Genomic DNA, 144,179 nt, shown 5'->3' on the forward strand with positions numbered 1-144,179 from the left:
TTTGTCCCTACAGCTATCATCATGATCTTTAAAAGAGAATATGAATGTTGACAAAATGTGTTTAGTATCTCATTAAGGCTCTATTAATTTAGGAAACTGGGTTATAATCCATGTTTTCTCTATGTTATTATTCCACAGTTATCCAAATGAAATTTATTTTGTGCCAATACACATTGCATTTTTAAAGACAGTTTTAGAATAGTAAGGATTTAATATGAAATTTTCTTTAGGCTTGATGGATACTCAAGGCATATTCTCTTCTCACTAGAACTGAAACAGGACTTTTGAAATGCCCTTTAAGTGGGAAGCCTGATTTGAAATCCACAACAGCAAATGAAGTAGACAAAGTAAGTGGGTAAGAACTCTATCACCTTAGCTTCTACTACTACTTCTATAATCATTATTGCTCATTTTGATTGAGTGATCGGTTTATACCAGCAAATGTTCCATGTGCCTTGTACATGCATTGATTCAGTATATGTGTAAAATATTTAGAAGTATGCTTGGTGGATACTAAGTGCTCGTAAATATTAACTACCATTATTACATAGTAGTTGAGTGCAATTCTTATTGTGGGTGGGTACTATAAGTATTGTACATAGGATAAAAAGAAATATAACGTTACACTCTTTCATTGAAATGATCCATATCATCTTACCCTTAAATTAGGTGGGAGTAGTAAAAGCGCTGAGAAAAATCAGTTCATTTGTTGTATTGTGTCCTGAAATTTCAAAGAAGTCAAACAACTAGCCACTCCAAACATTAGAATACATTATTTTAACTCAAACTTGAATAGCATTCTTGTGTGTAGTATAAGAAAGTAGACTTTAAGCATAACAGAGTCATGTTGCACAATAAAATAGGATTGAAAAGGAAAGGACAGGAGGCTTTTAAGGTTGGTGGGTTGTAATTTCCCAATTGGAATATTAATTCCGTTTGTCTTCCTTTGAAGGATGTTTCATCTTTTGTTTTACTCCTTGGTGGTACATCCAATTACTGAAAACAGGATGTGCCTAGAAAAAAAAAAAAAATCCAGTTCCCAGCATTGAGGAGTAAACACACATCTACTAATAATTGTTGTCATTGAAATTGAGTACCATGGAAAACCAAAAGAGCAAACGGTAATTTTAGTAATTATGTATATAAAAAAAACTTACTACATTGTGCAACAAGAAAAGCAGGGAAAACAAGTCTCAGGATTTAGGTTTTCTTCCCCAGAACAGAGGAGAAACTTCTGAATGAGTTAGTTGTACTTGTCAGGTCCATTACACCTTATTTTGTGAAATATACAGAGGTGGTACAGGGCTCATAAATTTACTGGACACTCTTCCACTGAAAATGCTGAAGTCCACATACCCACTGCCCATCCAAACTGCAACAGCATTATTCACTACGGACAAGTCCTTCCTTTTGAACTTTTCCAGGACAATACCGAAACCTAAAAACCTTGGTATAGAATTCAATGTGCCTATTGCAGCCAAATGCCAAGCGGGGGGTTGGGGGGGTGGGGGGGTGATGGGGGTGGGAGGAAGAGGGCATATTAGCATTTTTGGAATAAAGCATTAAAAAAATTCATCAGGAAAAAAAAATTCTTTTGTAGGATCAAAGACTAGAAGAGAGAGCCACATGCTTTCAATTAGTCCTGTGTTTATATTCTGCTAACTGGACGGTAAAGAATATGCCCAATTATTAAACTTGTACACAAAGAGATTCCAAAGGCTCTCTTCTAAGTTCCACTGGCAAGGTGTACAAGAGATATATTAATTACCTTCTATATTCCTTTATGTCTGCAGACTGTAGAGAGAATATTTTACTTTGTCATTTTTATCCAGATGCTGCCTTTTTGAAGTAACCAGGGCTGTTTCTGATGTGTTATTTAGTGCTCAAATTCCAAAGCAAGCAAAGAAGCAAGCAAGCAAACAAACAAATAAACAAAGGCCGTAACTACAAAATTCTCTTTTGAATTTGCTAAGCTTTAAGATTCCATTCTGTGATTCATTACCCAAACCCTTTCAAAGCATTAGAGCATTTAGTACTTTGCATGTATAAGGATTGTGTGTTTAATTATTTCTCCTATACCTATCCTTCATTTTAATGAGTACACATGAGTATCTTGGATGTGAAGCTTTCCATATTGTAGGAATTGTGTCTGTTTTCCATTCTTTACCAAATTCAGTGCAATCCTTGATCTATGTTTTCTGGTGACGATGCTGTGGAGAACGAGGATGATACCAGATTAAATGTGGCCAAATGTTCTCAGAATAAAAGGTCTTTGTTTCAGTTTATGCTCCTCTTTTTTTTGGTTGTCATTTTTGTTGCTAGGTGCTGTTGAGTTGATTCCATCTCATAGCAACCCTATGAACAACTGAATGAAACACTGCCCGGTCCGGTGCCTTGCTCACAATCATTGTTATGCTTGAGCCCATTGTTGCAGCCACTGTGTCAATCCATCTCATTCAGGGTCTTCCTCTTTTTCACTTACCCTCTACTTTACCAAGCATGATGTCCTTCTTCAGGGACTGATCCCTCCTGATAACATGTACAAAGTATGTGAGTAGTCTCGCTGCCCTTGCTTCTGAGGGGCGTTCTGGCTGTACTTCCAAGACAGATTTGTTTGTTCTTTTAGAAGTCCATGGTATATTCAATATTCTTCACCAACACCATAATTCAAAGCTATCAATTCTCATTTTTTAGATGAGAAAAGCAACAGCTGAGATCATGACGTGGATGTCAAGTAGTAGTAGTTGCTAAAGGTCAGGTCTGGAGTCAGGGATAAAAACCTTAACTTTTATTTGTGTTTAATTAATATTTTTTAGACTTATTTCCTGGTATTCTGAAATCCTATTTCTGAAATCCAGCATGTTTTTGCTGTCGTTCTAAGTTTTATAACATCTTGAAGTTCATGAAGTATGTCTTCTTCCCATCACCCGATGAACAAAGACGTGAGTGAGACATTAGTGCAGTAGCACACCTCTCTTCCTTATGAATGATATCCATCCATTCTTCTGTACTCACATTAGCTATAATCATTCAACTGATTGCCCTAAATGTATTGGCAACCAGAACCTATTTTCCCACATTATCCAACAGTTGCAATATTAAACAGGATACGCTGGATTGATGTAGTGATAAACAACCAAAAATAAACAACAAACTCCAAAATCTCAATGGTTGTATGTTTCCTACTGCTGCCTAGCAAATTACTACCAATTTAGAGGCTACATTTATTATTATCTTATGATTTCTTTGGATAAGGAGTCCAGGCACAGCATGGTAGGGCCCTCTGCTCAGGGTCTAATAAATCAATGTGTTGAATAGGCTGCATTCCTTTCTGGAGCTCAGGGCCCTCTTCCAAGCTCACAGCATTGTTGGCCGAATTCAGTCCCTTGAGACTGTAGGACTAAGGGCCCAGGTTTTTTTGCTGGCTGTTGGCTGGGGTCTGTCCTCACATCATAGAGGCCCCACAGTTTCCAGCTACATGTTCTTCTCCATAGGCAGTTCATATCAAAGCAGCTTGTTTCTTCAAGGCTAGTAAGAGAGTCTCTACCCCTCTCTACTAAGACATAGTCTTATGTAACATACACATGCTTTTGGATGTAACATTCCATCACCTTTTCCATATAAAATAACCTATTCAAGTGATTGACTATCCCATAATCTTTGCTGTATTCTATGGTAAGAAGCAAATTTCAATTCTGGCATGCACTCTAGAGGAAGGCATTATACAAGGGCATGATTCACTGGGGGTCACCTTAGTATATGCCCACTATAGGGGTTTAACAGAACAAGGGTTTATTTGTTTTTCATGCAAAACTGGCTGCAGTTTTGACTAACTTTCCCATTGCTCAGTCTTTCTGCATGTAGAGATTCAGCAATCCAGGCTGCCTCAATGTTGTGACATTTTATCTCAACCCAGTCTTGCTTCCATGATCACCACGGCAGAGGAAAAGAATGCTGGGAAGTCTCACACCAACAGTTAAAATTCTCACTCATACTCATAATCCATTGGCCAAAGCTAGCCACAAGTTACTACTTAATTGCAAAGGGATGGGAACCGGTAATCTTTCCAAGTGCCTGAAAGGAGAGAGAACTAGGTATAAGTGAGCAATCATTGTCTCTACCACAGTGATCCTAAGAAATCTTCCTTAAGATTTTTGATGAATTATATATACACTAGAGAAATGGAAATGTAATTAGCTTAATATTTAAAGTTTAAAACTAACTCTCACTTATTTGCCTATTGATTTTTATATAGGCCACACTGTCAATTTTATGTTGCTTGTTTTCTAATTTTTTTTTAATATGTAAAAATTTATTCCCATTCTACAGATGAGGTGAAGGAAACTCTAAGTAGGAAACTGCCTTACGCAAAGTTACATAGTTAACTAGTGGATCAAACCCAGTTTGTTTGAGGCCCAGCACAGTATTTACTTTGTCTTCAGGAGTAATCCAAATTCTCAATAATGCGCCATCACGGGCAAAATTGGTTATTTATGCCCATAAACATTGGCCTTTGGCCATAGAAGGATGTCTGAACTAGGTTTGCTATCTTGAGTTTACTGGATTTGTCCTGTGGAAACTACAATTTGATTGGAGAATCCCATCCAATGTTTATTTTAGCAACCTCAGCTTGGTGTTCTCAAATTTCTTGCTGCGTTCTCAAATTTTCTGTGGTCTTGGAGAAGAAAATTTGAGACATTCACTTGTATCAACAATATTTTCTAGTCATATTTGGGTACGTCTCTTAATGGCCAGACTTCTATGAGTAGAATGTCAAAGCATATCAGTTTGGGCAGCTTTTGTTAGTAGAATTGTAAACATACTGCAAAAAAGGAGATAATTATTTAAATGATAATAAAAAATGCCCCCTCCACCCACACTTATATAAAGGCTTGGCTTTGTTAAGTGTACTCTTCCACAATGTGGACAAGAGCTAGTTTCTGTGGTACATTTAACATAATTAATATTTGCATTTATATTTGTAAGGATCTTTCCTCTTTTCTCTTTGTTCATGCCTCAAACTTTACTCACCTTCATATCTCTTTTCTGTATTGGTAGCTAGCACCTGAACTCAGTTCATTGACTATCCAGAGCATCAAATTTGCTAAAATGCATAGAGCTCATTCAAGCATCATAAATAATATTTTCCCTCTAGTTCTTTTTGGTTTTGTCTGAAATAGTTTAATCAATTTTTCCTGCTGTCTTTGTTTGATATAAATCCTTAGTGTTACTTGGCTATGGTCTTTGAGGTTTTCTTATAGCCTTCCAGTCCTAACTTCTCTGAAATCCACGCTGTTGCGTCTCATCCCCATTTCCTGTAGGACTTGAATTGTGTCTGATTTGTTTACTTGTGATGGAAGTTCCTTTCCTACCCTTTGCCATTGTCTCCATAATGAGCCATTCCAACTCACTTTGATGTGTACTCGAAGGTTCAGTCAGCTGCATCTCATAGTAGAACATCATCTAGGCCTCCAGTCCAGTTTCACATAGGAACCCCAATCAAATCATTCAGCTCCTCCTTCGGTCTGAGCTGACGGTTCTCTCAAAATCCAGATACACCTTAGCCTGTCCCCAGTGGGTTCCAGAAAGTGGTCAGACACTATTTCCCAGCTAAGTCTACTGGGGTTTGTATGCTGGAGGCTTTGCTTTGGTGAAGACTGCTGCAGTGCTAATGAAAACGCATGCAAAACTGCACACACAGTCCTTTTTTTTTTTCTTAAATAAGTGCCCATTAAAAATAACTCTATGATAATTAATGAGAGAGGAAGATAGTACAGTGTAGATGGTTTGTCAATATTATAGTTAGGTCATTCATCTGTGGAGCAGTGATATTCACCTACTTTCTCCTTTGTTTCAAAGCTGTAGAGTTAATATTTCACTTCTTATTTTAGACACTCTCTCAAGCATTATTTTAAACAGGCAAACAGGGACCACTTCCAAGATAAAGAAAGTCACCATTCTTTGATGATGAATCCCTAATGAAGGGAATCCTCATTCCAAATGGACTTCTGCAAGGCACCATTCCCCTGAAGCTAATGTTCCTAAGTCTGTGAGGAGAACTAGATAATGAATGGTGAATTAAGTTGTAACACACTTAGAAACATGGGTGATGTTTACGTGACACTAGTTTATTTTAAAACACTCCCTATTGACCTTTACAAAAATAATATGATAGCAATTTGAGATGAATATTTACAGTAGGTGGAAATAGTCCTGAAGTGCTAATCCCCAAACCATTGTTTGCAAAATGTCCTGCTTCTTTGATCTACATTTTTATAGGTTTCTTCAGGCACACATGGTCAAGATTTCAAGCTCAACAGCACCATTTTTCATTTGAGAGCAAGGAGTACCTGCAATCCTTAAATGGCAGGAATCAAGTAGACCTGGTTTTAAAGAAATAACTAGTTTTGTCACATGAGAGCACCTACATCCAAATTACTAGCTACATTTGAAGAACACCTGAAAATATATAAACCCAAAGGGAATATATCATTTTAAGTGAAAATATGTAAATAATAGTATTTGGTACGTTTACATTAAATGTGTTCTTTAAAAAAATTAGTTTTATTTCTTGATGAATATCAACTTTTCAGTTGATATCTCTCTATTCAGGCCTTAAGTATTTGTAAGTTGTGGGGAAAATCTTTTAAATCAAAGCTATAAAATAAGCACAGTTAGCTAACATGAGGATTTTTACTTCATTTACATTCATTACATATTATGAGTTTAATTACCTTCCTCAAATAATACCAGAATGAAGGAAAGATGCTGAAGAAGGCGTACTTCTATGATGATTTTATTGATTGTGACTGATGGATGGCATCAACATTTCATAGTGAAGAATCATGGTTTTGTTACATCAGGAAAATTAAATTGGGAGAGTTATTTTCTTTCCCAGTGATAGTGGCAGTTAGAATATTTCACCTGTAATGAGATGTGTGCGTTATGTGCCACCGTGAACCACGGCTCAGCCATTAAATATATGTAAATGAAGAGAAACACAAGAGAGCCCGGGCATAATAACGTGCAGAACAGAGAAATGGATCCTGGAAAGTGATTAATTTATTTGATGATGCCTCAAGTGAGGAATTTTAGGTCACAAATGAAGTGACAGAATGACAAATTACCATTTTAAAGAATTTACTGGGCATCATTACTGAACAATTGTCAGGTAGTTTATGGTGGCTGAGAAGATGGTATAAATATAGATCTTTTCCTTATCTGAGATGAATTATTAATCACCTTTTTAAAAATCTTTGTGAGTGATGGTTGGCTGTCTGATTGGAAATAATGTGTTCTACAATTTTAACTAAAGTCTAATATGATATGTAACAGGAATCTTTACAATTAAAGTCTCAGTGGAGAGTGGTGGGAGGTTTACAGTCAATTGCAGTTTGAATGTGATAGAAGAGGATGAATCCACTAGCATATTTCAATAGATTTCCTTAGGTATATTATCCCTGCTGTGATGTTATTCAAATGTTTACAGTTTATTTTCATTTGAAAAATGACATTCAGATACTTAAATTGTTTTCCTTGGTTTATTAGTTAATGAAAATGAAATTCGAGTAATTACTATAGTTTTGCCGTCTGCCACATTATTTAAAGTGAAGTGACTGGCTTTGTCAGCTGGATTGTAAGTGTCGTCTTCCTGTGTTTTGTTCAATTTTTGTTTGCTTTATCTATGTCAAGTCTCTTCTCTGTCTGTGTGTCACAGTGTCTAATACCCAGTAACAACTGGATTGTGGAAGAAAAAGTCTGAATTTGAAATAAAGATGTTTTCTCAAGTTTATTTTTATGTTTTGGTAATTAAAACACACACGTTAGCCTACTTTGGACACAAGACTAATAATGAAAAAACAACAACAACCAGTACCAATAAAACAAACTAGTAGAGGAGAAAAAGCAGCTCCAATGTGAGGAGTGCTGAAAAACGTAAACACATTTTAAAATGTCTGTATGTGTCAGGTTATTTAAACCAGAGTTTCTATGTCTAATCATGTTTGATCAGGTAGAAGCCTCTGAGGTCAAATGTACTTACAACATTCCTTATTTTTTGATAAGGATTAGAGACAGGGTTTGTTTTTTAAACTGTGCATGATAGATAGATAACAAAAACATCTAGAGAATTATTTTTAACAAGCTTATTTCTAAAGGAAACAAATACCAGTTGCTCTTTTGTTTTTTAGATGAGAAGGCCCTAAATGACTGATTTTTCACCTAAAAGAAAGCTGGGGAGTTTGCTCCTTTTCACTACCATATTGTACCCTTTCATTTTAATCTTGATTCATTCTGAGAGTATAGGAAACATTTAAATAAGTATTCTCTATGTTACCCTTGACACCTTACATTGCTGAACTGGCAAGAAATTTAAATTTTGAATGTACATGCTACTTTTTAACTCACTTGGCTTTTTCTTTTTTTTTCCCCCTCAGCCTGGCTGGTAGAATTTTACTGATCCTCTTGGTCATTAAAAAAAAAAAAATAGAAAATAATGTTTTGCTTTTGATTTCAGGGTCTAGTTTCTGCATGTCATGTTGACTTTAGGGAATGTCTTAGTGGTGGTTCCGTGTAGTGCTTTCCTTTTCCATAAAGGACTCTTAGGTTGCCCCTGGTGCCTGTAACAGCACATTTCAGGTCAGTCCACTCCAGCAGCTCTCCATGAGAAATCGACCTCACCTCAAACCTCACCTCGTCTTTTATTCTTGCTTGTCACAGAAAATACAAACATTCAAACAAATGAATAGAACGTGCACCTCTAAGGAAAACGCAGATCCTGCATGAGATACTATAGAGGGATGGGGCTTGTTTAACCCAGCACAGTTCAGAATGATCATGAGTGTATCAGAGGAGAGAAGGACTGTTTTATGTGAACCGAGTCCTGCTGCCACACTTTAAATACCTTTCATTTCCTGCCAGCTCGTATCAGCTGTCAAAGGGAGTTGCAAAAATGAAATGAAGGGGCCTTTAATGCCAAAGCATTGAGAGAGCAAAAGAAAAGATCCCTAAGTAGAGCAGTTAAAAGTATGTTTTAAATTAACCTAAAGACATGGAAGAGGAGATGCTTTACGCAGGTACAAGATTATAGTTTTTGGCCCTTGGCATGATCCAGGTATATGACAGAAGAAGAAGAGGAACACTTGATTAATTGAAATGTCAATGAATGGTCACTATCGCCAAGTGTATGGAGAGACAAAAAAAAAAAAAAAAGCTGTGCTGGCTATTCCCTTAAGAATCTTACAAACGGATGAGCAGTTATGTCATAGAAAATGCCCAGGCATTTCTTATAATTCTACAAACTGAGATTTATGAGATTTATTTAAATCGTTTCATACTGAAATGACTTAATTTTATTTGTTTCTTTTCTATCGGCATTGGCTTATTTCAGGAGCAGCACTTCTCTGCTTCCCTTTATCACTCCAAATTCTTGCAATGGCATTCCTTCCATGAAAAGCCAATCTGGCCACATAACTCCAGATACCATCTTATCACTGCCTTTTGTTCCCAACATTTTGTTATGAAAATTGTCAAACATGTAGAAAGTGATCATCCATGTAACCACCATCTAGACCTTACCATTAATATTTTACTATGCTCATTTTATCCCACGTATCTAAGCACCCATCCATCAATTCATTTGCTAATGTTTAATGTGTTTCCAAGTAAATTACAGATATCAGTATGCTTTTCCTAAATACTTCAGGATTCCTATCATTAACCTAACCAAACTTGTTACCATCAAATCTTTTCTGACTCATGGCCACCTCATGTGGTAGAGAGTAGAACTGCTCCAAAGATTTTCCTTGCTATAATCTCTATGGAGTCCTGGTGGCACAGTGGTTGAGAGCTAAGGCTGCTAACCAAAAGGTCGGCATTTCAAATCCACAATCTGCTCCTTGGAATCCTATGGGGCAGCTCTACCCTGTCCTATAGGGTTGCTAAGAGTCATTCGACTTGATGGCAATGGGTTTGGTTTTTTGGGGCGGGGGGAGGGGCAGTAATCTTCATGGAAATGATTGCCAGGCCTTTTTTTTCATGTTACTACTGGGTAGGTTTGAACTGCCAACTTTTAGGTTAGCAGCTGATCACAGTCTTTTTTTCCTCTTGAAGTAAATTTTATATACAATGAAATATGTATTTTCTGAGTTTTGATAAATGAGTAACCAAAACTCTATCAAGATATAGAACAAGACCATCACCCCAGAAAATTTCCTCATCTTAAGCAATGCTGTACCTCCAACTCCAACCCCCCCAAAGGAAACCTTTGTTCTGATTTTTTTTCTGACATAGATTAGTTTTGCCTATTTTAAAATGTCGTATAAAATGGAACCATAAAGTATGTACTAATTTGTGTCTGGCTTCTTTTACTCATCAAATCATTGTTTTGAGATTCATACATGTTGTTACATGTGCCAGTAGTCCCCCCTTCCCCCTTTTTTTAAAAATTGCTGAGCAGTGTTACATTGTCTGAGCACACTGCAGTTTGCTTATCCATTTCCCTATTGAACAGTTGGCCTATTTCTAGTTTTGGGGTATTATGAATAAAGCTTCTATGAACATTCTTTTTATGGACACATGTCTTCATTTCCTTTGGATAAATAGCTAGGGGTAGAATTTCTGGGTCAAGACTATGTATATGGTCATTTTAATAAGAAACTGACAGATCTTTTTACAAAATCATTGTGCCATCTTTGTGCCACGATTGTGCCAAATCTTTGTGCCAACAACAATAAGTAAAAGTTCTAGCTTTTTCACATCCTTGACAACATCTGGCATTTTCAGACTATTTATTTTAACCATTTTGATGTGTGTAGTGGCCCTGCTTGCATTTTTACTTCTCCGGTTATTCCCTCATTTCTCAGATGTCTTTAATCACTTCCTTTCTCCATGGCTCTTTTTATCAGGCTTCAATATGCTCTAGCATTTTCCTCCTTTAAAATCAAAGTAAAGGAAAACAAAAATTTTGTTTATACATTCTCCTCCAGCTACCAAACTATTTCTCTACTCTTCTTAACACCTGAGCTCAAGTTTATCAACTAAGCTGCCTCCACTTTATCACTCCCAGTTCCTGACTTCCGAATTCTCAGCCCTTGGCCCTGGGACCTCTTATGCTCTAATTCTTCATCCTCTCCCTAGAGAATCACATTGATTCCTATGTTTTTCAAATCAATCTCTATGCCAACAATTCTCAGATTTGTATCACTGGCTGGTACTTCCCTCTGAGTTCCACCTGCTTGCTTTACATTCCCACTTGTCTGTCATTCTGATGTCTCAAAAGTCACCATATCTGATTTTGAACTTGTACTCGTCCAAGCATTCCTTCAGGATTCTTAATTTCTGCCAGAATTTTGCACACCCTTTGTTTAAAAAAAAAAAAAATTTTTTTTACTTTTTGTTTGTTGTCTTAAAAAAAAAATTCTAGTAGTTTTCAAACCCAGTTAAACAATCTAAAAATACATATTTCAGGAAAAAAGTAAAAATGATATCAAAAAGGAATGCCTACCATGCTTTTACCATGATTAATCTCCAAAAAGAAATTAGACAATACTTAGAATATATCAGTACTGGAGAGGCAGTAGCCAAAGTTGTTCACAGAGGAAAAATTTCAGCTTTATGATATATACATATGACAAAAGAAGAAAGGTTAAACACTGAATTAAGCAATCAAATTCAGATAATAGAAATTGAAAAGAAGAAAAATACCAAATAGAAAATTAAGGGAATAAAGATCAGGAAATAATAAAATAAAATTGAAGTAAAACACAAAATAACAACCAGGATAATCAAAGAGCCACAATATTTTATTTGACTGGACTAATAACTTTGTTGACACTCTGTGAAGATGGATTGAATCAAAGGAGAGAACTAAATAAGTAAAATTCGGAGTAAGAAAGCAGGCATAAATACATGCAGTAGAGATTGCAAAGTTAATAAAACACTATGCATTAAGTTTATACAAATAAATTATAAATTTGTAACTGTAAGCTAATTTGTCAAATTCTCAGCAAGATTAAACATATCAAAACAAGCTAAAGAAATGAATAAAAAAATCTCAGTCACTCCCATAACTGTTAAAAGTGTTGAAACGGTAATTATAAATCATCACATAAAGGGTCACCAAATCCACAGAGTTTACAAAGTAATACTACGAAATAATAATTAAGCAAATAACACTAAATAAGAAAAAATATCCCAAAGACTATAACAGAGAGGAAATTTCCAAAAGCAAATAAATAAAAATGTATGTGACTAGTATAACACTGAGACGAAAATCAAACAAGGAAAAAAAAAATTGCCCAGTATCAATCATGATCATAGATGCAAAAATCATAAAGAATTAACAAATGGATTCTGTCAATGTATAAAAAATATAAACCATGTACAGTTTATCCTAAGAATATAAGATGAATTTAGCACTACAAATGTTATTAATTTAATTCTGCATCTTAACCTTTTAAAAGAAAAAAGAGAGATTAATCACTATAAAACACACAGAAAGAATATTTTGAAAACATATACCTCATTTTATGATAACTAAAGAAGCAAAACAGAAACCATTTATTAGAAAACTAGGAATATAAAGAAATTTCCTTTTTTTAAACAATTTTTATTGTGCTTTAAGTGAAAGTTTACAAATCAAGTCAGTCTCTCACACAAAAATTTATATACACCTTGCTACACACTCCCAGTTACTCTCCCCCTAATAAGACAGCCCGCTTTCTCCCTCCACTCTCTCTTTTCTTGTCCATTTCGCCACCTTCTAACCCCTCTATCCTCTCATCTCCCCTCCAGGCAGGAGATGCCAACATAGTCTCAAGTGCCCACCTGATCCAAGAAGCTCACTCCTCACCAGCATCTCTCTCCAACCCACTGTCCAGTCCATTCTATGTTTGAAGAGTTGGCCTCGGGAATGGTTCCTGTCCTGGGCCAACAGAAGGCCTGGAGGCCATGACCACCATGGTCCTTCTAGTCTCAGTCAGACCATTAAGTCTGGTCTTATGAGAATTTGGGGTCTGCATCCCACTGCTCTCCTGCTCCCTCAGGGGTTCTCTGTTGGTGTTCCCTGTCAGGGCAGCCATCAGTTGTAGCTGGGCACCATCTAGTTCTTCTGGTCTCAGGATGATGTAGTCTCAGGTTTATGTGGTCTTTTCTGTCTCTTGGGCTCATAATTGCCTTGTGTCCTTGGTGTTCTCCATTCTTCTTTGATCCAGATGGGTTGAGACCAATTGATGCATCTTAGATGGCTGCTTGCTAGCGTTTAAGACCCCAGACACCACTCTTCAAAGTGGGATGTAGAATGTTTTCTTAATAGATTTTATTATGCCAATTGACTCAGATGTCGTCTGAAATGATGGTCCCCAAACCCCTGCCCCTGCTACACTGGCCTTTGAAGCATTCAGTTTATTCAGGAAGCATCTTTGCTTTTGGTTTAGTCCAGTTGTGCTGACCTCCCCTGTATTGTGTGTTATCTTTCCCTTCACCTAAAGTAGTTCTTATCTACTATCTAATTAGTAAATACCGCTCTCCCACCCTCCCTCCCTGCCCCCTCTCGTAACCACAAAAGAATGTTTTCTCAGTCTAAATTATTTCTCAAGTTCTTTTAATAGTGGTCTTATACAATATTTGTCCTTTTGCAACTGACTAATTTCACTCAGCATAATGCCTTCCAGATTCCTCCATGTTATGAATATTTCACAGATTCTCACTGTTCTTTATTGATGCATAGTATTCCATTGTGTGAACATACCATAATTTATTTTACCCAGTCATCCGTTGATGGGCACCTGGTTGCTTCTATGTTTTTGCCATTGTAAACAGTGCTGCCGTAAACATGGGTGTGCATATATCTGTTCCTGTAAAGGCTCTTATTTCTCTAGGATATATTCCGAGGAATGGGATTGCTGGATCGTATGGTAGTTCTATTTCTAGCTTTTTAAAGAAACTCCAAATCGATTTCCAAAGTGGTTGTACTGTTTTACATTCCCACCAGCAGTGTGTAAGTGTTCCAGTCTTTCCACAGCCTCTTCAACATTTATTATTTTGTATCTTTTGGATTAATGCCAGCCTTGTAGGCGTGAGATGAAATCTCACTGTAGTTTTGATCTGCATTTCTCTAATGGCTAATGATCGTGAACATTTCCTCATGTATCTGTTAGCTACCTGAATTTCTTCTTTAGTGAAGTATCTATTCATATCTTTCGCCCATTTTTTAATTGGGCTATTTGTCTTTTTGCCGTTGAGTTTTTGCAGTATCATGTAGATTTTAGAGATCAGGCACTGATCAGAAATGTCATAGCTAAAACCTTTTTCCCAGTCTGTAGGTAGTCTTTTTACTCTTTTGGTCAAGTCTTTGGATGAGCATAGGTGTTTGATTTTTAGAAGCTCCCAGTTATCTAGTTTTTCTTCTGCATTCTTAATAATGTTTTGTATACTGTTTATGCCATGTATTAGGGCTCCTAACGTTGTCCCTATTTTTTCTTCCATGATCTTTATTGTTTTAGATTTTATATTTAAGTCTTTGATCCATTTTGAGCTCGTTTTTGTGCATGGAGTGAGGTATGGGTCTTGTTTCATTTTTTTGCAGATGGATATCCAGTTATGCCAGCACCATTTGTCCAAAAGACTGTCTTTTCCCCATTTAACTGCTTTGGGGCCTTTGTCAAATATCAACTGCTCATCTGTGGATGGATTTATGTTTGGATTCTCAATTCTGTTCCATTGGTCCATGTATCTGTTGTTGTACCAGTACCAGGCTGTTTTGACTATTGTGGTGGTATAATAGGTTCTAAAATCAGGTAAAGTAAGGTCTCCCACTTTGTTCTTCAAGAAATTTCTTATCTGTACATTTATCTACCAAAATCTTATATCAAATATCATATGAATGGTAAAATGTTAAACTCATTTTCATTAAAATCAGGAGTAAGGCAAAAATGTTTCTTTTTACCTATTTCTATTCTATATTTCATTGCATTTTTAAATCAGCACAGCAAGTCAATAGTAAAATGGTATAGGTTATAAGCCACTGCCATCAAATTTATTCTGACTCATAGTGACGCTATAGGAAAGAGTAAAACTGTCCAATAGAGCTTCCAAGGCTGTAAATGTTTATGGAGGAAGACTGCCACATCTTTCTCCCACAGAGTGGCTGCTGGATGAGAACTGTCAATGTTCTGGTTAGCAGTTGAGTGCTTTAATCCCTGAGCCACCACCAGGGCTCCAAAAAAACTGAAAAATATGAAATTGTTATCATTTGTAATATGATTATAATAAATGTCATTTTTGTAATATGATTATCATATATAATTATTAAAATAAGTTAGATTTTTGTAAGTATATATAAGCACATTATACATAAACAGTATGTATATATATAAATAAATACATTTACATACCTCACATTAGTACACAAAAGAAAGTTGGTGTAGGTATGTTAACACAGTTGGAATAGACTCAGGCAAAAAATATTATCTCATTAGTGCTTTATAAGAATCATTTAGGAAAAGAAAACAAATCAATCAAAAAATGGAAAGGACAACAAATAGACATGCCATAAAGAAGGAAACACGAAGAGTAAATAAACATGAAAAAATGCACATACCCTAGTAAAACTTTGCAAATTGTACTAGAAGTTATATAAAAGAATGTTTATAGCAGTATTGTTTACAACAGCAAAACACAAATGTCAATCAATATTAGGATGCAGAAATATATTGAAATATATGCATATAGCAGAAGGATACTATACTGGTAGAGATATGTCCCTCTCCATGGGTGATTTCTACAAAGGTAAGAATAAAAACAGGAGAACTCAGCAGATTGCATTCATAATAATTCCATTCATATAAAGTTCAAAACTGCAAAAATAAACTATGTTTATTTTTGATGCATGCATCTGTTGATAAAATATAAAGAAAGGAAATGAATTATAAACACTAAATTGGGAATAGTAATTATCTCAGGAATAAGAACAAGGGCAGTGCAACTGGCGAAGTATAAAGAGTGTTCTTCCAATGTACTGTTAATGTTATGCTTTCCAAACCAGTTGGTTGTTAGATGAATACTCAGTTCAATATTATTCCATTATATTTCATATAAGCATTATATGCGCTTTGATGTTCATGGATTATGCATAATAAAAATATCTTCCAAAAACAATGGGGAAAAAAAAACTTTTGTATCCAAAATAAAGACCTTAGTCTGAAGATGGAAAAATAAGATATTATTGTATGTAAAATGAACATCAGCATAGGCATATTCTTTTAGCCTCTTATATTTAAAAGGAAACCCTATACAAACCTACTGAAAAAAAAAAAAAAAGTAACCTGGAAAAAAATCAGACACCATCAGCCATATCCTTTGTAACTAAATTTATTTAGACAATAATACAAACATACAAATAGTTCTACTGTGGGGAAATAATAGGATTTCTATGTCTAATTATGTTTTCATGATATGTAAAAACAATAAAAAGACATTACAAGCTAGGTAATGCTTAGAAGGTATAACATTTACTATATTTTTAGGGAAAGAGCTGCAGCTTAAATTCCAAAAAAACAAACCCATTGTTGTCAAGTTGACCGAGGCTCACAGTGACCCTACAGGACACAGTAGAACCGCCCCATGGGGTTCCAAAGGCTATAAATCATTACGGAAGTTGACTGCTACATCTTTCTCCCACTGAGCCGCTGGTAGGTTTGAGCCGCTGACTTTTCAGTTAGCAGCCAATCTCTTTAACCACTGCACCACCAGGGCCCTTCACAGCTGAAATTACCACTATTTTTTAATCATCAATTAGGGTGTGCAATTTTGGCCTGATGATTGCTGGATATAGTCTCTGATAGTGCTAGATTGGAAACCTAAATTTTATTTTACTTTATCTTGTTTTGAACTGTATCCAAAATCAAAGCTTTCTTTCAAAAAATTTCTCTAGTTAATTTTTAGTCTTTCTCAGTCCCTATCCTCTTCTTTCAACATCACTATTGTTTATTTAAGGAGCCCTGGTGGCCCAGTGGTTAAGAGCTTGGCTGTTAACTGAAATGTTGGGGGTTCAAACCCACCAGCCTTTCCAGGGGAGAAAGATATGGCAGTCTGCTTCTGTAAAGATTACAGTCTTGGAAACCCTTGGGACAGTTCTACTCTGGCCTATATGATCACTATGAGTCATAATGGCCTCAAAGGTAATGGGGATTTTTTTTTTTTTCAAGATGTAAATAAAGCACGATTTCCAATGTGAGAAGTAAAACTGTGGAATAAATATTAACCAACAGATAATAAGGTATGAATCCCTCATTGAAAAGAAAATAATAGATTTCCTTAGGATAAATACAGAAACAAAATAATGTTAGAATAAAAGCTCTAATATTCACTAAGGAAAATCAATGCATAAAATGTATTGAATTAGAAATTAATTCCCCATCAGGATAGTACAGTTATCAGTATGAGTGGCTCTAGGAGATTTTAAATAAACTAAGAATCATGATTTAGTTTGAACTTTAAAAACAATGGAAAGCAATGAAATTGGACTTACTTAAAACATGGTACTTTTTGAATATGAATATTCAATTATCTTGGAAATTTCTCAGCTGTTATCCTTGAGTACTGCCTTCAGAAAATGCTCTGTATTTTCTCCTTATGCATTAACGGACATGTATTGGATTTCTGTTGTATACACATTAAAAACCCATTGCCGTCAATTTGATTCCAACTTACAGTGACACTATAGGACAGAATAGAACTATCCCATAGGGTTTCCAAGGCCTTTACAGGAGCAGGCTCCTGCATCTTTCTCTCACAGAGCAGCTGGTGGGTTTGAACTCTTTGACTAGCAGTCAAATGCTTGACCACTCCGCCACAAGGGCTTCTGGATATACATTAGATCTTCTTTTCTGTCAGGGATGACTCTTAACTTCTGTATTTTCTTTATTGATTTTTTTCTGTATGCTGAGTAATTTCTTCAGATATATCTTCCAGTTAATGAATTCTCTCTTCTGCTGTGTCTAATATGATTGCTAACTCTTGTACTGTTTTCAGTTTCTATCCTCATATCTTTATTTCTATAAAATTCCATTGATTATTTTATTTAAAAAAAAAAACAAAAAAACTTCCCATTGTTCTTTTAACAATGTCTTCTCATTTCCACATGGATTTTATACTTGATTTATCTCTTTAATAATTTTAAACAGACTTTTTAATTACATAATCCGTGTAAATGAAGGGGAGACAGGGATGAGAGTCCTGTCTTTACAGAGCTGTTAATCTAGTATAAGATTTATTATGTATCCATAACTTATTGTATTTCTGTTCTGTAAAATACTGGATGGAGGATGGATCAACAACCAATGTCCATGAAACAAATAGTCAAGAAATTGAAGGACATACCGCATTGGGTGAATCTGCTTCAAAAGACCTCTTTGAAGTTTTAAAAAGCAAAGATGTCACTTTGATAACCAAGGTCCACCTGACCTAAGCCATGATCTTTTCAATGTCCTCATATTCTTGTGAAAGCTGGCCAATGAAAAAGCAAGGCAGAAAAGAACTGTTGCATTCAAACTGTGGTGCTGGCAAAGAATATCGAATGTGCCATGAAATTCCAGAAGAACAAACAAATCAATCTTAGAAGAAATACAACAAGAATGCTTCTTAGAAGCAAGAGTAGTGAGACTTATCATTAGGAAAGAAAAATCTCTAGAAAAGGACATCATGGTTCGTAAAGTAGAGGGTCAGTGGAAAAAAAAAACAAGAGAAACACTCAATGAAATAGATTAATACAATAGCCAAAACAATGGACTGAGACATACCAATGAACTTGAAGAAGGTGCCAGGCTGGGCACTAATTCATTCTATTATACTTGACAGCAGGTAAAAACAGCAACAATATATACCTGTTGCTTTTTATATTTGTTGACTCTTATTCATATTGAAATATTTCATTTTTTATGTTTTTAATAATAATTTAAAAAATTAATTGTGAGTTTAGCTTGAGCATTATCACTGTTCCTCCCCCTCCCATCTAACCCCATCTCCCAGGATAATCTGCGCAGCCTTAATTATTGAAAGGCTTTTCCCCAGTTGCAGGGTTATTTAAGTCTTGGTACAATATTTTAAAAATTAGTCTATTGGCTTGGTTTTCTTGAATAACCATTGAGATTTCGGACTTTCAACACACTTGATGTATAGATTAGAATTTATTTTTCTAGAATATTTGCTTTTCTTCTGTGAATTGCATGAATGTCTTATGCATTTAAAAAAATAATTTTTAAATTTTGCATTTTTAAAATAAATACTGTTTCTTTTCCCGGAATGTCAATGTGATTGTTGGAAAGGGACCCCAGCACTGTCTAGGGTGCATACTGAGTCAATTTTGACTCATAGTGACTCCATATGACAGAGTAGAGCTGCTCTATAGGGTTTTCTAGGGTGTAATCTTTATGAGAACAGATTGCCTAAGTCTTTCTCCAGTGGAGCTGTTGGGTGGGATCAAACTGCCTACCTTTTTGCCAATAACCCAGTGTTTAACTGTTGTACCACAGTGCTCCCTATGAGAACTTACAGTCTCTAGACTGCTTTTGAAGATGGGAATGAAAGAGAGAGGTACTAGTTTTCCTGAATGAATGGGGCTGACTTGAATATAAGTTGATTTAACCTCAGGGGAGATGAAAAATATTAGAGAAAAAACTAAAGTGATTCTTCATGTTTAATATCAGCATCTAAAAAATAATTGAAAAGTGCTTTCTGAAGCTTGTATGCAGAGAAGCCACAGTAAAGAGGAAGTCTATGCTTGATAAGTGGAACAACTACACAATGTGTTTTGGTAGTCGGAAGCATTTTGGAGAATGGCAATGGGAAGATTAGTTAAGCATTCGTGGTTGAGTCCTGAGGTGTCAAAAGTAGGAAATTAGAATTTGATAGATATGGAGAAATTTGAAATCCATAAACATTTAAAAGGAGAATAAATGTAATCAGAAACATGAAGACACCAGGAGAAAGAAAAGCTCTCTTCTCTGCCCTGCCCCCATTCATAGTCTCATCTCCATTAGTAGCTATAATCTGATTAGTAATATTCCAGGACACTGACAATACAATTTTACTGCTATATAATTTATTGTATCACCTTGCAATAAAAGTGAATAGAGAAACTTTTCTTCTTTACCACATCGTTGGGAAGTACATTTCAGATTTTTCTTGAATATTTGCTTCTCTAGAAAATCTACCAGGAAATTTTCTCCCCCAAAGAACCAACTTATTTGATGTAAATTATATTTCTTTCTAAAATTAAAAGGCAGATGTAGTGTCAGGTGTTTTGTGAAGTATACACAGACATAAACGCACACACATACATACTGATTGGCCTGCATTATCTCAAACAGATTGATCAATTGATCTGAGATAGAGCTTCGGAGTTTCTAAATTTTCTATATTTAATATGCAACCCAGGTAATTATTATTATCAGGCCAGTTTGAAAAACAATGAGTTTGATAAGATTTATTGTTGTTAGTTGCTGTCGAGTTGAATCCTACTCATTCATGGTGACCTTATGTATAGCAGAACAAAGAGCTTCCCATTCCTGTGTCATTGTTGGTATGTTTGATTTTCTTACATCCAGTATACAATGGAGGGCAGCTGTTCTGAGAGGAATTTCCAGATTTAGAGGAATGGTAATGTAATTTTAGGTCACAGGGGACAGACTGATATGTTGAGAAGTAACTTCGGGCAACACGAACACTGAGTACTTGAGAACATAAAGAAACTGGTACTTTCAAGTGGAAAATGGTGCAAAATGGGCAAATATTTGCAAAAAAAAAAAAAAGTTTTACGTATTTCAAATGTTTCCTTGGAATGGTAACCAACCATGAAAACTTTTTTTAATCCCCTTTTGTCTTCTGCGGTTTGTAATGTCCAGATTTCAAACCAGTACTACATGCTTTAGAATTTAATCCTATTTTGGTTGAAATTGTCTACTGTTGGATATCCTGGTATTTTATCCACAATTATAAAATTAGTATATATAAAGTACATTCTAAAAGTCAAAGAGCTTTCTTAGCAACATTTGAAACATAGCCAAGTTTTAAAATTGATAGCTTCGAAGCCTTTACCGTACAATTTATTTTAACTATCCTTTCTCCTTTCAAATAAAATTTAAGAATATGTGTACATTGCCAGTTCTTTAGCATTCAACATACATATGCTCTTAATCATAAGGGTCATAAAATGATCGGATGTGTAGCAGTATTTTCCTGTCATTGCTCTGATAGATAGTGAAGTTATTTAGGCTTAATGTTTCTTTAAATTTTACATTTTCCCAAGGGATGTAGGACCTGATTTGTAAGGCAAAATGACTAAACTGGTGTAATAATGGCTTGGGGGAGGTGTCTGAGCTCCTCATTCTGACAAGGGGGGAAAACCAAGGCTGCCTCCCATGAAGTGGAAGCCAGACAAGCCTCCTCTCTCCACCATCTTTACCAATTCTGCCACCAACCACCCCTCCTATGGCACGTTCCACTTTTCTGTTGGGTTCTGTAATGCATTGCAATGGCCACACAGAGCTCTCAGACAATACTCATGATTATGGGGTTTATTATGGAAGTAAGAGTTACAATTTCAGCTCGGAAACACTCAGGTTACAGTTCTTCCATCAGGACAGCCTCTCCCCAGCTGTGCTTGCAGGCATGCCCCTCACTGGTCCTAACCCTCTCCTCAAAGGCACTCAGCTTTCTCTCTCTGTAGGCCAGAAATCCCATGGTTCCGGCTCCCGCTGCCAAGTCTCTGATGCTGGATCTCTGCTGCTGGGTCTCTGCCTTCAGTGTTACATCTCTGTCTCTCTCTCTGGCTCGTGGTTCCAGGAGCTTCTCAGTGCAGGGATCCCAGGTCCAAAGGGTGTGCTGGCTTCTGGCTGTTCTTTGGTGGTGGCAGAATTTTCCTCTTTCCTGACTCTGGAGTGGCTCACTTAAAGCCCAGCAAGATGACAAAACTGACCAATCCGCTTGGTGGGCCACAATTACTCTATCTCACAGTCCTGCCCAATCACTTGGGTGGGAGTTACAAGAAAATGGCTAGAAAGGCCACACAAAAGCGATCTATGGTACTGCAGGTGGAAAGAATGTAACAGAGTGTCATAAAATCTAGTGAATATTTCCCAGTTTGGACTTCCTGCGTGAAAGTGAAGTAAGCTCAAAACCTGAGTGTCTTAGGACTTTTCAACAACCTGTTAAGTGAGCTTAATCCTTTTCCAAGGCAAAGGTAGAGTAAGTAGCCTGTGTTCAATTTAGATTTCTGTATCATGTTTCTATTCTGAGCAAGGCAAAATAATGTCTTTGAACTATTTTGTTAATGTTTACGCCAGTTTATAGTAGAAGAATTAAAAATATGCCTATACTTTAATGAAACAACATAATTCCTCATATTTCATCTGGAGGAAATAAACAAGTAGGCAAACATGATTTTACGAATGTGCTCTGCAACACTGGTTATAATAAAAACAAATAGAAAATGTCTTGAATATATGATAGTTCACCTTTTCCAACAGTTTGCTATAAACCACACTTGTATTTAGCTGCATAAGGTAAAATAATTCTGTAACAATTTTTTATCAGTTCCCTGAAATAGTAGATAATTAATGTAATACAGTGATGGGTCCATTTGTAAATCTTTGCTGATTTTTAAATTTCGATTTATTGTAGGAAAATACTTATACCTTGGAATTTGCTGTTTTTATGATATAAAAAAAAAAAGAAATAATTCTCCATTGTCCCCTCCGTGCAGACCTTGGTAACCTCTATTCCACTTTCTGTGTATATGAATTTTCCTATTCTTTAGATACAGTTGACTCTTGTTGTTTGTGGTAGTTATTTCTATAAATTTGCCACAAACACTGCATTAGTGAACACTGAAACGTTGCTCCTAGTGGAAGCTCAGGGTTAGGTCCCTCTCAGCCTCTGGTCACGTTATTTTCACCAACCCATCAACATTATAAAATTCAAAGAGTTCTCTTATCAACATATGAAACATAGCCAAGTTTTAAAATTGATACCTTCTACAACTTTATTTTACCATACAATTTATTTAACTCTCCTTTTTCCTTTTAAACGTCTAAGAATATACCTCGTTATATGTGTGTTTCTGTTTCCAGACATCTTAGTTAATATATATTGTTGGTTCATTAACATTGAACTCACAGCCAACCACTCTATACGGTAAGCCTGAATGACACTTATCTAACACATGTATTATCTTTATAAGGCACATCACAGCCTTCTTAAACTCAGGAACACAAGATAACATTTCATCATTGTAGGAGAGCTGAAATAAGAAGGGAGAACAGTACCCTGTTTTATTGTTAGGTGCCATAGAGTCGATTTTAAACTCATAGTGACCCCATGTTGCAGAGGAAAACTGCCTCGTAGAGTTTTCTTGGCTATAATCTTTATGGGAGTGGATCATCAGCTCTTTTTTCCAAAGAGCCAAAAGGTAGGTTTGAACCACTAACATTTTGGTTAGTAGCCATCAGGGCTCCTTGAGCGTTGACTTATTAGACCTCAATTGCACATTGGTTGACTCAAATTTTTGTGCATGTCCATGAAAGGACACAAAAATTCCATGGCTTTTAGAGTTACAAATAAATTTTAGTGAATAGGAAAATACCCAAATATGGAATCTGCTATTGATAAACAGGATTGACTATATTTCATAGAAGTGGAATAATACAATATTTGTTCTTTTCTGTCTGCCTTATTTCATTCCGTGTAATGTTTTCAAGGTTCATTCACGTTGTAGACTGTACCAGGTCTTCTTTCCTTTTTATGGCTTAATAATATTCCACTGTATGTGTGTACCACATTTTGTTTATTCATTCATCTGTTGATGGACACTTGATTTGTTTCCACCTATTGGCTATTGTGAAGAATAGTGCTATAAAAATTGGTGTACAAGTATGTCCTTGAGTCCCTGCTTTCAGTTCTTATGGATATAAACTGAAGTGTGAAATTGCAGTGTCATTTACAATAATTCTATGTTTAACATTTTGAGGAACTGCCAACTGTCTTCCAAAGCAGCTACATCATTTTATATTTCCACTAGCAATTCACGAGCGTTCCAATTTCTCCACATCCTTGCCAACACTTGTTATTTTTATTTTTCCTTTTTATAATAGCTGTTCTAGTAGATATGAAATGTATTTCATTCTGGGTTGGATTTTCATTTCCTTAATGACTAATGATATTGAGTGTCTTTCCATGTGCTTATTGGCCATTTGTATATCTTCTCCGGAAAAATGTTTATTCAAGTTCTTTGACCATTTTCGAAACTGGGTTTTTGTCTTTTTGTTGTTGAGTTGTAGTTCTTTATATTTATGGATATTAAACCATCACCACATACATGATTTGCAAATATTTTCTCTCATTCAGTAGATTGCCACGTAACTTTCTTGCTAATGTCCTTTGATGCATAAATGTGCTAAATTTTGATGAAGTCCAATTTATCTATTTTTTCTTTTGTTGCTCATGCTTTTAGTGTCATATCTAAGAATCCATTGCCCAATTCAAGTTTATGGAGATTTACACCATGATTTTTCTCTAGGAGTTTTATAGTTTTAGTTCTTATATTGAAGAGCTGATTCTGTTGATCTATTTTAAGTTAATTTTTGCACATGGTAGCAATCCAACTTCATTCTTCTGCATGTGGAAATCTAGCTGTTCCAGCATCACCTGCTAAAAAGACTATTCTTTTCACATTGAATGGATTTGCCACTGTGACGGTTAAGATTGTCTGTCAACTTGCCTGGGCCATGATTCTCAGTGGTTTGGCAGTCATATGATGCTATGATCACCCCCATGTTGGAATCTGCTGTGACTAACCAAACAGGTAAAAGGGAGTTTCCTCGGGCCTATAGTCTGTGTAGAATATAAATGGATAATCTGGCAAAGCTTGTGGGCATTTTGCTTGAGTTGAATTCTGCACCTGGCTCCTGTTTGTTTGTCTGACCTCTGGTTCTCAGGACATGAGCTAGCAGCTTACCTGCCATCTTGCCTGCAGATCCCGGGATTTGTTGATCTTTGCAGACTGTGAGCAACAACTCTGCTGTCTGACCTGTCAATCTTGGGTTCACCAGCCCATGCAGCTACTTGAATCAGGAGCTAGCCTCCAGCTTGGCCTACGAACTTGGGACTTTCTAGTCTCTACAATTGTGTGAGCTATTTCCTTGACATAATCTCTTTCTCTATATATATTTATACACTTTACTGGTGTTCCTTCTCTAAAGAACCCTTCCTAAGACCTCCACCATTGTTGAAAATCAATTGATATAGATATATAGGTTATTTCTTGACTCTCAGTTGTGTTCTGTTGGTGTATATGTCTAATTTTATGCCAACACTGTACTGTTCTGAAAACTGTAGCTTTGTAGCAAATTTTAAAATTGCTCTTTTAAAAAATTTTTTATTTAAAATAATCCCCAAAGAAAACTCTTCGGTTTATTTTTAATTTCTCAATTTTTCCTTCTTAATTTGTTTATTCTAATTCCCTAACCTACCACGTCTTCCCCCACGATTATTTTAAATAATTGAGGGTATCAATAAACAGTGCCTTAACCCTTTGATGAGTGAATTATTATTATTATTACTTTTTGGACTTTTTTGGGAATGCTATGTTTTTTCACTAATGGAATGGATGCTGAATCATTTTTTGTTGGTAGTTTTTTATTATTTGAAAAATGGGGTGCCAATTGCAAACAGGACATATTGGTGCCATGTTCCATGAAGCCCATCCATCTCATACATGGGACATATTGGCCCCATGGCCAGGAAGTGCCTCACACTTCCTGGTTACATTTAAGCCATAAAATACCTTAATCAAATTTCAAAAAATACACAAAAAATACTAAATAAACATTGCATTTGTTAAACATAATTGTTATGAGTTCAATTTGGAGTGGGCCATATGGGTACCATATTCCATGAAACACATCACACTCATGGAACATATTGGTCCTAGGACACAGGAAGGGCATCACAAACTGTTTTCACCCCCAAAATAACTCATTTGCTTGAATATTTCTGATGCTGGTAACGGTACCTTCCCAATAACATAAAGGAAATAGTAAACATACTTGTAAGCCTTATCTTGCTGTACAGAAGGCAATGACACAAGTTTCACACAAAAACTCCTCTGGGAAGTATTCCCTCATACAAATTGCTCTCAACACTCAAATGCAGTACAGGCCAACAACCTTGTCTTTTAGGCAGTTGCACCAGTATCCGCCATGACTCTAGAGCATGCTACAGTAGCTCAAATACCTGCCAATAAACCTCCATGGGAGGAAAATGTAACTGTTAATTTTGTAGTGAAATACTCCTTTTTTAAAATTTCTTCTATTGCATCAATAAAATTCTTTCATTTCCTCTTCTACAGTTACAATGTCTGCTCCAAAATCTCCTTCTATCTTGTATGCTGGCTCTTTCTGTCTGTCTCTATGTCTGTCTCTCTCACACACACATATTCATGCATTTCATTAGTAGTTACTCACTTTATTCTGTAAAATCTTGATCAGTTTTCATTATTTAATTCTGAACAGTCCATCATCTATACAGGGAAATGGCTGTCCATCTACTGTAAAATGTTTCTGTTTTTGCTTGATGGCACTGAGCAAATACAGCCAGTGGTATTATTTCAGTTTAGCATAAGAAGAATGTGATGACCAAACAATTTGTTTCTGGTACAGCTTGTTTATGGCACAGCTGAAATGAAAACCCAGATCTTACCCTATACTTTTTTACCCTCATAATACAATGTTTTTAAATTGCTTTCGGGTATTAAAGAAATTGTGTAACTTACTTGGTTCAGTTTCTCTATCTGTAAAACAAAGGAGGGTTGCATTTCTTTTTAAATAACTAAAATAAACATAGTAACATTTTACATATTTTAATTGGACCTGCATCAGTGACGCAGAGTCTGCTGCAAAAGATCTCTTTAAAGTGTTAACAAAAACGCTACTTTGAGGACTCAGGTGTGCCTGACCCAAGCCATGGTATTTTCAATCACCTTATGTGCATACCAAAGCTAGACAAAGAAGAGTCGATGCCTTTGAATTATGGTGTTGGCAAAGAGTATTGAACATACCATGGACTGCCAGAAGAACTAACAAATCTGTCTTGGAGGAAGTAAAGCCAGAGTGCTGCTTAGAAGCGAGGATGGCACAACTTTATTTCACGTACGTTGGTCATGTTATCAGCAGGGATCAGTTCCTGGAGAGAACATCATGCTTGGTAGAGTAGAAGGTCAGTGAAAAAGAGGAAAACTCTCAATGAGATGGATTGACACAGAGGCTGCAACAAGGTACTCAAGCATAGCAAGGATTGTGAGGATGGCGCAACACTGGGCAGTGTTTTGTTCTGTTGTGCACAGAGCCAATATGAGTTGGAACTGACTTGAGGACACCTAACAACAACAACAGATTCCACAGGGTGCCTCACATGGCAAAATAAAGATAACATATACATCAAAACAAGAAAAAGAAAGAACAGACCATTGTAACAGGTCCGAAAACCTCTGGTTACAGCCCTTCAGGGTATTTTCTCAGTAACATATGCAGATTATGATTCATGAAGATCTGTGGGAGGTGTTTCAGTTTCAGGGTAGCATAGGTATATGATTGCAGAGGGATCTTTTATCCCCCAGTGATCACACAGCCCATACCACGCTGGGTGATCGATTCATCCAAGTACTATCCACCCACTTATCCATTCTGAAAAAATAAAAATAAATAAACGAGCTTGTAAATATGGCATCCGGGGTGTTTCAAACTTTAAACTGCACATTATATTTTTTGACCAAAAGTCAGCACCAAACTTCCAGGTGTCTCTGGAGATAAGAATAGAAATGCTCAGTCCAGGTTCAAATAACCCCATCCTTGTGATGTGCCAAAAGTAAACGATAAAAATATTAGAATTGTATCTTGAGCATGCTGAAGGTAAATATTTCAATTCAGAATTCTCTGCTTATGATTTGAACTCAAGGACAAAATAAAGTCATTCTCAGGCCAAGACTGAGAAAGTTTATAATTCACATGCTTGCACTAACCCAAAACCCATTGCTGTCAAGTCAATTCCTACTTATAGTTACCCTATAGGACAGAGTAGAAGTGCTTCATAGGGTTTCCAAAGAGCACCTGGTAGATTCGAACTGCCGACCTTTTGGTTATCAACTGAACTCTTAACTGCTAAGCCCAGGGTTTTCACGGTCACACTAGAAATATATATATCATCAAAATCAAAATTATTCTAAAGGAGGAGCGAGATGCAACAAGAAATGATATACAGTGCCTCTTCTCCTTTCCCCCGCCACTCACAACCTGATATATAAGAATGCCAGTTTTGACTTTTAATGCCAATGATGATGATTAAAAATCTTTGTCGTGAAAGACATAGGTTAGAGCTTTTGGATTAAAAAGAGAGAAGGACATGTTGTTAGATGAAATTATGAATGGGTTAAAGTACCTAGAACGACTCACAGGACAGTATGTAGATTTATTTGATTTACTATTAAAGTGAGGAGGGGGGTTTGAACTCACTGCAGTCAAGTCGATTCTGACTAATAGTGACCCTGTAGGACAGAGTAGAACTGCCCCCACAGGTTCCAAGGCTGTAATCTTTACAGAAGCAGACTGCCACATCTTTCTCCCAGGAGCAGTTTGTGGGTTCAAATTATAAACTTTTTGGTTAGCAGCCAAGTGCTTTAACCACTGTACCACCAAGACTCCGGGGGGGGGGGTTTGGCATTTTTCCCTCTAATTAATCTTTGCTGAAGTAGTCCCTGGATGGTGCAACGGTTAAGCACTGGAGTACTAACTGAAAAGTTGGGAATTCAAACCCACCCAGAGACTCCTCAGGAGAAAGACCTGGCAATCCACTTCAGAAAGGTCACAACCTTGAAAACCCTATGGAGTGCAGTTCTACTTTGAACACATGGGGCTGCCATGGGTTGTAATTTACTTGACAGCAACCAGCAGCAAGCAGCAATTATTGCAGAAAAAGTAGTAAAGGGATGAAAACCAATTTCTAGAATTCCTTTTCACGTTAACAAAAATTTTATTTCCAAAGAGATAACTTTGAAAGACAATGAAAGGACAGATTTTTTGAACAAGTAATGGAGGCTCACCAAAGTGCTGAGGAAGGATCCAAATCTCCTGCCCACCCAGGTATGTAGACAAGAAGCATATAACATAAGTAAATAAATACTTAGCTGCACTTGGATCCAAGAAAAGAAAAAAATTATGGGGCCTCAAGAGAAGAGGAACCTGAAAGAAAGAGCTGTGAGTGAACGTTAAAGCTAGGAAGTTCTTGGCCGTTTTGCTTCTGAATAACGTTTTTGGGATCTGAGCTATTATGTCTGCACAGGGAGGAGAATCCAATTTATGGTTCGTTGTATTTTTTTTTTTTGTATTTGGGGAGGTAAGTGGAGTTATTTGTATAAAAACGAACATCAGAAATTAAGGAAAAATACTCATTCTCAGTTTGAAGAAACTTTGTGCTGAGCAGGAAAAATAAAAATAAATTCACTCCTAGTTACATTAGTTATTAACTCCTACAATTGATACTTAGTTCTTTTCAAATTTTCAGAATTTTTTAATCATTTAAATAAACATTTTCTTCTTAGCAACGCTTTGATTACATTCCATATATTAGTTCTTAAAAACTCAGGGCTGTTAAGGTTCAAGGGATAACATAAATGAATGAAGCAAGCCACATGTAAAATAGTAGTATGTGGTATATTAAAAAAAAAAAAAGCAAAACAAAACAAAAAACACTGAATGCCTTATGGGTGGAGGGAGAAATTTTAAACGTTCACATTTATCATAGTCACTGATATATTTTTTCTAATGTCTGCCATTATTCTTGGTCACTGATAGGTCTGATTTTGTATCTGCTGTGATTTTCAGTCTTTCCTATTTATTATGTTTTCCCAACGTTTTATTTTTCTTCCACTATTTTCTCTTGCTCTTTTTCTCTATTTAAAAAACAAATGGTGTTCTTTTCTTCTAATAGATTGGAAGATATATGAAAATTTTAAAGCTATATTATAATCAGCAAGTATAGCTTTCCTTCAAATAAGACAAGAACTTTTTCTTCAACGTGTCCATTTTACATCCTTCTTTAAATATTTTACAAGCTTCTTCTATTTTAGAAATCGCCACCTAAAATTATACAATTATAGTAATAACAATCATTTTACCCTAATTATAAATTTTATTAGTAAGCATTCATCATTTTTTCTGTATCCCACGTTGTTGTTGTTACATACTGTCAAGTTAGTTCCATCTTATACTGACCCTATGCACGACAGAATGAAACACTGCCCTGTCCTGCACCATCCTCACAATCATTGCTGTTTGAGCCCATTACTGCAGCTGCTGTGTCAGTCTGTCTTGTTGAGGATCATCCTCTTTTTTGCTGACCGTCTTCTTTACCAAGCGTCATATCCGTCTCCAGGGACTGGTTCCTTCTGATAACATGTCCAAAGTATGTGAGATGAAGTCTTGCCATCCTTGCTTCTAAGGAGCATTCCGGCTGTACTTCTTCCAAGACAGATTTGCTCATTCTTCTGGGAGTCCACGGCATACCCAGTGCCGTCGAGTTGATTCCGACTCATAGCGACCCTATAGGACAGAGTAGAACCGCCCCATAGAGTTTCCAAGGAGTGCCTGGCAGATTTGAAGTGCCGACCCTTTGGTTAGCAGCCGTAGCACTTAACCACCACACCACCAGGGTTTATTCAATATTTTTTTCAACACCATCTTTACCAACATCATAATTCAAAGGCATCAATTCCTCTTCTGTCTTCCTTATTCATTGTTGAGCTTTCACATGCATATGAAGCACTTCAATCCCATAGCTTCAATATTATGATTTTTTTCATTTGTTGAGATGCATTGGTGTACTTTGTTCATAAATGATTTTTCAATGTATGTGTATGATATACTTTCTGAGTCTGCATATATGAAATGATCACACCTATTTTTAAAAACAGGTTTGTTGATTACAACAATGTAGTCCTAAAATATTTCTCTCTTGAATTTTATGGCCATTATTCCATTGATTCAGATGTGCAGGTGGACTGAAATCTGATTCTACTTGTTTTATATGTTGTCTCTGTTTTCTATATGCTACTTTGTAATGTTTTTCTTAATTTTTGATATTCTGAAATTTTATCATGATGTGCTTGGAAAGAGAGAACTCCCATCCCCATTGTTTACTCTTAAGTCTCAGGTGAGGCTTATTCTTAGGCTTCTTTGTTCAGAGCTATTTGCTCCCCTCTGGTGGCATAGTGGTTAAGAGCTATGGCTGCTAACCAGGTCAGCGGTTCAAATCTACCAGGTGCTCCTTGGAAACCCTATGGATCAGCTCTACTCTGTCCTATAGGGTTGCTATGAGTTGGAATTGACTCAAAGGCAACGGGTTTGGTTTTTGGTTTTTTATCCTCAGTAATGTAACTATATTGCTTTTGCTATATCAATCCATTTAATTTGTGGTCTCAGGTTTTAAATTTTTCACTGTGCTTTGAGAATGATGACTTCTCATTTTCCAATTCATTAATTTAGACTTCAGGTGCACCCATTAAAACTATTCCATCCTATTAACTGTTATGTTAAAAAAAATTACAAGTTTTTAACTTCAGAATCATTTTATAGTAATCTATTCTTGTTTACGTATACATGTTCCTTTCAATGCTCATTTTAAATGTATAATAATTTTTTATCCTAGTGAAAAACTACACAACAAAACATACACTTATTACCAATCTCTACATGCATAATTCAGTGACATAGATTACATTCTTCAAGTTGTGCAATCATTCTTGCTATGCTTTTCCCATGATAACATTTTAAAGTTCTCTTTTGTTTTCCTTATTATTTGATATCCTTTGAGCTTCTTTTCTCACCCCCCCATTTTTTATAATTTTATTGTGTTTTAAATGAAACCTTACAGTGCAAATTAGTTTTTTCATTCAAAAATTTTATACACAAATTATTTTGTGACATTAGTTGCAGTTCACAAAATGTGTCAACACTCTTCCCCTTTCCCTTTCTACCCTGGGTTGTCAGTGTCCATCCATACAGTTTTCTGGTCCCTTTTTTGGGCAGGTGTTGCCCATTTTGTCTCATATATTTGATTGAACTAATACGCACATTCTTCACGTGTGTTATTGTGTGTTTTATAGGCTTATCTACTCTTTGGCTGAAAGGTGGACTTTAGGAGTGGCTTCAGTTCTGAGTTAGCAGGGTGTCTAGGGGGTTCCTCCAGTCACCGTCAGACCAGTAAGTTTGGTCTTTTTTGTGCATATGGATTTTGTTGTACGCTTTTCTCCCATTCTGTCTAGTACCCTCTGTTGTGATCTCTGTCAGAAGGGTTGGTGATGGTAGCCAGACACTATCTAGTTCTGGGCTCCGGTTGGGGGAGGCTGTGGTTCATGTGGTCCATTAGTCCTTTAATATTTTCCTTGTGTCTTCAGTTTTCCTAATTTTCCTTTGCTCCAAATGTGCTGGAACCAATAGATGTGTCTTACATGGAGGTTTGCAAGCTTTTAAGACCCCAGATGCTGCTCACAGCAGTTGAATGTAGAAGATATTCTTTATGAACTGTATTACGCCAATTGACATAGACATCCCCCAAGATCATGGTCCTCAGCCCTCAGCCCCAGTAACTCAGTCCCTCAAGGTGTTTGGATGTGTCTAGGAACCATCTAGATGTATCTAAATCTAGGAAGCTTCTGGAGCCCTGGTGGTACAGTGGCTAAGAGCTTGGCTGCTAACCAAAAGGTCAGCAGTTAAAATCCACCAGCTGCTCCATGGAAACCCTATGTGGCACTCCCACTCTGTCCTATAGGGTCTCTATGAGTCAGAATTGACTCGATGACAATGGGTTAGTTTAGTTAGGAAGCTTCTATAACTTTTCCTTGGTCAAGATGTGCTGACTTTGCCTATACTGTGTGTTGTCTTACCCTTCACCAAAGTTAACACTTGTCTACTGTATAGTTAGTAATTTCTCCTCCCCACTCCTTGTCTCCCTCCTAATCATAAAGATTATTTTTTCTGTGTAAACCTTTTCTTGGGTTTTTAAAATGGTGGTCTCATACAATATTTGTCCGTTTGTGATTTACTTATTTCACTCAGCATAATGCCCTCCAGATTCATTCATGTTGTGAGATATTTTGCAGATTCATCTTTGATCTTTATCATTGTGTAATATTTCATTGTGTGCATGTAGCATAATTTGTTTATCCATTCATCTTTCTATGGGCACTTAGGTTGTTTCCATCTTTTTGCCGTTGTGAATAGTGCTGCAATGAACGTGGGTGTGCACATGTCTATTTGGTGACAGCTCTTATTTCTTTAAGATATATTCTTAGAGTGGAATTGTTGGATCATATGGTATTTCTCATTCTAGCTTTTTAAGGAGGTACCGTATCGTTTTCCATAGTGGTTGTACCATTTTACACTCACACCAGCAGTGCATAAAAATTCAAATCTCCCTGAAACTGCCCCAAAATTTGTTATTTTCTGTTTTTTTGATTAGTGCCAGTAATATTGGGGTGAGTTGGTGTCTCATTGTAGTTTTCTCAAATGGCTAGTGATCACAAGCACTTCCTCATGGCGTCTGTTAGCTGACTGAATGTCTTCTTTGGTGAAGTATCTGTTCATACTCTTTGTCTATTTTTTTAACTGGAGTATTTGTCTTTTTGTTGTTGAGGCATTGAAGTACTCTATAAATTTTAGAGATTAGACCTTTGTCAGATTTGTCATAGCCAATTTTTTTTCCCCAGTCTGTAGATTTTCTTTTTACTCTTTTGTTGAAGTCTTTTAATGAGCATAAGTGTTTAATCTTTAGTAGCTCCCAGTTATCTAGTTTATCTTTTGATGTTTGTGCATTGTTAGTTGTGGTTGTATTGTATTTATGCCATATATTAGGATCCCTAGTGTTTTTCCTATTTTTTCTTCCCTGATCTTTATCATTTTAGGTTTTATGTTTAGGTCTTTGATTCATTTTTAGTTAGTTTTTGTGTATGGCGTGAGGTATGGGTCCTGTTTCATTTTTTTACAGGTGGACATCCAGTTTTCCCAGCGCCATTTGTTAAAAAGACTTTCTTTTCCCCATTTAATGGATTTTGGTCTTTTGTCAAAGATCAGCTGACCATAGGTGGATGGATTACATCTGGGTTCTTGGTTCTGTTCCATTAGTCAATGTGTATGTCACTGTACCAGTACCAGGCTGTTTTGACTACTGTGGCTGTATAGTAGGATCTGAGATCAGATAGCATGAGGCCTTCCACTTTGTTCTTTTTCTTCAATAATATTTTGCTTCTCTGGGGTCCTTTTCCTTTCCATATAAAGTTGGTGATTATTTTTTTCCATCTTGTTAAAGAATGCTGTTTGTTTTTGGATCGAGATTGTATTATATTTGTAGATTGCTTTGGGTTGAAGTGACATTTTCCCAATGATGAATCTTCCTATCAATGAGCATGGTATGTTTTTCCACTTATGTGGGTCTCTTTCGGTTTCTTGCAATAGTGTTTTGTAGTTTGTTTGTATCTTTTACATATCAGGTTGGAGTTATTCCTAAGTATTTTATCTTTTTAGGTGGTAGTATAGATGGTACTGTTTTCCTGATTTCATTTTTGTAGTTCTCTTTGTGTAGAAGAATTCAACTGATTTTTGTATGTTGATCTTGTTTACTGCCACTCTGCTGAATCTTTCTATTAGTTTCAGTAGTTTTCACATGAAATCTTTGGGGTTCTCTATGGATATCATCTTATCTGAGACTAGGGATAGTTTTACTTCTTCCTTTCCAGTTTGGATGCCATTTATTTCTTTTTCTTGCCTTATTGCTCTAGCTAGGAGTTCCAGCACAATTGTAAATAAAAGTGGTGACAATGGGCATCATAGTCTTGTTCCCATTCTTAAGGGGAATGCTTTCATCCTCTCCCTTTGAGAATGATGTTGACTGTTGGTTTTGTATATATATATATATATATATATATGTAAAAAGCAAACCTGTTGCTATTGAGCTAATTCCGGCTTATAGTGAACCTATAGGACAGAGTAAAACTGCCCTATAGAGTTTCCAAGGAGCAATTGTTGCATCTAAACTGCTGACCTATTTGGTTAGCAGCAGAGCTCTTAACCACTGTGCTTTCAGGGCTCCTGGTTTTATATAAAAACACCCTTTATTATGTTGAGAGATTTCCTTTGAATTTCTATTTTATTGGGAGTTTTTTTTTTTTATCATGAATGGGTGTTGGACTTTATCAAATGCCTTTTCTGCATTGATCAAGATGATCATGTGAATCTTCTCTTTTGCTTCACTTATGTGGTAGATTTTGTTGATTGATTTTCTAATGTTGAATCATCCTTTCATACCTGGTAGGAAACCCACTTGGTCATAGTATATATATATATATTTTTTTGATAGGATGCTGAATTATATTGGCTAGAATTTTGTTGAAAATTTTTGCATCTATATCCACGAGAGATATTGGTCTGTAATTTTCTGTTTTTGTGGTGTCATTGTATTGGTTTGGTATCATGGTTATGATGGCTTCATAGAATGAATTTGGTAGTATTCTTTCCTTTGCTCTGAAATCTTTTGAGTAGTATTGGTGTGAGCTCTCCCCTGAGTTTTTGGTAGAATTCTCCAGTGAAGCTATCTTAGCCAGAACATTTTTGTTGTTGTTGTTGGGAGTTTTTTTTTTTTTTTTTTTAAATTATGTCTTCAATGTCTTCTCTTGTTATGGGTCTGTTCAGATTTCCTATCTCAGCTTGTGTTAGTGTAGGTACGTAGTGTGTTTCTAGAAATCTATCCATTTCCTCTAGGTTCACATGTATATATACACATGGTGTACAAAATTTTTCATAGTATTCTGTTATGACCCTTTTTGGGTCTGTTGTAATGTCCTCTGTCTCATTTCTTTTTTGGGTTACTTGTTTCCTTTCCTGTTTTTCTTTTGTGAGTTTGGCCAGTGGTTTGTCAATTTTGTTGATCTTTTCAAAGAATCAATTTTTGGTCCTGGTGATTCTTTTCATTGTTTTTCTGTTCTCTATTTCATTTATTTCTGCTCTAAGCTTTATTTCCATTCTTCTGGTGGTTGTGGGTTTTTTTGTTTTGTTTTGTTTTTCTCTTTCTATTTGTGCAAGGTGTAGGGCTAAGTTTTAGATTTAGGCCCATTCTTCTTTTTTGATGAGTGTGTTTATTGCTATAAATTGACCTCTGAGCACTGCCTTTGCTGGGTCCCAAAGGTTTTGGTACGAAATGTTCTCATTCTGATTTAATTCCAATAATTTTTTATTCCTTTTTTGATTTCTTGAATTACCCAGTTTTTGTTAAGCAATGCGTTATTCAGTTTCCATTTAATGATTTTTTTCTTTTTTCATTGCTCTTCTTGTTATTGATTTCTACTTTTATGGCATTGTGATCAGAGAGAATTCTCTGTATCATTTTGATATTTTAGATTTTATTGAGGGATGCTTTGTGGCCTGAAATGTAGTCTATTCTGGAGAATGTTCCATGTGCAGTGGAAGAGGATGTATACTTTGCTGCTATTGGGTGGAGTGTTCTATATATGTATATGAGGTCATGCTGCTTGATTTTGGCCTTTAGATGTTCTGTATCTTTCTTGAGTTTCTTTCCTGAAGTTCTTGCTAATTACTGAGGTTGGTGTGTTGAAGTCTACTATTATTGTTGAACTATTTCTCTTTTCACTGCTGTTCAAGTTTGCTTTATGTGTTTTGGAGCCCTGTGATTGGGTACATAGATATTTATTAAAGTTATGTCTTCTTGGTGGATTGTCCCTTTAATCATTATATAATGTCTTTGTTTAATGGTCGATTTTGCCTTACAGTCTATCTGAAATTAGTATTGCCACCCTGCCCTCTTTTGGTTATTTTTTCTTGATATATTTTGTCCATCCTTTTATTTTTAGTATGTCTTTTTGTGTAAGGTCTGTCTCTTGTTCACAGCATATTCACAGGCAATGCTTTTTTATCCATTCTACCACTCTCTGTCTCTTTACTGGTGCATTTAAGCCTTTTACATTCTTTGTGATTATCAATAGGTATAAGTTTATTGCTGTCATATTATTGTGCTTTTTTTTTTCCTTGTGGTGTTAATATTTTCTTTGTTCCTCTTACTTTCCATGCTGAGTTCCTTTTGTTTGCAGATTTTTTTCTTTTGTTATTATAGATTTTGCATGTACTGAGAAATTATGTTTTTCTTCTTTTTATTCTAATGAATAGGTTTGTTAACTTTCTTTATGGTTACATTGAAATTTACCGTTGTCTTCCTAACTTTGAACCAATCTTTTATTACTGGATATCACTTGGACTTTTTGCATTTGAAAGTTTTGACATTGTTGTCAGTTACAGAGTGACGCCTCTGTTTCCCAGTTTTAAGTCTTTTAGCTTTATTTTATTATTGAGAGTTCTTTACCTGCCTGGTATCTGTCTTAGTTATCTAGTGCCTCTATAACAGAAATAGCACGCATGGATGGCTTTAACAAAGAGAAATTTATTTCCTCACAGTAAAGTAGGCTAAAAGTCTAAATTCAGGGCATCAGCTCCAGAGGAAGACATTTTCTGTTTGTTAGCCTTCTTGTCAATGTTCCCCCGGACTAGGAGCTTCTTTATGCAGGGACCCCAGGTCTAAAGGACACATTCTGCTCCTGTTGCTTTTTTCTTGTGGTATGAGGTCCCCAACTCTCTGTGTGCTTCCCTTTCATCTCTTGAGAGATAAAAGGTGGTCCAGGCCACGTCTGAGGGAAAACTCCTTTTACTTTGGATAAGGGAGGTGACCTGAGTAGAGGTGGTGTTATGATCCTGCCCTAATCCTCTCAGCATAAAATTACAATCACAAAATGGAGGGCAACCACACAACACTGGAAATCGTGGCATAACCAAGTAGATATACACATTTTGGGGGGACACAATTCAATACATGACGGTGTCTGACTGATGTCCTTGTCCTAGACTCTGGCTGTTGTCTGATGTTATTGGTTTTCTAACCAAAGGACTCCCTTTAATATTTCTTTTAAGTTTGGTTTTTACAAATTCCCTTAATTTATGTTTATCTGGAAATATCGTAATTTTATCATTGTATTTGAGAGACTGTTTTGTAGGATATGTTTTCTTGGTTGGCAGCTTTTTCTTTCTAAGTTTTATACATGTCATCCCATTTCTTTCTCACCTACATAGTTTCTGCTGATTAATCAGAGTTTAGTCTTATCGTTTCCCATTTGTATGTGACTTCATTTTCTTGAGCAGTTCTCAGGATTCTTTCTTTGTTTTTGGTTTTGGCAAGTGTGATTATGATACGCCTTGGTGACTTTCTTTTGGGAGTCTATTCTATAAGGGGTTCGTTGAGCTTCTTAGATGATTAGCTTTTCATCTTTCATGATATTTGGGAAGTTTTCTGCCAGAAAATCTGGAATAATCTTCTCTGTGTTTTTCCCTTTTCTCCCTGTTTGGTATGCTGATCAAATTTTTGCTCTTAATCATGTCCCATGTAATTCTTAGGTTTTTTTTTTTTTCATTTTTCTTCATACTTTTCTCTGATTTTTTCCCAAACAAATTGTAGTCCATGGATTTTTCTTCAGCTTCGCTGATTCTGTTTTCTTTTGTTTCAAAATTGCTCCTAAGACCTTCTATTGAGTTGGCCATTTCTCAAATTTTGTCGTTTATCTTTTAGATTTCTAGTTGTTGTGTTTGTATGATCTTTAATTTTTAATCTGTTTTGACATTTTGTTCTTTTATTATTTTCCTGATTTCTTCTATTGCTTTGTGTTTTCCTTATTTTTGGCTATGTGTTTGTTGATTTTGTCTGTGTTTTCCATGATTTTCTCTATTTTTTCCTTGGTTTTGTCTGTGTTTTCCTTGATATCTTTTCTCATATCTTGGGGAGCCCTAAATATCAGTCTTTTGAATTTCATACCAGGTAGTCTCATTGCCTTTTCCTCTACTGAAAGGTCATCTAATTCTTTATTTGGGTCACTTGCTGGAGCCATCTTGTTCTGCTTTTTTATGTGTTTTGATATTGTCTGCTCTCTCTGAGACATTAAGTATTATTTTCTTTATTTATTAATTGTATGTTCATTTGTTTTGTCCCTTTTTTTGGTTTTGTTCTGATATGTCAGGGTGGGCAGGCCAGGTGTGCTTTGCAACTTGCTTGCCTGTGGGCATAATAGCTCTCACCACCTTTTATGGATGGGCAGGGCAGCAGCAGGAAGGGTGAGCCCACTTTGCTGCACTCTGGTCTAGTGAGGTGGCTGAGAGTGGACTGGACAGGTGCTGTCTGCCTCTTCATGTTGGTCTAGTGATGTGGGAGCATTCACAGCCTCTTGCCAGATAACTGGGGGTGTTGGACAGGGAGTGGTATGGGATCACTTTCCTCTGTTCAGCAGCTGATCAAGTGGTGGGAGGAAAGGGGCAGTGCAGATCTGGTGCAGGGGCAGACCTCAGCTGGGTGCCCTCTAGCCACAGTCACATGGCAAGGGCTGGTGAGAAGAGGGCATGGGGTATGGGGCCAGGTGGCAGGATCAAGGAAGAAAAGAGAAAGGAAAATAGGAGGGAGTATCCAGCTGGGGGGGGGGGGCAGGGTGGACCTGTGGGCTGGCAGGAATGGGAGGGAGGTGGCATACAGGGCTAGGTGGGAAGTAAAAAGTGGCAGATTGATGACTCTCTAGCCATGGTGGTGTGGCATGGCCTGGTGGGAAGTGGGGGAGATGGCTTATGGGGCTAGGTGGGGGAGAAAGAAATTAAATAAAATAACAAAAAATGGTGCTGCAGGGGGCGGTAATCTTCTCTGTGTTTTTCCATTTTCTCCATGTTTGGTACTCTGATCAAATTCATGAAGTATTTATGGGTAAAACATAAGAATACCATATGAAAAAAAATGGGATTTTGTTCCCATAGATTTGCCTCTCATCTCAGTTTGTTAGTATTTATTGCAGTTCCTTAGTATACAAAAAACTATAAATCAATTTAAGCAGCAAAGTGGCAGTTCAGATAGTATATTACTCAATATATGTCATTTGTTTGAAGGCATAAAAGCAATTAATTAAAAAGTAAATGTGTAAAAAAAATCCCAATTTTCATATTTTATCTTAAAATGAATTCAATACCATATTTTTACACGAATAATGTGCACCTTTTATGTTTGTCTGCCAACTATGCCCTCTTCCCACAAGGTATTTTTGTAAGTGCACTATGCTAATTTTTTAAATAGCAACATGTAAAAATAATTGGCACAGACGCACTTACGAAAATGCGTCATGGGGGAAGGATGTGATTGGCAAACATAGAAGTTGAGTTTTTGTGTGTGTAAAAATACAGTAATAACAACAAAAAATTGAAATACCATCGAACATGTATACCATATTTAGCATTTTAATTTTCAGTATTATATTTACATCCATAGATATTAGAATATATTTATTGCTTCTGATATACTAATTTTTAAACTAATAAATATATATTCTGCGAGAATATCATGCCAGCTTAAGGAGAACAATCTCTGTAAGAGGGGTGTTGACACATTTCTCTCGAAAATATGGCTGTACAAGAACACTGTTTTTACCTATATTTCATATTTTTTCTCAGATGACTTGATGAAATTGATGATGATTTAGGGAAGTCATTCACTCCCCTCTCCTCCCTAACATTCCTTGTTCTGTCTATAATTTTGACTTAAAAAAAAAAATAATAGAGGCAAATCTCTTATCTGATTACGAATAATATAAATTTTTGAGGTATTCCATAGAGAACATTTGTATAAAAACTTAGCACTCACATATAAAATTAAGTTTTCTGTGTTCATATTTATATAAAACCTTAATTTTTTATGAACGAATCATAATTATGTTGATGATAGCCTAATGAGTTGGAGTGAAAAAGATGCACTATTACTTGAGAAAATTTGAAAAAAAAAAAGTTTTGCAATTGAAAAAACTTCATAAATTAAGCTATCTTAATTTTCTTTTTTAGAATTCAGCCTTCTTTAAAGACTAATTGTGAGTCTTCTTCGAAGACTAATTATGAAAATCATTCAAAAATCATATGATGAATATGCAAACCATTCTCTGAAATCCAGAATTCTTTTTCAGTAAAATGCACAGCAAGTATGTTAGACTTTATTTTTCTGTCAAACATATTTGCATATATCAGCTGCTTGGCAAAAGTTCAAACAGATCATAAAGGATGATTTTGACATATCTGACATGTTATTTAGGGCACAGTGATAGAGTACTTGCTCTTGTGCCCAATACAGGCAGGGTATCATCATCATTTCATATCTAAAAAGCAATATAAGTTGATATAACATGCTGCTCAATATTAAAAAGCATTAAAGGAAGCATATTTGAATGTTATTAAAAAAATAATATATATACGTATAATGTGTATTGCAAGTATTAAAGCAAAAAAAAAAAAAAGAAGTAGACTATAATACATGGCTTATCTATAGATAAATGAATTTGGCAAGAGAATATCCTTACTTAATAGACCAGTCAAGAAGCTATTAAAATAATCCAGGTGAAAAGTGGTGAACACTTGAAATTAGATATTTCAATTAGGAAGATGGGATGAGGAGACACTGAACAGGTTAAATGCATAGATCTTTCTGACTGGGGGGCAGGGGTTAGTAAAATGAGAAAAGTGGTCAAAAAGTGAGGAGAATCATAAAGAACTTGCAGGTGTTCTTGGCTTATATAACTGGGTAGATGGTAACACTATTTACTGACAAATAGATACAAGAGGAGGAGTAGGTTTAAGGAGTAATCATAACCCCACCCTGTTGCTGTCGAATGAATTCTGACTCATAGTGACCCTATAGGACAGAGTAGAACTGCCCCATAGGGTTTCCAAGGAGAGGCTGGTAGATTTGAACTGATGACCTTTTGGTTAGTAGCCAAGCTCTTAACCACTGTGTACGAGTAATAAAAAGAGTTTATAACAAAATGGGTAGCATCAATATATTTTGTTATAAGGAGGAACATAAAGAAATACTATTTGGTAAAGAAGTAGCCCTGGTGGTACAATGGTTAAAGTGATTGACTGCTAACTGAAAGGTTGGTTGTTTGAACCCACCAGCTACTCCATGGGAGAAAACACCTGGCTATCTACTTCCATGAAGATTTTTGTTGTTGTGTGCCATTGAGTCAATTCCAACTCATAGCAACTCTGTAGGACAGAGTAGAGCTGCCTCATAGGATTTTCTAGGTTGTTATCTTTACAGGAGCATATCTCCAGATCTTTTCTCCTGTGGAGCCCACTAGTTGGTTCATACTGCTGACCTTTCAGTAGGCAGCCGAGTACTTTAACCATTGCACCACCAGGGCTCCTTTCTGTAAAGATTACAGCCTATGAAACCCTATGGAGTAGTCCTGCTCTGTCCTATAGGGTGGCTATGAGTTGGAATTGACTCAAGGGCACACAACAACATTTGGTGAAGGAGATAGGCATGAAAATAACTTACCGTATAAAAGGCAGAAAGAAATAATAAGCAGCAGCGGGAATTATTAATTCTAATTTGTGATATTAAATAAAAAGCCTTGATAGGAAGGAGGGTTTGATTTTGGGATCAAAGAAGGAATGAAATTAACATCGATTGAGAAGATGAGGAAACATCATGTAAATAGATAAGGAAGAGGGAATGGACATGGAAAGCAATAAGCAATCCCTGGTAATTGGAACAGGATTGATGAAGGAGGTAAAAATGAATGTTAAATAAGACTACAGTGTTCAAGGCTTTGAGCACCATGCTGTGGAATTCAGACTTCGTTTTTTAGCTAACATGCTAACATGTTTAGCAATCTAAATATGCTGATTTATATGTATCTAAGGAAAACAACTCTAAGGCAGTTGGAAGAATGAATTGGATAAAGTAAGATTGGATCAAGAAGAGATGGAGGATGAGAGAAAGAGGCAAGAGAAAAATACTCCAAAGATTTCTCAGTTCACTAGTGTTATGGTAGAAGTAGGGAACAAAGAACTGCTACAGAAAAAGCAAGTATTTAGGAGCTAGCATGACTTATATGTTAACATGCTCAGCAGGCAGTTGAAAAGACACATTGAAAGCTCAGGAAAAAAAGTCAGCCTTAGAGATGTTGTTTTGTAGAGAAGCCTGGCTCAGACAAAAAAAAAAAAATTTTTTTTTTGAGAGGGGTCATATTTTTTCGTTGTTGTTTGAGTGAGTACATTTAAATAACTAATGTGGTGAGTATGTAGATGTAGCATGCACCACAGATGCCAGTTCTGTTATATGTTAATATCTGTTACTAATTAAACGGCTCTGCAGGCAATGAAGTTTGGATAATGTCGGGTAAAACAAGTTTAGTCAAGTTTCTTTACTTAGCCTTAAATACATTGGTTTTTGTTTTTCTTCCTCAGGGCATCCACTGGGACTAGCATACCTGGAACACATCATCGAAAACATTAAACCAAAACCAAATCTGTTGCCATCGAGTTAATTCTGACTCAGCAACCCAATAGGACAGAGTAGAACTGCCCCATAGGATTTCCAAGGAGCACCTGGTGGATTCGAACTGCTGACCTTTTGGTTAGCAGCTATAACGCTTAACTACTAGCCACCAGGGTTTCCAAAACAAGGTTAGAGAGAAGTGGTAGAAATACACTTCTGTGCTGAACTGCAGAGTGCTTGTCCTGCTTGAGCTGGCAATATGTGGCATATATGAATGTGGATCCTTTCTTGCACAATCCACCAGTTTTTCAGAATAAACCAAAAATCTAGATTAAAAAAAAAAATGAAATCTCTCGATGCTTAAAAAAATTGACAACTAATTCCAATTTTTAAGTCACCGTATTGTCAAAGGAAAATAAATCCTTGAGCTGGGCCAGAGCCAATGGTTTGTAAAAATGTTATATTATCTTTAGAGTACTTGAGTCAGTTAACTGTGTCCTTAGGCACTGAAGGCAGGAGAAAAAAAAATTTTTTTATGAAGTATTTTTTGCTTTCAAGGATCTCATTATATTTATGGAGAAAAACCATAGCACACGCACTTCACTTAGGGCAGTTATAGGGTAAAAAAAAAAAATAGAGAGATTTAGATTAGCTATGAGAAGTATTAATTTCTTTCTTTTTTTTTTTTTTTTGCATAAGGAAGTGACGTGTTCAGAATTAAGTTGGATATGTTGATGTTGTTAGGTGCTGTTCAGTTGCTTCTGACTCATAGCAACCCTGTAAACAACTGCCCGGTTTTGCGCCATCCTCATGGTTATTGTTATGCTTGAGCCCATTGTTGCAGCCACTGTGTCAATCCATCTCATTGAGGCTCTTCCTCTTTTTTGCTGACCCTCTACTTTACCAAGTATGATGTCCTTCTCTAGGGACTGTTTCCTCCTGAGGACATATCCAAAGTATGTGAGACTAAGCCTCACCATCCTTACATCTGAGGAGCATTCTGGCTATACTTCTTCTGAGACAGATTTGTTTGTTCTTCTCAAAGTTCATGATGTATTCAATATTCGTTGCCATAATAATTCAAAAGAATCAATTCTTCTTTGGTCTTCCTTATTCATTGTTCAGCTTTCGCATGCACATGAAGTAACTGAAAACACCATGGCTTGAGTCAGGAACACCTTAGTCCTGGTAACATTTTTGCTTTTCAACACTTTAAAAAGTTCTTTTGCCCAAATTTGCCCAATGCAATCCATCGTTTGATTTTTTGACTGCTGCTTCCATGGACATTGCTTGTGGATCCAGGTAAAACGAAATCTTTGACAACTTCAGTATTTTCTCCATTTATCGTGATGTTGCTTATTGGTCCAGTTGTGAGGATTTTTGTTTTCTTTACGTTGAAGTACAATCCATACTGAAGGCTGTAGTCTTTGATCTTGATCAGACAGTGCTTCAAGTCTTCTTCACTTTCAGCAAGCAAGGTTGTGTCACCTGTATATTGGGGGTTGTTAATGAGTCTTCCTCAAATCTTAATGCTGCGTTCTTCTTCATATAGTCCAGCTTCTCAAATTATGTGCTCAGCATACAGATTGAATAAACACGGTGAAATGATACAACCTTGAGGGATACCTTTCCTGATTTTAAACTACCCTGTATCCACTTGTTCTTCTCCAATGACTTCCTCTTGGTCTATGTACAGGTTCCCCATGAATATAATTAAGTATTCTGGAATTGCCATTCTTCATACTGTTATCCATAATTTGTCATGATCCACACAGTCGAATGCCTTTGCATAGTCAATGAAACATCGGTAAACATATTTCTAGTATCCTCTCCTTTCAGCCAAGATCCATCTGACATCAACAATAATATTCCTCATTCCATATCCTCTTCTAAATCTGGCTTGAATTTCTGGCAGTTCCCTGTAAATGTACTGCTGCACCTGCTTTTGAATGATCTTCAGCAAAATTTTACTTGTGTGTGATATTAATGATATTGTTTGATAATTTTTAAATTCCCTTGGATCACCTATCTTTGGAATGGGCACAAACATGGATCTGTTCCAATTGGTTGGCCAAGTAGCAATCTTAGAAATTTCTTGGCATAGACAAGTGAGCACCTCCAGTGTGGCATCCATTTGTTGAAACATCTCAACTGGTATTCTGTCAATTCATGGAGCCTTGTTTTTTGACAACAATTCAGCGCAGCTTGGACTTCTTCCTTCGGCACCATCGATTCTCAATCACATACTACCTCCTGAAATCACTGAATGTCAACCATTCCTTTTTGGTACAGTGACTCTGTACTCCTATTTCTTTTGATGCTTTCTGTGTCTTTCAATATTTTCCCTGTAGAATCCTTCAATATTGCAACTCAAGGCTTGAATTTTCTTGTCAGTTCTTTCAGCTTGAGAAATGCCAAATGTATCCTTCCTGTTTGGTTTTCTAAGTCCAGGTCTTTGCATATTTCATTATAATACTTTACTCCGTGTTCTTGAGCTGTGTATGAAAACTTCTGTTCAACCATTTTAAGTCATAATTTCTTCTGTTTGCTTTTAGCTACTCTACATTCAAGAGTAGGTTTCAGAGTCTATTCTGACATCCATTTTGGTCTTCTCTTTCTTGTCTTTTTAGTGACTTCTTGCTTTCTACATGTATAATGTCCTTAATGTTATTCCATGACTTGTCTTGTCTTCAGTCATTAGTGTTCAGTGCATCAAATCTATTCTTGAGATGGTCTCTAAATTCAAGTGGGGTATACTCAAGGTCATGTTTTGGATCTCATGGCCTTGCTCTAATTTTCTTCAACTTTGATTTGAACTTGCATATGAGCAGTTGATAGTCTGTTCTGCAGTCAGTCTCAGGCCTTGTTCTGACTGATATATTGAGCTCCTTCATCTTCTCTTTCCATAGATATAGTTGATTTGATTCCTACGTATTTCACCCAGAAAGGTCCACGTGTATAGTCACCACTTACGTTGTCGAAGAAAGCTCTTGGCAATGATGAAGTTGTTGGTCTTGCAAAATTCTGTCATGCACTTTCTCGCATTGTTTCTATCACCAAGGCCATTTATTCCAACTACTGATCCTTCTTCTTTGTTTCCAACTCTCGCATTCTAATTGCCAGTAGCTATCAATGCATCCTGATTGCATATTTGATCAATTTCAGACTGCAGAAGTTGGTAAAAATATTCTATTTCTTCATCTTTGGCCTTAGTGGTTGGCATGCCAATTTAAATAATAGTCATATTAACTGGCCTTCCTTATAGACATATGGATATTATCCTATCACTGACAGAGTTGTACTTCAGGATAGATCTTGAAATGTTCTTTTTGACGATGAATGAAGTGCCATTCTTATTTAATTTGTCATTCCTGGTATAGTAGATCATATGATTGTCTGATTCAAAATGGCCAATACCAGTTAATTTTAGCTCATTAGTGCCTAGTCTATCAATTTTTATGTGATCCACTTCATTTTTTTGATGACTTCCATTTTTCCTAGATTAATATTTCATACTTCCATGTTCTGACTATTAATGAATGTTTGCAGCTATTTCATTTCATTTTGAGTAATGTCACATCAGGCAATGAAGGTCCTGAAAGCTTTATCTACATTATTAAGGCTCAACCTATTTTGAGGAGTCAGCTCTTCCCCAGTTGTATTTTGAGTGCCTTCTAACCTGAGGGGCTCATCCTCTAGCACTGTATCAGACAATGTTCTGCTGCTATTCATAACATTTTCACTGGCCAGTTTTTACAGTAGACTTCCAGGTCCTTCCTTCTAGTCAGTCTTAGTCTGGAAGCTCAGGTGAAACCTGTTCACAGTGGGTGACCCTGCTGTTATTTGAAATACTGATGGCATAGCTTCCAGCATCATGACAACACACAAGCCAACACAGTACAACAAACTGACAGAGTTGGATATAGATCATTCCATTTAAAACTAATATATTTAGGATCAAATATATGAAAGGCAAAGAAAGTTGCCCCTGATGAGCTCCCAATCTGGTGGAGGTGATGGGAACATAAGTATGTGATAACCACTGTAACCTAAGTCTGTACAATAAGCTATAGAATACACAGAAGTCCTGCCCTCTGGAATCTTGCAACATTTTATGAGTCATCTGGTCCTCATGTATATTTTTGGTATTTAACATAAGCTCGTACGTATTGTGTATTTTTTAGACCTGGCTTCAAACAGTTGTTGGTGTGTATCTATGAGAAACTAAAACATCATCCTTGAAATTGAATTGTCATAGCTCATCTGATTATTTATATTTGACAGTGCTTTTTGTTTACATTAAGGAAAAGAAAAAACATTTGATCTAGCTTCTTTTAAAAGGTTACTGTCTTTTTTCAGCACTGACAGAGAAGGCAATGGTAAAAGTGGTATGAGGAAAAGGAGACTAATAATACAAAAATTTCTTCATAGTAGAGAAAAAAAATCACATTCCCTTAGTACTTTTTTTTTGTAAAACGCCTGTAAAAATTAATATGTAGCATTCAATATTATGCAAGCAATTTTGAAATGCCACAAAAATTGAGAATTTTTTTCTCTCTGAACTTTAGACTCTAAAGTCTAAAGATATGATCAGTGGTACTGCCAACAGAAGTTCACAGATCATGACTTCACAGTTTGTCATTCATCCTGGCTTGGTAAAGAGGAATAGGGGACAATGACTCATGGAAAAAGATCAGAATTAAATAGGATAGTAAATTATACATTTATTTTTCACCACTGGAAGCCTCATTCTAGACCCATTCTAAGGCTCAGTATAATTCTAGCTAAACGTAAACTTCGTAGTAAACTGCCTGTCTACCTCACACATTCTGCACCTAGGTATTCACACATTTAGTGTGCTGTGTTGCCCAAGGTGGTTGGTTTCTATGAAGGTCAGCACTAGATATGTTAGTAAGAATCTTTCTTATTATTTCATTTCTAGTTTCTGGAAGTATATACAATGCATTCTCTCAGATCATCCCGGAAAGCAAATCTATCTTTAAGGAGAATTGAATGTTCTTGTTCAGTCTGAAGACATGATTCTACAAGACATCAGTCTAATTTATGGTGTATTAAACCACTGATAAGCTGCTTCTTCCTTTTCATCCTTCCATTTTAAAACGAGTGTGGCAAACACTATCCCTATGCTTCTTTATGCAACTGAAGTAAACCCTGAGGTAACCAGTAACCTGTTGCCATTGAATTGATTCCAATTCGTGGTGACTCTACAGGACAGAGTAGATCTGCCCCATGGGGTCTCCAAGGAGAAGCTGGTGGGTTTGAACAGCTGACTTTTGGGTTAACAGCCAAGTTCTAAACCATCGTGCCACCAGGGCTCCAACCCGAAGGTAGATGGCTTCATTCCACAGCAAAGCTTTTTTTTTTTTAAGAAGTTGAGTTGAAAAGGTAATTTTTACCAGCTGTTATAACCTAGGTAGGTGTACAAGGATGATGATGTTAATTGATAATGTCTCTCAAAATCTTTTCACGTGTGACATGATGATATGTGAGTGGCACCATTGTTAAGTTTCAGGGCTCTTGTGAGTGCGTGAATATGTTGTCAACTCCTTCATAAATTCCATTATTGCTATGACTGAAAGATTTTAATAAGGCAAGAATGGACATACTGCTTCCACTAGTGGTCAGGTAGTGTGGTAGGCAGAATTCTGAGATGGCTCCATGATCTCCAACCCCTAGTATCATGCTCATGTATTTGCAGATGTAATTAAAATTATATATCAGTTGATATTAAGATGGGGAGATTATCCAGATGGGCCTGAAGTAATTACATCTTTAAAAGCAGAGTTTTCTCTGACTGGCTACAGAAGATGCAAAATGTGAGAGGGATTCAGTGCAAGGGAGGTTTTGCATTGCTCAGATAGAGAGGAACACAGGCTAGGGACCTGAGAGAGGTCTTTTGGAGCTGAGAATGGTTTCTAGCCGACAGCCAGGGAGAAAATGGGGTTTCATTCTACAACGATAAGGAATTAAATTCTGTAAAGATTAGAAGTATGTTTGGAAAGAACCCAGAGTTCCAGATGGGAATAAAAGTTCCTTATGGGACCCTGAGCAAAGAATCCATTTATGCCATCCTAGATTTCTGAACTTCAGAATTAAAGGTAAGATAATAAATTGATGAGATTATAAATTGTTGTTGTTTTAAGGGGCAATGCTATAGGACAGATTAGAGCTGTGCCACAAGGTTTCCAAGGAGTGGCTGGTGAATTCGAACTGCTGACCTTTTGGTTAGCAGCTGAGCTCTTGTAGCAGTGCTTTAACTGGCAATGGATCACCAGGGAAACAAACTTGTCTTAGGGGCTGTCTTTTGCCATTTATTTTTCTTAAAGGACATATTAAAAGTCCAATATGTCTTAATTAAGAGAAAAAATATGATTATTTGAAAACTATGGGAACCAGGAAAAATAAAAAGAATACAAAGCAAAAAAGAATAATTACAAATTAAAACAAGAAAAAAGTACTGTTTTTGTTTTTTTTTTAATCACCCCAGGCTAACAGATTGTCAGTCTATGATACAATTGATCTTTAAAATTGAACATATATAACAACAAAGTAATGCATGTTCGGTGTCTGAGAATATGGTAGGAGCAAAAATGAACAATAACAACGGCAAAACCCTCAGGTTTTGTTCTTTTTTCCACTGCAGCTAGAAATAGACATTAGCGTTTCTTGATTTGATGCTGAATGGATAGGTAATAGCTGGCAGTTTATCCAGAATCGTTCATATGCAATCAGTAGACATGAAACCTTATGTGACAGCTCTTCATTTAGCTTAATTTACTGTAACTCACATGTATTAATATCCTAAGAAATTCCCTGGTGTCCCATTTCTGGCAATGTGTGTGTCTCATTTTCTCTGTGTGGAATTCCCTTGTGAAATAAATGGGAACTCTATCATGGAAAGTGTCAGGAAAGGAAAGATGATGGTTGGAGGAGTAGTTTTTATATAGTTGACTAGATAATCTGTTACTCAAAAGGTGATGAAAACATGTAGTTTGGACAAATTACAAAATTTGTAATACCATATTGTGTTGAAAATATGGCCAATGAATGAACATAATGCCCCTTTGCTTTCTTACAAAATTTCATTAATAGTTTTCACAGATGTTTATTAAGCTTATAATATATGTAAGCCACTGTGCTATATATTTTCACCAGCATGAAGAAATAGATACATCCCACTAAAAATAACTTCAAATGTTTGATAAGATATAGTTTTCCCCTTTTTTTCTCTTTTTTCTCCATTTTTATCTTTTTCTTTTCTTCCTTTCTCCCTCCTTCCTTCTTTCTGGATGGCTCATCAGTTTTCACTTGTGCACTGTATTCCATTATTTTTATTTATTTTTGATGATCAGTTTGTATCAGATTTGGCCCATGAGACCCTCTAAAATCTGGCACTTGTGTCCTTTTGTTTGGCCTCATCGTTCTCTGAATACACCCTTACTTTGATAAGTAGAAGTTTCAGGCCCATTTAATAATTATCAACTCCAGCATGGGGGCCACTTTTTCCTCAAAAACTCTCTGATGACTTTTTGTGAAAATGGTATTTAGAAACCAAGATCAAGGTATTAGGTGTGCTCATTGGTATTTGTGTTATTACTTCCGGTCACTCTTCACAGACAGTGCAAGGAAATACAATATGAGAAATATAACATTATTTTAGCATCTATTCATTAATTTTTCTCTCTTAAAAACCATATTTGTCAAAAATCAATTGATCATGTTTGTGTGTATGTGTGTATGTTAGCCTGTTAATATAACCAATTACACTGATTTTAATAAATTTCATAAATGTATGAGTAAAACATTGTTTGTAATAGTCATTTATTATCCTTTGAATATAAAGAAGCCTAAGTTATTGGCTTTTAGACCTTTCCTTTTTTCTAATATCAGCACTTAATATTTAAGATTTTCCTTTTAGAACAGTTTGAAATATTTTCTAATTTCTCTTGAGAATAAATTTTAATCTATTGGTTATTTAGAAGCAGACTGTTAGTTTCCCAGTACTTGGAGGTTTCCAGCTCTTTTTAAGTTATTAATTACAAGATTAATTTCATTAGCATTGGAAAATATACTTTGTATGATGTCTATTTAAATTTGTTAAGATTCATTTTATGGTCTAGAAAATGCTGAATCTTGGTGAATATTTATGTGCACTTGAAGAAGTGCTTTCATCTGTCATTGCATAGAGTGTTTCATAAATATCAATTAGGTCAACAGAGTTGACAGTGTTTTTCAGGTTTTCTATATCTTTGTGATTTTCTGTCTACTTATTCCATTGACTTGGAGAGAGAAGAGTTGAAGCCTCAAGTGTAATTATGGATTTGTATGTTCTCCTGACAGTTATATCAGGTTTCGCTTATGTTTTGAAGCTTTGTTGTTAAGTTTGTATATAATTAAGATTGTATATCTTATTGGACAATCTTATCTTATTTTATTGAACAATCATGTACCCTACTATGCTGGGAATGACAACTTGAAGAGAAACGGTGTTGCATTCATTGTCAAAAAGAATGTTTCAAGATCTATCCTGAAGTACAACGCTGTCAGTGATAGGATAATATCCATACGCCTACAAGGAAGACCAGGTAATACGACTATTATTCAAATCTACACACCAACCACTAGGGCCAAAGATGAAGAAATAAAAGATTTTTATCAGCTGCTACAGTCTGAAATTGATCGAACATGCAATCAAGATGCATTGATAATTACTGGTGATTGGAATGCAAAAGTTGGAAACAAAGAAGACGGATCAGTAGTTGGAAAATATGGCCTTGGTGATAGAAACAATGCTGGAGATTGAATGATAGAATTTTGCAAGACCAACGACTTCTTCATTGCAAATACCTTCTTTCACCAACATAAACGGCGACTATACACATGGACCTTGCCAGATGGAACACACAGAAATCAAATTGACTACATCTGTGGAAAGAGATGATGGAAAAGCTCATTATCGTCAGTCAGAACAAGGCCAGGGGCCAACTGTGGAACAGACCATCAATTGCTATATACAAGTTCCAGGTAAAACTGAAGAAAATCAGAGCAAGTCCACGAGAGCCAAAACATGACCCTGAGTATATCCCACCTGAATTTAGAGACCATCTCAAGAATAGATTTGACGCATTGAACACTAGTGACCGAAGACCAGATGAGATGTGGAATGACATCAAGGACATCATCCATGAAGAAAGCAAGAGGTCACTGAAAAGACAGGAAAGAAAGAAATGACCAAGATGGATGTCAGAGGAGACTCTGAAACTTCCTCTGAGTGTCGAACAGCTAAAGCAAAAGGAAGAATTGATAAAGTAAAAGAACTGAACAGAAGATTTCAAAGGGCCTCTCGAGAAGACAAAATAAAGTATTATAATGACATGTGCAAAGAGCTGGAGATGGAAAACCTAAAGGGAAGAACAAGCTCGGCTTTTTTCAAGCTGAAAGAACTGAAGAAAAAATTCAAACCTCGAGTTGCAATAGTGAAGGATTCCATGGGGAAAATACTAAATGATGCAGGAAGCATCAAAAGAAGATGGAAGGAATACACAGAGTCATTATACCAAAAAGAATTAGTCGATATTCAACCATTTCAAGAGGTGGCATATGATCAGGAACGGATGGTACTGAAGGAAGAAGTCCAAGCTGCTCTGAAGGCATTGGCGAAAAACAAGGCTCCAGGAATTGATGGAATATCAGTTGAGATGTTTCAACAAACAGATGCAGCGCTGGAGGTGCTCACTCGTCTATGCCAAGAAATATGGAAGACAGCTTCCTGGCCAACTGACTGGAGAGATCCATATTTATGCCTATTCCCAAGAAAGGTGATCCAACTGAATGTGGAAATTATAGAACAATATCATTAATATCACACACAAGCAAAATTCTGCTGAAGATCACTCAAAAATGGCTGCAGCAGTATATCGACAGGGAACTGCCAGAAATTCAGGCCGGTTTCTGAAGAGGACGTGGAACCAGGGATATCATTGCTGATGTCAAATGGATCCTGGCTGAAAGCAGAGAATACCAGAAGGATGTTTACCTGTGTTTTATTGACTATGCAAAGGCATTCGACTGTGTGGATCATAACAAACTATGTATAACTTTGAGAAGAATGGGAATTCCAGAACACTTAATTGTGCTCATGAGGAACCTTTACAGAGATCAAGAGGCAATTGTTTGGACACAACAAGGGGATATTGATTGGCTTAAAGTCGGGAAAGGTGTGAGTCAGGGTTTTATTCTTTCACCATACCTGTTTAATCTCTATGCTGAACAAATAATCCGAGAAGCTGGACTATATGAAGAAGAACGAGGCATCAGAATTGGAGGAAGACTCATTAACAACCTGCGTTATGCAGATGACACAACCTTGCTTGCTGAAAGTAAAGAGGGCTTGAAGCACTTACTAATGAAGATCAAAGACCACAGCCTTCAGTATGGATTACACCTCAACATAAAGAAAACAAAAATCCTCACAGCTGGACCAATGAGCAACATCATGATAAATGGAGAAAAGATTGAAGCTGTGGAGGATTTCATTTTGCTTGGATCCACAATCAACAGCCATGGAAGCAGCAGTCAAGAAATCAAAAGACACATTGCATTGTGCAAATCTGCTGCAAAGGACCTCTTCAAAGTGTTGAAGAGCAAAGATGTCACCCTGAAGACTAAGGTGTGCCTGACTCAAGCCATGGTATTTTCAATCGCATCATATGCATGTGAAAGCTGGACAGTGAATAAGGAAGACCGAAGAAGAGTTGATGCCTTTGAATTGTAGTGTTGGCGAAGAGTATTGAATATACCATGGACTGCCAAAAGAACAAACAAATCTGCCTTAGAAGAAGTACCACCAGAATGCTCCTTAGAAGCAAGGATGGCGAGACTGCGTCTTACATACTTTGGACATGTTGTCAGGAGGGATCAGTCCCTGGAGAAGGACATGATGCTTGGCAGAGTACAGGGTCAGCAAAAAAGAGGAAGACCCTCAATGAGGTGGATTGACACTGTGGCTGCAACAGTGAGCTCAAGCGTAACAATGATTGCAGTGTTTTGTTCTGTTGTGCATAGGGTCGCTATGAGTAGGAACCAAATCGAAGGCGCTTAACAACAAGATCTTGTTCGGCACCTGACAACAACGACAACATCTTATTGGTTAATTCACCCTTTCCTATCTAAGTAATGTCCCTATTTACTTAAAGGTCTACTGGGTTTTTTGTCTGATATTATCATAGCTAATCCAGATCTCTTAGTGTATGGGTGATATATCTTTTTACATTCTACTCACTTATCTATGTCAATATATTTAAAGTGGATTTCTTGTAGACATCTAGAGGTGGATCATTTTTGGTACAATTTGAAAATGTTCTCCATTGTTGTTTAATTTTGTATGCATACATATAATTATTTGTATGATTTTTATTTTATTGTTTTCAGTGTTTCCTCCATATTTTTGCTTTTCTGTTCTCCTTTTTCTGCTCTATTTTGGATTATTTGATGATTTCTTAGTATGCCATTTTCATTTGCTATTGGTTTATTAGCTATACCTCTTTGTATATTATTTAAGTGATTGCTGTAAGTTTAACTATACATATTTCATCTTTCATAGGGTCACTATGAGTAGGAATCACCTGGATGGCAGTGGGTATATGTGTGTGTTCATAAAACTTAAAATTAATATTTTGCTACTGCACATATGTAGCCTTACAAGCATACATATAACTTTGCTCTTCTCTTTTTATGTTACATTTTCCATACATATTACATTACATATGTTAAAAACCCCATGAAATAATAAGTTTTGCTTTAACACTCACATGTTTCTTAAAGAATTTAAAAGGAGAAAACATAATCTATTTACCCCTGTAGTTACCATTTGTGTTGGTTTCCTGCTTTCATGAAACCCTAAATTTTCTCCTGTTATCTTTTTTTTTTTTTTAACTGAAGAACTTTATCATTTATTTTACAGTCTTTTGGCAAGGTATTATTGTTTTAATTTTTCTTCATCTCAATATGAACTCTTTTTATCATCATTCCTGCAGGATACTCCTAGGGTCACTATGAGCCAGCATCGACTCAATGGCAATGGGTTTAGTTTTTGGTTTATAAAATTCCTGGTTGACTGTTTTTTCTTTTGAAACTTTAGGTATGCCACCCAAACATCTCCGGCATCTATCATTTTTTAGGAGAAATTCATAGTTCTGTGTCTTCCTTCCATCTTCTTTTGATGTTTCCTGTGTCATTCATTATTTTTCCTGTTGAATTCTTCAGTATTGTAACTCGTGGCTTGAAAATTTTCTTCAGTTCTTTCAGCTTGAGAAACGCGTAAAGGTCAATGCATAAAGGTCCATTATTGTTGCTATAACTGTTTTCTTCCAGCTTACTGTATTCTTCTTGAATTCTTTTATGCATCTATTTGTTTTTCCATGAGTTACTATTGCTTATACCTCCTATTTAACATTTTTTGAGAATTTATTAACCTTTGAGGGCAAAATATATGTTTATAAACAGATTTCCATTCTCTAATAACCTTATGAGGATTGCATGATGGTGGTAACATATTGCTTAGTTACTAGTTAAGCAACTCTGTTACTATACTTCACATTTTAATAAAATACCTTATACAAATGTATTTAGTTTTTTTCATATATTGATGCTTAGGCTAACTCTCTAGAAGTCATTTTGTTTTCTATAGGAGATATAGATGTTTTGTATCAGCTTATAATTCAATAGGTTAAACAAACTAAAGAAGGGACTACAGATTTTCTTCACTCTTGAGTATTTCAGCATGTTTTAGTCCTAAATAATTATCTAAAAATAATTATATGCGATGGTAGATCCAGAAACTGTAAAGAAGCTCTTGATGCAATTTATTTATGATAAAAAAAAAAATATATTTTAATTTATATTCTTTAACACATTTTTCCACAAGCAATTTTTTATATCTGGTGATAAACCAGAGTATTATAACCATAAATGATTAAATATTAAAATAGATAACACCAATTTTAGAAAGCTATGATGTATGATCTTTTATGTAATAAAAGATGAAATATTCTAAGATAGATAATTAGTTGAGGTATTATTTCTTACAGAACATTTTAGTAAATTAACATCAATATTCTGAAACATTGAAATGCATTTTGAGACTTTTATGTTGTTTTGACTTGTCATTTAGACAAAGATCAACTATTTTTTAATCTGTAAATATAAGACTCAAACAATAACACATGGATGACAGAGGAGATTTTGGATTAATTAAAGTGTTTGGATTTGTATTGTCCGTAGGCATTTAGTATTCAACAGTATCATACTTATTATACATTTATGACTACACACAAGGAATGAACCACAATGCTGAAGTCTAGTGGGGAATGAAACAATAATCAGACTCTCTGTCCCCAAAATAGAGAATTAAAAAAAAAAAAAAGCCCAGTCATAACAGTAATATGATAAGAAAAAGGTAGACAGTATTCTAATGATGCCTGTTTTAAATAATTTTTCATTAGATGCAGGAGATAAACCTTGCTTAGTTTTGAAATGTAGTAGAAAATCATTAAAACTTAGGAATCCTGAACTCTAGATCTGCCTTTGCTGTTTACCAGAATTGTGTTCTCAGAACACATATCTGAATATTTGAAATGAATCTGTAAATTGGTAATGATTCCTTTTCTCACTCCCTCACAGGTCTATTGTGAGAATCAAATCAAATAGTCTTTTAGTTGAGAGTACTTTCTAAAACTGCCAAGCAATTTATAAAATTTATTGGTATTTGTAGATATAATCATTGTTTAATATATTCTTTAATATTGTGCTTTCATTTGTTATCTCTTTTATGTTGTTTAGTATTTTCAACCTCCATTTTCCTTTCTCTTAATCCAGTAAGAGTGTGTAGGAATTTTCAAGGCACGCCATGTTAGAGTTCCAATGAAAGAAAACAAGAGTAATGTGAAAAATGCTATAATTAAAGAAAAAAAGCAAAAAAAAAAAAAAAGCTGTTCTACTAGACCATGCAGTTATCTATCAATGAAACAAGGTTTTATTACCTATTCTGTACCCATCACAATACTTTACTCACTTTCATGGTGGGTAAAAACATAATATTTTGCTGCCTCCCATCAAAAGATCTGGTCTATTGTCTAATTCCTTGAATTTGGAGCCCTGGTGGTGGAGTGGTTAAGAACTTGGTTGCTAACCAAAAGGTCAGCAGTTTGAATCCACCAGGCGCTCCTTGGGAACCCTATGGAGAAGTTCTGCTGTGTCCTATAGGGTCACTATGAGTTGGAATCGACTCAATTGCAACAGGTTTGGTTTTTTTGGTTTGGGTTTTGACCAATATAATGTTGTGGAAATGACACTGTGTGGTGGAAATAACAGCCCAGTTCTCAAGAGGTCTTGCAGCTTCTGCTTTTACTTTTTTTTTTTTTTTTTTTGTATTTTAGCTGAGGGTTTACAGGGCAAATTAATTTCTCATTAAACAATGAATACACATATTGCTTTGTGACATTGTGACATCCCAATGACATGTCAACACTCTCCCCTGCTCAGCCTTGGGTTCCCCATTACCAGCTTTCCCATCCTGTCCTTGCCCCTGGGCTGGTGTACCCATTGAGTCTCATATACCTGTTGAGCTACATGTATTATTGTTTGTTTTATGGGCCTAATTTTTGACTGAAGGGTGAACCTCAGAAATGACTTCTGTACTGAGTTAAAAGGGTGTCCAGGGGCCATAATCTTGGGGTTTCTCCAGTCTCTGTCAGGTCAGTAAGTCTGGTCTTTTTTTTTGTGAGTTAGAATTTTGTTCTACATTTTCTTCAGCTTTGCCCTGGACCCTCTGTTGTGATCCCGGTCAGAGAAGTCGGTGGTGGTAGCCTGACACCATCAAGTTGTACTGGACTCAGTCTGGTGGAGGCTGTGGTACTTGAGGTCCATTAGTCTTTTGGACTAATCTTTACTTTGTGTCTTTGGTTTTCTTCATTCTCTCTTCCTCCAGACAGGGTGAGACCAGTGAGACCATCTTAGATGGCCACTTGCAAGGTTTTAAGACCCCAGATACTACTCAGCAAAGTGTGATGTAGGAACATCTAGCTCAACTGACGGGACATAGCTTATTAAAAAAATGTGATTTCTCCCTTTTAAAATGCTGCCTGCGGCCACCATGTAAAAAAGCTGTTTTAGGCTAGAGGAGGAAAAGAAGCCACATGGAAAAAAACTGAGCCAGCACCAACTTTTGGATCACTTAGTGAGGTTATCTTACACACTCTATCCTAGTCATCCCCACTGTGACAGCAAAACTGGCAGAACTATTCAGCCAACCCACATAATCATGAAGAATAATAAGTTGCTATTGTTTTAAGCCACTACATTTTTAGGTTTTTTATTACACAGCAGTAGATAACTGACAGAGTTTTCAAGGACTGGGTCACATGTTGGAGGTATCTTATTATTTTGCCCTATCTGTGTGTAGTTTTGACTACATTCTGACTAATGCAAAAGCTTTTTGTATACTAAAATAAAACTCTGACAGTGTTCAGTTCATTGTTGGTTCTCAGTTAAGTGATGCAAATTAGCAATGATTGAATAATAATCAGCAGCAGTTGTCTAACTCTGTGTATATATTTTCTACTTGAATCCTGCTGATAAAATAACTATTTCTATTTCCCCTTCAAGAGGAATAAGGGCGATTGTAGGTGTATAGATTTTTTTTTCTAGGTGAAAGGTTTTTCTCTGCACTCCTGTTAGAGATTGGTGCCCTATTTCAATCCCATTAGAGATTGTATTCTACCTTTACTAGACTTCTCAGTGCACCAAAGAATTTCTTTAGATTACTGTTTAATTATTATTATTATTTATATCATGAGAATTCCTTGGGTTAGGAGGAGCCTGAAATGAATAAGAAACAGTAGTTTAAATCAATGGAATTACCAATAAAATAAAATAAATCTCTCTCTCTCTCTATATATATATAGAGCCTTGGTGGCACAGTGGTTAAATGTTCAACTGCTAACCAAAACATAAGCAGTTCAAATCTACCAGATACTCCTTGGAAACCCCATGGGGCAGTTCTATTTGGAATTGACTTGAAGGCAATGGGTTTTGGTTTTTTGGTGTTTGAGTGTGTGTGTGTAATGTATATATATAAAATTCAGAGTCAACTTTACTCTGTATATATATAAAATTCAGAGTCAGTAGTATTATTATTTTATAACAAAGAGATAAGATTACAGGAATGTATTTGTTGGTGTGGGTCTAATTCTTAAGGAATAATCTTCTGCTCAGTTTTGAAACTAACCCTGGTAAGAAGTCATCATATTTAGATTAATTTCCTCTGAATCATGATTCCATTCCCTTTCTTGTTAAATATTTCCTTTATTAAGTATTAAGTTGTTCACCTAGGTATCCTATCCCAAGGTTGAAAATTTATCTATTTGCTAAGATTTAAAACATAACCTTTCTAATGGCACTTTGGACTGAGAGAGGTTGTTATGACAATCATGCTCAAATTTGGAGGAGAGAAGTGAAGTATATATTGGTGCAAGAATGCTACACTTTGTTTGCCTCTGTACATTTTTTTTTTCATTTTAATGTCAACAATCAGAATACACCATTAACGGCTTTGCTATCAATGATGTCTGTAATTCAAGTCAAATTTATGAGGTAGGGTTTGAGAAAATCTTAGCTTTCTCTTCTTTGGGATTTAATCAATTTTTCAAGCAGACTTTTTTCTCCCTATTATTCAATTTACTGTATTTGCAATTTGTTCTGTTAATAGTCTTATTAAGGTAGATTGACTTGACTGGTAATTTATTAAATTTTAATGCATTTTACCCTTATTAATATACAATGTGATCAAATTTAAGAAGGTTACAACACGCTTTAATTTTATTCCATCTTATTCACACTCCAATTTGTTAAAAATAAACTGAAAGAATAACATTTTCAGTTTGGAAAAAAAAAAAACCCGTATTACATGCACACACACACACAAACTTAAATAGGTATAAACATTGTCAAATTTCCAGACAGATACAGTATATTCCAGATGAAAAAGTCCACTTGAATAGAGGAATTAATAGCAGTCCAACTGACTAGAACTTAGTTCATAATGAAACCAGAGAGAAAGAGAATGGTATGTGGAACTTTCAGGTGGATTAATTGTACTATAATCTTAATAAAAATCTTAATTTCTAACAGAACTTGGAACTGGCTACTTAGCATTTTCCTCTGGCTTTGATGCCACTTCAAAGCCAAGTATTTCTCGCGGTTCCAATACCATATTACTGATATACTACAGATAGGTATCGATGTAGATACTCTACATTGCCTATCTTCCATGTTTGTTTTAGAATATATTATCCTTTATTACATAATTTACAAAATTCTGATTTTAACATAATTCAGAGTTTCCTCTTGTACATAGTACATACTCTAAATACTTAGAGGACTCTTTTTAAAAAATTCATTTATTGCTTAATTTCTCACTATTTCCCAATTTGTTTTCATCAAAGTCAGAAGATTACACTATTCACCTAAATAAAATTTTGGAGAAAGACTTACAATTCTTTCTGACTCTCTCGGTGCTTATTCTTTCTTTCTTTCCACAGGCCCTCAAGCTTGCCCTCTTTTTCCTCAATATTTAAGAGTGAGGCCCTAGATGAACAATATCTTCATATTTTTTAAATGACACTGAAGTGTTGTAAAGATCTTAAACACGTGGAGGAGAGTATGAATAAAAAAAAGAAAAAAGCTGCAATTACCACACATTACAGGTAAAAAGCAAGTAATTCCTTTCATTTCAAAATTTCAAGGAACTGCCTTGTTCTTCTTCAGGATTTCAGTCTTACATTGATGTGTGAAAAATGTAATAGCTGAGAAATTTCAGAATGCCTTTCAGGCTCCAGGCCAATTGCTACCAGGTTAAGTCTGTCAACAGGAACATCTTTATTAAAGTAAATCTGTATTTCTTGAAGTTATTTTGAGAATAGAAATTCTGTAGTGTCTAATTGTATTTACAGGTGTAAATTTATTTAGAAAAAAAGTGAATTAAATGTATGAACTTGTTTCCATAAGATCATTGTAGTATATTTTGCTAGTATATATTGTTAATTAAAATTTGTTATCTGGCTCCTATGGACAGCAGTCAGTGAATCTGGACTTCATCAAGCTAGAGGTTGGCAGTTCTTCGTCTTATGAAGTGACATTGTACAAGCTGGTTGGCCTTCCTGCCTGAGATCTTGGGTCAGGCCGTTGATAAAGTTCAGTGGCTAAGAAAGATGTCAGGGATTACTATTTATAATTTGTTTTCTGATAATTTTATCATGCACATGCACTCTGAGGCCATGGGTTGCAGTTCATAAATTGCAACAAATGAATAAAAATATGTAAAATGAATTCTGTCAACTTTCAAAGGGCTAAGATATTTATTACATTCATTTAAATTAGTACGGCTTTATGTATTAACTATAAAACAGAAAGTGGACAATAACAAAACATTATACTATGCTTGCACCTTTTTGAATTTTCAGATTTGACTATAAAAATTATATTGATGAATTTAAAAAAAAAGATCACCATATAAAGAGGGACTATTTTCATATGATTCTTATTCAGTTTCTCATTGGCATTTCCTTTGTTTCTTAAAGTTCAAGTTATTAAATAATTTCTTCTTCTGTTTTATATGCATCATATAATATTTCATCTAAAATATATATTCTATATTAGTTTGTAGATTTCTGTTTACTGGTAAGAGGAGCCCTGGTCGCACAGTGGTTAAGTGCTTGGCTGCTAACTGAAAAGTCAATGGTTTGAACCCACCAGGCTTCCGTGAGAGAAAGATGTGGCAGTCTGCTTTCCTAAGATTTACAGCCTTGGAAACCGTATGGGGCAGTTCTACTCTGTCCTATAAGGTTGCTATGAGTCAGTTTGGTTTTTTGGCTACTGGTAAGTCTTGATCTCTTACTATTTTTCCTATCTCTGTACTGTAAACTCTGGCAATACTTCTTTGGGGCTTATCTTGGTCATCTAGTGCTGCTATAACAGAAGTATCACAAGTGGATGGCTTTAACAAAGAGAAACTTATTTTCTCACAGTCTAGTAGGCCGAAAGTCCAAATTCAGGGCATCAGCTCAAGTAGAAGGCTTTCTCTCTCTGTCAGCTCTGGAGGAAGCTCCATGTCATCAATCTTCCCTTGGTCTAGGAGCTTCTCTGTGCAAGAACCCAGGGTCCAAAGGGCATGCTCTATTCCCGGCATTGCTTTCTTGGTGGTATGAGGTCCCCATGTCTCTCTGTTCGCTTCTCTCTTTTATATCTCAAAAGAGATTGGCTTAAGATACTATCTAATCTTGTAGATCTCATCAATACAACTGTCATTAATCCATCTTATTACATCACAGTGATAGAATTTACAACACATAGGGAAATCACCTCAGTTCAAAATGGAAGACAATACCGGGAATCATGACCTAGCCAAGTTGACAGATATTTTTGGGGGACACAGTTCTATCCATGACAGGACCAATGTTTCATGCTGCTTAAAAATTCCATATGGAATTTTCTATAGTTTTCCTACCAAATTTTGTTTTATCTTTACTTAACAAAATTCTTACACTGTGAAAAAATGTTGTACATAACTATAACTCAAAATGAATGTTTTACTAAAAAGTAAGTATTAAAGTAAGCTGTTGTCTGAATATCTTAAACACTGAAGCAAAGTGACTATAAATATAACAAAATAAGACAGTAAAGTAATGCTGAAAATGCTCTTTCATTAATATTTTCTTTTTGTGGGACTCTGTATTAATGGGACATACAGTTATTTAAAAAAGAAAAGATGATTTTATGGCCTCAGCCTAATGAACTGGGAATAACAAATGGATGATGGAGATCAGACGCAGAGTTTCCATGCAGAGAACACAGAAGAAAAGCTTTCCTTGGAATTTTGTCCTTGGAAAGCTGAAATTAGTGATAAACTAAAAAATGACAGCAACAAAAAAGACAAACCCATTGCCACTGTGTCAATTTGACTCACAGTGAGCCTATGGTAAAAAAAAAAAAAAAAAAAAAACCAAACCCTCTGCCGTCAAGTCGATTCCAAATTTAGAGAAATGTAACATAAGATGATCAGTTTTATTTGGCATAAGGATCCAGAGTAAGAGAGAGTGTTTTGGGAAGAATTCAGACCAGGTAGGATCACTTAATAGGGAATCAAAATGGCCCTGTCATTAAAAATAAATTAGACTGTCTCTATTCTAACTTTGGCTCTGACTTATTCTAGCTATGTACCAGCTGTGGGAGAGTTACATAATCTCTCCAAACCCCAGTTTCTCACATGTAAATTTGGACTAGTAAAGGAGTTGATGTGAGGATTAAAACAGATCATGCATGTAAAATGCAGTAACTGGCATATATAAGTGTTCAATTAAAAAAAAAAGAAAAGAAACAGTTACTGTCAAGTTGACCTTGACTCATGGCAACCCAGTGTGTGTCAGAGTAGAACTGTGCTCCATAGACTTTTCATGATGGAACTTTCAGAAGAAGACCACCAGGCGTTTCTTCCAAGGTACCTCTGGATGAAATGGAACTTCCAACCTTTTGGTTAGAACCAAGCATGTTAACCGTTTGCACCACCCAGGAACCCCAAGTGTTCAATAGATGTTAGTTACTTTTGTTAAATGAGATTTAGAATGTTAATGTGCTCACTGGGCAGAAAGTAATTTATAGATATTACTTGAAAATTAATATTATAACTTAGCTATATCTACGAAGATAATTTCTTCCTCAGGAGCAATATTTCTGATGGACCTCAATGCTAACTACTTAGCCTTTCAAGTGATCAAGCAGCCTGTGAGGTGCAAAGTGGCAGTAGCTGTTGGGTTGACTTGCCCCACTTCCATAGATGACCATTAAAGTGACAATGAGCCCAAATGAATCCACAAAATTTACTAATTACACAGTGATGTTTTAGATTCACACAGAAGCCTGCAACTGTACAGTAAAACAGAGCAGGTAGAAAGATCTGCTCTGTACTGGAACTAGGATTATGGGAGAGAAATATACTTGAGGAAATTACTCATAAGATAAAAGAAAAAAATAGGGATAAGAAACTACATGCAGCAGCCTTTTACCAAGCTATTCTACCTTTGCTTCAGGAGGAATTGCAAATCATTCCACAAAAACTTGGGTCAGACTGTGGTCAAACATTGCCTAAGTGGTCTATGTGGAGACGGACAATGTCTCCAAGGTACCGTGGCAGAGCTGTTTCCCTACAAAGCCAATTAGATTAACAGGAGAACCAAAAGCTGGGGGATATTGTTGACCTGTTCCAATCTGCTTAGGGTCTTCCCAGGTTAGATATTTGTTATTACAAACACAATATTATGGTGACAGTGTTAAGAGGTGCTGTTTTCTGAGTGCCAAGTGACTGACGAGGGTTTCTACATGATCTTTGTTCATTTGCATGTATCAGAGTCTCTCCTCTTCAGGGACTGGTAAGGCCAAGTAAGAACGAAGGTGGGGTTTAGGGGAAAAATCATAAAGAGTAGGTGAATAGCTTAGACAGTAATTTTATAGGCTTAGGGAAAAGCACTGCATAATTATCTCTGTATTTTCTGCTTCTTTGTACCTTCATTTATTTATTTTGGAGAAAGCTTATAACTCAAGATCAAGGTTGCACCAGAACTGCTTTTATAGTAAGTCTTAAGTTAGGACATTTCGGACCCAACGTAGTTTATCAGGAAACTTTTCTGTTGTAAGAAATGCAACTTTGCTGACCATGGCCTAGTTGTATATTTTCTGTTAGCAGCCCGAGTTGACATGGTTAGATGGGGGATTCTGGGGAGTTCCTCGTTGAGGACATGAAGACAGCTGGATGAGGTACATCTAAAAATTTAGAAGAATCTGGATAGAACCGACTGCCTCTCCTTCTCCTCAAAGCATACATTCCATCAATACTAAATTGCTATAATTTCCTACATCTACACTACCATGAATTTTTGGAAGAAGCACTTCTATGCTACTCTGTCTGCCCAGAATTAACCTCTCCTACTCTCTGTCAGGAAACCCTGGTGGCATAGTGGTTAAGAGCTATGGCTGCTAACCAATAGGTCAGCAGTTTGAGTCCACCAGCTGCTCCTTGGAAACCCTATGGGGTGGTTCTACGCTGTCCTATAGGGTTGCTGTTAGTCAGAATCGACTCTATGGCAGCAAGTTTTTTTTTTTTTTTTAACTCTTTGTCTATCTGATGAACTCTTATTTATTGTTTAGAATTATCTTAGATTCATGAGTGATTTCTTCTTCCATACTTTCCCATCAGATAATGACTTACTTTTCTATGCCTTGGATATACTTCTGTTATTATGTTTACCACCCTAAACTGCATTATTTTTCTTTGCATATCTACCTCTGCTGATGCACTATCACATCTTAGAACTTCAGTTCATAGTTCAAGATTTTGTGTTCTTGGCATGTAGCATGCATTCGTTAAATTTTTGATGAATCGAATTAAATTAAATTGAATAGTTGTATGTTTTTCTATGAATCCATCCACACTCTTCCCTCATTTTCCTTCTGACCAGTGACAGGTATTTGAAAGATGAACAGGTTTAAGGGCACAGTCTTTTGAAATGGAGCAGAACAAAGTTAAATGAGCCACAGGGAGATCAATGCCTGGAATTAGACCATACAAGCATAATGATCAAACCAACAAGCTCACCGTCTTGAGGGCTGTAATGAAGCTAGAAATATTTTTTCTCTTTCTTTCCTGTGGTTTACCTTCAAGAGAGCTTTATTTCCTAGGAAACAGATACTATTAAAATATAGTCAATTATTATTAGTGAAGTTATTCGACAATTTAGTGTAAGGAGTAAAAGTAAGGTTAATGACATTTAATGATTTTACACTCAGAAAAAAAAAAATCAGAGATTTAAGCGGGGGGGGGGGGGAACCAGAATCCGTTGCATCAAGTCAATTCTGACTCACAGTGACCCTAGAGGACAGAGTAGAACTGCCCCATTGGATTTCCAAGGAGCACCTGGTAGATTCAAACTGCCACCTTTTTGGTTATCTGCCATAGCTTTTAACCACTACTCCACCAGTGTTTCTATTTAAGGGAATGGGTAAGATAAAATTAATTAAAATATAAACTGCTTTAAAAGGAATTTAATATTTACCTTTTGTAAATTTCACAAAGGAATCATTTAGAATAAAATATTTATATCATATATCTCATAATTTTGATTAGTAATAAATTGTCCTGAAAACATGCTTTCAAGGAATTTTTTTTTTTTTTTGCTTATTTGTTAGGAGACTAAACAGCTAACTTCTAAAAGGTACTTTTGTGGAATTAGTATTTTGTGTCATATAGTTAATTTAATATTTGTTACCATAGAAATAAATTCAAAGATGGAGTTTAAGTTTGGGGCTGCTTAAACTTTTAAAAATGGATTGAGTTTTGGCTAAGGATATTAACTGATTACCTTCTGTCACTATTTCCTAACCTTGTCAGATAGTAACGATCAAACAGGTGTTTGTTAAACATGTAGATAATCAGTTCAATGCTGTAGGTTTGGGTTGGGCGCCAAGAATCTGTTTCTTTTTTTTTTCATGATATCCAGGTAATTTTTTCCCCCCAGCATATTTGGAAAACTATATCTGTATACTACCCTGATGAATGCAAAAGTTTAGAAAATTTGAAGATATTTTTGATCATTAATCATTCCTTTCCCCTTGAAATATATACTTCTCCCTCAAGAGCCATCTGTCACCAATAATTTGTTTGCTTTCTAAGGGTTAGTCATGTTGAACTGCATTTTTTCTTTGCCCACAACATTTCCTATGCTTAAACCCTGTGACCAACATGTTTCCTTCACTTGGTTGACTGCATTTGCCATCTAAGAATTAACTCTAGAGTCACTTTCTCTGGGAATGGTTCCTTGACTTCCTGTGCTAAGCATCCCACCCATGTACTCCAAATCATCCATGCTCTGTATCTATTAGGTACTCATCATTCTCTATTGTACTCTTCTTGCTTTCTTTTTTTTTTTTTTTTTAATCCCCTCAGCTAGACCATGAGAAGAGTCTTGTGGGCAGAAACACTACTAATTACTCTTCATATCCCTAGCCTAGCATGAAATCTGACCTACAAAAGATATCTAATAAATGTTCACTAAAGTAGTTGGTGGAGCCAACATGGAGCCCTAGACAGACACACCATGCCATCCCTTTGCAGCAAAGACTTGAAAAACCAAATAAAACAGAAGTACATGTCAATGCTGGAACTCTAGCCATCAAATGAATGGATAAAGAACTAGATCAAACACTGAATGGAAGGAGAAAGTGACAGAAAACCAAGAATGAGGAGAAATACAGAGTGGAGGTCCCCTGCCAACTAACATGGCACAGTGTTGTCACCTTGAAACACAGTCAGCAATGACCCCCCAACAGGGAGTAAAGGAAGGCAACTTCACAGAGCTCCCAACCGGAGAAAGAGCACCCAGTAACCAGAGAAACACAAGAACCTCCTCATCATAGCAGCCCTCACCATCAAGGTCCAAAATACAAGTCACCTCCCTCCCTGACCCATACCGCCCTCTCCTGATGCATGGCTTTTTTTTTTTCTTTCTTCATTTTCTTTCTCCCTTCCACCTAGCCCAGTAAGCCACATCCCCCACTTCCAATAGGCTCCTGTTACACCACTGCAGCCAGAAAGCCACTGTCCCACTGCCACCCTGAGTCTGCTACACCCCCACCCACTGGCTCCTACTGTGCTGCAAACTTTTTTCTTTTTTAACTTTCCCTTCTTTATTTTCTTTCTCCCTCTCACCTAGCCAAGTGTGTCTCCTCCCCTCCCTTCTCATTGGCCCTTGGGCCTACACCACCCCCACTCACTGGGGGAATAATTTTTAATTATTCCTCTTTCTTCTTTTTCGTTCTTGCTCCCACCTAGCCCTGTATGTCACCTCCCCCACTTTTTGCCAGACCCTGTCAAGCCACCAAGGCTAGAGAGCCACAGGCCTGCTGCCACGTCTGCCCCACCTCCACCCACCAGCCCCATCGCACCCCTTTTTTCCTTTGATTTCTCTCTCCCACTTAGCCCAGTATGCAATATACAATTCTTCCTCCCCATCCCCACTCATCAACCGAACTGTGATGCCTTTTTTTTCTCTTTTTTACTTTCTTGCTTTTTTTTCTCCCTCCCATCTAGCCCTGTACACCACCTCCCTACTTCATCCAGTTCCTGCTGTACCACCATGGATAGAGTGCCACTGGTGCACCAGCTCGCCACTGCCCCAAGTTCATCTTGCTCCCACCTGCCAGCCCCCACCATGCTGCCATTTATTTTATTCTTTCTACCTTCTACCTAGCCCCACATGCCACCTCTCCCTATTCTTGTCAGCCCCCAGGTCTATCTCACTCCCACATGCTGCCTGCCTTTTTTTTTCTATCTCTCTTGTTTCTTTTCTTTCTTTCCTCCACCTACACTGTATGCCACTTGCCCCCTCTTCCTGCCAGTCCCATCCATGCTGCCAAAGCTAGAGCATCTTCAGAACTTAAGCCAAATGCTACACTGGACTTACACCACTTCTCTGTTGCTGTACAGTGGGAAGCAAGCCCATATCATTCCCTGTCCAATACCACCCTTCCAGCTGGCAAGGGGCTGTAAAAGCTCGCACACTGTGGGAACAAGTTCAGGAGACAGCACCCACCCAGTCTGCCCTTAGCCACCTCACCAGACCAGAGTACATTGAAGTGGGCTTGCTCTGCCTGCTGCTGCCCTGCACACATGGACAAGGTGGCAAGAGCTATCATGCCCACAGATGATCAAGCAGCAAAGCACACCAGGCCTCCAACTCTAAAAAGCAGGATGAAACAAACAAACATACAATCAATTAATAAAGAGAATTATATTTTAATGTCTCAGAGACAACAGATAATACCAAAACATTAAAAAAAAAAAAAAAGAACAGGAAATGATGGCTCCAACAAGTGATCAAAATAATCAAATGACCTTACAGTAGAAGAAAAGGCAGTGGGACTACCTGATGTGGAACTCAAAAGACTAATATTTAGAGATCTCAAAGAGATTTAGAAACAGATCAAGAAAAACTCAGAAATAACCAAGGAAAAAACAGACAAAATTATGGAAAACACAGATGAAACTAATGAAAACATAACCAATATCAAGGAAAACACAGAAAAAGCAATAGAAAAATTCAAGAAAATGAAATAAGAACAAAATATCAAAATAAGTAGAAATAACTCAAATACAGGAACTAGAAATCCAAAGGTAAACAACAAAATTTCAGGATTTGATATCTCAATAGAAGGTTTTAGGAGCAAAATTGAAACAATGAAAGGTAGAATCAGTGAGGCTGAAGACAAATCCATGGACTTCACTTTGTTTGAGGAAAATAAGTGAAGAGAATGAAGAAAACCTAAGAATTATGTGGGACACAATCGAGAGCAAAACTTTGCATATGATCAGAGTTACAAGTAGGGGGAGAATATGGAAAACACAAAGATTATTGAAGATTTCCTAGCCGAATACTTCCCGAATACTATGAAAGATGAAAAGCTGATCATCCAAGAAGCTGAATGAACTCCATATAGGAAATATCCCAAAAGAAAGTCACAAGGACATATCATAATCATACGTGCCAAAACCAAAGACAAAGGAATCCTGACAACAGTTAGAGACAAACAAAAATTCACTTACAAAGGGGAAACAATAAGACTAAACTCTAATTACTTGGCAGAAACTCTGCAGGCAAAAAGAAAATAGAATGACATATATAAAACCTTGAAAGAAAGCAAAACAAAACAAACACAAAAAAACTGCCAACCGAAAAATCGAGGCGGAGCCAAGATGGCGGACTAGGCAGATGCTACCTCGGATCCCTCTTACAACAAAGACACGGAAAAACAAGTGACTCGATCACATACATAACAATCTACGAACCCTGAACAACAAACACAAATTTAGAGACGGAGAACGAACTAATACGGGAAGCAGCAATTGTTTTCAGAGCCTGGAGCCAGCGTACCAGTCAGGTACGGCACAAGCACAGAGAGCTGCTCCACCCCCCTGAACTAACCCCGGGAGGGGGACCAGCCGGATTCGCAGGCGGCGTGGGACGCAGCAGGTAGGAGAAGTCCCCGGGAGGCAGTGACTGGTCTTGGAACGGGGAGAGCAGCGTCCCAGCCAGGGAACCATCCCGCTGGGATTTGGACTGGACGCAGGTATGGCATAAACACGGAGAGCTGCTCCACCCCCCTGAACTAACCCCGGGAAGGGGCCCAGCCAGGTCTCGGGGGCGGCGTGGGATGCAGCTGGTAGGAGAAGTCCCCGGGAGGCAGCGACTGGTCTTGGAGCAGGGAGAACAGTGTCCCAGCCGGGACACTCGGTCACGGCACAAGCACGGAGAGCTGCTCCACCCACCTGAACTAACCCCGGGAGGGGGCCCAACTGGTTCGAGGGAGCGGCACAGCCACGCGGCTGGAGGGACGAGAAGTCCCCGGGAGGCAGCGACTGATTTTGGAGTCGAGAGTGCACCGTCCCAGTAGGGAAGCCTTGACGCTGGGCGTGGGGCTGCCAGCGGAGGATCTGACCGTGACTCCAGCGGGCCAGACCCCCTGGGGGCAATCTCCACACAGCCAGCACACATAGGCGACGCGCCCTGCGGGAATCTCAGATATAATAGTCATTCCAAGCAAGACAAGCAACTCTGGCTATATTCTGAGGTGCTACTCTCCTATCTCTCTGTTCCCTCCCCCATCCTCCCCAGGCAGCTTCATTAACATCCGAATAGCCTGAGCCAGAGGGAGAACTCTGATAGGGATCTGACTGCATTTTTTTTTTTTTAGCGGATTTTCTGGAAAAACTAGTTTCCCAGTGATGGCTCGGAGACAACAATCCATATCAAACCACTTAAAGAAGCAGACCATGACAGCTTCTCCAACGCCCCAAACAAAAGAATCAAAATCTTTCCCAAATGAAGATACAATCCTGGAATTATCAGGTACAGAATATAAAAAACTAATTTACAGAATGCTTAAAGATATCACAAATAAAATTAGGATAACTGCAGAAAAAGCCAAGGAACACACCGATAAAACTGTTGAAGAACTCAAAAAGATTATTCAAGAACATAGTGGAAAAATTAATAAGTTGCAAGAATCCATAGAGAGACAGCATGTAGAAATCCAAAAGATTAACAATAAAATTACAGAATTAGACAACGCACTAGGAAGTCAGAGGAACAGACTCAAGCAATTAGAATGCAGACTGGGACATCTGGAGGACCAGGGAATCAACACCAACATAGCTGAAAAAAAATCAGAGAAAAGAATTTAAAAAAATGAAGAAACCCTAAGAATCATGTGGGACTCTATCAAGAAGGATAACCTGCGGGTGATTGGAGTCCCAGAACAGGGAGGGGGGGACAGAAAACACAGAGAAAATAGTTGAAGAACTCCTGACAGAAAACTTCCCTGACTTCATGAAAGACGAAAGGATATCTATCCAAGATGCTCATCGAACCCCATTTAAGATTGATCCAAAAAGAAAAACACCAAGACATATTATCATCAAACTCACCAAAACCAAAGATAAACAGAAAATTTTTAAAGCAGCCAGGGAGAAAAGAAAGGTTTCCTTCAAGGGAGAATCAATAAGAATAAGTTCAGACTACTCAGCAGAAACCATGCAGGCAAGAAGGGAATGGGACGACATATACAGAACACTGAAGGAGAAAAACTGCCAGCCAAGGATCATATATCCAGCAAAACTCTCTCTGAAATACGAAGGTGAAATTAAGATATTTACAGATAAACACAAGTTTAGAGAATTTGCAAAAACCAAACCAAAGCTACAAGAAATACTAAAGGATATTGTTTGGTCAGAGAACCAATAATATCAGATACCAGCACAACACAAGGTCACAAAACAGAACGTCCTAATATCAACTCAAATAGGGAAATCACAAAAACAAATTAAGATTAATTAAAAAAAAATACACATAACGGAATCACGGAAGTCAATAGGTAAAAGATCACATAATAAAAAAGAGGGACTAAGTACAGGAGGCATTGAACTGCCATATGGAGAGTGATACAAGGCGATACAGAACAATACAAGTTAGGTTTTTACTTAGAAAAATAGGGGTAAATAATGAGGTAACCACAAAAAGTTATAACAAGTCTATAATTCAAGATAAAAGCCAAGAAAAATGTAATGACTCAACTAACATAAAGTCAAACACTATGAAAATGAGGATCTCACAATTTACTAAGAAAAACGCCTCAGCACAAAAAAGTATGTGCAAAAATGAAATTGTCAACAACACACATAAAAAGGCATCAAAATGACAGCACTAAAAACTTATTTATCTATAATTACCCTGAATGTAAATGGACTAAATGCACCAATAAAGAGACAGAGAGTCACAGACTGGATAAAGAAACACGATCCATCTATATGCTGCCTACAAGAGACACATCTTAGACTTAGAGACACAAACAAACTAAAACTCAAAGGATGGAAAAAAATATATCAAGCAAACAATAAGCAAAAAAGAAGAGGAGTAGCAATATTAATTTCTGACAAAATAGACTTTAGACTTAAATCCACCACAAAGGATAAAGAAGGACACTATATAATGATAAAAGGGACAATTGATCAGGAAGACATAACCATATCAAATATTTATGCACCCAATGACAGGGCTGCTAGATACATAAATCAAATTTTAACAGAATTGAAAAGTGAGATAGACACCTCCACAATTATACTAGGAGACTTCAACACACCACTTTCGGAGAAGGACAGGACATCCAGTAAGAAGCTCAATACAGACACGGAAGATCTAATTACAACAATCAACCAACTTGACCTCATTGACTTATACAGAACTCTCCACCCAACTGCTGCAAAGTATACTTTTTTTTCTAGCGCACATGGAACATTCTCTAGAATAGACCACATATTAGGTCATAAAACAAACCTTTGCAGAGTCCAAAACATCGAAATATTACAAAGCATCTTCTCAGACCACAAGGCAATAAAACTAGAGATCAATAACAGAAAAACTAGGGAAAAGAAATCAAATACTTGGAAAATGAACAATACCCTCCTGAAAAAAGACTGGGTTATAGAAGACATCAAGGAGGGAATAAGGAAATTCATAGAAAGCAAGGAGAATGAAAATACTTCCTATCAAAACCTCTGGGACACAGCAAAAGCAGTGGTCAGAGGCCAATTTATATCGATAAATGCACACATACAAAAAGAAGAAAGAGCCAAAATCAGAGAACTGTCCCTACAACTTGAACAAATAGAAAGTGAGCAACAAAAGAATCCATCAGGCACCAGAAGAAAACAAATAATAAAAATTAGAGCTGAACTAAATGAATTAGAGAACAGAAAAACAATTGAAAGAATTAACAAAGCCAAAAGCTGGTTCTTTGAAAAAATTAACAAAATTGATAAACCATTGGCTAGACTGACTAAAGAAATACAGGAAAGGAAACAAATAACCCGAATAAGAAACGAAAAGGACCACATCACAACAGCACCAACTGAAATTAAAAGAATCATTTCAGATTATTATGAAAAATTGTACTCTAACAAATTTGAAAACCTAGAAGAAATGGATGAATTCCTGGAAAAACACTACCTACCTAAACTAACACATTCAGAAGTAGAACAACTGAATAGACCCATAACAAAAAAAGAGATTGAAATGGTAATCAAAAAACTCCCAACAAAAAAAAGCCCTGGCCCGGACGGCTTCACTGCAGAGTTCTACCAAACTTTCGGAGAAGAGTTATCACCACTACTTCTGAAGGTATTCCAAAGCATAGAAAATGACGGAATACTACCCAACTCATTCTATGAAGCCACCATCTCCCTGATACCAAAACCAGGTAAAGACATTACAAAAAAAGAAAATTATAGACCTATATCCCTCATGAACATAAATGCAAAAATCCTCAACAAAATTCTAGCCAATAGAATCCAACAACACATCAAAAAAATAATTCACCCTGAACAAGTGGGATTTATACCAGGTATGCAAGGCTGGTTTAATATCAGAAAAACCATTAATGTAATCCATCACATAAATAAAACAAAAGACAAAAACCACATGATCTTATCAATTGATGCAGAAAAGGCATTTGACAAAGTCCAACACCCATTTATGATAAAAACTCTTACCAAAATAGGAATGGAAGGAAAATTCCTCAACATAATAAAGGGCATCTATGCAAAGCCAACAGCCAATATCACTCTAAATGGAGAGAGCCTGAAAGCATTTCCCTTGAGAACGGGAACCAGACAAGGATGCCCTTTATCACCGCTCTTATTCAACATCGTGCTGGAAGTCCTAGCCAGGGCAATTAGGCTAGACAAAGAAATAAAAGGTATCCGGATTGGCAAGGAAGAAGTAAAGTTATCACTATTTGCAGATGACATGATTATATACACAGAAAACCCTAAGGAATCCTCCAGAAAACTACTGAAACTAATAGAAGAGTTTGGCAGAGTCTCAGGTTATAAAAGAAACATACAAAAATCACTTGGATTCCTCTACATCAACAAAAAGAACACCGAAGAGGAAATAACCAAATCAATACCATTCACAGTAGCCCCCAAGAAGATAAGATACTTAGGAATAAATCTTACCAAGGATGTAAAAGACCTATACAAAGAAAACTACAAAGCTCTACTACAAGAAATTCAAAAGGACATACTTAAGTGGAAAAACATACCTTGCTCATGGATAGGAAGACTTAACATAGTAAAAATGTCTATTCTACCAAAAGCCATCTACACATTTAACGCACTTCCGATCCAAATTCCAATGTCATATTTTAAGGGGATAGAGAAACAAATCACCAATTTCATATGGAAGGGAAAGAAGCCCCGGATAAGCAAAGGACTACTGAAAAAGAAGAAGAAAGTGGGAGGCCTCACTTTACCTGATTTCAGAACCTATTATACAGCCACAGTCGTGAAAACAGCCTGGTACTGGTACAACAACAGGCACATAGACCAATGGAACAGAATTGAGAACCCAGACATAGATCCATCCATGTATGAGCAGCTGATATTTGACAAAGGACCAGTGTCAATTAATTGGGGAAAAGAAAGCCTTTTTAACAAATGGTGCTGGCATAACTGGATATCCATTTGCAAAAAAATGAAACAGGATCCATACCTTACACCATGCACAAAAACTAACTCCAAGTGGATCAAAGACCTAAACATAAAGACTAAAACAATAAAGATCATGGAAGAAAAAATAGGGACAACCCTAGGAGCCCTAATACAAGGCATAAACAGAATACAAAACATTACCAAAAATGATGAAGAGAAACCCGATAACTGGGAGCTCCTAAAAATCAAACACCTATGCTCATCTAAAGACTTCACCAAAAGAGTAAAAAGACCACCTACAGACTGGGAAAGAATTTTCAGCTATGACATCTCCGACCAGCGCCTGATCTCTAAAATCTACATGATTCTGTCAAAACTCAACCACAAAAAGACAAACAACCCAATCAAGAAGTGGGCAAAGGATATAAACACATATTTCACTAAAGAAGATATTCAGGCAGCCAACAGATACATGAGAAAATGCTCTCGATCATTAGCCATTAGAGAAATGCAAATTAAAACTACGATGAGATTCCATCTCACACCAGCAAGGCTGGCATTAATCCAAAAAACACAAAATAATAAATGTTGGAGAGGCTGCGGAGAGATTGGAACTCTTATACACTGCTGGTGGGATTGTAAAATGGTACAACCACTTTGGAAATCTATCTGGTGTTATCTTAAACAGTTAGAAATAGAACTACCATACAACCCAGAAATCCCACTCCTGGGAATATACCCTAGAGATACAAGAGCCTTCATACAAACAGATATATGCACACCCATGTTTATTGCAGCTCTGTTTACAATAGCAAAAAGCTGGAAGCAACCAAGGTGTCCATCAACGGATGAATGGTTAAATAAATTGTGGTATATTCACACAATGGAATACTACGCATCGATAAAGAACAGTGACGAATCTGTGAAACATTTCATAACATGGAGGAACCTGGAAGGCATTATGCTGAGCGAAATGAGTCAGAGGCAAAAGGACAAATATTGTATAAGACCACTATTATAAGATCTTGAGAAATAGTATAAACTGAGAAGAACACATACTTTTGTGGTTACGAAGGGGGGAGGGAGGGAGGGTGGGAGAGGGTTTTTTATTGATTAATCAGTAGATAAGAACTGCTTTAGGTGAAGGGAAAGACAACACTCAATACATGGAAGGTCAGCTCAATTGGACTGGACCAAAAGCAAAGAAGTTTCCAGGATAAAATGAATGTTTCAAAGGTCAGCGGAGCAAGGGCGGGGGTCTGGGGAACATGGTTTAAGGGGACTTCTAAGTCAATTGGCAAAATAATTCTATTATGAAATCATTCTGCATCCCACTTTGAAAGGTGGCGTCTGGGGTCTTAAATGCTAACAAGCGGCCATCTAAGATGCATCAATTGGTCTCAACCCACCTGGAGCAAAGGAAAATGAAGAACACCAAGGTCACACGACAGAAAAGAGACAGAAAAGGCCACATGAACCAGAGACCTACATCATCCTGAGACCAGAAGAACTAGTTGGTGCCTGGCCACAATCGATGACTGCCCTGACAGGGAGCACAGCAGAGGACCCCTCAGGGAGCAGGAGATCAGTGGGATACAGACCCCAAATTCTCATAAAAAGACCAAATTTAATGGTCTGACTGAGAGTAGAGGAATCCCGGCGGCCATGGTCCCCAGACCTTCTGTTGGCACAGGCCAGGAACCATCCCCGAAGACAACTCATCAGACATGAAAGGGACTGGTCAGTGGGTGGGAGAGAGATGCTGATGAAGAGTGAGCTAATTATATCAGGTGGACACTTGAGATTGTGTTGGCGACTCTTGTCTGGAGGGGGGATGGGAGGATATAGAGAGAGAGAAGCCAGCAAAATTGTCACGAAAGGAGAGACTGAAAGGGCTGACTCAAGAGGGGGAGAGCAAGTGGGAGTAGGGAGTGAGATGTATGTAAACTTATATGTGACAGACTGATTGGATTTGTAAACGTTCACTTGAAGCTTAATAAAAGTTAAAAAACAAAACAAAACAAAAAAAACTTCCAACCAAAAATAATGTATGCTGGTACACTCTCTTTCAAATACTATAATGAAATTAGGACATTTCCAGATCAACAGAAATTAAGGGAATTTGTAAAAACTGAACTAAACTTACAATAAATACTAAAAGGAGTTCTTCATTTAGGGAACAAACAGCACTGGACGACACCTGGGGTCCAGGACACAGGGCAACATCAGCCAGATAACCAAACTAAGTAAAGAACTCTCAATAATAACACAAAGCAAAAAGACTTAAAAGAGGGAAACGAAGACATCAATCTGTAAATGATAATAATGCCAACACAATAAAAGGGGGGAATAAACAGTGTAGGTATAGAATTTTCAATAGCAGAGGGAGTCAAGGCGATATTAAGAAAAGACTGGTTCAAGCTAGGAAAAAAAACAGTAAATTTCAGGGTAACCACAAAGAAAATTAACAAATCTACTCATCAAAATAAAAAAAAAGGAAAAACATGAAGACTTCGTAAACACAAAATTTATAATAATGAAAGCAAAGAAAAGAAAATCCACAAACAAAAGGAACTTAGCACAGGAAAGTAAGAGGAACAAAGAAATATCAGCACCATGCACAAAAAAAAGGCATAACAATATGACAGCAATAAACTCATACATATCGATAATCACACTGAACGTAAATCATTTAAATGCACCTGTAAAGAGAAAGAAATGGCAGAATAGATTAAAAAAAAAAATCAATATGCTGTCTACAAGAAACACACCTTAGACACAAAAACATAAATATATTAAAAATCAAAGGATGAAAAAATGCATCAAGCAAACAGTAATTAAAAAAGAACAGGAGTGGCAATAATAATGTCAGATAAAACAGACTTTAAGCAAAATCAACAATAAAAGACAAAGAAAGACATTATGTAACCATTAAAGGAACAATCCACCAAAAAGTCATAACCTTACTAAATATCTAAGTACCAACAACAGGGCTCTGAAATATATAAAACAAACTCTACCAGCAATGAAAGGAGAAATAGTTCCACAACAATAGTAGGAGATTTCAACATACCACTCTCGGTAAGGGATGGCACTTCTAGAAAGAAACTCAACAAAGATACAGAAGGTCTAAAGGCCAAAATTAACCAAATTGACCTCAAAGATATATATATATATAAAACAAACAAAAAAATATATAGAGATATAGATACAGAAGGTCTAAAGGCCAAAATTAACCAAATTGACCTCAAAGGTATATATATATATATATATATATATATAGAATATATAGAACACTCCACCCAACAGCAGCAAATTATATATTCTTTTCAAATACACATGGAACATTCCCCAGAACAGACCGCATTTTAGTCCACAAAGCAATTCTTATTAAAATCTAAAACATCGAAATAATACAAAGCATTCTCTCTGATCACAACACCATAAAAGCAGGAATAAATAACAGGAAAAGCAAGGAAAAAAAATCAAATAAATAGAATTTGAATGCTTAACAACAAGTGAATAACACTTTGCTTAACAAGTGAGTATGATGGTTGGGATTGTGTGTCAACTTGGCTGGGGCCATGATTCTCAGTGTTTGTATGCAACCACTCTCATGATGGGATCTGCTGTGAGTAGCTAATCAGTTGAAGGGGAGTTCTCTTGGGTGTGTGGCCTGCATCTGAATATAAGCAGACATTTTGGTTTTTTGCTCTCTCTGGATTCTGCAGCTGGCTCCTGTTCATCTGACCTCTGGTTGTTTGGACTTGAGCTAACAGCTTACCTGCCAAACTTGGGATTCCTCAATCTCCACAGCCTGCGAGAAAGAGCTCTGTTCTCTGACCTGCCAATCTTGAGTCACCAGCCCCTGTAGCTATGTGAATCAGGAGAAGCCTCTATCCTGATCCACAGTATTGGGATGTTCCAGCCTCTACAACTGTGTGGGCCATTTTCTTGCTATAAATCTGTCTATATATATTTACACGCTTTACTCGTTTTTCTTCTCTAGAGAACCCAGCCTAAGACAGTGGGTAATAGAAGAAATAAAAGAGGGAATAAAAAATTTCCTAGAATAAAATGAGAATGAAAATATATCATACCAAAACCTTAGGGACACAGTAAAGGCCATTCTCAGAGGTCAATGTATAGCACTAAAATGCACACATCAAAAAAAAAAGAAAAAACAACTGATAGAGACGGGGCCAAGAAGGCAGAATAATCAGACAATTCTTGTGGTCCCTCTTATAACAAAGACCCCAGAAAGCAAGTGAATTGATTATATATGACAATCTAGGGGCCCTGAACATCACAGACAAAGTTGAGGAGTCAGACTGAGCGGCAGGGGAAGAAAGAGTCCAGAAGCAGTGAAAAAGTGCCCTGTGGGCTGAATCAGCTGATGAACGTGGGTTGAAGCAAGCAGCAGCACTCAGAATGCATTTCACCAGGTCAGGAGAGACTGGGAGGTGGAGAGTCAGCACAAACCTCCGGAGCCGGGAGGAAGCGGCACTGGATCTGCAAAAGTTAAGTGCAAGCATTTAACCTACCTTACAGGATCAAAATAACCCCTCCCCCTCTGGAACATTCGTAATAGAGAAGTACTAATTCTCCCTCAGTCACCCCCCTCCCTGCTCCGATCCACTCTGATACCATTCTGGCAGTATTCAACAATTGCCACTCCCTCTAAGCCAGAAATAGGAGCTATTGTTCCCTAAAGAGTTTCGCTTCTTTAGGGAAAAAAAAAAAGTCAACTCCCCTAAGCCAGGAACCCAGGAATAACCATGCCCAAACCAGTCTCACAGATTTAAAAAATCATCATGACCCCTAAGCCAGGAACTCATGGCAGTCACTGTCCCTTTGCCTGGGCACAGGCATAAAGGTTCCATGGACTTTAACCCCCTTCATCCTGCCTAGACTTGTGTGGACCCATTTCAAAAGGGTAGGCCCTCATTAGCATAGAACAACAGGATATGTAGCTGAAGCCTATTTTCAACTGCAGCAGCCAAGGGGGAGTGACAGATTTGTGACATTTGACACCTCCGTGCCCATGAAGCAGATTTCTCACCCACCCACAACAGGGGCATGAGGACTGGTGATTTCACCCATTTCACCTAGTCCCCCATGACAAGAGTCTGAGAATAAGACATGCCCCTCAGCCCTTATAGCCAATAACATTGGGTGCCCAAAGTTCATCTGGAAAATCCACCCCCCCACCATGTGCACAAGGGGACAGGGGCATGCCTTCCACCTAGGCACTCAGGGGCAGCCATCTGCCCCCTGCCTTGCTCAGCATGTAGCCCCCTACTATAGCCACTTACCTATGCCTGCTCCAATCACCTGTCTAGGACTGTAGGAGAGAGTCTGCACCACACACTTGGTGACTGATGACCTGGACAACTGAGCTGAATCCACACAAGAAAAGTAAATGGACTCCAGGGCTCACACACTCAGTAGCAGGTCTAACAACCTAGTGACAGGACGTGAGAGCTTCAAATATGCCAGTAACCAAAGGAGTTCACACGTCCAACCTATCTGGGCATATCAAAACAAAACAAAATGAAAAGCTAGGCCACAGTAACCAAACATATAATAAATAAATATAATAACTTACTGATGGCTCTAAGACAACTAAGACAACAGTCAATATCGAATCACATAAAGAAGCAGATCAAGTTGGCTCCAGCAAGTGACCAAAACAAAGAACCAGGAAACCTTCCAGAGGAAGATAAGGTCTTGGAATTACTAGAGGTAGAGTTCAAAAAAGTAATATGCAGAGCTTTTTAAGAGATCAGGGAGGAGATTAGGCAAAACTCAGGCTAAGCCAAGGAACAGCAGACAAAGCAACAGAGGAATACAGGAAAGCAATAAAAGATTAGAATGACAAGTTTAACAGGCTACTAGAATATATAGGGAGACAGCAAATAGAAATCCAAAAGATTAATATTAACATTTAATAAAATTTCAGAATTAGACAACTCAGTAGAAGGTCATAGGAGCAGAACTGAAGCAATGGAAGTCAGAATTAGTGAGACTGAAGACAAAGCACTTGACACCAATTTATTTGAAGAAAAAGCAGATAAAAGAATTAAAAAAAAAAAACCCTAAGAATTATGTGGGACACTATCAAGAGGAATGCTGCTTAGAAGCAAGGATGGCCAGACTGCACCTTATACACTTTGGACATGTTGTCAGTAGGGATCAATCCCTGGAGAAGGACATCATGCGTGGTAAAGTAGAGGGTCAGCGAAAAAGACGAAGACCATCAAGATGGATTGACACAGTGGCTACAACAACGGGCTCAAGCATAACGACAATTGTGAGGGTAACGATTGTGAGGATGATGAGTCGGAACAGACTTGATGGCACCTAACAACAACAACATCAAGAGGAATAACCTATGAGTGATTGAAGTGCCAGAACAGCAGGAGTAACAGGAAATACAGAGAGAATTGTTCAAGATTTGCTGACAAAAAACTTCTCTGATATCGTGACAGACAAGAAAATAACTGTTGAAGAAGCTCATTGAATCCCACACAGTACAGATTCCAAAAGAAAGTCACCAAGACATATTATAGTCATACTTACCAAAATTAAAGATAAAGAATTTTAAGAGTGGCTAGGGCTAAACGAAACCTCATCTACAAAGAAGAGTCAACAAAACTAAGCTCCGACTACTCAGCAGAAACCATGCAGAAAAAAAAGCAATGGGACGACATATATAAAGCATTGATGGAAAAAGAATTGCAAACCAAAAATTATATATTCAGCAAAACTGTCTCTCAAAACTTCTAATATGAAGGTGAAGTTAGGGCATTTCCATATAAAGAGAAGTTAAGGAAATTTGTAAACACCAAACCAAAATTACAAGAAATATTAAAGGGAGTGCTCTGGCTAGAGAACCAATAATATCAGATAACAACCCAAGACTAGAACATAGGACACAACAACTAGATATCAACCCAGACAGGAGAGTCACAAAAATAAGTCAAAGGTAAAAGACTGAAAATAGGGCAATAGAGATATCAAAATGTAGAGGATGACAACATTAAAAAAAAAAAAAAAAGAGGAATTAAATAGAGCAGTCATAGAACTTTCACATGGAGAGGAAGTTAAGGCACTATCAAGAAATAAAAGGTTGGTTTAAACATAGAAAAATAGAGGTAAATTTTGAGGTAACCGCAAAAGGAAACTAACAAATCTACCCAACAAAATAAAAAAGAATAAAAACTCAGCAAATACAAAATCAGTGATAATGAAAAAGATGGAAAGAAAATACGTAAAGAAAAACAATTCAAAGAAATTGTCAACAACACAAAAAAACTACACCAAAATGACAGCACTAAACTCATACCTATCAATATAAATAGACTAAATGCACCAATTAAAAAAAAAAAAAGCACCAATAAGGGACAGAAAATTGCAGAATGGTTAAAAAAAAAAAATGTTCATCTATATGCTACCTACCAGAGACACACCTTAGACTCAAAGACACAAACAAATTAAAATTCAAAGGATGGAAAAAATATTATCAAGCAAACAACAACTAAAAAAGAGCAGAAGTGACAATATTAATCTCTGACAAAATAAACTTTAAAGTCTACCACAAAGGATAAGGAAGGACACTGTATAATGATTAAAGGGTCAAACCCCAGGAGGATGTAATCATAATAAAAATATACACATTCAAAGACAGGGCTCCAAAGTACATAAAACAAACTTTAATAGCATTGAAAAGAGAAATGGACAGCTCCACAATAGTAGGAGACTTCAATATACCACTTTCAGTGTAGGATGGAACATCTAGAAAGAAGCTCAATAAAGACATGCCAGGATCTAAATGCCACCAACTTGATCTCATAGACATATAGAGAACACTCCACATGACAGCAGCCAAGTATACTTTCCTTTCCAACTCACATGGAACAGTCTCCAGGATAGAACACTTATTAGGCCACATAGCAAGCCTTAACAAAATCCATGGCATTGAAATATTACAAAGCATCTTTTCTGACCATACAGCTGGAAAAGTAGAAATCAATAACAGAAAAAGCAAGGAAAAAAATCAAATACATGGAAACTGAACAACTCCTTGCTCAAAAACTACTGGGTGATTGAAGAAATCAAGGATGGAATAAAGAAATTCAAAGAATCAAATGAGAATGAAAACACATCTGTCATGGATTGAATTGTGTACCCCCCAAAATATGTGTCAACTTGGTTAGGCTATGATTCCCAGTATTCTGTGGTTGTCCTCCATTTTGTGATTGTAATTTTATGTTAAAGAGGATTAGGGTGGGATTGTAACACCACCCTTACCCAGGTCACATCCTAATCCAAAGTAAAGGGAGTTTCCCTGGGGTGTGGCCTGCAACACCTTTTATCTCTCTAGAGATAAAAAGAAAGGAAAGCAAGCAGAGAAGGGGGACCTCATACCACCAAGAAAGCACCACCAGGAGCAGAGCACATCCTTTGAACCCGGGGCCCCTGCACCTGAGAAGCTCCTTGGCTAGGGAAAGATTGAATACAAAGATCTTCCTTCAGAGCCAACAAAGAGAGAAAGTCTTCCCCTGGAGCTGACACACTGAATTTGGATTTGTAACCTACTAGACTGTGAGAGAATAAATGCCTCTTTGTTAAAGTCATCTACTTATGTTTTTTCTGTTATAGCAGTACTAGACGACTAAGATAACATCCTACCAGAACCTTTGGGACACAGCAAAATTAGTGCTCAGAGGTCAATTTATAGCAATAAGTGTACACATTCAAAAAGAAGAAAGGGCCAAAATCAAAACATTAACCCTACAACATGAACAAATAGAGAACAGCAAAAGAAACCCTTGAGCACGAGAAGAAAGGAAATACTAAAGATTAGAATAGAAACAAAAGAAACAGAGAATAGAAAAACAATTGAAAGCATCGATGAGACCAAAAGCTGGTTATTTGAAAAGATCAACAAAATAGATAAATGATTAGCCAAACTGACAAAAGAAAAACAGAAGAGGAATCAAATAACCCAAAAAAGAAATGAGACGGGAGATATCACAACAGACTCTACTGAAATTTAAAGAATCATAATAGAATACTGTGAGAAATTGTACTTCGACAACTTTGAAAACATAGAGGAAATGGACAAATTTCTAGAAACACCTACCTACCTAAACTAACACAAACTGAGGTAGAAAAATTAAATAAACCTATAACAAAAGAAGAGATTGAAGAGGTAATAAAAAAATCCCAACAAAAAAATCCCTGGCCCTGATGGCTTCACTGGAGAATTCTACCTAACTTTCAAAGAAGAGTTAACACCACTACTACTAAAGGTATATCAGAGCATAGAAAAGGATGGAATACTTCCAAACTCATTCTATAAAGCCAGCATAACCCTAATACCATAGACAGGTGAAGACACCACAAAAAAAAAAAAAAGAAAATTACAGACCAATATCCCTCATGAACATAGATGCAAAAATCCTCAACAAAATTCTAGCCAATAGAATTCAACAACATATCAAAAAAATAATTTACCATGACCAAGTGGGATTCAAACTAGGTATGCAGGAATGGTTCAACATTAGAAAAACAGTGAATGTAATCTTGACTCAATGGCAGTGGGGGGGGGGGGAGTGGAATCCATTGCATAAATAAAACAAAAGACAAGAAGCACATGATCTTATCAATTTATGCAGAAAAGACATTTGACAAAGTCCAACACTCGTTAGCGATAAAAACTCTCAGGAAAATAGGAATAGAAAGGAAATTCTTCAACATAATAAAAGAAACTTATACAAAGCCAACAGGCAACATAACCCTAAATGGAAAGAGTCTGAAAATATTCCCCTTAAGAATGGGAACCAGACAAGGATGCCCTTTATCACCACTCTTATTCAACATTGTGCTGGAGGTCCTAGCCAGAGCAATAAGGCAAGAAATAGAAATAAATGCCATCCATATTGGTAAGGAAGAAGTAAAAGTGTCCCTAGTTGCAGATGATATGATCTTATATGCAAAAAAACCCCAAAAGATCCACAAGAAAGCTACTGGAACTAATAGAAGAGTTCAGCAGAGTCTCAGCATACAAGATAAGCATACAAAAATCAGTTGTATTCTTCTACACCAACAAAGAGAACTTCAAAAAGAAAATCACCCAATAATATCTTTTACTATAGTCCCTAAGAAGATAAAGTACTTAGGAATAAACCTAACCAGAGATGTAAAAGACCTATACAAAGAAAACTACAAGACACTACTCTAAGAAACCAAAAGACACCTACAAAAGTGGAAAAACATACCATGCTCATGGTTAGGAAGAGTCAACATTGTCAAAATGTCAGTTCACCCAAAGTGATCTGCCAGCACAGGGTAATCCTAATTCATATTTCAATGGCATTTTTTTTAACGAGATGGAGAAACAAATCACCAACTGCACATGGAAAGGGAAGAGGGCCCAGATAACTAAAGCAATACTGAAGGAGAAGAACGTAGTGGGAGGCCTCATGCTACCTGAACCTGTTTTATTGCCACAGTAATCAAAACAGCCTGGTACTGGTACAACAACAGATACATAGACCAATGGAACAGAATTTAGAATTCAGATGTAAATGCATCCACCTATGAGCACCTATTAAGAAAGGCCCAAATTCCATTAACTGGGGGAAGAGACAGTCTCTTTAACAAATGGTGCTGGCATAACTGGATATCCATCTGCAAACACCATGTACAAAAACTAACTCAAAATGGATGAAAGACCTAAATATAAAATCTAAAATGATAAAGATCATGGAAGAAAAAACAGGGACAATGCTAGGAGCCCCAATACATGGCATAAACAGAATACAAACCATAACTAACAATGCACAAACACAAGAAGAGAAGTTAGATAACTGGGAGCTCCTAAAAATTAAACACTTATGTTCATCAAAGAACTTCACCAAAAGAGTGAAAAGAGAACCTAAAGGCTGGGAAAAAAATTTGACTACGGCATCTCCTATAAGGGTCTAATCTCTAAAATCTGCAAGATACTGCAACACTTCAACAACAAAAAGACAAATAACCCAATTAAAAATGGGCAAAGGATATGAACAGACATTTTACCAAAGAAGGCATAAAGGCAGCTAACAGATACTTGATGAAACTCTCACTATCATTAGCCATCAGAGAAATGCAAATCAAGACCATAATGAGATACCATCTCAAAACAACAAAAAAGAATAAATGTTGGAGAGGCTTCAGGGAGATTGGAGCTCTTATGCACTGCTGGTGGAAACATAAAATTCTACAACCACTACGGAAGGCTCTATGGTGCCTCCTTACAAAGCTAGTAGAAATACCATACGATTCAGCAATCCCACTCCTAGGAATATATCCTAGAGAAATAAGAGCAGTCCCATGAATAGGCACGTGCACACCCATGTTCATTGCAGCATTATTCACAATAGCAGAAAAGATGGAAACAACCTAAGTGGCTGTCAACAAATGAATGGATAAACAAACTATGGTACATGCACACAATGGAATACTATGCAACGATAAAGAACAACGATGAATTCTTGAAACATCTCACAACATGGATAAATCTGGAGGGCATAATGCTGAATGATATAGATAAATCACGAAAGGACAAATGTTGTATGAGACCACTATTATAAAAACTCAAGAAAAGGTTTACGCACAGAAAAAAAAAAAATTGGAGAGTTCTGAGGGATCAGAGGGGTGGGGTGAGGATGGGAGATCACTAACTAGCCTATGGCCCCTGGACACCCTGCTAACTCAGAACTAAAGCCACTTTTGAAGCCCACCTTTGGCTAAAGATTAGACAGGCTTATAAAACAAACAATAACACACCGTGTGGAAAGTGCTACTTAGTTCAATCTCAAGTGTATGAGACAAAATGGGCAACACCTGCCAAAAACAAAGACAAAAAGGCAGGAAGGGACAGGAAAAGTGAAAAATCAACATGGGGAACCTGGGGTGTAAAAGGGAAGGGAGAGAGTGCTGACATTGCAGGGATTGCAACCAATGTCACAAAACAGTGTGTATATATATACATATTTTTAATTTTTATTGTGCTTTAGGTGAAAGTTTACAAATCAAGTCAAGACTCTCATACAAAATTTATACTCACCTCGTTATATACTCCTAGTTGCTCTCCCCCTAATGAAACAGCACACTCCTTCTCTCCACCCTGTATTCCCTGTGTCCATTCAGCCAGCTTCTGTCCCCCTATGACTTTTCATCTCCCCTCCAGACAGGAGCTCCTCACATAGTCTCATGTGTCTACTTGATCCAAGAAGCTCACTCTTCACCAGTATCATTTTCTATCCCATAGTCCAGTCCAATCCCTGTCTGAAGAGTTGGCTTTGGAATGGTTCCTGTCTTGGGCTAACAGAAGGTCTGGGGACCATGACCTCTGGGATCCTTCTAGTCTCAGTCAGACCATTAAGTCTGGTCTTTCTATGAGAATTTGAGGTCTGCATTCCACTGCTCTCCTGCTCCCTCAGGGGTTCTCTGTTTTGTGTTCCCTGTTAGGGCAGTCATCATTTGCAGTTGGGTACCATCTAGTTCTGGCCTCAGGCTAATGTAGTCTCTGATTTATGTGGCTGTTTCTGTCTCTCGGGCTCATAATTACCTTCTTCATTCTCCTTTGCTTCAGGTGGGTTGAGGCCAATTAATGCATCTTAGATGGCCACTTGCTAGTGTTTAAGACCCCAGACAGCACTCTCCAAAATGGGATCCAGAATGTTTTCTTAATAGATTTTATTATGCCAATCGACCAAGATGTCTCCTGAAATCATGGTCCCCAAACCCTCGCCCCTGCTATCCTGGCCTCTGAATCTTTCGGATTATTCAGGAAGCTTCTTTTCTTTTGGTTTAGTCCGGTTGTGCTGACCTCTCCTGTACTGTCTGTTGTCTTTAAATACCTTCACCTAAAATAATTCTTGCCTACTGTCTAATTGCTGAATACCTCCTCCTTCCCTCCCTCCCCACTCTCATAACCATCAAGGAATATTTTCTTCCCTGTTTAAACTATTTCTTGAGTTCTTATAATAGTGGTCTCATACAATATTTGTCCTTTAGCAACTGACTAATTTCACTCAGCATAATGCCTTCCAGATCCCTCCATGTTATGAAACGTTTCATGGATTTACCATTGTTCTTTTATCTATGCATAATACTCCATTGTGTGAATATACCTGTGTATAAATTTTTGAATGAGAAACTTGAAAAAACAAAAAGTTTAGTAAAGGAATGAAGAGAATGAATTGTTCGTTATCTGTGTATATAATTTAGAATTTTTAAACACACAGTACTTTTAGGCAATGTGTCTTTTTTTTTGGCTCAGTGTGTTGTCCACCTAAGCAGCCCTGCTCGTGGGATGGTTAAGCTCTTGACTGGTAACCATAAGATTGACAGTTTGAACCCACTAGAGGCTCAACTGGGAAAAAAAACCTGGAGATCTGCTCCTGTAAAGATGTAACCTTGGAAACCCTATGGGGCAGTTCTACTCTGTCATATAGTGTGGCTATGAATTGGAATCAACTCTACAGCACAAAACAACACGTCTTCCATCTACATGAACAACTGTCATGGGTGTTCTTATATTCAGCAGTCAGAGTCCTTTAAAAAGCCTTTTAATTAACACATTTAAAATTTTATTATCAAAGTAGTGCATCTTCAATTCGCAATAGCCATTACTGCCAGCTTCTGTTATGTATTTCTGGAAATATTAATATACATATGCATATTCATCTATGCACATATATGCAAACTTACAGAAGTGTATGCTTTTGTGTATTATTTTATACAAATAGGATAATTTATACTTAATATCTTGAGATATTTTTTATCACCTTATATTGACCTAACTCATTCTTTTTATTGGCTCTATATTATTCTATTGTATGGATGTATCATGGTATATTTAACCAATTCTCCTTTTTAAAAATTTTTCTTGTGGTAAAATAATAAAAACCCAAACCAAACCCAGTGCCGTTGAGTCAATTCCGACTGATAGCAACCCTATAGGACAGAGTAGAACTGCCCCATAGAGTTTCCAAGGAGCGCCTGGTGGATTTGAACTGCTGACTCTTTGGTTAGCAGCCATAACACTTAACCACTACACCACCAGGGTTTCTGAGGTAAAATATGTAAAACATAAAATTTGCCATTTTAACCATTTTTAAGTGTACAATTTGGTAATACTAATTACATACAGAATGCTGTGAAACCACCAGTATATTTTCAAAACTCTTAAATCACCCCAAACAGAACTTAAGCAATACTACCCATTCTCTCTTTCAATTTGGTGGTTCCTCAAAAGTTACACACAGAATTACTGCATGACTGAGCCAATCCACACCTAGGTCTATACCCCAAAGAACTGAAAGTGGGGAATCAAACAGAATGGACATTCAGGTTGTTTTCCTTTTTTTCTCATAAAAAGCAATGCTGCAATGAGTACCCTTGTATATAAATCTTTTTTTTCACTGAAGAAGTTTTATGATTAAGATAATATGAATTTTGATGAGCTATTTTCGAATTACCCTCAAGAAAGATTGCTACGATGTATACTCTCATCAAGAAGATAATGCCTATTTCTCCATACCTTCACTAACTTTGTGTTACCCAATTTATATTTTGGAGACCTCATATGCTGTTTTTTAATTAGCATTCATTTACATATGCATGAACACAAGCATATTTTCATGTATGTTAGTGATTAATATTTCTGAAGCACATTGGTTTTGTGTCTGCTTCCATCTTGTTGTTGTTAGGTGCTGTCTAGTTGGTTCTGACTCTAGCAACTCTATGTACAAAAGAAGGAAACACTGCCCAGTCCTGTGCCATGCTCACAAACGTAGCTATGTTTGAGCACGTTGTCGCAGCCACTGTGTCAAACCATCTCATTGAGGATCTTCCTCTTTGCTGACCCTCTACCTGACTAAGAATGATGTCTGCTTAGTTATCTAGTGCTGCTATAACAGAAATACCAGCAGTGGATGCTTTAACAAAGAGGATTTCATTTCCTCACAGTAAAGTAGGCTAAAAGTCCAAATTCAGGGTGTCAGCTTCAGGGGAAGCCTTTCTCTCTCTGTTGGCCTTCTCATCAATGCCCCCCCCGCCCCGCCCCCCACCTAGGAGCTTCTCTGCTCAGGGACCTTGGATCAAAAGGACACACTCTGCTCCTGGCACTGCTTTCTTGGTGGTATGAGGTCCCCAGCTCTTTGCTTGCTTCCCTTTCCTTTTTATCCCTTGAGAGATAAAAGGTGGTGCAAGCCACACCTCAGGGAAACTCCCTAATTGGATCAGGGACGTGACCTGGTAAGGGTGTTACAGTTCTACCCTAATAGTCTTTAACATAAAATTGCAATCACAAAATGGAGGACAACCATAGAATACTGGGAATCATGACCTAACCAAGTTAATACACACATTTTTGGGGGGACATAATGCAATCCATGGCAATGTCCTTCTCCAGGGACTGTTCCCTCCTGATAGCATGTCCAAAGTACATGAAACAAGTTTTGCCACCCTCACTTGCAAGGTGCACACTGGCTGTACTTTTTCCAAGACAGATTTGTTCATTCTTCCGGCAGTGCACGGTATATTCAACATTCTTCACCAACACCATAATTTTATTTTAGGTACTATTATATCATAGTTTCTCTCCACTCTAAAGCTCTCCCAAGGCTACTTTTTTATGCTTTTCATTTCTTATTCTCTGAAACTACAGTTAATTTCTGAAACCCTAGTTTCCATGCCCTTTTTTACCTTTTAATAACAACAAATTTTTCTTTAATACTTTGACATTTAAAATATTTATACTTTGTATCATGTAAGTTTTGCAGTTTCTCTGTTATACCTATTCCATTAAGAATTATCTAGATTGCTTTAGACTGAATTCTTCTGATTATTGTAGATTTGTCTGGTATAATTTGTGTGTGTGTGTGCGCATGTGCGTGCTTGGGTGTGAGCTCCAGTATTTAATTTAACTTGTTTTACTCCCTCCCACCTAATTGCTTTATCTGTTCTGAAGCTGCAATTGATAAAAAGGGCTGAAATAATTTGCATTGTAAGCTTTGTGAATGCTCTAAGTCTTCAGAATATTTCACCCATCTTTATCTGACCCTGAAGTAATAAAGATAAACTTTTGATAACTTTTAATTATCCTAGTATTTTGATGATTTTTGACATCCATTGTATCCTAAAACATTAAATAATTTATAAGATAGCTTGATTTTAAAGTTTAACATCTTATCTAACCACTCTGTTTTAAAATTTTCATTTTAAAGTTTCACATCTTAAACCAGTTATACTCATATATTAGCTTCCTTTAAAAGGTACTTGAAATGGAATATTTATTTATTATGTTTATTTTACATGAGTGTCTCTCTCGTTCTCTCAGTCTCACTCTTGCTCTGTTCTTTCTCTCGCTCTTTTTCTGGCCTTAGGCTAGATAGGACCAGAAAGCAGGAGAAGAACGGTAATTGACCTCTTGCCCAAGTCATTCTGTTTGGTGAGGTTGTACCACATTGCCCTTGTGAGGTTTACAGTAAAAGCCAAGCAGAGGTCTGCAGTGGAGGAACTAACCATGTTAGGATCAAAGGCCTAATTGTCTGTTTTCTTGAAGTTAGGGTTATTGGCAGCTGCCATTATACCATCCATGCTGCTGTCACCCAGCACAGCCAACCAGCATGCACTAATTGCAGTGGCCTTTTCATCAAGTAAGATCATCCCACTAAACACAAAGAGCTGTCTTTCCATTAGCACAGATAGAAGCCAGCCAGATCAGCTGGGCTCCTTGAGTATGATTGGACTGTCATATTGTTATGATTTGTTCAAGTTTAGAGCATTTAGCAGATACCCTTTGCACCTCTCTTTGTACCTGAATACTGTAACCTGACTGCCCCTATCATTTAAGAGGGTACTATAGCTTTTCAAAGTTCAGCAGTGCACAATTGCAGGCAGGCAACTGGTTTCTGACAAGAGATCAATACTGTCCTTCCAAACGCTGGAGTCAAGCTGCTGGGTCTGTCAGAGGGATGTGTGCTGTAATTGGATCACGGATGCTGCGAGTCATCCGAGTTTCCCTTCAGCACTGTCACAGCTGTCAGATGTCATCCCTTTGTACAGCTGTCACTGCGGGAGGGTTGGGGCTCTTTTTCCGTTCTAACCCAATGCAAATGTCCACTTAGCAGATGAATATTGAAGATATTAGACACTTCTTTATGCCTTTATGCAAAATAAAGATCTGTGTCATCTATGAATTTCATGGAAATAAGTTGCAATTTATTCACTGTGAGAAAAGTGAAGTGAAGCCTGTAAAAATGAGAAATTATTTGGTTCAGGCTATTAAAAAAAAAGGAACATTTGATAGAATAAACAATATGCAGATATATTTGCTCAAGATGGAAAAGCTATCTACCACTGTGCAGTAGTTAGGATGATCACCTTATATTTGGATGATATTTAAAAAATATATAGCTCTCATTTCATCCATATTCTTAAAAGTGAGACAAATATTGAGTAGATTTAGGCCCTCTAAACCATTAAACAATATTTAAAAAAATTAAATCTCGATGTCTGTTTTAAAGTAATAAAATAATGAGATTTGAGAAACACAGTTATTGTTAGAATTAGATTAAAAAAAGGAAAAAAAAACTCTTAAGAAAGTTTTTAAGACAAGGAAGACACCTCAATAAAAAATGGATATATTACTCTGGGTCACAAAATTCTTTTTCTTTTAAATTATTCCAAACGGAATAGAAATACATACCCACAGTTGGCAAAAAGTTATATATCCAATGAGTACTATGAGTAGTTTCTGTTAAATCTGGTCAATTTTCTTTTGTCTAAATTAGAAAGATAGCATTCAAATAGCAACATATTTTATTTTGTCACCCGTACTTATGCTTATAAAAAAAATTATAGCACTATTTTTTTTAAAGTGATGAATGGTTCAATCTAGAATTGTCCAATTTGAGTCACACACATTTGCAACTTATAGTACAAGTAAATGGATGTTACTGATGTGGCCTTGGCAACTGTATTCTTAATTCAGGAAGTTTCATAATATTGAGATGGAGCCATGATTTCCCTAGAATTCGACGGCACTGGGTTGGTGTTGGTTTATTCTAGAACAAAGTACAATCTTAACTGGTGTTGGTTTGTTTTAACCATTTTCTTCTTGTCTCCCTAAGCTGATGTCAGAATCATTTTTGGGTGGCCGACAGGGTAATTTCTGATCTGGGTGGCTGACTTCCTTTTTCTTGAGGTCTAGACCACACACCACCTTCTCTGTCAAACAGGCAGCTTGCGCCAGCCCCACTGACAGGGTAGCATGAACCTTATTTTCCAATACCTGACCTTAGCGTCCTGTCATCCACCAGGGGACTCACTGGGTCAGCCCCTCAAATATCCAAACTTCTTTCCTGCATGTGGCATTATGAGATGACCCCACCTCATTTGTGGTAGCTCAAGTTTTTTTGAAGCATAAAATTAGTGACTGCCAAAATCAAAACACAGACGCTTGGTTCACATTGTGGGGTGGACAGGGGAGGAACGGAGCTAACAACAGCCAAACACAGCCAATGCTTTCATTTGAAACACGATGACTATAACATACAACAAACAGAATAAGAAATATTGTGTTTCCCATTGCCTCATTTAACATTTTTTCTCTCAATGTGATCTTAAAAATCCTAGGGAAATTAAAATGTTTTAAACCCATAAAATTAATTATTTAATAATGAATTCCTAGCTATCACTGGTATAGTAAAAAGGTTCTTCAGTGATTACTTGGGCAGAAAATATAGGAATGAATGAAGTAAAAATTTTAAACTTAGTTCCTTAAGGTTATTCTTCTGTGATGATAACTGTGAACTTTATATGCAACTCGAGTGACTTAAGTATGCACTTTTTTTTTTTAAACATGGTTTATGGCTAATTACATCGGAGGTCCAAAACCGTCTTTTATACATTTGCATTAATAAGGTGTCACATGACCACAATGAAGTAGAAGTATACATCAAAGGTAGACGAAAGGTTGGTTAAGCATCAAGCCATGTTCCATATGTAAATTTATAGCAATGATGTGCTGTAGAAAGATAGCTTACCTTCTATTTCTCTGCTACTAAATAAAATTAAAAATTCACAACTCCAGTTTATGGGATTTTAAATGAATTTGATCTTTCTTTTGGGCAGGGCAAAGAAGTGTTTTGTGATGTATTATTTTACAAAAAAAAAAAAAAAAAAAAGACCATTGTTCTGGCTCATTTAATTTTGCGAGTGAATGATCTAAGATTAACTACAGACTAGTCAGTGCAGTTTAAAAGCTGAAAGCAATTTTCAGCCATAGATGGTAATGCCACATTCAGTCCACAACCGAATGACTCTAAATGACTAAGCTGCGAGGTCTTTGTATGTGACCACAGGGCCTGATAAAGCCATAGGAACACAGTAAAAGCACAAAAATAGTTGCAATTTATTTGGTGCCATCTCCTTAATGAGATTAATACAGACGTGTTCATGTGCCTAATTGGTGATTTTGTTTTAACTGGTAATGAAGGATTAAAACTTTAGGCAACAGGCTATTTGCTGGAAAGGGGATTTGAGGGGAAAAAAAGTTTTTAATTATAAAAGGAAGCCAGTGAAATATACCACTGTAAAGTTAATAATAATTCTCAAAAAAAAAAAAAAAAAGAACTGATTAAAATGTGTGCCCTGTATCGTTCTTGCCATTTTGTGAGAAAGGATAATTTTATGTGCAATATCACATATTGCTTTTATTTACCAGTAGAACTTTTGGTATATGAACACAGAGAACTATTACTCCTCATGAAAGAGTTAAAACTCAGAAGCACTGGCCCTCGGGCTACTGTGGAATTTAGAATATGTAGTATTTTATTTTAATTTATTTTTAAGACAAGTTACTGCAACAGGATGACCTGTGGGTGGCTGCCCTACTAAATCCACAAGCACCACAGTAAACCGAAGCAACTCTGGAGACGCTTCACCTATGGCCTGCAATAGGGCTGCTCCCCTCAATGTCTAGTTGTAACCGTTTAAATGCTAGCATTATTAAGCATGCTGCCAAAACACAAACACTCAGCCTAAGTCATTAAAATTTAATTATAAGGGGGCAGCTGAGCCCAGTTTGAGTTTTGAATCTGAAAAATCTTGTTTGAAAAACATAATAAAAACAAAACCACCCAACCAATCCTATCAGCATCTGCCTATACTGGCCCAGAGGACAATATTTAAACAAAATTGCTTGTTTTATCAGAGTTTGGCGTGTTCACAATCCTAACTTTAAAATCTGCTTTGATTATTACTCATCCATTGTAACTGTAAGAGGAGCCGTTGTTTTCTCTAGTCATTGTTGGTAGTTAAGTTGCCTAACCTGTGCCTGCGTATCTATGCTGGCATGTTAATTTTGCCTTTGAGAAGAAATAGTAAACTAAAAGGAAATGCATCCTGATACCACTAACTGAATACAGCAATATCAGCTAGGATATTATTCTCCCCCAGAAACTTTGCCCAATGCTAAGGTGGCTTTGTGATCAGGGGAAAAGCCCCGGAATCTAAGAATTGGGTCTTTGACGTTCTCTTATGAACCACTTTAAAAGGACTCTGGGTAGTGATACTCTGCACTGTAAGATGCTACCTTCCCAGAGAATGAAGACAGAAATATATTTTACATTTCTTGTCAGATTGAACTTTAAGACATCCTGACTGCTTTCTCTATAATTTAAACATCACAGCCAAAATGGCAACATGCTTTGTTCAGTTCCAGTTGTGTGGAGTTTTAGTGCTTCATTGATTCAGAGGAAGGCTGAGGCTGGCTCGGGGAGCAGGGCGACGGAATCACACTCTCACTGCAGCATGTCAAGCCATTATATCAGGGACCAGAATGTCACCGTGGTCTCAATGGTTCGTCAGCTGAAGGATATGGTTAACAAATGTAAAACCAAACTTCAGAGGAGCTGGTTTACTGTGCTAAGTGATCTGTATTCCCTCTGAATTTACTTTCCCCTAACCCCGTGAAATTAACAGTACTTTCTGACATTCGACCCCCTGACCTCACACATAATAAGAATTTAAAAAGCACCATGCATGAGTGTGTCTCTGTAATGCAAAACTGGAAAAAATGACCATGTCACAGTTTTATTATACAAAACCTTCTCAATCTCCATTGCATGCTTCATATATGAGTGCTCAGTTTAAAGTTATTATAAAGAAAAACACAATTTTAGGAGTAATAATTCACTGTTCGTGACTTTTATAGACAATAAATTGTAGCAAATACATATTGCTACCAAAAAGCTTTGTATTCCATTAATGCAGATATTTACCACGATAAGTGTTAAAAATAGTCTGCTAGAAGACTCTGATGGTTCAAAGAAAGGGGCTTCCAGGGAGCCGGTTTCCAAGGGTGCAAGTACGCGCACAATGTGTAGGTCTCAAGGTTGAAGAGGCAGAAGCAGAAAAGTGTTATGTGGAAACGATTTTGCAGTTATCAGGCTCAGGGGATGACAGCATACAAGAGTAAGAACAAGGTGCTATGTGGCTTTTTCTTCACTGTGAAGTAAAGATTGGCAGCTGGAAGTAAGGCTTACAGACAGACCTGCACACAGGACCTCTTCACCTAGAACTCATAATCACTACTCAAAAGAAAACGAATTTACCAGGGAAAAGCGGCTGTAGCCATCAGAAGCGTGCTTAAAACACCACTTAAATATCACTTTATACGCTATTACTTGCAAACTGTGGCTTCGTATTAAATTATACTTGCATAGGCTTTTGCTTAGGTGCTGATAATGCTTTTGAGGTTGCATTGGTGAAGAAGAATTTAGGCTGCTTTACAAGAGACGTGACCAGAATATTCCACACTGCTGACAGTGACAGGGTGAAAAATTGCAGAACTGTACTTTCTTTCCCCATATAGATTGTAATTTTAATTGTCATTGTGGCCCTTCTGTTTTAATTATGGGACTTCTTTGATATATACCAGGACATCGTATCGAATGAAAATATGGTGCTATAATAGTCTCTTTATAATTAATGACCACATGTAGATCTTGGTGCATAAAAGGGAAGGAATAAATGAACAATTTATTTAACTAGGTTTTGGATTTCTTTCTGTCTTCCAGTGAATATAAAATGATCTCAGGGCTTCTGAGAATGTTTGATGTAAGAACTGCACAGAATATCTAATAAAATTACTTTAAGGTGGATTGCAAAACATATTATGTTTTAAAATGTTCTACCTATGGATGGTAAAATTTATCTGTTGACAGTATTACCCTATTAGCATTTTATTTTAAGCAAAGGATCTTTTAAGTTTATTTGTAAATATGTTTTAAATGTATCTTTAGCAGATTCTACTTATGACATAACTATTTTTTCCAGGTAAAATGAGGGTGCGGGAGAGAGACCTTTGAAATTTGATTTATCTGCTCATTTCAAATGGCAAATAAAAATTCTCTCTAAACTTTCGCCTTCAAAATACAGTAGATCTGTGCTGCATTTTTCCTCTGTTGGAAGAATTAATTTTTCTCCTTTACAACTACTAAACAGAAACTGTTTTCCTATAAGTCGAAAATCAGTAGTCTATTCACATGCAATTTAAAACCCCTGAAAACTGTGAAGAGGAAACGGAAAATACAGCAAAGGCTTAACATTGTTCTCAAACTATCACTTAACAGGCTTAGCATATAGAACACGGTGACATAAACATGCTGAGCTCATATACATTTCAAGAGAGCCAGACCTCTATGGATTTCTGGAAAGCAGGCGTATTTGTCCAGGGTCTGTCACTGTAAAACAGGAAAATGCCCCCTGACAAGCTTTTGCTAATTTTATTGTGGCACGGAGTCCTATGCATACATCCTCCACAGTATGACTGCAGTTCAATTGGAGAGCAGGATGAAATTGGATCGGCAGAGACAGGGACTACCCTGGGGTCAGCTGCGACCATGCCACTTCCATGTGATGTCTAGTTGGGGTGATGGTGTGTAAATAAACGTAGAGAATTGCAAATCTTGTCATGGCCACGCAGAACAGCTCAAGCATTTAAAGATGGTTGCCCGCAAACCTAACTGGAAGGTGGTTGCGCTGTGTGGTGGCTGAGGAAATACTCAATTCCCTGCCGGAGTCTTCTTCTTGACGTATCTGAAAGCACTGACCCAGCACTATGTTGCTGAAGGGATTAATCACTAAATTGTTTCTCATCGTAGTGGAAAGGAAAGAAACTAACTAATCATATTTGAATATTGTTCTTTTAAAGCTATTGTGCTGATACCCAAAACGCTTCTAATTTATATCAGCCTGCTTTGATTTATTTATTTTTTTAAAGCATCTTAATGTCCTACTGTTTATTGGATTTAGCACATTAAAGTTCTATGAGTTCTTGTCATTATTATGAACTTTCCTAATGTTAGAAAATAAAATATTGTAGAATTCACATTTTCTGCTTATGAATCTAATTTTATTTAAATACTACTTACAGGACTCATTAAAATATACTTAGGTTTTCCTACCTTCAACCAATAAGATGTATTTTTTTTTTTTTTTACCAGTTTTGCATTTACACGTATCTGTTTTTCTGTTACTTTTCCCACATGACAATTACCTTTCATTACAAATTTATAAAATCATTTACATTTTAGCAGTTTAAATGTTTCTGCTGACATTTTGTAACTATTACCCTCTTCTAGAATGGCATATGTTCAGGCAGTTAATAAAAAATTAAATGGAATAGCACTAGACAAGGTGAAGCTTTGTATCAGAGTGTTCTCCACATTTCTGAAAATACCATCTTTGTGTTGCAAACTGTGAAGTGAGGTTAGGGCTGTGCCAATATGTGTATTTGTCACAACTGTCACAGAGACCGTGAACTAGCCAATCATACAGCCCTTAATTAGACAGTTGTATTTTGCTTTTTGAAATTGTCCTCATGTAAAATGGTGTCTGAGATTCAAGAAAGGTGCTTAGAGCTAAGAGGGCAAAGAATGCCAGCGGAACAACACGTTAATCTTTTGAAGATTTATTAACTGATGCACGATGCCTTAGATATAAATATAAAATATGCAATATAAAGGAAATTTTATGAATTTAGGAGGAAAGAAAAGTATTTTAAGGATTATTAAGGTAGCAATAGACTGAATTAAGCATTGCCATGTTTATGTATGATTTTGAAATTATAAAGAAATTAAATTATAAAATTAAAAAAATCCATAAAATAAGCATTCAAATAGTGAAAATATTATCAATGCTTTAAAAATCTTCACGGATGTCCATGATTGTGACATTGGTTTCATTTGAAAATTCCATCCAAGAGCTTTATTACTGAGGTAAATTGTACATTTTTGTGAAAAATCTTTTATGCTTTAAAAAAATTAGAAATAGATATATACAGCATAATTTTTTTTTCAGGTAATGAATTCGGATTCGTTATCCTCAAAGTGAACTATGTTGAACACCTTGTTATATTTAAAATGTGATTTTAACTTTTATAATATGCTTACACACAATTATGAAGTTTCATGGAGAATGAAGCAGACAAAAAGAAATCGGTGCAATGTTGTTTGTGCAGTTATTTTATCCTTATATTTATTTTCTTTGTGAAAATGCACGCTAATAATAACCTTTTAATGGCGTTCTCTCCTTCCATTTTTATGTTTTATAAAAGGAAACTGAAATTACGTTTATTTTTCAAGTAATAAATCACCAGCACAATTGTTAACATTTGCTGGTAATATTATCTTTGGTTAAAAATACGATAAATTTTATAATCTTGCATACAATGAAAAGAAAACCAGCATTATTCTAAAAACATTTTAAAACTTATTGATAACCTTCTTTGCTTTTGCTTGGCATTAATCTTCTTTTATAGGATTTCTGAAGTCTTAAGTTTCTTAAGTAAATTCCAACTAGGGTAGATAAGTTTTAGATTCCTGGAACCTGAGGGCATGTATTCCTAAATATCCCAACTACTGCACAACAACTCAAGGATCCCTTTTTAAGAAATTAATAATAAACTCTAACTCCAATGGAAGAAATTTGGTTTGTTTGTTTTTAACAGTGGAAATTTCATGTGTTTTATGAGCAAAAAAAAAAAAAAAAATCTAATTTGGGCTAACTTGAGTGGTTCATCCCATTTTAAATTTTTTATTCAATAGGCATATCGTAGAAGTTTTAACAGTCATAGCAGATTAACCTTGCCTGTGCTTTTGGCGGCTACTCATCTGATGAATTTACATGCAGCTGGATGAAAATGCTATTTGGAGAGAGATTGAGAGTTTATTTGATTAAATCCCTTTCTCCACTACCTTGACCTCTTTCTTGTGAAATAATCAGAACTGTTTAGCAAGAATATTCAGGCATTAATAATGAATTGCTTTTGAGCTGTTTTCTTCTGCACTGCAACAAACCCATTGCTGTCTCTGCTCCTTTATTTATTTTTTTAATAGTGCTTTATTTGAGGAACACTACGATTAGAAATAGTGAAAAACATAGCTTTGAAGAGTTTTGCGTTATAATGTACAGCCCCTTTTATTGTTGAAGGCCCTCTTTTGCTGTTTGTGGTACTAATTGCTGTGGTTCCATCTTCCTGTCTCCCAAAGGTCCTTTCCCCACAAAACTGTACAAAGACAAGATGTACCAGGCAGGGCCGAATTCTGCAATGTGATTGGATGGCAATTACCTGATTTAATCTCACCAACTATAAAGATGGTTTGAAGAGTTCCCAGTATCCTATAATCTTAAATAGTGCCATTGTTCATGACTCCATTGTTTGTATATTTATATACTTTCCCCTTAAAGCTTTAGTTTCTAATAATTTTGCAACTCAATTTAATCAGTTTACAGACAATTTTCTGAGCAATTACCCTATCATATTGCATAGAATCTCAGATTTTAAAGGGACTTGATAGATCATGTAATGCAACCTATTTTTTAGAGGAGAAATCTTATGTGAGGATATTAAATAATTCCCCATGTTTTTACAGCTTGTTATGGAAAGACCTGGGCTGATTCCAAATCTACTCTGATTTAAGATTCTGGGCTAAGAAAACAAAGGAGAGCAAGTTACGGCTGGTGTCTTTGTACACTTAAAATATAATAGAAATGGAAAGATTCACATGTAAAAAAGTAACTAGCAATTAATATTAGTTACAGTAGAACGAAATAGGGACTTCTTGACCTGAGAGTTGAGAGGCTGAAGAATCTACGTCCTCTATGTTGCCCTGGTAATATTGGGCAAAAAACATTGACCAGTGCATGAAACTAAAATAACTTTCAAATGTAACTCTGACATAAAGTAATGGGAGCAAGTTGAAATCTTTAAAAGTACAGTGTTATCACCCATGCATATTTGATGCTCTTGACAGTTGAGATTTTCATCAGGCTGTAGATTTGTTGTATACATACACTACTGTACTGTCATCCACTATAAAGTGACAGCACTTTATCTTCATATGAAATTAAGCTCTGGTATAATTTTTTCTTGATAGCATGCACTTCACTGTAATATGTAAAATGCTTGGTTTTCATGAACAACTCTATGGAAAAGCTGTACAGTATCTTATTTGCATTGAGCAATTACGTTATGTTATAATATATTAAGCTGCAGAAAATCTAATCTAGCATCATAATTTAAAATAATAATTTTCAGTGCTTTACACGTAGGATACAAGTCAGGTTACAATAACACATTGCACCATTTCTCTCTTGAGTCAAACAGAATCAGTTCATTATTATTATTACTTCTTTAATTTTAAAAGTATTCAAGAAAGATTTAATTCTTTAATAATGAGAATAGTATTGTAATGAGAGGAAAAGATGATTCAAATTATTCATAGGTAGGTAAATTTTTCTTTCTTGGTCATGAATTAGCCATGTTTTTTTATCTGACCATATCATTAATATGCTAAGTTTAGGGGAGAGGTTTTATGAGACCCAAATGACCTGATGGCAATCATGTTGTAGAATATCTATCTGATTTTCAAAATGTTTATATTTTTAATTTTAAAGTAATATACAACTCAAAAATGAACATAAAAAACAGAAAACATATAAAAAATAAAAATTTTAGAGTGATATTTAAATATAAAACCCACTGCTATCAAGTCAATTCTGACTCATAGCAACCTTGTAGGACAGCTGTCCCATATAGAGTTTCCAAGGAACAGCTGGTAGATGTGAACTGCTGACCTTTTTTTATTTTTTATGGCCAGAAAGAGATTTTCATTTCATTCTTGAAATTCTAGAAGAATGTTCATGGACTTTGTTTTTTTCTTTTTTACTTATTGTGCTTTAAGGGAAAGTTTACAAATCAAGTCAGTCTCTCATACAAAAACTTATACACACCTTGCTATGTTCTCCTAGCTGCTCTCCCCCTGATAAGACAGTGTACTTTTCCTCTCCACCCTGTATTCCCTGTGTCCATTTAACCAATTCCTGTACACCTCTGGCTTCTCATCTCACCTCCAGACAGGAACTGCTCACATAGTCTCATGTGTCTACTTGAGCCAAGAAGCTCACTCCTCTTCAGTATCATTTTCTGTCTTATAGGCCAGTCCAATCCCAGTCTGAAGAGTTGGCTTCAGGGATGGTTCTAGTCTTGGGCTAACAGAAGGTCCAGGGACCATGACCTCCGGGGTCCCTCTAGTCTCAGTCAGGCCATTAAGTCTGGTCTTTTTAAGAGAATTTGAGATCTGCATCCCATTCTTTTCTTGCTTAAGAGGGATTCTTTGTTGTGTTCTCCATCAGGGCAGTTATCGATGGTAGATGGGCACCATCTAGTTCTTCCAGTCTCAGGCTGATGTAGTCTCCGGTTTATGTGGCCCTTTCTGTCTTTTGGGCTTATCTTTACCTTATGTCTTTGGTGTTCTTCATTCTTCTTTGCTCCAGGTGGGTTGAGACCAATTGATGCATCTTAGATGGCTGCCTGCTATGAACAGCTGACCTTTTCGGTTAGGAGCAGAACTCTTAAGCACTGCACCACCAGGTCTCCAAATACAGCCACTCTCAAACTTTTGGTATATTTTTAATGTTTTTATGTAGGACCCCACAGAGAAATCAAATAATATTGCAAGTTTATTTCAATCATATGAATTTTGGGGTAGGGTTTTTCTTTTAATATTGATTATATATATATATATATCCGAAGACCTCTGAAAAACATAGATTCCATTTAATAAATATTTGAACACTTATGTAATGCAGTCTGTCAGGTACGTTGAGAAACACATCAAGTTGTCATCAAGTATTTTATAATGTATATCAGTGTTGATAATTTTATGTATTAATTAAAACATAGAATAAAGTCAGTATCATAAAAAGAATTAAGGCCATAACACTTAAATGAAGAAGAAAAAGTCATATTTAATAGGGAATCAGAAAATGTTTTATGGAGAAAGTATTATTCGAGAAGAGGCTGAAGTTTCATTTGATTAAACCCAGCAATCATGATATGATTCCTGTTCTCAAGAGACTTATAATCTAGTTAGTAAACTGATTCATGAGACACTAATTATACCTCAAGAGAAAATAAAATAAGTATTATAAAGAATATGTAATGAGAAGTTAATGGTAGAAACTTAATGAAAGAAGTCACATTTGGCTAAGTTCTTAATGAAATAAGAGATAAGTAGAGAAATGGGTTGTGGAGGGGGCTCATCCTGGAATGAATGAACAGCATAACAAAAGTATTAGGTGGTGAAAGGGCCTAGACGTGGTTACACATAGACTGTGGTTGAACCATAGAGACATGGAGGACTGTGATATGCAGTGAAACAAGAACAGAAGCTGAGCCTAAAACACCACAGTGATATCTTCTGAGCTATTTTTTCTTCTCTCTCTTTTCTCTTCCACTTCTTTCTCCCTTTCTCTCTCTCTCTTTCCCCTTCCCTTCCTTCCTTTTTCCCTCCCTTCCTTTCTCTATTTCTTTCTTCCTTCCTTCCTACCTTTCTGTTTTCCTTCCTTCCTACTTTCTTTATTTGAGTAGTATATAACTCAAAATGAACATTAAACAACAGAAAATATATAACACAATAAAAATTTTAGAGTGATATCTAAGTATAAAACCTACTGCAATTGAGTCAATTCTGACTTCCTTCCTTCCTTCCTTCCTTTCTTTCACAATGACTTTAGACTTTGTATTACTCAGTCCTCTGTTAAAAATATTTATATTTCTTCTTTGGGGAGTCTGCAAGAGTACTCTACCGGCAGGATATATTCCAAGCCCAGGTAGCACAATAATTAAGTGTTCAACTGCTAACTGTATGGTCAGTGGTTTGAACCCACCAGCCACTCTGTGGAAGAAAAGACCTGATGATCTGCCCGTATAAAGGTTTTAGCCTAGGAAACTCTAGGAGACAGTTCTGTATTATAGGGTCACTTATGAGTAGAAATTGACTCCATGGTACGTAACAAAAACTGTAAAAAAAAAAAAAAAAAAAAGGAATAAAACAAAATATATACAGTACTAACAGGTCAATTTATTTCCTGTTTCTAAATACTTAATGCTGAGTAAACGCTGAATTCGTGGATACAGTCAAATGAAGGTTAAAATTATAGAAACAACCATATCAGAACATAAAGTAGGGGATCTAACTAATGATGGGATAAACTGAGCTCTCTAATTCTTAAAATATTTATATGCTTAGAAGAATGTTTTGTTTATATTAACAGATTTCTTACTCCTATAATTAGGATGATGTTGACACAAAATTTTAGTACATTGCTTTATCTGTAAATTGGACTCAGGCTATAGCCTAGAAATTTGACTATTTTTGTAAAAATAAAAGTGGAGTTAAAAAATAGTACCATTGTCTTCACCAGCAAGTCTTTACAATATTATACCACCTGACTGATCAGCAAAGTCTTCATATCATCTAACCCAAATCCCCCCAACTAAAGCCAAAAGTTCAAATCTAATTCTACGTATCCTGATTTGTGATAAAAAGTATGTGACATAGTAGGTAATCCTCCTATGGAGGTTTGTGGGCTACCATTAACACCAGAAGTAAGGCCTATATTCTTAAACAGTCTGCTTTGAGAAACTATAAGCAAACATAGAAGTTCATTACTTTAGAGCCCATTTCTCATTTTTTCTGAAGAGCCTTCATTGTGAAGAGCAAAAACATAATGTCTATCTTCTGTTCCTTTCAATATATCTTCTTATTCTAGTATGGCAATCTTCCACTGTAACAGAAAAGATTATGTCATTAATCTGTGGTGTCTTCTAACTTCAGTTAAGTCTCAATGGTTCTTGGCAGTATTAGATTTCATTCGTTGGTCTATCTTATCATAATTCTTACAATTTAACTCTCTCTCTCTCTGACTTTCTATGCTTTCCTCAAGACACCAACCGCAACCCACAATGAAACAGGTTGAATCTGCTAATCTTGGTCATAGATTGGTCATGGGACCTGGCCAAGGAAGAAGGACTAAGGAAGAATGAGGAATCTAAGACAATTCTGAGAGTTTGGAAAGGTGGTGATACTATTAATAGAAAGCGGTAAAAGACAGCATGGTATTCTATGTTTTGAAACTCATGGCTGGATGGTTGCTAACCTTCATGAGAAGAGTTTTGGCACAGTGGTGGGAGGAAATCCACATTTCAGGCAAGAAAAAATGGGTGGATGAAGTGACTATGAGCAGAGACGATAGATGACAATTGTGCAAGATTTGGTGATAAAGGGAAAAACAATGATAGGGTTATATTTTGAGAGGGAAAATGTAAGACTTTTTTTTTTTTAACTTTTATTGAGCTTCAAGTGAACGTTTACAAATCAAGTCAGTCTGTCACATGTAAGTTTACATACATCTTACTCCGTACTCCCACTTGCTCTCCCCCTAATGAGTCAGCCCTTCCAGTCTCTCCTTTTGTGACAATTTTGCCAGCTTCCCACTCTCTCTATCCTCCCATCCCCCCTCCAGACAGGAGATGCCAACACAATCTCAAGTGTCCACCTGATATAATTAGCTCACTCTTCATCAGCATCTCTCTCTCACCCACTGTCCAGTCCCTTTCATGTCTGATGAGTTGTCTTAGGGGATGGTTCCTGTCCTGTGCCAACAGAAGGTCTGGGGACCATGGCTGCCGGGATTCCTCTAGTCTCAGTCAGACCATTAAGTATGGTCTTTTTATGAGAATTTGGGGTCTGCATCCCACTGATCTCCTGCTCCCTCAGGAGTTCTCTGTTGTGCTCCCTGTCAGGGCAGTCATCGATTGTGGCCAGGCACCAACTAGTTCTTCTGGTCTCAGGATGATGTAGGTCTCTGGTTCATGTGGCCCTTTCTGTCTCTTGGGCTCTTAGCTGTCGTGTGACCTTGATGTTCTTCATTCTCCTTTGATCCAGGTGAGTTGAGACCAATTGATGCATCTTAGATGGCCGCTTGTTAGCATTTAAGACCCCAGACGCCACATTTCAAAGTGGGATGCAGAATGTTTTCATAATAGAATTATTTTGCCAATTGACTTAGAAGTCCCCTTAAACCATGGTCCCCAAACCCCCGCCCTTGCTTTGCTGACCTTTGAAGCATTCAGTTTATCCTGGAAACTTCTTTGCTTTTGGTCCAGTCCAACTGAGCTGACCTTCCATGTATTGAGTGTTGTCTTTCCCTTCACCTAAAGCAGTTCTTATCTACTAATTAATCAATAAAAAACCCTCTCCCACCCTCCCTCCCTCCCCCCCTCGTAACCACAAAAGTATGTGTTCTTCTCAGTTTATACTATTTCTCAAGATCTTATAATAGTGGTCTTATACAATATTTGTCCTTTTGCCTCTGACTCATTTCGCTCAGCATAATGCCTTCCAGGTTCCTCCATGTTATGAAATGTTTCACAGATTCGTCACTGTTCTTTATCGATGCGTAGTATTCCATTGTGTGAATATACCACAATTTATTTACCCATTCATCCATTGATGGACACCTTGGTTGCTTCCAGCTTTTTGCTATTGTAAACAGAGCTGCAATAAACATGGGTGTGCATATATCTGTTTGTGTGAAGGCTCTTGTTTCTCTAGGGTATATTCTGAGGAGTGGGATTTCTGGGTTGTATGGTAGTTCTATTTCTAACTGTTTAAGATAACGCCAGATAGATTTCCAAAGTGGTTGCACCATTTTACATTCCCACCAACAGTGTATAAGAGTTCCAATCTCTCCGCAGCCTCTCCAACATTTATTGTTTTGTGTTTTTTGGATTAATGCCAGCCTTGTTGGAGTGAGATGGAATCTCATCGTAGCTTTAATTTGCATTTCTCTAATGGCTAATGATCAAGAGCATTTTCTCATGTATCTGTTGGCTGCCTGAATATCTTCTTTAGTGAAGTACGTGTTCATATCCTTTGCCCACTTCTTGATTGGGTTGTTTGTCTTTTTGTGGTTGAGTTTTGACAGAATCATGTAGATTTTAGAGATTAGGTGCTGGTTGGAGATGTCATAGCTGAAAATTCTTTCCCAGTCTGTAGGTGGTCTTTTTACTCTTTTGGTGAAGTCTTTAGATGAGCATAGGTGTTTGATTTTTAGGATCTCCCAGTGATCTGGTTTCTCTTCGTCATTTTTGGTAATGTTTTGTATTGTGTTTATGCCTTGTATTAGGGCTCCTAGAGTTGTCCCTATTTTTTCTTCCATGATCTTTATCGTTTTAGTCTTTATGTTTAGGTCTTTGATCCACTTGGAGTTAGTTTTTGTGCATGGTGTGAGGTATGGGTCCTGTTTCATTTTTTTTGCAAATGGATATCCAGTTATGCCAGCACCATTTGTTAAAAAGACTATCTTTTCCCCAATTAACTGACACTGGGCCTTTGTCAAATATCAGCTGCTCATATGTGGATGGATTTATATCTGGGTTCTCAATTCTGTTCCATTGGTCTATGTGCCTGTTGTTGTACCAGTACCAGGCTGTTTTCACGACTGTGGCTGTATAATAGGTTCTGAAATCAGGTAGAGTGAGGCCTCCCACTTTCTTCTTCTTTTTCAGTAATGCTTTCTTATCCGAGGCTTCTTTCCCTTCCATATGAAATTGGTGTTTTGTTTCTCTATCACCTTAAAAAATGACATTGGAATTTGGATCGGAAGTGCATTATATGTATAGATGGCTTTTGGTAGAATAGACATTTTTACTATGTTAAGTCTTCTTATCCATGAGCAAGGTATGTTTTTCCACTTAAGTATGTCCTTTTGAATTTCTTGTAGTAGAGCTTTGTAGTTTTCTTTGTATAGGTCTTTTACATCCTTGGTAAGATTTATTCCTAAGTATTTTATCTTCTTGGGGGCTACTGTGAATGGTATTGATTTGGTTATTTTCTCTTCGGTGTTCTTTTTGTTGATGTAGAGGAATTCAAGTGATTTTTGTATGTTTCTTTTATAACCTGAGACTCTGCCAACCTCTTCTATTAGTTTCAGTAGTTTTCTGGAGGATTCCTTGGGTTTTCTGTGTATAAGATCATGTCATCTGCAAATAGGGATAATTTTACTTCCTCCTTGCCAATCCGGATGCCTTTTATTTCTTTGTCTAGCCTAATTGCCCTGGCTAGGACTTCCAGCACGATGTTGAATAAGAGTGGTGTTAAAGGGCATCCTTGTCTGGTTCCCGTTGTCAAGGGAAATGCTTTCAGGTTCTCTCCATTTAGAGTGATATTGGCTGTTGGCTTTGCATAGATGCCCTTTATTATGTTGAGGAATTTTCCTTCAATTCCTATTTTGGTGAGAGTTTTTATCATAAATGGGTGTTGGACTTTGTCAAATGCCTTTTCTGCATCAATTGATAAGATCATGTGGTTTTTGTCTTTTGTTTTATTTATGTGATGGATTACATTAATGGTTTTTCTGATATTAAACCAGCCTTGCATAAAAAAAAAAAACCTGGTATAAATCCCACTTGGTCGTGGTAGGTTATTTTTTTGATATGTTGTTGAATTCTATTGGCTAGAATTTTGTTGAGGATTTTTGCATCTATGTTCATGAGGGATATAGGTCTGTAATTTTCTTTTTTTGTAATGTCTTTACCTGGTTTTGGTATCAGGGAGATGGTGGCTTCATAGAATGCATTGGGTAGTATTCCGTCATTTTCTATGCTTTGAAATACCTTCAGTAGTAGTGGGGTTAACTCTTCTCTGAAAGTTTGGTAGAACTCTGCAGTGAAGCCGTCCGGGCCAGGGCTTTTTTTTGTTGGGAGTTTTTTGATTACCGTTTCAATCTCTTTTTTTGTTATGGGTCTATTTAGTTGTTCTACTTCTGAATGTGTTAGTTTAGGTAGGTAGTGTTTTTCCAGGAGTTCATCCATTTCTTCTAGGTTTGCAAATTTGTTAGAGTACAATTTTTCGTAATAATCTGATATGATTCTTTTAATTTCAGTTGGTGCTGTTGTGATGTGGTCCTTTTCGTTTCTTATTTGGGTTATTTGTTTCCTTTCCTGTATTTCTTTAGTCAGTCTAGCCAATGGTTTATCAATTTTGTTGATTTTTTCAAAGAACCAGCTTTTGGCTTTGTTAATTCTTTCAATTGTTTTTCTGTTCTCTAATTCATTTAGTTCAGCTCTAATTTTTATTATTTGTTTTCTTCTGGTGCCTGATGGATTCTTTTGTTGCTCACTTTCTATTTGTTCAAGTTGTAGGGACAGTTCTCTGATTTTGGCTCTTTCTTCTTTTTGTATGTGTGCATTTATCGATATAAATTGGCCTCTGACCACTGCTTTTGCTGTGTCCCAGAGGTTTTGATAGGAAGTATTTTCATTCTCGTTGCATTCTATGAATTTCCTTATTCCCTCCTTGATGTCTTCTATAACCCAGTCTTTTTTCAGGAAGGTATTGTTCATTTTCCAAGTATTTGATTTCTTTTCCCTAGTTTTTCTGTTATTGATTTCTACTTTTATTGCCTTGTGGTCTGAGAAGATGCTTTGTAATATTTCGATGTTTTGGACTCTGCAAAGGTTTGTTTTATGACCTAATATGTGGTCTATTCTAGAGAATGTTCCATGTGCACTAGGAAAAAAAGTATACTTTGCAGCAGTTGGGTGGAGAGTTCTGTATAAGTCAATGAGGTCAAGTTGGTTGATTGTTGTAATTGTCTTCCGTGTCTCTACTGAGCTTCTTAGTGGATGTCCTGTCCTTCTCCGAAAGTGGTGTGTTGAAGTCTCCTAGTATAATTGTGGAGGTGTCTATCTCACTTTTCAATTCTGTTAAAATTTGATTTATGTATCTAGCAGCCCTGTCATTGGGTGCATAAATATTTAATACAGTTATGTCTTCCTGATCAATTGTCCCTTTTATCATTCTGTAGTGTCCTTCTTTATCCTTTGTGGCGGATTTAAGTCTAAAGTCTATTTTGTCAGAAATTAATATTGCTACTCCTCTTCTTTTTTGCTTATTGTTTGCTTGATATATTTTTTCCATCCTTTGATTTTTAGTTTCTTTGTGTCCCTAAGTCTAAGGTGTGTCTCTTGTAGGCAGCATATATACGGATCGTGTTTCTTTATCCAGTCCAAGACTCTCTGTCTCTTTATTGGTGTGTTTAGTCCATTTACATTCAGCGTAATTATAGATAAATAAGTGTTTAGTGTTGTCATTTTGATGCCTTTTTATGTGTGTTGTTGACAATTTCATTTTTCCACATACTTTTTTTTGCTGAGATGTTTTTCTTATTAAATTGTGAGATCTTCATTTTCGTAGTGTTTGACTTTATGTTTGTTGAGTCGTTACGTTTTTCTTGGCTTTTATCTTGAGTTATGGAGTTGTTATACCTCTTTGTGGTTACCTTATCATTTACCCCTATTTTTCTAAGTAAAAACCTAACTTGTATTGTTTTATATCGCCTTGTGTCACTCTCCATATGGCAGTTCAATGCCTCCTGTATTTAGTCCCTCTTTTTGATTATTGTGATCTTTTACATATTGACTTCCGTGATTCCCTGTTATGAGTATTTTTTTTTTTAATTAATCTTAACTTGTTTTTGTGATTTCCCTATTTGAGTTGATATCAGGATGTTCTGTTTTGTGACCATGTGTTGTCCTGGTATCTGATATTATTGGTTTTCTGCCCAAACAATATCCTTTAGTATTTCTTGTAGCTTTGGTTTTTTTTTTTTTTGGTTTGGTTTTTGCAAATTCTCTAAACTTGTATGTAGCTGTAAATATCTTAAGTTCTCCTTCATATTTCAGAGAGAGTTTTGCTGGATATATGATCCTTGGTTGGCAGTTTTTCTCCTTCAGTGCTCTGTATATGTCGTCCCATTCCCTTCTTGCCTGCATGGTTTCTGCTGAGTAGTCTGAACTTATTGATTCTCCCTTGAAGGAAACCTTTCTTTTCTCCCTGGCTGCTTTTAAAGTTTTCTGTTTATCTTTGGTTTTGGCGAGTTTGATAATAATATGTCTTGGTGTTTTTCTTTTTGGATCAATCTTAAATGGGGTTCGATGAGCCTCTTGGATAGATATCCTTTCGTCTTTCATGAAGTCAGGGAAGTTTTCTGTCAGGAGTTCTTCAACTATTTTCTCTGTGTTTTCTGTCTTCCCTCCCTGTTCTGGGACTCCAATCACATGCAAGTTATCCTTCTTGATAGAGTCCCACATGATTCTTAGGGTTTCTTCATTTTTTTAAATTCTTTTCTCTGATTTTTTTTCAGCTATGTTGATGTTAATTCCCTGGTCCTCCAGATGTCCCAGTCTGCATTCTAATTGCTTGAGTCTGTTCCTCTGACTTCCTATTGCGTTGTCTAATTCTGTAATTTTATTGTTAATCTTTTGGATTTCTACATGCTGTCTCTCTATGGATTCTTGCAACTTATTAATTTTTCCACTATGTTCTTGAATAATCTTTTTGAGCTTTTCAACAGTTTTATCAGTGTGTTCCTTGGCTTTTTCTGCAGTTTGCCTTATTTCGTTTGTGATGTCTTGAAGCATTCTGTAAATTAGTTTTTTATATTCTGTGTCTGATAATTCCAGGATTGTATCTTCATTTGGGAAAGATTTTGATTCTTTTGTTTGGGGGGTTGTAGAAGCTGTCATGGTCTGCTTCTTTATGTGGTTTGATATGGACTGCTGTCTCCGAGCCATCACTGGGAAACTAATTTTTCCAGAAAATCCGCTGACTGGGACGCTGGCTCCAGGCTCCAAAAACAATTGCTGGTTCCCCGTATTTGTTCGTTTTCCGTCTCTAAATCTGTGTTTGTTGTTCAGGGTTCGTAGATTGTTATGTACTTGATCGATTCACTTGTTTTTCTGAGTCTTTGTTGCAAGAGAGATCCGAGGTAGCGTTTACCTAGTCCGCCATTTTGGCCTGTAACACTTTTTTTAGGGAGGAAAATCATATCCAAATTTGAAGGTTCTAGGGAAAGGAAAGGACAAGCTTAAATAAAAGAAGCAGTACTTTTTCTAGTGAAGAAAGAGACTGAAGGCAGGGAAATAGAGCTGAGGTGTCAAAAAGAAAGGGGCCCTCATTGCAGGCAAACTCCATCTATTAGTGAAATAGTAGCCAAGGTAATTTTCACAAAGAAAGTGGTTTGAGGATAGTGCTTGTCTTTTGGAGAAGGTGGAGATTGCTTCCGAGAGCTGAAACTGGAAAAAATAATGTAGTCATAAAAAAATACAAAAAGAAAATATGAAAACAATACTGAGAAGTGTTGCTCCTGAAGAAACCCCCTGCCATGTTTGAAAAATTTTTCCTTGTGATAAACTAAAACTTTCCTCTCTATATCTCTGGTGTTAATCTACCAGAATAATCCTAATTCTACTTTATGAGTTCTTGTCAAAATCTACCACAACATAATAGCACTAATCCAAAAAAGAGAAAATGACAAATGTTGGCAAAGTTGTAGGGAGATTGGAACTCTTATACACTGCTAATGGGAATGTAAAATGGTACAACTACTATTGAAAACAGTATGAAGCTTCCTTAAAAAGCTAGAAATACAAATATGATTTGATCCAGCAATCCACTCCTAGGAAGAAACCCTAAAGAAACAAGAGCCATGACACAAGTAGACATATGCACACCCATGTTCATTGCAGCATTACTTACAATAGCAAAAAGATGGAAGCAACCTAAGTGCCCATCAATGGATAAATGGGTAAACAAACTGTGATACATACACACAAGGGAATACCATACAACGTTAAGGAATAAAGATGAATGTGCAAAATATCTCACAACATGAATGAACCTGAAAGATTATGCTGAGTGAAATACATAAATCACAAAAGGACAAATATTGCATGAAACCACTATTATGAAAAAACAAGAAAAGGTTTACACACAGAAAAAGAAAAACATTCTTTGATGGTTACCAGGGACGGTAGGGGGAGGGAAGGAAAATTACTAACTAGATAGAAGATGTGTTAATATTGGTGAAGGGAAAGGCAATACACTATATGGGGGAAGTCAGCATGACAAGGTCAAGGTAAAAGAAGACACTAAGAGAAACACAGAATAAAGGGCAACTATAGTTTTTTTTTTTTTTTTTTTTATAGTAATTACTTTGCTTGAGTACATTGGACATGATATCAGAAGGAATCAGTCCCTGGAGGAGGACACCATGCTTGGTAGATGGTCATCAAAAAAGAGGAAGACCCTCAGTGGGATGGATTGATATAGTGGCTGCAACAATGGGCTCAAGCATAACAAGAATTTTTAGGATGACACAGGACCGGGCAGTGTTTCCTTCTGTTGTACATAGGGTTACTAGGAGTTGGAACCAGCTTGACAGTACCTAACAACAACAACAACATTTATAACTATAACATAGACAATCCTGCAATGATGGTATTAACAAACAATAATTTACAAATGGATACATGGATAGGTACGTGTCTTAGTTATCTAGTCCTGCTATAACAGAAATACCACAAGTGGGTGACTGTAACAAATATAAATTTATTCTTCTCACAGTCTAGGAGGCTAGAAGTCTGAATTCATGGTGCCAGCTCCAGGGAAAGGCTTTTTCTCTCTGTCAGCTCTCAGGGAAGATCCTTGTCATGAATCTTCCCCAACTGAGAAGCTTCTCAGTGCAGGGACCCTGGGTCCAAACGATGTGCTGTTTCCTGGTTTGTTTCTTGGTGGTATGAGGTCCCCATGTCTCTCTGCTTGCTTCTTTTATATTTCAAAAAAGATTGATTTAAGACACAACCTAATCTTTTAGATTGAGTCCTACCTCGTTAACAACTAACATAACCACCGCTAACCTCACCTCATTAACATCATAGAGATAGGATTTACAGCACAGGAAAATCAGATGATAAAATGGTAGACAATCATACAATACTGGGAATTATGGGCTAGCCAAGTTGACATACATTTTGGGGGGGACGCAATTCAATCTGTAACAGTAGATATGCTAAAGTGGTATGGAAGGGTGTAAGAGAGCACACCCACCTGTAGATATAGGTTTGGTTGTGCGTATTTCTACATACATAATTGTAGCTGCTGCATGTATATTAATACAGACAATAGAACACACAAAGGGCACAGTTATGGAAACTTCTTAGACATAACCAAACACCTCATGGGACCATGTTCCTAGGCTTGAAGGCAAAGGACCATAGACTCGGGGGACATCTCTATCAATTGACACAACATAGCTCATAAAGACAATTTTCTACATCCTACTTTGTTGAGTAGTGTCTTGGGTCTTAAAAGCCTGAGAGCAACCATCTAAGCTACAACTGTTAGTCTCTTTGTCTGGAGTACAAGAGAGTGAAGAAAACCAAAGACTCAAGGGAGCAACTAGTCTCTGACTGGGATCACAACAGAGGTCCTGGACAGAGCTGAAGAAAAATGTGAAAGATCGAATTCACAAAAAAGACCTGACTAACTGGTCTGACAGAGACTGGAGGAACCCCTGAGACTATGACCCTGAGACACCCCTCTAAACTGGAAATGAAGCCCTTCCCAGAGACTACCTTTTAGCCAAACAAGACAGGCCTATAAAATAAACAATAACATCCGAGAGGAACTTGTTCCTTAGAACAATCAAATATTCAAGATCGAAAGGACAACATATGCCCAAAAGCAAAGATGAGAAGGTAGGAAGGGGTAGAAAAATTGGAGGAAAAGAAACGGAGGAACCCAGGGCAGAAACAGGAAGAGTGCTGATACATTGTGGGGAATGCACCCAAGGTCATGGAACACTTTATGTACAAACTATCAAATAGGAAACTAACATGTTCTGTAAACTTTCACCTAAAGCACAATAAAAAATAAAAAATAAAAAAAAACTGTCATAACCTTTTTTGCTTTCAATATCCCAGATTAAACATCTTCTTTTGCAAGATAATTTCTAATATTGAATTTCTTTCATCATCAGTGAAAGAAGGATACACATTTCATCACAGAGACTGTGCATACTTCAGAAATACTTCATAGATCAAATCGTAACATAAATTATTATAAATAAAAACCTACTCCTTCACTATTTTTATGTATCTGCACATATTTTTATGATATGTATTTTGTTTTGATGGAGTTCTATTCAGTTCAATTTAGAAGAACCTATATAGCATGTTGGCTGCTAACAAAAAGAGGGCAGTTTAAATCCACCAGCTGCTCCTTGGAAACACTGTGGGAGTTCTACTCTGTCCTATGGGGTAGCTGTGTGATGGCAGACAATCAAGAAAAACATTGTAAAAGTCACTGAGGAAAAAAATCAAATGGTTCTACTATTTTTGGAATTTTTATTCTTGATATTGGGATAAAATATAATAGGCATTAATTCCATATGAGTAAATTTCCTCCTGGGATGAGGTTAAAAAAAAAAATAAATAAAACGTAAGTGCGTAGTCTTGCCTCTTTTGTATTTTTCCAGAAGACTAAAAAAAAAAAAAAAGATAAGAAAGTGCTGTTTATGGTTGATACTCTGGCTTTGTCAGTATTTCTGCAGTGTTGTAGAGGAAGTCTACATTCATTTGTGATCAAGCTTTCTTTAATATGAGGGCATATATCAGTAAAAATACTCCTTATTAAATTATACTCACACAATGTCTAAAAAAGGTTAAGTAATATAAGAATGTTATTCTTTAGAGATTAATTTCACTAATGATCACCATTTAGATCCACTATTTCCTGATATACATGATAAAATGTGAAGGCATTTTTATAGACTATGAATTTTTCTTTTCTTTTTTTTTTTTTGCTTTGTGATTAAATACAACTCAGAAAATAACCATCAGGATTTGTAAATAAAAATACTCATATAAAAGTCCTTTGTATGAGATTAGCTATGATATCATTGCAACTGGCTTATATTGGTGAAACTACAAAGCTATCTACTGGTTGAGTCAATAAAATAGTTTATACCCAGTATCTGTCCTTTTTTGTCCTTTTTTGACATTAAAGTTAGTCTAAATATTAATGAAAATTGCAACAGGGAGAATTGCATTAGTTTCTGACAAGATTATAGACTGCAAAAGGAAATTTACAATCACTTGTCATATCCTAGCCAATTCAAAATCCAGATACCCTCTGTCTTGTCAAGGATTTTACCCTAGGCCATATATACCCTTCCCATCTGCCACATTTGCAGTAGGAAGCCTCAGAACAGATTTATTAATCCTTCAAAAGCTTCCATACTGGTATGGTCTACACTGATTATCTAAGGTGTTCAGAGCACTTTGAGAAAATTACCCATTACTACAGTGAGTTTTCCCTCCTTTCTTTCTTCCTTTGCAGGAGGTGGGGGATAAATGGAGAACACAATCCTTTACTCTCCCTTCTTAAAAAAAGAAAAATCAAGGATTTAGTATTCCCAGAAACTTTAAACTTGTTCTAGAAAAATAAGATTGAAAGTTATTCACTTTTTGTTTCAGAAAGATAAAACTAATCTGAATTTGTTCTCTTCCTTTAGAGTACTGGGAATATAAAGCATATTTAAGCATTTGTGGCTAATTCTAAGCAATGTTTATAGCTATTTCAATCATTCATTGGATTTATATACCCTAATGGAAACCCTGGTGGCGTAGTGGTTAAGAGCTACAGCTGCTAACCAAGAGGTCAGCAGTTTGAATCCGCCAGGGGCTCCCTAGAAACTCTATGGGACAGTTCTATTCTGTCCTATAGGGTGGCTATGAGACAGAAGAGACTCAATAAAAATAATGGGTAATATGTTTATCTTTTTCCTTATATTTCTTTTCCACTTTACTTGTAAGTGATATTTTTTAATACTCTTAAATTCCATACAGCAGTTGCAACTTTATTTTTTCTTATATTTCTGAGATATTTTAATGAAAACACCATTAATTTTTCCAATTGTGAGTTGACATTACATTGAGCTAATTAATATAGCATTTATTATGCATCAAACATCCTCTAACTTCTTTGTATATACACATAAAAGATAATTTAATTCTCAGGTGTAGTAGCTGTTCATATTATTATTGCTTTTTTTCCAGATTGGGAACTCTGACACAGAGAGAAGAAGAAATTCAATCAAGATCAAACAGCTAGTTGATAGAAAAGATACACATTTTAGGTGGGCTGGTTTCTAGTTTCCATACTCTTACCAATAACACTACTGCCTTTCCATGAAGTAGTCATTTCTGGGGTTAGGGCAAAAATGTTGTTCCAAAATCAGGCCCATCACTCTTTTTGTAAATTCATTGCTACTCTTCGTGTCTGTGACGTACAAGATTTTGATTAGTCTATGAGAGAAAGACCACCAGCTTTGAAGTCAGGTAAAACAGTATTATAGTCTTGAAGTCTTATTTTTACAATTAGCTTGTTGTAGGTTTGTTCTGGAATATTTTCCTTAATTTCTCTGATCCCATTTTATTACTATGAAGATTAAAATAGACTGCCTATATAAAGCATTAATAATAGATTTCCTCTTTTTCTCCCTAAACTAGAAGAAAATAATCCTTTTCCTTTTTTCTCTACTGTTTTCATACAAGTGAAGTCTGAAGGGGTAAGCTGATAACACACTTTGGTCTAGGCTGAAAAAGAACTGAGCATTTTATATACTGATTTGCAGTATTTCAACATGTTATTTCTTCTGATCTGTGAATGAATTAACTTGCCCCACAATTGAAATGCTGCTCCATATTGTTTTATTCTGCCTTTCGAAGAGGGATCATTTTATTTTACAGATTTCACTAGAACCGTAAATGAGGAAGAGGGGGACCAACACTCTCTACCACACTCCATCATTTCGTAATAAACAGCTACTGCTTGCCAAACCCCATTTTGGGAAAGTTTACTCTTCCTTTGTGGGGAATCTAAGGAGCAAGATCAAGTTGTATGTTCTCTGTAAAATGCTTAAATAAACTCATCTGAAACTAGAGATTATGTCTATCGATAAAGAACTCTTGTGAATATTCCACTGAAAGCTGAATTATACATTTTTTCTTTATACTTTTACTGTTTCCGATATACCAGAAAAAGAAATTTTGGAGACGGAAAAAAGCCTTATTGGGCAATGAGAGTACATTCTGAGTATTAATATATGTGATAAATTTGGAGAGGTGTATCTGCCCTTTACCTGGATGTTGCTTCTTATGTCAGTTTGAGGTATTAAGGCTAACAAAATGCTAAACGTTATTAACGACAAACCCTAAAATTTGGAAGGTACTTGCTGTTTAGTTAATGACGGAAGATTCAGTGAAACTACACTTCCTCTCAGTAAAAATAGAAAATGGTAAGAGTAACAGTTTAAAGGTGAATGATTTTTATTTAATATTTTAAAAAGTATTTGTCAAAAGTAATGTATGTCTGAAACGGAAACATCGCTTTGTTAACATTTGTATGTTGCTCGGAAATTATTTGAGTGTTTGAATGCATTTAGGAAGTATTTGAATTTTATGGTAAATACAGGTTAGTCATATGCTAATAATATAAGTGATTATCAGGAAAAGATATTAGCGAGTGGGAGGAGGAGGAAAGAGATCACACCCGTCTCATACTTCTTTCTTGTTGTTCGCCTTGTTATCATTTTAATAAGTTCCATGAGTTCAAATATTACTGAATTGATTAAAAAATATATACAATTAGCAAGTGGAAATGGAGTATATGCAAATTAAGATAAAACTAGAGATTCTTCCCTTTTCTGAGAAATTCACATACTAATGTAATATTAGGGTTAAAACAAGGACAGATCTTATGGTTTTAATGGCAATATAAGTTATTTACTATAATCATGTTTGGGTTTGCTAGGTAAAAATTCTCCAAATAGCTCCTTTGAAGTCTAAAGTTAACTATCATTTATGATATTTGAAAATGAGTTTATTTTAGCCAGTATCTTTCCCTCCATATTTTATTTTACATTTCATTCACTCAGTTTCACTGTCTGGGTGATGATCATCTAGGTAATATATGTTAGGAATTTTCACTTGAAAGACCGTGTATCTTTAAATGTCTTCTTTTTATTCCTCCTAGTTCTAACACATGTAATTTCCCCTTTAATTTGACATCATTTAACGGCACATTACACGTCAATGATGTGATCTGTGAATATTTACAATGTTCATGTCATTTTTATTTTCTAATCCAATTTAAGTAGCTCTGCTTTTTATGACATCATGAATTCTTCAGCCTTTTTGGTCTTTTTGGGACTAATTATTCCATTAGTTCCTTGGAACTAGCTCTGTGTTGTCAGTCATTTCTTCCCTTTTGATCATAAGACCTTTGCTGCCCTCCTTTGCATGTACAATCAGACTTAGGCCTATGCAACCAACCTAAGAAGCAAGAACAGTCTTCATCCTGGAAACCTGATAGTCACAATCCTTTCTGTTTGAGGGTACTTGGCAGATATATCTCCCTATTGTGAAACCACAGCTGCTAAAGTTCCTACCTACTGAAAATAGATATAAGTGCACTGTAAAAATAAAACTTATTCTAAAATAATAAATGCTTTTATGTAAAAGTACTGTCACTTGTTAAGACAGATTTAAAGAAAACAACGAATAAGAAAAACACAAAACAAAAGCAGACTAAATTTCACTTGTTGCAATATTATGTAATTTATGTTTATTGTATAATACTGGGTTTGGCATAATTACAAAACACCTTAGACCCAACGTTTGAAGACATCTAGTCTTCCCTGGTACTTTTCATATCCATTTGCCTGCTCATTTATAGGAAAGATTATAAAGAGGTGATTAATTTTAAACAGCATAAAGGCAAAAGAATATTTTGTGTGATTAAAGCATGACTTTGTCTTTAACCCTCTTGTTTACCAGGAACTTTTAACATTTCCTCTGTGATGCTAAGGAGCTCTGCTGTCTGTTGCTGCCCTCTGTAGTGATGAAGAAGAGAGCACAAGATCAGCTTTGTTAAACACAGAACAACTTGTCTTTAAAAACTTCCTTCTGAATAGCAGATGCTATTGGTTAAAATTTTCATATGCTCTGAAACTAAAAAAGAGTAAATAGGAGCATTTTTGTATTTGAAGTATTTTTCACAGGTAGTAGACACTAAGAGCATAGCAAAACTGTTTCTTTAGGTGTTATTTTTAAAATTGCAATTGATTAATTCAGCCAGATAGGAAGTACAAAGCAAGAATATGTAGAAATGGACCAAAATTAAAATAACTATTTACTAGGCAGTTGATTTACAATGACTCAGATTTTCTGTGTTTAGAAACCAAACAGGATTAAATAAGTCATTAATTCTTCTTGAGGCTGTTTTCTTGTGTATCAAATGGGGATTCTAGTTATAAGGCTAAACTCTTACAAGTATTATGGAGGTACCTTGTAAACTATACATTCTTATACAAACAGTAGGCATTTTTATTTCCCTATCTAGATCCCAGGAATACACAGGAATCAAATTACAACTATATCTATGGGAAGAGACAATGGAGAATCTCAATATCATCAGTAAGAACAATGCCAGTCATTTGACCAGGACAAGGGGATACCACATGGCTTAAAATCAGGTAAGGTGTGTGTCAGGTTGTATCTTTCACCATATTTATTCAATCTGTATGCTGAGCAAATAATCCAAGAAACTGGTCTATATGAAGAAGAACTTGGCATCGGGATTGGAGGAAGACTCTCTAACAACTTATGATATGCAGATACTATGACCTTGCTTGCTGAAAGCAAAGAGTACTTGAAGCGCTTACTGATGAAAATCAAAGAACACAGTGTTCAGTATGGATTACACCTCAACATAAAAAAACCCCAAAATCTTCATAACTGGACCAATAAGCAACATCATGATAAATGGAGAAAAGATCAAAGTTGTCAAGGGTTTCATATTACTTGGATCCATAATCAACACCCATGGAAGCAGCAGTCAAGAAATCAAACGACATATTGCATAGGGCAAATCTACTACAAAAGACCATTTTAAAGCGGTATAAAGTAAAAATATCACTTTAAGGACTAAGGTGCGCCTAACCCAAGCCATGGCATTTTCAATCGCCTCATATGCATGTGATAGCTGGCTACTGAATAAGGAAGACCAAAGAATTGATGCCTTTGAATTATGGTGTTGGTGAAGAATATTGAATATACCACGGACTGCCAAAAGAATGAACAAATCTGTCTTGGAAGAAGCACAGCCAGAATATTCATTAGAAGCGAGGGACAGTGAGACTTCTCGCATACTTTGGTCCTGTTATCAGGAGAGATCAGTCCCTAGAGAAGAACATCATGCTTGTAGAGTAGAGAGTCAGTGAAAACGAGGAAGACCTTCAATGAGATGGATTGACAGTAGCTTTTTTTTTTTAATGATGGGCTCCAGCATAGCAATGATTGTGAGGATGGGCAGGACAAGACAGTGTTTTGTTCTGTTGTAGATAGGGTAGCTATGAGTCAGAGCTGTCCTGAAGGCACCTAACAACAACAACAACATCTAGTTTTAGCCTGATGTAGCTATGAGAGAGTCAAAATCTCTTCTTCCCTTCCCTATTTACCCCTGAACATTTCTCCCACTGCCCCATTTTCAGGGAATGAGGTTAGAAGGGGTTAGTCTAAGAAACAAGTAGTGCTTGAAGTCAGGAGGAACTTAATAGGACCAGGGTGGTTTCTAGTGATAGACATATCAGAATTGTACTGTTCTAGAAAAAAAAAAAAAAAATGACCAGGTTTTTCAATTTCTCTAATCCTCAGTTTCCTCATTTATAAAGTTGGAGATAATGATGAAATAATTTTTTGTGGCACCCTTAACTCAATGCCTATTATTAAAAACAGTAGATGATCAATAAGTGGTAATCGATTCTAAATGTAATCAGGAGAGGAGCAGGAATTGGATAAGTCAGTCTGCAGATAATGTCAGCAACTTCATTTAAGAGGGATCAAAAGGGACCATAAAGCTCTTTTCTGAATCTCTGAAATTATATGACATATGTGACGGCTTGTTCTATTTATTTCCCCAGTAGAGAACCTCTGGAATTTACTGTGGAAAGTTAACATGTGGTCAGGGGGCCCCTTAGCTCTTTTACTAGATTTCCTAAGATCCAGTTGTCATGTTTATGCTTATATTGGTTTATACTTTAATTTTTTAGAGATACCATTTCTGAGGTGTATGGTCTGCCAAAGTCCTCTTGCAACTCTTGGGCCATCATTCAGATTATGTCTCTCTACAATTTGTGGAGATAGTTCATGTGCTTAAGCCTTCAATATTAAAAACCAATTTGCCTAAAGACTATGTGGTATAATTAATTTTGATTTTTTTTCCTTTTAGTGACATTGCCACAAGAAATTTTACAGAAATTGCCATTTAATCCTTTCAATGTGTATGAAGAGAACAGTTCCAAAAAAAAAAAAAAAACTAATAAACCTAACAGAGCACGTATACTTTTCCTTTCCTTTAGCTTAAAAAATAGCAACAAAAAGAAGTGTCCTATTTACTCACCTCGACATAGTTAACACATAAATGTTTGGAAAAAGCAACGTTGGGGCTTTGGGGGCTAATCTGTAGAGCCTCTATTCACTGGCCTTCATATGTTGACTCTTAATTTTCTTTTGAGAGCAAAACAAGACAAAACAAAACTTTAAACATTTAATTATGTAAACGTTCATAAATGATAATGAGAAGTGGTGAGTATTTCTTAACTAGGGCTTTGAACTAGTTCAAACTGATTCTGTTTCTGCCAACAAAGTGAAACAGGAACAGACCTGAAGTCTTATAACTTGGGTGATTTGGCACAGTACCCTGAAATGGGAATAATTACGGGTTGGAGCTCTGGAATGGGAGACTCGGAAGTCGCAGAGTGAGCCCTTTCAGCAGTCTGATGTGTGAGATTGGATGATTGGCAGGACTGTGGGGAGTGACACACATTCCAAGGCTCAAGGTCGGCTGCCATCTTTGAGCTGGGCAATGCTGTTTCCAACACTGCTCAAAATCCAATGGCAAGAGATTTGATTGCTATGCAACATGTATGCGTCCTTGTTTTTTAAGGAGATTAACTTTCTAGGTTTTGACTGGTAATTTTTCCTGTTCCAGCTATCCTTCCAGCTCACCTTTAAAAAATTCGGATCTGTTTTACTGAAGCTTCCTTGACCATGACTGAATTGAGAAAACCAGTTTCAAATCCTGTTCTTAACACTGTTCGAATATACACTGGAACTAAATGAAGCTAGAAAGCCTAGAGCGTGTAGAAGATGGGTCCTGGAGACAATACTTGGACTTAAATCCCAGATTTACTACTTCCTAGTTGTGTGATCTTGGACAAATTCCCACACCTCTCTGTGCTACAGTTTCTCTACTTTAAATGGAAGTAATTTCAGTACCCACAATGCTTTGTTGTCAGAACTAAATGTGTTGTTGCTATTAGGTGCCGTCGAGTCGGTTCCGACTCAGAGTGACCCTATGAACAACAGAATGAAACACTGCCCGGTCCTGCGCCATCCTCACAATTGTTATGTTTAAGCCCGTTGTTGCAGCCACTGTGTCAATCCATCTCATTGAAGGTCTTCCTCTTTTTCTCTGGCCTTCTAATTTTTTTTTTTTTTTTTTTCTAATTTACCAAGCATGATGCCCTTCGTCCAGGGGCTGATCCCTCCTGACAGCACGACCAAAGCATGTGAGACGTAGTTAAGTGAAACATCTTCCAGTGTGAGGTTTACATAGAACCAGCATAAGGCACGGTAAATGCAAGGCTGAGAGACTGTTACAGTAAAACAAAGCAATATGTACATGTAAAAATATTTGTCTAATTAGGTTAGCTTTGCTTAGAATAATGGTATTAAAGGCCTTATGATGCAAAGTGCAGTGATATGGTAATGTTAGTTCGGAATCTCTGAAATTCGTTAAGAAGAAATTGAGGCACAGAATACGGGCAATACTTTCCATCTCTTCAAGTTCAGGGTTGCTTCTTGGTTGTCAGGTTGTTCTTCAAAGTATTCAGTTGTTTGATGGAGAACATCTCAGCTTTCTAGGTACAATTGGTAAAATATGTGTTTTGATGTCGTGAGCATGCTACTTTATTGGTGGCTGGATGCTAGATGGTTGTTAGTAGTGAGCCTCCTTGCTGATGCCTCCTATATTTTAGTGCCCTCTTTTGTAGTGTGCAATTTAATCAATGTTTTATCTGTTAGTCAAAAGCACATATTTTATGAATTCTCCTTAAAGGTTTATGATTTTTTTCTTTCACTACTAATATACAAAATGACCATTTTATGTCTCTAATGATTGTGTCTCAATAGCCCAATACAATTACTAATAGAGAACTACATGGTCTGAAATGAGCTCTAATATAATTATTTTTATCCCTGGGTTGTGGGTAATTCAATCTGTAGTGCTGATGTACTCAGTTAAACATGGTGGATTTACAGACCTACAGTCATAGGTATGTATCTAAAGAGGCCAACTGATAATCATGAATAATAATCATTTCACTTTGCTATTTATCTAGTGAAAATCTGGATTCTGAAAGCCTTATGTGATTTTTTTTCTCAGGTGCTCAATATTAATGAAGGAGGAGAAATTTATATGAATTACTTAGGCTTATAGGTAATTGAAGCAGAGTCTGCTAAAAGTAGAAATGGAACTCTGCGGTTTGCATTTTTTTAAAATGGATTTACTAAATAATCTATTTCCCAAAAAATTCTCACAGGCAACTAATGCATGTTCTTTATTGTACTAAACACATCTGGAGTATTATACATCCTTGGTAAGTACAACAACAAATGCTGCATAAATATTGATTGAAAAAGAATAATGCTGATTTGTTTTGACTTTGTCTAAAGAAATGGTTATTCTGTGGTTCCAGTTTAAGGAGCCTTCTGCTCTCTTTTATACTACCCTGTAATTAAAAAAAATTAGAATATTAAGCTGGCTTCACCTCTAAAAGAAACTTGGACTTACTGCTATGATTATACATTTACTTAGTACCGAGTTGCTAACACTAATTGAGCTTTTGCTACTAAAAAAAACAAAACTGTTCTGTAGGTATAACTCGAAGTACTTACAGATTCAATGACTTAGAGTTTTTTTTTTTTTTCCCCATTCTCTGCTATGGTGCTTGAAATGTCTATACTTAAAGATATCCCTCTGGGTTCAGGTATTATCACAGTTGTTCCCTGTGAGGTTAAACTGTTGCTGCATGTCTGCCTAGGAACATATACTGTCTTATCAAATTATGGAGTTTAGACAGTACTCTGAAAGAAGAAAAAATTGGCAAACTGGAATGGGAAAATCCTAGCCCATGTGTTATCCTGGGGAGAGTTATTTTGGGTTGGATAAAGCCATGTAGGGATTAGCTCTGATATAGAGTTATTATGGCTCTAATTTGCTTTCGGTTGATCCCAAGGATTCATTCCTTATGAAAAAAATCAATAAGGTTCATTCTCAGCCTAATTTAAAAATGCAGAAATTTTCTCTGGACTTAGTGAGCTTTCCTCATTCTTATAGTGTCTTCATGATTTCAAGTCTCTTTATTTATTGTTCTCATGTTATGTACTTTTTTTCCCTAATCTTTGAAAGTCTTTGTATTTATGAAATGACTACTTTCGTGAGTCCTGAATTAGTGATTTATTTACGAGCAGGGACAGAATAAACCATAAGCATATTACTTGAGAGGTGTTTTGTTTTCCCCCAATAGACATGATTGATGGTGCTCTAGTCTGATTTCCCTTGTGATCAATTACATATTTATGAAACAATACGACCAATAGAAATAGAGTTCATTGACAAATTAGTCCACCTATTTCCTTTTAATTTTAGATTCATTTTAAAAAGGGATGCTTATCTTACAAACTCATTGGTACAGATATATATATATATTTGTGGCACACATTGTTTTAATTAAGTGATTTACTAAATATTTGTTAAATACCTTTAGGGTGCCAACTACATATAGGGATTCTTACGTGAGCTGGTGTAGAGATGAAATGACCACAGAGGTAGATTAAATATGGCTTTGGTCTTTAAGACGCTTTCAGTTTAGAGGAAGAGATATATTTATACATAAATCACTGGGGCTAAGGAACTGGTTGAGTAGAAAGAGACAAGGAAAAAAACATATTTTTATGTCCTCTCTGTTTAGCCATTGCTGAGAGTGTTAACTGAGTATGAGTATTTGAACGATAGATGAGTTCAGTGAGCTCTTTGCGAACACTGGTCTGCAAAAACTAAGGAACTGAGAATTAAGTTTGTTCTGCTTACAAGATGGAAGATGATGTCTATTCATTATAGACATAGATAAGATCAGAAAACAGAGGTTTTAAAGGCAGAATAGGAAATTACACAGATATGGGTTCAAGTGCTGGCCCCATCACACAAAAGCTGTGTGACCTCAGCATCTCAGTTACTGAAAATTGGATGAAGACATTCCAATGATTCCTGGCCTTACCTAGAAGTTCACAGGACTCCAGAGTCCAAAACCAAACCAAGTCCAGTGCCGTCAAGTCGATTCTGACTCATAGCAACTCTATAGAACAGAGTAGAACTGCCCCATAGAGTTTCCAAGGAGTGCCTGGTGGATTCAAACTGCTGACCCTTTGGTTAGCAGCCAAAGCACTTAACCACTATGCCACCAGGGTTTCCAGACTTCAGAGTAGGTAAGGAAAATTGTGCTTTTCTGTCTTCACATGATTCTATCTGCCTTAAAAAGGCAAGTCTAAATGGGATGCTGGTGAACATTATAGAGGACTATACTGGTTCTTACCAGCGGTTATATGTCTTTAATCTACATTACCTGTTGCTGTTGAGTTGATTTCTACTCACAGCAACCCTATAGGACAGAGTAGAACTGCCACATAGGGTTTCCAAAGAGCAGCCAGTGAATGAGAGCTGTTGATACTTCAGGTTGCAGCCGAGCTCTTAACCACTGAGTCAGCAGAGCTTCTAATCTACATCGGTCTCTTCCTTCCTTCCTCCCTCCCTCCCTCCCTCCCTCCCTCCCCCCTCCCTCCCTCCCTCCCCCTCCCTCCCCCCTCCTTCCCCCTCCCTCCCTCCCTCCCCCCTCCCCCCTCCCTCCCTCAATCCCTCCCTCCCTCCCTTCTCACTCCCTCCCTTCCCACTCCCTCCCTTCCCACTCCCTCCCTTCCCACTCCCTCCCTTCTTCCTTTCCTCCCTTTCTCCCTCCCTCCCTTCCTTCCTTCTCCTTTTGCCATCATCTACCTACTAACCTACCTATCTATTTATATTAGCAATAAGATCTTTTCCTAAATAAAGGCATATAGATTTGAATCGATTGGAGAGAAATGGAAGTCCTGGTGGTGCAATGGTTAAGTGCTCGGCTGCCAACCCACCAGCTGCTCTATGAAAGAACGATGTGGAAGTCTGCTTCCATAAAGATTACAGCCTTGGAAACCCTGTGGGGCAATTCTACTCTGTTCTATAGAGTCACTATGAGTCAGAATCAACTCAATGGCAACGGGTTTGGTTTTTTGAGGTTTGGAGAGAAATGGAGGAAGGGAAAGTGAGAAAGAAAGGGGCAAAAAGTTGCTCTGTTCATGAATATAAGGGCAAATGTGTATTAAATTATGTATGAGTGTATATATATATCTACATAAGTTTATATGTATAACAATTCCCTAGTTTTCCCAATTTCATCCTTACAATTCTTGTTCACTTTCTTATAAATTTTCCTTTACTTAACCAAATATTAATATACTAAGAAGCTCTTTAAGTGGAAGAGGGCATGATCTCAATTGTGTGGGACTGGTCCATGTGAATAAAATACTAAAGGGAAAAAGAGAGCTCTCCAGTTAAAATTAGTGTTCAAAACAGAGAGTAATTAGGTTTAGAAGAAAACTCAGTTAAAGTTGTTAAGTGACTACACTATTAGAATTAAGAAGTAACTGAAATTTCCCAAGTGATAACAGATAATTTGCCATTTAGCCTGTAATGAGGTTTGAAAAAATGATGCTCAACAAGAATTCAGCAGTAACCAGAGAGGGGTTTCTTAGAAGGCCTACCCAATGTGCATTTATTCCTTTATCCTTGTAAAAAAGACAAATTGTCTAATGTAATGTACTTTCTGCAGTCATCACTAGTGCCCCCCAAAAGATTTCTGTTGATCCTAGGCATCTCCGCTGACTATTTCCTCTCCCTGGCTTTTCCTAGTTTTCTTCTTAGCTATTCTGTCATAAGCCATCGGGGTCATATGTGGTGGATAGTGCAGAAGAACAAAATCATAACCTTCAAGGCTGTAGTAATTACACTTTTACTTGAAATATTTGGAGAAATATGATGCAATCTTTTTTAAGTGCATATGCAAATCATGTGCAAATTATATGCTAATACACGTGTGGCCCGCCTAACTATTACATATAACTGAATGCAGCCCTTGGGAAAATCTTATTGGAGATCATTGGTCTAATGAAAATTGCTGCTGCACGCTAATTATAGTGACATGTGTGCTGCTGTATTGCCCCTTAGTGGTGAGGGGGATGACAGACGTTAGTTGAAGTTAGATGACTGACTGACAGAATAATGTCTGTGCTCATAGAACTGAATAGCAAAATGTCTCTATTCTCTAAAATCCAATATTTGTGACTTTACATCTAAATTCAAATGCATTTTTGGATGACTACTGACAATGTGATCAGGAGGATAAGAAACTAGGAGACAAAAAAAACACAAACTACCACTTGACTCAGTATCTTTTTTCCCAAATTTGTGAGGTTTTTCCACAAATTTTCCATTTCATACCAGTGACTCATTTGAAATACGAGGATTATACACATTTAGAGAAGCACTACCACATTTACATTCCAAAAGTAAGTCAAGCAATAAAAATGTTGAGTAATTACTTTGAAACCAGGCAGAACCTAGCTTCACTGTGTTTTTAGCTGTATGACCTTGGGCAAGTCTCTTAATATCTTTGAGTCTTCAATTACTGAAGTACAAAAAAGATGATAATGGCACACATCTCTTTGGGTAGTTGGAGGATCACATAAAATACTATTTTGTAGAATGTTATATATGAATCACAGGTGCTAATGAACCTGTTATATATTTGAAGTGAATGAATATTGAAAGTATTTATTATTTATATCTAAATAATCTCTTCTAGCCTAGATTAATTTTTAATTTATGATATTGACATTTCCTAATTAGAATGATACTCAATATTTGAGAGGTGGTCCATTCTTATTTAAGCTATACAGTAAGAAAAAAAGAAAAAAAAAGTCTCTATTGTGATGTAGAATATCAAATAAAAGCATTACTTGTGATTGTATTTAAGGATTTTAATACCACCATTTAAGACCTATGACTAAGAGATGAAGAGAGGGAACTGTGAGAAGAGAGTAAAAGAATTACCTTAATTATTCATTAACCTAATTAGCTTAATTAATTCAAGCAGTTCCCCTGCTTGAAAGAAGTACTTTCCTGAACTTGTTCAGAAATCACACCACCTTCATTACAGCCAAAATAGACATGAAATGTTTAGTGGTTAGCCTACGATAAAGTTCAAGAATTGAAGGACTTGATGGTCCTATTGGTCAGGAAGGAGCTCATGCACAGAATCCCTTGATTTCTAAGATTTATTGGTTCTTGCTAGGTGTCTTACATCTTACAGAATAATATTATTTTGCCATTTTTAAAAAATCAAAAATTTCCACACATTCGAGAGCTTTTTGGAGTTTTGGCTAAAGCAAGGGTATTAAGATATGAAAGGAAAAAACCCACTGGATTTCTGATTATAGAAAGTGTATTTCAGTTTTCTTTTTTTTAAAATTGTTATTGTAAAAATATGAAGAATACAACATTTGCCAATTCAACATTTTTCAATTGTACAATTCAATAAAAACCAATTACATCAATCATGCTGTGCAACCATCACCAACAACCATTGCTAAGTTTTCCATTCTCATAAACAAAAGGTCTACTTTACCCAAGAAATGATTCTCCCCTTTCCCTGTCCCTCTTACCTCTGGTAACCACTATTAAACTCTAATCTCTATACCTTTGCTTATTTTAGGTATTTCATATTAGTGATATCATACAATATTTGTCTTTTTGTAGAAGGTGTATTTCAGTTTTAAACTTTAAGAAGAGGACACCTTAGGTCTTTAGACACTGCATTAGAGTGTCTTTTTAAAAATAACTATGTATGCCTGCCTCATGTTAGGCATACAATTAGGTAGCTGATTCTTCCTTTGCCCTTGATCATTTAGAAATATAGTAGATAAAGGAATATAAGGGCATTCATCTTATTAAATATATTGTGAAAGAAAGAATTTAGAAATAAGACTATGTTTGGTCTTGATCCACATGAAGGGCTATTTTATATATAACATATATTTACTGTTCACATTTAATGCTAACAGGCTTATCTTCAGCACTGAGCAGTTTTATTACTATTCAAGCAGCATTAAGAACAGTGCTTACTATGTGCTTTTCTATTATGAGGATAATGACAGCAAATACAATTGTTTTGGCATTATACTTTTATTGAATTTGTTGTATATGACATCTTAAAAATTAAATATAGGGTTGTATCGTGATGGACACCAAGTTGTGCCTTAAATCTAACGTCACCTTTTCTCACATAGAGATGACTTAATTACTAAAGATGAAGTCATTGTCCAGTTCTTAATGACTTAATTATTTGGAAGCAAATTGATTTATCCTTTTTTTTCCCTCAATAAACTCCTTACCTCCTGTGTGAAGCAGAAGGAGGAAGCATGTTATGAAATAAAATTAAGGGTTTAAATATGTTTGATCACAGTTTTCTCCAAGTATAAAATGTGTGAAATCAACAGATTCAACACTTTTAGCTTCAGGAAATGCTTGATTCTCCAAAAGGCACATAATTGAGTGTACCTGTGGTACAGCGCTATGTCTAATCAGTCGACTGTGTAGCTGGGTAGAGTCAAGTGCCATTCATCTGCCTCCCCAGAGATTTGTGGAAACAAGAAGGAGGAGCAGGCATAAGACAAAGATATATAACCATGTTGACCACTGAAGTTCGTGGTTAACAGCTTAATTATCTAAGCTCAGCTATCACTCAAAAAATAAACCTGTGCAATTTAAGCACATTTGATAATTTAAAAGAGAAATACCAATGCTAAGGACAGTGTTACTCAAATTAGAGTCTATATTAAGTGTGTTTAGTTTAATTTTTCTAATTATATTTCTAATAGCTTAAATATCCACACTGATAAAATGGTTAACCACCTGCATTCAAATGCCACCTGATGCGTTTATTTTGGAACAGTAACAGATTGGTATAATTTGAGCTCAAGTTCCTCTGAAAATTTTTCAATTAATGGGTTCTAAATTAATCTTTGTGCCTGATCTACAAATGGTGTTGCAAGGCAACCACCATCGCCGGTAGTGCCATTACATCTTGTATCTTTTTTTTCCAGTTCAAACTTGGCTTAGTGGATACTTAAATTAAAAATAGAAAATTTCACTGGCATTTCCATTTTCCTATGGAATTTCAATGTTGGAATAGAGCCTAGTTTAAAAAAAAATCAATTCAATGAAATGTTTGCATAGCACTATGTGAGGAAGGTTAGGTGAATATGTACTACACCTACTGTACCAAGTGAGCAAATATATGCAGAATGCCTCTATTTCCATGTACCTTCTATATGTTCCTTATATTTTGGGCCAGTGACATCATAATGTAACTCTAACTCATTGTTCCAATCAGTAAGATGCCTGACCTTTTGAAAATCTGAGGAATGATATAGATCTTCTCATCCCCTCCAAAAAAAAAAAAAGAAAGAAAAAAAATGTACAAAGAAAGCATCAGCATTTTATCAAGATAGTCAAAGGAGAGTATTCTAGTTCTTTTGTTTAGAAATAAACCTAGTTCTAGCAAAGCTCAGAGAAGTGAAAAGATCAAATAGGCCCTCTTGTCCATCCATGGACACACAATTAAACTTGAAAAATGTTCAATCTTAAGGTACTGAGAGTAAAGGCTTCTGGAGCTTTGATTCTAATAATATCACTCTCTCACTGAACGAGTGCATAGTCCATGCTGAATATGCTGTTATTCAAGGAAGCATGCAATAATGTGACTACTGGGAATAATGCAGTAGTCCCACAGAAGTTCTGATGCTAACTAGAAGTATGGTTTTAATTAGCAATGGCAATAATAATACTGATGATTGTTATTGTAATATCTATTATCATCTTTTTAGTTATATATGGTACAGAAGAGAGTTGAGCTGGCAATCATGAACATATGTGTTGTGCTAGCTCTAGCACAAATGTGTGACCTTGATTAAGTCATTTAACTAATATGTGTAATAGTTTTCTGCAACTGTAAAGTGTGGAGATTAAATCTGATGATCTTGAATATAAAATTTCTGAATCAGATATGGTGTGGTGAGAGGGGTAAAATAAGAGCTTTGGAGCCCACAAGACCTGGGCTAATATTTAGACTCTACAAAAAAAGAAATTTTTATTATCTACGTGGCTTTGTGCAAGAATTCAACCTTGCTCACTCTCATTTTTTATGATTAAATTGGAGATAATTAACCTTGTCTGACAAAGCTGAGGTCAAGATTAAGGCATAACAGTTCTGGGTTTGTAGTAGATACACAAAGTTTCTTCTTTTCTTTCTAGCCATTGCTTTATATGACTATGAATGTGGTAGAAAAGACAGAAACAAGTTCACTAGCCAGTGATCATGTGATTATAAAATATCTATGAATTTGCAGTAACTGCTTAGAAGCAAGCATGGTGAGACTTTATCTCCCATACTTTGGACCAGTCCCTGGAGAAGAACATCATGCTGGGTAAAGTAAAGGGTCAGTGAAAAAGAGAAAGGTCCTCAACAAGATGGATTGACACAGTGGCTGCAACAATGGGCTCAAACACAGCAATGATTGTGAGGATGGCGCAGGACCTGGCACTGCTTCATTCTGTTGTACATAGGGTTGCTATGAGTCAGAACTGACCCAACAGCACCTAACAGCAACAACTTGTTTTGGGGACTGTCACAGCAGCATTTGAGCCATAAGCAGCAAAATGTATTTAGAATGCAGTCCTGAAAGTTAAATGTTCATTTTGGTAGCTTGTCGTCATTATCAGACAGATATATTAGTTCATGAGGGAATTATTACGTATTAGTTCATGAAACAATGGTCCTACTCTGGCAAATACATAGACACTCTTGTTGCTTTTCTTGTTCTCCCTACATGCTCTCAGGAAGGACTGTACCACAAGGTTACCAATCGTATTAAGGGCCCTATTGTAGCATACTGTGGGATTGTAAGGTGGAGCAAACACTATATCTTAACTCATAGTCTCCAAGCAAATGTAAAATGCCACTCTTCCTAGGTAGTTTAGCATTCTTTTCTCCATATAGAAGAGGATTGAGCTCACTCTGACTTCTAAAATATACAATTTATGAGAAACCTTGTCTTGGTTTGACACCTAAGATGGAAGTGGCATGTATGATTCCTGTTTGGACAGGAATAACTATTGGAGAGTAAGTCAACCTTGAATGACACTGAAGAGCAGGATAATAAAGCAAAAATTGACAGGTGATGGGATGAATCTAAAACATTTGAAGGGCCTGTGTAATAAAATGAGTGAAATAGGTTGACTCGATCAAGGGACATTATGGGAAATTATGTCATTACTGTACTGTTTGTTTCTGTGATGAATGGTGAACTCTATTTCCTTGACTAAGGTTTAAGATCTTTCCTATTCATAATTTCTTCCAAATCTACTTTGGAAAAAAAAAAAGAGATTCATTTGTAAAGTATTATTATATTTGTCTCTGGTCCAAATTGTGTATGTCATTTTGTACTACCCAAGATGAATATTGTGGTAATGATTGTCTTATTTTCTTTCTCTGGTTTGAAAGAAAAACAATTCGAAGTAGTGGTCAGTTTTGAGACCACTAGAAATAGTCGGTACTATGTCAGAAATACGGCTGCAATAATTAATTAATAATCTCCATGGTGATAAATGGAAAGGGTAAAAGGAGCACGCCGATTTGGATTCAGGTCTTCCTTGACATTAAAGAGAATTGATGCCTTCTTCACTGTTTCCAGTATTTTCTGTTTCAGACTGTAGTATGTTCTGGTTCAGGATTTGCCAATAGAGTGACTTATGTGTCTTGTCCCATGTAAGAGTTTTTCACTGTTCCGGGAAGAGAAGTTACTTTTTATTTGTTCTACTGAGTAAGTGAAGAAGAGCAGTAGAGAGGCCAAGAGATCTCAGAGGAGGTTGAGCTACTGCCACAAGTACACCTGAATGGGTGGAGGTAGGGGCTGCTTCTGCCAATCATTCTCTCCCAGCAGGGAATAATGCCAGACAGCCACAGAACATATGCCAGGTATTAGCTACTAGGTCTACCTGTTGAAGTTACAAGGCCAACTGGTAAAAACAACTTGTTTTCAGGTGTCCATATAGAAGTGACCTATTAGCTCTACTTAATTGTGTGAAAATAAAATTGGTCATCCAATCAATTGATATTTTAACACAGTTTTAAAGTATATAAATGTGAATGTTTCTGCTGTTGGGGAAAATACAATAAATAAAATACTTACAAAGTCCATTTAAAACGCTGAAATCATTGGTCCACCAAACCTGGCACTGCGTTCCTTACTCATTGCCCTCGGGTGATAAAATTTGAACCTTCATTGACTCCTCCCTCTCATCCAAGCCACTCCCTGGCTGTGTCACCACACATGTAACCACTTCTAATTCAGAAGTATCTCCCAAACCTGGCTTCGTCTTTCTATTCCCATTCCTGCTGTCTTATTCAGTTTGGAAACCCTGGTGGCGTAGTGGTTAAGCGCTACGGCTGTTAACCAAGAGGTCGGCAGTTCAAATCCACCAGGCACTCTTTAGAAACTCTACGGGGGAGTTCTGCTTTGTCCTGTAGGGTCACCATGAATTGGAATCGACTCCACAGCAGTGGTTTTGGGTTTTATTCAGAATCTTAGCAACTTTCTCCAGGAATTACCTTCTAACCTATCTGGCTGGTTTCATTTGCACCTGAAAGTCATTCTTCCCTTTTCTACTGGGTTCCTGCCTAAAGAACCCTGCTGCCTGGGCACAGCTCTCTTGGGTCTGGATCTGGGGGGAGGAAGGGGAAGTAGGCCCAGACCTCTGGACTTTGTAATTAGAAACAGTGTCAGGGAGAAGTCAAGGTTACATCTGGAGATGAGGCAAGTGAGTATCCTTCAAGGAAGAGTTTATTTGCCTTTCATTATCTGTACTACAAATGTGCAAAAAGTCTGTGATTACATATGGCAACCGTAAGGGACTTTGGTTGCCACAGGCTTCTGGCTTAACTGCCCTGGGAGAAGAGGAGGACAGATACTGCCCAATGTCCTTAAGGTAAATTTGAGGTTCCATTTCATGCTTCCCTTGGGTCTTTCCGAACCATGTCATCTCTTATAATCATTGTTTAGAAAATGTGCAGGTAGATGAATTGCTTTTCTGAATGTGTATTTTTGTTTTTAATGCATTGATGGGTAGGTCACTTCTAAGAAATCTTTTTTTTTTTTTTCTAAGTGAAGACTTTTTTTTTCCCCAAATTAAGAACTTCTTTATGCTTTCTTGGTCCAGAGGGTCAGCATGTGTAATGGAGTGTTTGAGATCAGAAATTAGGTTTAAAGCTTATCCATAACTAGCTACAGGACTTCAGTCTATGATCTATTGTGCCATTCTCATGAGATTACTTTACTAACTTCGCCAGTCTCATTTAATGCTACACTCCAGTTACACTGAACTTGTTGCTGTTTCTGGATCAGGCTGTGGTATTCTGTTCACCCCCAGCCTTCGAACATGTGAATCCCTGTATCTGGAACACTCACCTATAATCCCAACTTTAACCAGCTGCCTCCTACCCCAATACACATACACACTCTTATAGCTGATTCCTCACCGTCCCTCAGGCCTTAGCTTAAATATTACCTCCACTGGAAGCCTTGTTTGACCCCTGATTAAAGTTAAGTCCCCCATTCATTAACACTCTTATGATCCTACACTTCTTCTATCATAACACATCTTGTGTAATTATGTATTCATGTCTTCCCAATGAAACCATCAGCATGAGGACAAGTTTTTGCTGCTCTTGCTCACCATGATACCCTTAGCTCCTAGCCAAACCCCGGGAAACATAGGAGGCACTCAGTGAAGATTTGCAAAATGACTTCTCAAATGTTATTGGTTATCTGTGACAGAATAATATATCTAAAATCTAACTAGGTGCACTAACAACAGATCCTGGCATATAGTAGGTATTTGGAAATACTTGTTCAATGAATGACTGATTGAATGAATGAATGAATGAAGTGATGAGAAGAATCTGTGTCCCTCTTTCTAAAATGTCTCTTCATAGAGCTTGAAATCCTGAATGGTATTGTTCCTTTAATGGCTATGAATGATCCCATCACAGCAGCCAGGCCATGGAAGAATGGGGTATAAAATGATAGGAAGCTGTAGAGGTTCTGGCTTGAGGGTAGGCCCTTGAAACCTGGAAAAAGCAACAAAGATGCCAGGCAATGAAAGAATGGAGAAAAAAGGGGGACGGGTGGAGAAGAAGACTAAAAATAACTGCCTCTATTCATTATTTTGCCCCCAGTTGTAGCAAGCATGAGATTCTTTGCCTTCACTTCTCAGGGACACAGTTTGAAGGCTTCTGTACAAGGACCTCAAAAACAAATGAGACACATCCAAGTTCAAGAAAATGAAATCAGTGTTTAATTACTAAATATTCTACCTCTAAAATTAAAGAAAAAAAGCTTAAATAATTCAGTTTGATTTGGTCTCATTAGCCTGATTTCCTAGTATTTAGCCTTAATTATGTGATACATAAGCCCTAATTATGTGGTACATATACAGTGTGCTCTCTAAAGTTAAAGATCAGAACGGATACTGACTTAAATGATAAAATATGTTAAATTATTAATGATAATTAATCTTACAAAATAGGCATAATTAGTTTAAGTACTTTAGATATTATTCTTAATAGCATTACAAATAAAATGACACAGTTTGATCATTTTAAAAATAGTCTGCTGGGAGGAAAGGCTACATGAGTGATGTTTTTTACTCAGGAGGGCTAACTAACATGTTGCTGGGTGCTGTCAAAATATATCTAGCTGTCCTTGTTAAAAAGGCGAGTTTGTCTTAACCCATTAAATGCTGTGTCCTAAACAAAATGGGGATTTTGCTTTCAAAGAACACTGTTTCATGGACACACTCATCTTTATATACAATGGTATCTACACCACTGAGAATTTGATTTTTTTTTTTTTTTTGGATGCATTCTAGCTATTAAACTTCCTTCCACACTGCTAAATTTGGCTTTTTCTACTGAGGTCAGTTTAATATTTAGTTATAGTATTTTTACACAAATAACATGCACCTTCTATGTTTGCTTGCCAATCGTGCCCTCTTCCCGTGAGGTATTTTCATATGTGCTACTATGGCAGTTCTTTTTACGTGTTGTTGTAAAAAAAAATTAGTACAGAGCACTTACATGCTTAAGAAAAGACCTCTGGGGGAGGGCATGGTTGGCAAACAAACGTAGAAGGTGAGTGTTATTTGCATAAAAATATTATATTTAATTTTGATGCCATAGACCAAAGAGATCTGTTTAAATTCTTTTTTCTAACCATAAATAAATATACTGTTGTCATTTTATATTTAAGATGGAGTTAACCTCTGATAGGTTCTACAGGAATATAAAAGAAATACAGTTCTCCTTTAAAAGAAAATTTTGAAATGGATGTGCCCTTATTGGATGGGACCATCACAGAATCAGTTAACTTTTCATCATTTTTATCTTTCCTACCTGCGGTTTAGTGATGAAGAATAAGATGACAAACTATACATCAGAGATCATATTATTTGCTTTCCAGGTTTTACTAGTGTCCCAAGCCCTGGCTTAAAAAATATTCTGCTACTACGACTAAGAGAGAGCTGTTAAGGTCCAACTTCAGAGACTTCTTTCAAAATGTGGTACAAGAGAATCACCAGAAACATGATTTTGTCCAATAAAACCCTGATGTGATAATAGTAGCCCATTATATGTAATCTGGCCATGTCCCTTGATGTTATAAGATTATACAATAGTTAAGGGTAGGTAAAAGAATGCCAAGGAGTATCTGTCTCTCAATTCAAACCAGGAACATTTCTAATATTAGGGTTTGGTCTTCATGATGTCCTTCTACAATGCTCAAATCAAAACCACATTCTTTCTAGATTCTTCATTTAATGTGTTTGTTCCTCAAAGCTACTATTACCAAAATTTTCAGCAGATCTCTTCCCACTATTCAGGCTCCCTAGCCGAACATAAAGGAACCCTGGTGGTGCAAGGCTTAAGCACTTGGCTGCTAACGAAAAGGTTTGTGGTTTGAAACTGCCAGCTACTTCACAGGAGAAAGATATGTCAGTTTGCTGCCATAAGGATTACAGCCTTGGAAGCCCTGTCCTATAAAGTCACTCACTATGAGTCAGAATGGACTCAACAGCACTGGGAGTTTTTGTTTTTAATTGAACAAAAAGAATCCCTGGGTGGTGTAAATGGTTAAGCAATCATCTACTAACCCAAAAATTCAGCAGATTCAAATCCACCCAGAGGCATCTCAGAAGAAAGGCCTGGAAATCTACTTCTAAAATGCCACATTCGTTGAAAACTCTAGGGAGTGTAGTTCTCTGAAATACATGGGTAGTCATTAGTCTGAATTGACTTGATAACAGCTGGCTAAACACAGAGGAAAGGGCTGGCCTCTGGGCAGGAAGGCTGAATCCAGTGGGGATACTCAAGGAAAAAAAATCACTGTCAGAACATGCTACTGAGAGGACTCTAAGCAGTGAAGTGTTTCAGTACCAATTTCCGTACTTTTAAAAAAATTGACGCTAAAATACTTTCTTCAAATGAGACCTTGAATAGAAAATACCTTTAGTAAGTAAAACAGATAAAATCAATGTTTTAAAAGTAAGTTGATGAGAACAAGCAAGGTATTTCACTGAATAAGGAAATGTGAAATTGAATATTATGGTTGACAATACCAGTCCCCTTCAGCATTCAATTGATATCTCTATTTTATGTTAGTTATACTGTTCAAGAAAATCTGCCCAGATAATTGGCTATAGAGTACAACAGATTTTATTTTATTTTTCAACAGCTTGCCTTACATCTCAGACAGCTCTTCAACTGATTATGACAGTGTCAACAAAAGGAATTTCGTTCGAGGTATGCAAAAAAGCAATTTTAATTCAGTAGCGTGTTACGATGTTGGTTCCTGTGGTTTTGTTTAATTACATTTTGGTACTATCTATATGCTTATGTTGAGTGATTTGATACAAAATACCTTTATGAAACTGTTTATTGCGTATTTTATATTGCTTAGGATATTATACATTACATCATACAATGTGATTCTTTATGAAGTCTCTGATGAGAAATTTTTGCTTGAATTCAGTAGCAAGAAGAATGGTAGTTTTGAGCCTAAAAGAAAAAAAAACAAAAAACTTATGAACGCTGAGAACTGTGTAACTGCCAAGTCTTCTCTTTTCATGTGGATTGCTAAAAAGCTTAGCGCCATCAAGTATGGCCAAGTACTAGGCATGCATCTTTATATCTTATATTTTTTGTAACATCCCAGTCTCTTTTTCCTCACTTGAGTTTCTTTTGTATATTTTCCCCAACTCTAAAATATACTATTGGTGTATGAACTCATAAATCATGTTAAATATTATCTGAAAAAATTGAGGAGCAGGACTAAATAATAGATAAAACAATTTTTGACTGTTTCTCCCAGTGACATTCCCACACTTGAGGAAGGAGGCCATGTCTAATTCATTCTTGTATTCTCAGACCCAAGACAGGGTCTGCCATTTAGAGGGTAATCAACAGAAGATTGTGGAATCAATGAAAATACTAATAATTTCTATACTTCTATTTATAAAATTTCTGTAACTTCCTATTGACTACTAATAAAAATATTATACAATAAGGGCTTTTCGTGATGTGGTTCCTTTTTGACTTGGTAAACTTATTGACCATCTCAACAAATTGCAGATATCTAGGTGTACCCTAGGCACCTATCGACAACAACAGGCATACCCTAAGGAGCCCTGGTGATGCAATAGTTAAGCACTTGGCTGCTAATGGAAAGGTTGGTGGTTTGAAACCAACCAGCAGCTCTGCCAGAGAAAGTAGAGATCTGCTTCCATAAAGATTATAGCGAAGAAAACCCTATGGGGCTATTCTACTTTGTCACATGGGGTCCTTGTGAGTCAGAACTGGCCGATGACACCCAACAACAACATGCATACCCTACGCTATTTAATAATCATACTGCTGTATGCAATGATCCTTGCATTGTTCTTTGTCTTGGAATGCTTTTCCCATCTTGTCAATTTTAACTCAATTATCACTTCCTCTATGAGTGATTTTCTAACTCTGTGTTAAGTGCTGCCAAGTCAGTTCCGTCTCATAGCAACACTATGTACAACAGAACGAAGCACTACTTAGTCCTGCGCCATCCTCACAATCACTGTTATGCTTGAGTCCTTTGTTGCAGCTACTGTGTCAATCCACCTTGTTGAGGGTCTTCCCCTTTTTCACTGACCCTGTACTCTGTAGAAGGTGTTACTCACTCACTCCTTGAATTTTTAACATTTCATGCTCAAAACTTTATATAAATTTTGTATTGCCCATTAAATGTAACTGTTTATCCTGCAAGTCTGTAATCTTAAGAAAAAATAACCAGTCATTTTCCGTCTTTGTGTCTGACATATCATGAATGCTCAATAATTTTTACTAAATAATTGTTGCTAAACAAATTTTAAATAAAACAATTGACCATCAATCCAACAGTTTTTATTTAATAGCTTAAATTATAAAAATAGCTCATTTGATTGGTATTATTTGCACTAATTTGGCTAAAGTTTATTTTTATTTTTACTACTAGAATAATTTTACAAGTCTTTGTGGTACTTTTTTAAAATTTAGAGATAACTAATTGGTTGAAGTCTTCTAAGTTTCTGGAATTTGCAGGAATGTTAATATATATATATACCAAATATATACATATACATATATATGTATTAGTTTAATTAGATAATCAAGCAGGAAAGCAACAAACTATATATTTAGAATTATATAGATGGAGCTAAAAATTAGAAATCCTGGTGCTGCATAATGCCTGAATTAGAATGCTAGTTAACTCTGGGTTACAGCTGTTTAACATTGTTGTTCTTAGTTGCTGCCAATTCCTACTCATAGCAACCTCATGTGTGTCAGAACTGTGCCTTATAGGGTTTTCAAGGCTGTAACCTTTCAGATGCAGATCACCAGGTCTACCTCCCAAGGTACCTCTGGGTGGATTCAAACCACTGGCCTCTTGGCCAGTAGTTTGTGCCACCCAGGGACCCCTAACTTTGTTATATGGCTGTGGGACTAGGTTGACAAAGCCTCAAATCTGAAGAAATGGGATGTTTGAAGTTATTCTTGAAAATCTAAATAGGCTATTTGAATACTTTTCTTGTGCATTTAACACTGAGTGGCTATTTTCATTAAGAATAAGCCATAAAAGGAATAAATATTTACAGCGTCAAATTTGTAAAATTTTTATGTATAACTGCAACATTTATTTTTTATCAACTAGATTTTTTTTTTTTTTTAGAAGAGTATGAGTGCTTTGAAACAGGGAGCTGGTTTTTCTACTTATTTTTAATCATCCAGTTATTAATTTGACATATATTTATTGATTTCTACATATTATTTAAACCTGGTTGTTGAGATTAATTAATGAAAGGTTCAAAATCAAAGTCCATAAACAAAACTTCTGGGTTTTTTTTTTTTTTGCCATTTTTTTTGTTCGTTTTGCTTTGTTTTTTATTGCCTCTGGAAAAGCTATAAAACAGTCACAATTATATAATTCCAGAAGATTAAAGTTACAGCAACCAATATATAGTTTTCAAAATGGAATACTTATGGGAGGTAGCTTCCCTGAATGAAAGAATTGTGGTAATGGATGTTAAAACTGATGTGCTACATATCAACTTTATATTTATAATCATATTCACAGTATTTAACTCTTATGATATACAATACAAATCTCAATATGATAATATGCTCATGGAAAGTAATATTAATTTGATACTAGGCTGCTGTCTGTATTGTCTGGTTAAATAATTCTAACATCAAAATGTTAGTTTACAAGGGAGCCATTTCTCTTCTGCATTTTCATCTAGGCTCTCTCTTCCCTGATCCTTCCCCTTACTTATCAAACAGTTATTGAGACATCAAATTTGGGATGTATGAGGAAAATATTCAAAGTAATTTCTTAATTTTCTCTATTTTCCCTAATTTATCTTATTTGTTACATATCAGATGTGTATGTGTTTAGTGAATTATTGATTAAGGGGAAATGTTTAGATAGTTAAGTATTTTTTCCTTTTCTTTCCTAGTTTTAGCTTTTTAAAATGATTTATTTAATAAATTTGAATGTCTTATCTGTCTTTAGAGTATTCGTCATTTTAAAAATCCTTTAATAATGCGTAACCAAAAGGGGTAAACAATGCAGGGAGGGGGAAAAAAGAGAGGAGAGGAGAGGGGAGGGGAGGGGAGGGGAGGGGAGGAGAGGGGAGGGGAGAGGAGGGGAGGAGAGATGAACAGACATGAAATGAACAGAAGAGAGATGAGAGAGAGACTCACTGTACAGACCAGGTGCTTCAGAGAAAATCTGACTGCAGTTAAGCAAGGGGACAGAAGTTTGAAGCTACCTCAGATGATTGGAGATGAGATGGTCAGATTTCTGAAGAGAAGACACAGCAAAAGCACCAACCTAGCCTACGCTACTCCTGAAACAATTCAATGCATTCAGGAAAACTTAGCATGATTATATGTGTTTCTAAGTCTCATTTGGTTCTTAATCAACTTCTACTTTGCAAAAAGGAAGTATCACACCAATATATTGATTATACCCTGCATTGGATGATGAATGTCTTTCAGCCTTAAATACTAAGTTCCATCAGAGTGGAAAGAAAGGAAACCTACTTTCTGGCTGAAATAATTAGATAAGTCTTTGACAGAAAATATGGTGTTTGAGTTGGACCTGACAAACTTGTCACAAAGAAGGATGGACAACCATCTTTTCCCCCACATCTCAAATACTCCATGAGGCAGCAGAATGAATTGCTCAAGGAGAAGTAATAAGTAATTAGATAGGACTGACTGACTAGGAGTCCCTGGATAGTGAAACAGTTAATATGCTCAGCTGCTAACTGAAACGTTGGAGGCTCAG

Source organism: Loxodonta africana, chromosome 6 (genome assembly GCF_030014295.1).
Source record: "Loxodonta africana isolate mLoxAfr1 chromosome 6, mLoxAfr1.hap2, whole genome shotgun sequence".
NCBI lineage: Eukaryota > Metazoa > Chordata > Mammalia > Proboscidea > Elephantidae > Loxodonta > Loxodonta africana.